A 120,557-nucleotide genomic window follows, 5' to 3' on the forward strand; every position below is an offset into this window, starting at 1 on the left:
TACCGGTTACTTTCGGCTTTCGGAGACTTTCGGTTAAACCTGTTGTCATACATGAAAAGACAACAACAACTCACTGGTTGTATCTTGCTTCGATATTTTCAATTTAACCGGTTAATTTCGTTCCATAAAAACGAAAGACGATCGCATTGATATATACTGGTATCTCAATAGAACAGTTCTTTAATCGGTAACCGCAAACGGAAACATTTGTTTTTCTAAATGCATTTTGTAATCTTTATATATTAAAACCAATGCATATTTGTATTTCAGCAAAAAACACACTTATTGCCGATAGTAAAAAAAAGCGCTACTGCCAAAATTAATTACAAATAGACCTCACACACAATTTGGTTTTGTCTAAAACCTGACAGTTAAAGAAAACCCTGTACATTACTGGATCACGTAGCGACATCTATACACGGATCAAGACACCCACTTAAGATAAATATTACTTAAAACGTGACGTCACACGGTAAGTAGGTGTAACACTATTCTCAAACACCAAGCAACTTATTTAAATTACGACCTCTTATGGATTAAATCGAGTATACACTCGTACTTGAGCCGCGGAAGATGGCGCCACTGAAAAGCGAGTTCACATTAACTGAGAAATATTTTTCGCAATTTTCTTGCTACATTTTAATTGAAGCGCTGGTGGCGAGCGATAAGAGCGTGCGACTTGCAATCCGGAGGTCGGGGGTTCAAACCTCGGTTCGTACCAATAAGTTTTTCGGAACTTAGGTACAAAATATTATTTGACATTTACCAGTCGCTTTTCGGTGAAGGAAAACATCGTGAGGAAACCGGAATAATCCCAATAAGGCCTGTTTACCCTCTGGGTTGGAAGGTTAGATAGCAATCGTTTTCGTAAAAACTAGTGCCTACGCCAATTCTTGGGATTCGTTTCCAAGCGGACCCCAGGCTCCCATGGGCCGTGGCAAAATGGCCGGACAGCGCGAGGAATTATATTATAAAACTCCGGTGAGACACAAAAAGATTTAAATCTCTCACTTTTCTTAGGTCATTACGGGCGATAATTGACTTATTTCAAGTGAGTGACCCGCTTTCTGCTATATTAAACTACACCCACTCCTTATACATACAATTAGAGCGGAGCCATAATCGATAAATAATATCTCTATACAATTTCTTTCACAACCGTGGCAAATAGCAATATCCGTAAAAATATTTACTTTCAAACGATAAGATTTGATTTGAACAACGCTTCTCAGTGCCATTCCGCCGCGGCAACCAATTTGCTAAAAAGCAAGCGTTCCACGCTACCGCCTATGTACATTGTACACTCACACAAGGTAGGCTTATAACTGCATATTGCTAGTAGTTACCACAGACTTTCTAACGTAGCCAATCCAATAGTGAGCCCTATGACAGTGCCAAATGGTTCATTGTTGGACGGGTAGTAACTACTAGCGTAGCATAGACAAATTATAGCAGATGTACACAGTCGAATATATCGTAAACTAAATGGCGCTGTAGGATGTACGTTTTGTGATAATAGCCTAGTTTTATAGAGAAAATAAACAATATATATCACGGCACCTATGAAATATTACGAAAATGCACTGTATATTTTTTTTACTGATATTAAATCAACAATACTATAGGTCTATAACGAAATCAATGTAGAGCTATTAGCTAAGTTGCTCATATGTTTATTTTAAGACTGTTTGTTTCTCAATAAAATAAAATAAAACCATAACTTATATGACGAAGTTGACCGTGAAGTTACATATTGTGTTTCTTACACTGTTTCGAATTAAAGAGCAGCTGAATTGATTGTATATAAAACTAGGCTAAGGATTATCATACAGCGCCATCTAGATTTGTCACCCCTCAAACTTTCAACTGCTACCTACTAAAGTTTACCTATACGCGTGACCTACCACGTGTGCAGTCAGACCAGGTAGTCGTCGAACTTCTTGAGCCTTCGCTACGAGTGCTTGGAGGGCCGGCGCTCCGCGGCGCCCGGCAGCGACTCCGGGCTGAAGCGCACGCGCGACCCCGAGCCCGCGGAGGCCGACACGTACGAGCTGTCCGTCTCGCTCGTCAGGCTGTCCGGCGGCGTCGGGTTCGTGGGCGTGCCCCCGCCGGAGCTGCCGCCCGAAGCGCTCGATTTCTTATTGTATTTCTTTAAACTGGAACGCAGTTTTGTTGGAGCGAGCTCTAAACCTAAATTAGCGGGGCGCTCGACCTCCTCCTGTCTGTAGAAGTCTCTAGGGAGAGAATAATCTGAGGATTTCCTCGGATATTCTGTTATAGGCGTCCGATATTCGCTCTTACTGTATTTCCCACTGTATTGTCTCGAAGGGGAGAATTCCTCCGCGTGTGAGTTTGTTGCTGAAGAATTAGACGGTGTTCTTCTGTGAGTTAAATACTGTGGTCTATAGTCCGGCGCGGGTTCTTTGTATTCGTAGCTTTCGTCGTACGGGAAATATGGATGTTTGACTACGTAATCGGCTGTCCTGTCGTAGCCGTAAGGTTCTCTATAGTAGAAGTCCCGTTCTTGTGTTGGTTGGAAATTTTCTCTATAGTTGTGATAGAGATCGGCGAGATGTTCGGAGGTGGCCGAGGAGGTTCTTCTAGGGGAGGGGGTGGGGGGCTGCGTGGAGGTGTAGGTGGTGCCGAGCCCGGATGTGCCGGAGAGGGGTTGCGCGGAGTGGGAGTAGGAGGAGTAGGAGGGGTGCGGGTTGTGGCTCGGGGAGTCTGTGAATCTGATTGGCTTCTGCTCTTCCGCTTGGAGACTGGTCATCTGAAAAAGCATTTTATTCATAAGTACTAAAGCAAATGCCCTTTTTTGTGAGGCACTAAGAATATCGAGAAACTATTGCCAGTTAGTAGAGAAAACGATATTTTTTAAAATCTTAAATGTATGGACGTGCAGCCCGAAACTCTCCCAACCATTGTTCTACGATTACGCAAGAATACGCGTCTAATATCGCAGACTCAATACTATAGAATTCGCATTATCGAGCAACTATGGTAAGTCACTGAAGAGCCAGAGCAGGGCACGCGGTTTAATGATAGATGTCATGGAACCATAAATGATGATACGTAAAATGTTGAAATCGATTATTATCGTTTGTATAAAACAAGGAGCCTACATAAAACGATCCTCTTATTCTCACGCGACGCAATGGTCGCAAATCGCAATACATCAATACAAAACGATATAACTAGGCAGGCACGTGGTACGTTTCATTACTTGAATGCTGATTTCGTTTCGTTAAGCGATCTCGTTTCGCTCTGTGGAAACCAGTTTTTTTTTTTTATTGTTTTTCAAAACAGTTTCATTTTGTTTCACGGAAACTCTAAACGGACCAGCTCTAAAAAAACTATGCCACCAAGGCTCTGAACCGGTTTATTTCGGTTTTCGTCCGAACTTTTATAAGAACGCGAACGTTTTAAGAACTTTATTGTAGCCTATAAAAACCGGTTTACTCGACGAGCGACGAAACGGCCAGCGCCTGTTGATGTGCCACGTTAACATAGACAACGTCATAAGAAGAAACCGGTTTTTATTGCTCTAAACCTGTTAATTTGACAAGAACTGTTCTCATAAAAACCAGTTTAAAAATAACGGGTTATCGAGCGTAACTGAAATTAAAAGGTTTTGCGCCAAGTCCATGATGATGAACAGTTTAGAAATATAACCGGTTTCCGAGCTTTGTATGCCACAGTCGCCTCACTATAGATAAGATACTACGACGAGGCAATAGCAAGCATGTCTGACCGGCGCGCCGGCGAGCGCGGCGAGCGGCGCGCGCAGGTGGCGCGCGGGCCCGTGGTAGGTGTTGTGCGCGAACCCGAAGTATGCCACAGCCGCCTCACTATAGATAAGATACTACGACGAGGCAATAGCAAGCATGTCTGACCGGCGCGCCGGCGAGCGCGGCGAGCGGCGCGCGCAGGTGGCGCGCGGGCCCGTGGTAGGTGTTGTGCGCGAACCCGAAGTATGCCACAGCCGCCTCACTATAGATAAGATACTACGACGAGGCAATAGCAAGCATGTCTGACCGGCGCGCCGGCGAGCGCGGCGAGCGGCGCGCGCAGGTGGCGCGCGGGCCCGTGGTAGGTGTTGTGCGCGAACCCGAAGTATGCCACAGCCGCCTCACTATAGATAAGATACTACGACGAGGCAATAGCAAGCATGTCTGACCGGCGCGCCGGCGAGCGCGGCGAGCGGCGCGCGCAGGTGGCGCGCGGGCCCGTGGTAGGTGTTGTGCGCGAACCCGAAGTATGCCACAGCCGCCTCACTATAGATAAGATACTACGACGAGGCAATAGCAAGCATGTCTGACCGGCGCGCCGGCGAGCGCGGCGAGCGGCGCGCGCAGGTGGCGCGCGGGCCCGTGGTAGGTGTTGTGCGCGAACCCGAAGTATGCCACAGCCGCCTCACTATAGATAAGATACTACGACGAGGCAATAGCAAGCATGTCTGACCGGCGCGCCGGCGAGCGCGGCGAGCGGCGCGCGCAGGTGGCGCGCGGGCCCGTGGTAGGTGTTGTGCGCGAACCCGAAGTATGCCACAGCCGCCTCACTATAGATAAGATACTACGACGAGGCAATAGCAAGCATGTCTGACCGGCGCGCCGGCGAGCGCGGCGAGCGGCGCGCGCAGGTGGCGCGCGGGCCCGTGGTAGGTGTTGTGCGCGAACCCGAAGTATGCCACAGCCGCCTCACTATAGATAAGATACTACGACGAGGCAATAGCAAGCATGTCTGACCGGCGCGCCGGCGAGCGCGGCGAGCGGCGCGCGCAGGTGGCGCGCGGGCCCGTGGTAGGTGTTGTGCGCGAACCCGAAGGACGCGCTCGGCGGCTCCGGCTCCACCTCCGCTCTGCAAAGTGGACATTACATTCCAAATATTACTTCATTGTAACTCGGTGCCTTGTATCGAGTAACGAAAGTAATTATATATAATTTTCTCAAAAATGGAAGGCGAACTCGACTTTGCCGGTTAAAAAATAGGTCGCGAAGTGCTTATGGTCAATCAAAAATTAAAAACTTGAAAACATTTCAAGACTGCAATGTTGCATACAAATTCCATTATTTGTCGAGTATGCCATAGATATAATATTCCTAAAGTTGGAGTCTAAGCCAGCGGTTACCTTAGCCTCAGACACACAGCGACATTTTCTATGGCTATGTCAATAGAGTCATATCGAATCGAAAAACTATCGAAATTTTTTAAAATTTTATTTTTACTTGAAAGGATTTGAACTATCTAAAATGAACAGTACCCCTAGTGTAAATATTTTCGACAGCGAAACGTGACGTACGCGTTTGCGTTAAGTGTCATTTTGTATGAGATTTTTGACTTTCCAAAACGTCCCGCTTGGCGCGCTGTTCAAAAACCCATACAAAATGAAACTTAACGCAAACGCGTACGTCACGTTTCGAAATCGAAATTATTTACACTAGGGGTACAGATAACCATTATAAAACAACTATATCTTCAGGTGATAAGCAAAACTTACTAATTATCACCACAAGTTCATAGCCATAATGAACCATATTTTTTAGTAATTAGTGACTTTTGCTTGTAACCTGACGACATATTCTTATCAACCAGTATGATTTTGCGAGTTCGATATTACAATAATCAACGGCGAAAATCCATGGTACACCGGCCAAAACCAACTAAAATATGTTTTTCGCAACTATTGGGTTATTTTATTTTATCACAAAGTATTCATTATCCATTAGTCGGTATACCGTTCCGCTGTCTACAGATTACCGATATATAATATAACATCGACAAGTCCACATCCCTAAAAACAAGTACACATTTATACGCACACATACAGAGCTTGCTCACCACCTAAATGGCTACGGCTACTTGATGGCAACCCTGGCTGTCAAAGAATCAGCAGCTGATTTTGCTAGGTCCCTTTTAATTATTCTATATTTAATTATATTTCATGTAATATTAAGCCATTTTGGTGTGAATTAAATAGTTTTAGTGTTAATTTTAATGTATACATAATAAGTGAAGTGCTTTAGTGACGTTTACAAGTGTCTTGTAATATCTTAAATTTGTAGCCGTTGTAGGTTATAAATTTAAATTTGTGTTCGTCTCGGTATATTTTCTATGTTTTTATCGCTATTTATTACCAATTTTGTTTGTATTACAGCGTAGTAAATCATTGTACAGAGTCAGAACACAGTGTAGGCATAGTGAAACGTCACTATTTCATGTAAGTACGCTCGTAATATCGCTTAGCTTGAGTAAGCAATTCCCTGGTTTGTTTTGGGTCTATCCTACTATAAAATACATTTATAATGCTAACTCGCAGAGCAGCTGCAGCGGTTCGCCAGCAGGAGGCTGACAAACTCCAAATTACCTTGCTGGAATTAAAAAAATCCAAGGAATTGTGTGCTCAATTGCTTAGTGAAAGAGAGGATAGTGAAAAGGAACTATTATTATCACTTAATAGTATAGAGAAGTTAAAGAAGGAACTATGTTCTTTAGAAAATGTTTACAATGATGTAAATTCAGAGCGGGCCCGGCTCCAGGAGACGGTTGACAAGTTTACTGAGTGTAGTGCAGCATATGAACAGGCCTTGACAGACATCAACTCATTAGAGAGAGCACTGCACGACGCCCACGAGCAAATCTACGAGCTACAGGAGGCCCAAAATATTGCTGCAGCGGCACACACTCAAAACTTATTCGAGGAACTGGTTCGGCCCGACTCACAGTTGGTTGCCGCTCCAATTGAAAACCCTGTTGTTAGTATAGATTTAATCAATGAATCCACCACACCAAGACTAGTAAATTGCAGCGGAAACAAACTCAAAAAATATATTAAATTAAATAGAATGATTAAAAAAAACCAGAGATTATCAAAAATGAATAAATTGTTTTTTAAGAAATTGAGATTTTGTAAAATTAATGTTAATTTAGTGGATAATTTAGACTTGTATTCTGTTCAATTAGAACATAGTAAACTACAGTATGAAACTGACACACAGATTTTAAAATCAAAAGTTCAGAGTTTGGAGGATTCTATACAATCCCTAGAAACAATAAATGAGAGTTCGAAAAAGGTGATTAATGAATATTCTTTAGCCATGGATGATTTAATATCCCAGATTAAGCACAATTCAGAGCGGTTTGAGTCGCTGACCAATGCCCAGTCATGTGCATGTAAGCAAGCGACTGGACATTTGTTGACCAGTGTACTCGATCCAAGCCTGTGTGACAGTTTACCACAACAGCAAATAAATGATAATAGCTCCTTCCACACTCCACAACAAAGCACACCTAAACCTAATATTATTATGTATTGTGATGAAATTGGGAGCAATATGAGCTCATTTTTAAACTATCACCTAAAGGGACTTAGTACAATCAGCAATTGTCTGCCTCACAGTAGCTTTGAAAATATCTTAAAACAAATTTTAAATGACAGTAATATTAATTCTAAGACAACACTGCTAATTCTTATGGGTAATAGGGGAAATGTGAACAAAAATAATTTACTTAAATACTTTGAACAGTTAAATTCACTTGCAGTGCATGAAATTATTATTTTCACATTCCCCTATTGTGAGCAAATGTCAGAGGCAGAAAATAACATTAGACATAAGTTGAATATATCTCTATATAATCTTTGTACATATAGTAGTAAGTTTATCATAATTGACACTAACAAATTTGTTAGTAAATACCATATGCCTATGGTGGTTTTGACTAAAGGTAAGTGTTACCTTTCAAATTATTACAAGAGACAAATAGCTTTATCGCTATCCTATTTACTTGACATTTCTGCCAAGAATTTGGCAGACAACTCTGCTCCTATTGAGCAGCCCAGTATGTGCTTGGAATTGGTTCCAGTCATAACCAATGATTTAAACTAGCTGTTAAGACAAAAGATTCTGTCTCTGGCAATTTAGTTTTAAATAAATATAATGAAAAATACTGTAAACATGGAAAGTATATCCACCTGATGCATCAAAACATTCAATGTATTAGAGGAAAAGATTTACAGATTGAACTTTTTATGAACGATTTTTATGTTGATATTTTATGTATTACTGAACATTGGTTAACAAATAATGAATTAATGCCTCAATTTAATAATCATCAGGTGGGAAGTTCGTTCACCAGAATTAGTTCCATACATGGTGGGTCGTTAATTATATTAAATAATCAGTTAAAATTTAAGGAACGTAAGGATATTGTATCCATGTCTGTTGAACGGACTATAGAACTAAGTGCAGTAGAATTGGAGCAATTTATTGTTGTCTGTGTGTATAGGCCGCCATTAAGTAATTTTGAAATATTTGAAAGTGTAATGGATTCTGTGCTACTTAAAATATCATCTTCTAGTAAGAAATTATTTATATGCGGCGACTTTAATGTAAATATTTTGGAAAATTCAACAATGTCTTGTAGATTGTTGAATCTATTCAAATCTGGTAATCTCAACCACATGTTTATGGAGCCTACTAGAGTGACTGCTACTAGTGCAACCTGTATAGATAATATTTTCACTGATATTGTTCCTATTACTAAAAAAGTTATCAGTAATTTAGAATCAGACCACTTAGGTCAATTAATGGTATTTGAGACATTAAGGAAAAATACTTTGAGAAAACAAATAACTTTTGTACCAGTAACCTCGGACCGCGTAGAAAGAATGAAGCAAAGTCTAGTTCAGGCGCTACCCTTTTTGTCTTCCGATATGGGTCCAAATAGTATGTATAATTCATTCTTTCACACTTTTATGGATCATTATAATGCGATATTTACTTCAAAATCGGTCGTAGTTAGTGGTGCATCAGTTTTTAGTGAGTGGGCTACTGCGGACTTACATCAACGAAGACGTGCACTGTATGCCTTGTATGAGGAACGGCGGTTTAACACGAGTGATGAATTTAAAGAACATGTCAAGCAATATTCGAAAAAGTTTAAAATAGATTGTCATATAGCTAAGCGAAATTATCTAAGTCAAAGAATAAAAAATAGTACCAACATTATTAAAGCAACCTGGAAAGTAATCAATGTGGAGACTGGTCGCTCGAAACACAGAGTGAATGATTTTAAACTAAATATTGATAACAAAATTATAGATTCCAATTTAGAAGTAGCTACAGAATTTGAAATTTTTTTCACTGACGTACCAGTTTTCACAACTAAGGATTTAAATTCATCACCCTCATCTGCTGTTACTCTATTAAAAGATAACGCTCCAGAGTGTTGTGGAGATTTTCATTTTGAACGTGTTTGTACCTCCGATGTAATAAAGGCGTTTAATTCGGTTAATGTCAAAAAAACGAATGACCTCTGGGGAGTCTCTGTCCATGCTGTCAAATCCTTAGTAGAAATTATAGCGCCTGACTTAGTAATTATATTTAACAACAGTGTTGATTGCGGCGAGTTTCCTGATTTAATGAAACATAGTAAAATAACTCCTTTATTTAAATCGGGTAGCAACTCTGACCCCACTAACTTTAGACCGATATCTGTGCTACCAACGTTCAGTAAGATTTTTGAAAAATTAATTCTTTCTCAATTAGTACGACATTTTAACGTCAATAATTTAATGCATAATAAGCAGTTTGGTTTTACACGGGGTCGCTCGACAACCGATGCTGGTGTTGAGCTAATTAAGCATATCTTCGATGCCTGGGAGGAGTCACGAGATGCTATAGGTATCTTCTGTGATTTGTCTAAGGCCTTCGACTGCGTTTGTCATGAAACATTAATCAGGAAACTACACTATTATGGAGTTAGAGGAGCGGCACTGGATTTACTTAAGTCCTACTTAAATGGTAGAATACAAAGGGTCGATGTGAATGGACAGCGATCACCGGGGTCATTGGTCTCTATGGGTGTACCACAGGGGTCAATATTGGGACCTTTCCTGTTCCTTATCTACATAAATGACTTGCCATTCCTTGTAAAGACCCACCATGATATAGTATTGTTTGCAGACGACACTTCACTTATTTTCAAAGTCAAACGACAGCAACAAGCTTACAATGATGTAAACGATGCTATTTCAAAAGTAGTAAATTGGTTCAATGTTAATAATTTATTGTTAAATGAGAATAAGACTAAATGTATTAAGTTTGTCACTAGTAATGTAAGGCATGTACAAACAAGTGTCATTGTGAAGGATGAGGAATTGGAATTAGTTGATAGTACAGTTTTTCTTGGTATAACTTTAGATTCTAAACTCCAGTGGGGTCCCCATATTGCTACTCTTTCGAATAGACTGAGTTCTGCAGCTTTTGCAGTAAGCAAAATCCGTCAGTTAACTGATGTCAAAACAGCTCGATTAGTATATTTTAGTTACTTCCATAGCATTATGTCATATGGTATTTTACTGTGGGGTGGTGCTTCAGAGATAAATACCATTTTTGTTCTGCAGAAGAGGGCTATTCGAGCAATATATAAAATGAACCATAGAGACTCACTGAGAGATAAATTTAAGGAAATTGACATCATGACAGTGCACTGTCAATACATTTATGAGAATATTCTGTATGTGCATAAAAATATTGCCGATTTTAAGAAAAATTGTGACATTCATAATATTAATACTAGAAATAAACATAAGCTCGCCGTGCCCTTCACTCGGCTCCATAAAATTAAAAAATCATTCATGGGTAATTGTGTGAGATTTTATAATAAACTTCCAAACCATATTACTGAGTTACCAATTAATAAATTTAAGAATCATGTAAAGCGTAAACTTATTTCTAAAGCTTATTATACCACACAAGACTACATGAATGATAAAACAACGTGGGATTAATTGTGATTCGAAATGATTAATTATTTATTATATTTGAATAATGATGATGAAATGGATATTCCAATGCATGTATTTCCTTTGTTGTTTTTATTATATTTGTTTGACATTTAGAATTTATTCTAGAAACAATCTAGACTAGTATTTTTTATACATTTTTTTTTTGTATGACTGTATTTTGTGAAAGTTTTAGTATTAAATTTGATCTATGAATTATATTCATTAGTATTATATATGGAATAATATTTACAACATCAATAAATTGCTCTGATAATTAGATTAAGATAATTATATGTAATACTGTCTTACTATTCATAAGTGCTTGTTGCTAGGCCTACATGAATAAAGTATATTTGAATTGAATTGAATTGGCTTGAGTATTAAATTTTGTACTGAGAACAAAAAACGAGGGGGCCTCGAGTTCCATACTTTATAAAAAGTTAAATGATCATAACAAATGGAGGAATGAGTCCATTAAACAGCCAAACCGATGATCAGTACTTATTATGTAAGTATACTATAATGTTGGTACCGCTACTATTCAGCTATCTCAAATAGGTTGGCGTATTTTCAACAGAAAAATACACTTTTATTATTTAATTAAAAAAATAAAATAAACAAATATTTTTTATTGTTTTTATTTTTTATTTTTCTTTGTGAAAAAATATACCTTTACATACGTCTGTATAACATGTTTCGTTAGGATTAAGTAGAAAATAAAGTATTTTTTTGTATACATACAGAGCGACATCGTCACTAAAGTGACCAAGCTCTTTAAATAAAGATTCAAGTTTTGAGGTCACACAAATTGGCTAAAATAAGTAAAATGACCATTATACCATCTCCTAAAACTCCTGGGTCGATAGGATCGAGGTTTGAACAAAAAAAATACTTGTTTACCTTTAGTTTACAAGAAAAACATAAATGAATAACAATCGTAAGTAGATTTTATAAAACAAAAACTTTGTAAATGTATGCAACGGTCCGAGCTAGGGAATGCAATAACAGGCCTAACTTCAGAACCGTATTGTATTTGCTAAGTTCAATTATCAAAATTTCATAAAAGCAATAAAATGAAGCAACAAGTGAAATGAATAAGTAAACTAGGTAACACATAATTAAATAGAGTAATATTAACAATCAAATTAGCGATTTTTCATAAGTAATTTTTCAATTTAACATTCAAATGTAACGTAGGATTCAATCAACAAAATATAAATTGGCCTTATAACTTACACAAAAGTTACAAAATACCTTACACAAAACTCACTAATTATTATCCTTCGTCGTGGTACTCGTGGTGTTTAGTTATTTTGTAAATACACAAAATTTGCGCTTCTGATACTTTTATCACCTTTTATTGACAAGAATATTTGTGAACAGTGGTGCCAGTATTGTACTGAAACTATTTTATTACGCAATATTATTCTTCAAATGAATGCAAGGGTTATAATCGGCACCCAGAAACTTAATAATATTGAAATAGTATCGACATTTTAAGTTATTGCCAAAATATCATTCATAGAAAAAAATACCGAAAATAACCGAATCCGGTTATTACAAAATTCCAATAACCGGTTATGTGATTAGGACAGAATAATCGGTTATAATTATAACCGAATATTTCGGTTTCGGTTATAACCGATTTGCATTCCCTAGTCCGAGCCCGACTCGCACTTTACCCAATTTTTATGATTTGAAAACCATCAAAATTTGTGTTCCTTGAAATGTATGGTCCCATAGCCTATTTTTAACGATACCTTACGTCAAAAGTTTAAAGATTTGTAAGTAGGTAAGTAAAGGTGATAGCATACCTGTGTGGTTGTAAGGTGGGATGTAGAGGACTGACGTTGCTGACTCGGACGTCGTACCCGGCCGCAACGCCACCCAAGAGGGCCGCCATGTTGTAGAGAACCAGCTCAATAATCGATGGCTTCTTGAACTTGTAACCTAATGCAGAGAATATGCTTAGTTTAATTTGACTTCTCACTCGAACATTTCTTCTAAGAAACTAAGCCTTCGTAAATATCGCAAAGTTCCTGCAGTTTGATCAACTGATCATCCACAGACAATCGTTAACTGTTAACATTCTTTTTTATTATTATTTCGTACTGCTATTCATGCTTGACACGTAGTTACTCTGTATATATGCACCTGTGTTTCTGTATTTAGCAGATTTTTCTTTTGGTTGACTGTACAAGATACGTGTTATTTCTAAAGTAACGTTTAATTTAGGCTCTGAAAAATTACTTTACATGTGTTTACATAATGGAATATTGTCGCGTCATTTAAAAGTATTATCTTCTTATATTCTAGGTATAATCCCGAAACTTGTGGTTGGAAATACAATATCATAATTACCTTCAGTACTATAAAGCGTGGGCATGGGTATCGTGTACCGCGACGACGTACTAAGCGGGTACTCGGGGCCCCAGTCCTCGGGGCTGAAGTCTGCGTAAGGAACAAAACAACCTATGTGAATGAAACATAGGCAGTTAGTTACGAGGTGCGGTGGTCGATTGTACCCGGCGAATAGATAAGGAAACGTGTGAAATTTTGCTGTTAGACAATTCGTTTCCAAAGTAATCTATTCGATAGGTTATTGTATTGCAAACTCCTCACGTCTCATGGTATTTTAATAATTATGAGAAAGTGTTATTTTTATGAGTTGCATATTGTTATTTGGTTATAGATAATATAAAAACAATTTCAATGAAATATGAGGAGTTTGCGAACTGTGAAATGAAATTATGATAGAATTTATTATAAATAACAAATCATGAAAAACAACTATTCTAAATCACAGCTATTTTAAATGATATAATTATTAAATAACACAAAAACAAGACATATTTAGGACCTACATGATTCCTAAAAATGTTTCTAGCAAAACAACATGCACTGAAATATTTGAAATAATAACTACACATGCTAAACAGTTCATTATAAAAATCAAAAGCAAAGTGTACAAATAAATCATACTTACATGTGCAAGACTTAAAACTAGCACTTTCGTTTAAAAAAAAAATACGTTGTCTCTGCCTTCCCGATATTAGAGCCGAAAGAAAAGCGGAAGCGGATTTAGATTCATTTTTTCACCCAGCACCAAGTGGTTTATTTTTTTAATCGTTTATTTATACGGCTCATTTTAAACTGTTAAGGGGTTTGTTAGTTCTAAAATATTAGTAAACCCATGTTAAAAAAATACACCAGAATCGATTTCATGGAAAAGGTTTATTTAATATATAAAAAGGATATAAAGGACCGGATCACCAGAGTTTCACATTGGCAGAGTTCTTTACTTCTGTTACGCTCTGCGGAGATTTTTAACATTCCTTTTACATCTGAGCCTCATTTTTTAATACTAGTCCACCACCACTGTAGAGATTACGCGCGTTACACGGTCGGTATCGTACAGATTGGTCTACGGATTGGAAGCCCATGCGAAAAATATACAAAAAATATTAATTTATAAACAAAAATTGACTTGGTCGTACCGAGGTGTGCCATATCTGTTTTTGTAAAGTCTGAGAAAAATATATTTCAGTTTTAAATAGAATATTTAAAATCGAAACACGTAAAGGAAATCATGATTTCATGGGAAGTCATAGAAAAATCATCGATGAAGATTTGATTTAGATATAGTTATTTATAATCTTTCATATCACATTGACTTCCAAAATACATAAGGAAATTAAAAATTAATTGTAAACATTTGAAAGCGTGCCAGATGTGGTGAAACCAAGCGATAACTATCAATAAGTAAGTACGACGTATACATATATAATTATATCACTTAAACCGTAGGATATAGCATACACTATGAACTGCTAAGCATGCATAGCACTTAACTTAAACGGCTGAAAGCAAACAAATGCTTACAATTTACAAAAACAAAAAATCAAGTCAAACGGATAGAACATATAAACAATACAAACTTCTAAAAATATCTCTACTTAACGCACGTAATGTGCCACACAAAATATAAAAAAACCAATGAAACATACAATTTTTACATTCAATTCCATAATTATGACTACTTGAACACTAATATCTTAATAATAGTGTCAAAAATGTCCGCTCCGGAAAAACGAACCTAATTTTGAAATACTTTCAAATATTAAAAAAAATATATATATAATATGAGTAAATTCCCTTCAACAACATTATTTCCGTCAGTCAGTGAAAAATAAAATATCTACAGATAAAATTATGGGTTTCTTTAAAAATAAAACAATACAATAAAATATATTCGTCACCGGAACGAACAAGTTTGGAATCTAACGAAATGTTCCCTCCTTATGTCACAATCATAAAACCATAGAGACATTGTTTTTTTTGTGACGCTGATCAAGCCTAAACATCCGTTTAGAATGTACCAAACCAATTTGATATCTGTGGTATATTAAATTATATTGTATAAAAGTCTTGAAATCATATTTAAAAAAAATGAGATTACATTTTTTTGACATATTTTACTAACTAAATTGTACTAACGTTCCACAGATTTATTTACCTATTAGATTTGATTGAACTACCTTAGTGTTGCGAGATCAAAACCATCGATCGCATATTACGAGAACGAAAGAGGAGTTATTGTAGTTTCGATATTCGAAAAAGGTTTGGTATATAACTATGGATTGGTTAGGCATTATAGTAAACACAAAACATACTTACAGGCATAGGGCAGGTTGTCGTGCGAGGCTCCTTTGCAGCGAGGAAACAAAGGCGTTCATTGTCATACCAACATACACATAACTGGATATCATAGACAAGTCACTATTGTAGATGGAACACACACAAATCCTAATCATAAGGTCAATGTAGGTATGATTTGTATATAGGGTTGCCACCGTATCGTACTATATTTTAGTAAATTGTACTATGTATTATACTAAAACAATATATGTAGTACGAAAAATACTATATTTCCATCATTAAAAAATGGGGTGTCACCGCTATCGCAACGTATGCGACTTGAATTTTTAAACGCCGCAATTCGTCTCAAATCGTTGTCCTATTTTTTTCCTAATTTTTCCAGTAAATACTTATATTTATTTCAATATTTTTACTAAAATACTATTTTTCTGTAGAAAAACGGTGGCCTACCCCATATGTAATTCTGTATATACAATTTCGTGCTGGGAAGACCGTCATAGAGCAAGACTCTCTCTCGTATTCTTCGTCGCTCAGACACGGTCAGAAAGGAAGAGCGTCACTCCTGCTCTACCAACCATATGTACACACAAGAGTTACAAGCGACGAAAGAGCTTGGTCTTCCTTATATACGGTCTTCTCCTTTGTGACCTAAATCAAAAAGAGAACTTGTGAGTAAATGAGTCTTCTCATATGAAACTAGCTGGATAGTTATCAATACTTGAAAGTGTTATAAGATTTTGACTTTTATGACTATAACATAAAACTGAAAATCCTATTACGTAAATTTGGTGAGCGTGGATAAAACTGGTTGCCCACATTAATGAGATGTCTATGGAATAACCTTGTTATGTCAAAACAATTCTCTACGGTCAATTAATTTGCTAGGTCCAAGATCGGTAAATCTTAGGGTAGTTTTGATGACGCCACGATATATATATATTTTTTATTATTTAAAGGTATTAAAATAGAAATATAAGTGTGTTTATAGTTATGAAATTTCAATATAGTTAGCGTCACCTAAATTAACCTAAAAAAAACTAATCTTGGAAACAATTGCAAAAGACCACAGGGTATTTTGCACAGCCAATTTTTTTTATTTTTTCTTCTTATTACGGCTGTTACACTGCGATCTTTCGCAATATTTAAATACAACTTGGCAAGAACCTAAACAATCCTCAAAAATATATTTAATTTAAAAGTCTTTTATCATAATCCTAACAAAAAATGATAACTATGAATTAAAAATAAATTAACTAACAATGAAATGAGATAAATGCATTCTTGTGATGTCCTCCAGAACTTTTGTACGTAAAATTGTTTGTATGTAAAATACGGGTAGGAGAAAATTTAACTTAGTTTTGGTACATCACAATGGATACGAAATTGCATTACGTGTTCGTACAGGTTGATACATGTATCAGTGCAATTGAGCATTTTAATTGTTATATAGGGTGGGGCATGTGACAGGAACAAAAAGTACGAGACTGTAAAATATCGTTTATAAATCATTAATTTTTTTTTTTGAATAAGTGACACGTATTTTTCGTGAAAGTATTCCATCATGGACTTCGTTTTCTAGGTTTTCAGGGGTGCGGATTTCTGAAATTCATCATTTCCTCTGTAGAATCCAACATGGCGGACATTTGCGAAAAAGACGTTATTGGTTATCATTTTCTAGGTTCACGGGGTACGGATTTCAATTCAAGTTCGCCGGGACCGCTAGTATACTTCCTATACTAAGTGTAGTACTAATAGTGCGTGTAGTGTCAGTACCTATTGCAATTTGTGTATTGTTAGGTTCTCATGATACATGTATCAACTGTTGTAAATAATCAAAAACAGGCACTGGTTTTACTTTTAAAACTAAGAAATAAGTCTTTTTTACACTTTTTTATACTTAACAATTAACTAAAATTACTTCAAATCCTTCGAATAGATCTAGCGAATTTATTTACACCTAATGTCGTATCGAATCGTTCGGGTCAATTATACTTTTTTTTTAGTAAAAAAAAGGTTATGACGGATTAAAATTCTCGTTTGGGATAGAGTTTCATTTTCAAGTGTTAACGTAGGAATGTGGTTATTAGTAGAAAATGATATGTCTAAAATATGGCAACATTTTGTACAATATCCCCGCGGATAGGAATTTATGATTGGCTTACAATTCAAAATTAATTTTGTGAAAAGGTGATCTAAGTATATCTGAAACAGTGCGTTGAAAAATTCTAGTCCGAAGATTCTAGATTTTAAATAAACCTTATCGGTTTTATCGATTTCGAGAAGTTTGAAGCTAAACCGGCTACAATTAAAGTCTCGTTTAAAAAAAAAGGAGTACTTTTTGAAAAATTCAGAGCTTCGCTGGCCGAAAACGGAACTCCATCCCAAACTACTCGTCCCGCAAAAGCTCAGTCGTCTCCGAGCTCAAAGCGCTCGAGAGCAAACCTCCGGCCAGACTGTGGGACCGGAACCCCTTGAAGAAGGTCCTCTTCACCTCCCCGTGGCTGCCCTTCCGCTTGCCCTGCGGCTTCTGGTCGAACACCGTATCGTAGTGATGCGGGAGGTCGGCCGTCGAGGTGAAGATGGGGCAGATGCCGAACTTGGTCCTGGGCTTGGTGTTCTCGTAGAGCAGGTCGTCGTGGCTGCCGGCGCGCTTGTTGAGATCGGCGGCAGGCTTGGGCGCGCGGACCTGGGACTTGGACTTGCGCGGGCGCTTGTCGGTACCTGGGGGCGGCGCGTGCGGCGGCAGGTCGGGCGCGGACGACGAGAAGCGGTGCGAGGGGCGGGGACGCGCCAGCGCGGGCAGCGGCAGGTGGCCGCGCGACTTCTGGTGCACCGACGACGGGCCCCACGTCTTGCCCTTCACGCCGTCCGCCGGCACTGCAACCAAGAACAGACCATTCGTTATACGTCACAACTAACAAACATGAATGCCGTCAACTACGACGTTCGCTCCGAAAGGTAATCCTTCTTTTTGAAAAGTCGTTTAGCTATTGAACCGTCGGCCCCGACGTGGAGCTTCGAGGACGTAGGTTTTTGACGTCGCAAGTTTTCCACCGACGAGTCGCATCAATGAAATATCTACACGTATTGTCGTAATTTGTCAATAGAGGCGAGCTCTATATGAAAACGAGAGAATGATGAAAGATTATGGGGCAACGTTCCATAAACCAACCTAATTTCACAGAAAGCTCAATAAAGCTTGTCTTTAATAAAAAAAAAACTAAATGAATAAGCCCATGTAATTCCTGAAATAAATATTATCATGCTTAATAAACTAACGTCAAAGCTTGTGTTTCATTTTGTTAATTTTTGACGATACCTGTCCTTTCGTAATATAAGTTTCTTAAGGATGTTCTTTGTACACTTTAAACAAAACCTGTAACATTAAACATGTATACACTCACGTGCGATAGCTCGCATGATGGCGGGTGATCCCGGCGGAGTATCCTTGGCGACGGCGACGAGCTGCTTGACGCTGGACTCGTCCTCCGAAGGCCGCACTGTGAGCGTGTGGCGGAAGTCCACGGGAGAGGAGATCGTATCTTTCTTGAGTAGTTTGATCTTGCTGAATTTGCCTAGAAAGGGAGAACAGACATGATTCGCAGTGAATTTTCAATTTTCTATAAATTAACCGAACTTACTGGTCTACAATCCGAACTACAATGATCTTCTTCTTCTTCTTCCTCGCGTTGTCCCGGCATTTTACCACGGCTCATGGGAGCCTGGGGTCCGCTTGACAACTAATCCCAATATTTGGCGTAGACACTAGTTTTTACGAAAGCGACTGCCATCTGACCTTCCAACCGAGAGGGGAAATTAGGCCTTGTTGGGATTAGTCCGGTTTCCTCACGATGTTTGCCTTCACCAGCGAGCGGTAAATATCAAATGATATTTCGTACATAAGTTCCGAAAAACTCATTGGTACGAGCCTGGGTTTGAGGTCGCCTCCGGATTGCAAGTCGCACGCTCTGACCGCCAGGCCACCAGCGCTTCTTCGAACTACAATGATCTATCGTTGTCAAATGAAGCTTGCTCATCTCCACTTGCTTCCTTTTCTGGTACGATACCTGAACACACTCTCTACAACCTCCACAATTCACATACCAAAGGAACACTCACCCTTTTTTTTATTATGTAGTTTTATTAACGTGAATCTATATACCATAAGTTTAATGAAGTTGGTCAGCTGAAGCTTTTTTACACCTGCCAACAATTTCTGTTATTATATGTACTAAAAACTGACTTACCCTTTCTCTTATTAGGCTGCGGCGGCTGCGTATGGGACATGTTGCTGGCAACTATAAGGATGTGCAGTTCTCTGGCCGCGAGATCAAACTCCCTCATCTCGAGTTCCCGCTCCTTCTGCGCGAGGTTCTGCTCGATCAGTCGCTGCTGGAGTTGCGCTCGGGAGAGCTCTTCTTCACGACATCGGAGTTCCTAGAAAGGAGGTGGTTTTAGAAAAAAGTCTATATTTGTATTAAAAAAACTTAGAATAATGAATTGATTCATGAAGAAAATGGATTGTTTAATGTTAATGATTTTTTTTTGTTGGGAAATAGTGTGGATGCTTTAATAATTATTTTGACTGCCTTTTTCAGAAGTTTACCAAGTTGAATGAATCCTCGTGTTTTAAAATTAACACATTAACGGGTTGAATGAAATTAATCTGATTTTTTTAAACTATGAAAATTTGGAGAGAGAGAAAAACAATTAATGTACCTAAATTGTAATACTATAAAACTTATGTTTTATTTTAAAAATGAGATTCTTATAATTAAATCCAACATGAAACATGAATGTGATGTCGATATTATGATGCGTTTAACAATAGAGGATTGGTAAAAAGAACAATAATGCAAACTGAGTCGTACGCTTGTGATGTAAACAACAGGCAAATACAGGAATAAAACATAAAAATAATATAGAAATGTGCTAAAATGAATCAGAACAAATACTACTAACCTCCTCTATAGTTTTGCATTCCTATTGCAAGCGTTACAAATGAAACAGAGCGTTAGGTTAGTACAAATCAATACACGTAGGGTTGAAATTCGCTTTGTGAAGCAAACGAGCATTTGCGATAAGTTAGTGAGATATAAAAATAATTTATCAAGAGTAAGCGTCATTAATAAATAGGCGTGTCAGTAAATAGCATTTTGAAGATATAAATTATGAAATCGAAAAATGTGTGAAATATGCATCAAGGCATGTTTTTAGGGTTAATACTAGACATGGGAAAAACATAAATCCCATTGAATACAAATATTTTGACGCCTTGAACATATCCTATTAACTAGTATAAAAATATCAAAAATCAGCAGTAGATTTTCACCATTCTGATTTATAAAGCCAACACTTAAAAAAAAAATTATAACACTGTTGACTCTGAGCTTACTGAACGGAGAATGGTCTGGTTGGTAGGCAAACGATATTGTTAATTACTTACTGGAATATTATATTAGTCACCATTCAGGGTACTGTGTTATATAATTTAGCTATTTTAACCAATATAAATATGATGTGCTGGTTATTTGTTAGTTACATTAAGACTGACTCATTTACTTTTATAAATGTCGGTGTAAAATATTTCATACTCGTATTCATAGTTAATCATGAAAGATTAACACTTTTTAGTATCGATTCACGTAGATACAACGAATTCTTATCAAATAATGTACTTAGACAAATCGCTAGAAACACAAGCATATCAGTTAATATAATTATTTTATCACGCAGTTGTATTTGCGGTCGAATTTATCGAGACGTGAATCCAAAATGCTCAAAAACCCCATAGAATTGTTACCTGCTTTTCTCTCCTCAGTTCTCCTCGAACCTCCAGACCGGATCCTGCACTATGTGAAACAACTCTTGGATGCTCTCGAGTTTATCAGAAATTACTCTTTACTTTCCCTTTCATTCTGAGCTTCAAATTCTCCTGACTCCGCATGTATGATGAAGAAATGATTTGAGAGTAAATAATCTCCAGCATAAATTGTTTACCTTCTCTTTTCTCCTCAGTTCCCACAGAACCTTCTCGATCTCCACTCGCTAGTCCTCCTGCATGAAGTGGAAGGACTCGTGGGGTGCTCGCGTGAACTCTGACTGTCTGGTGTATTCCAGTTGGATCAGAATCTAGGGGAAGAGCTGCCGCGAGCGCGGATAACTTACCTTCTCTTTTCTCCTCAGTTCCCGCAGAACCGCAGAATTTCGACTCGCCAGTCCTCTTGCTTGGTGTTGAACGACTCTCGAATGTTCTTAAGGTACTTAATAATTTCGCATTAATTTCCCTATTATCCCGAGTTCCAAAGCCTTAATTTCTCCTTGCTCGTCATTATAGCGAGAATCTACTATAAAAGTTGTTTACCTTCTCTTTCCTCCTTAGTTCCCGCAGAACCTCCTCGATCTCGACTCGCCAGTCCTCCTGCATGGTGTGGAAGGATTCGTGGGGTGCTCGCGTAAACTCTGACTGTCTGATGTGCTCTAGTTGGATCAGGATCTCTGGGAAGAGCGGCCGCGAGCGCGGACTTGAGTCCCAGCATGCTACGAACAAAAAAAAAGTTACTTTACGAAGTACAAATTGTCATTATAAAAGCACACTTAAAGTTACCGACTATATTGGACGGAGTAATTAACGACACACAACACAGCAGATAACTATGAATCTTCCCGTGCAAAACAAATGTACAGCTTGGTGCAACCGACTCTTAGATACAGTAAGGGTTCAAAAGTGGACAAGTTATAAATGAAATCATTCATAAATTGTCCATGCAAATTTGAACCTGATGGTACAAGTTAATGGTTTAGCTGTATGACAGAAAGTATCAAACTAGTGAGCAAAAATACAACTAAAACATTAAACTAGTTATTACAAAATGTTATTTATAATGTTGCAATAAAATTTACAAATTGTGTAACTAAGGACCGAACAGTGTAAACTTTACACGAGGATCCTTGAATATATACAGGATATCAACATAGGAAAAACAGTTGCATTTATCCCGCTCTTGCATCATATTTCCTCGAGGAGACCTTGACTCGCAGTATCAAGCCTTATCAATCTGTACGCCCGCCGCTACGACGACAACAATCGTAAAATCCGGTCTCACCCACTAAGCGCACTTTATATTGGTAATTTTGCTTCACTGACATTTTAACTTACCCTAGTAACTAGCTGAACGATTCTGAAGCAAAGCGTCTCCGTTTTAGCAAAAATACTTACGTGTGTCCGGTTGTTCTTACTTACAGGTTACATTTCTCAACTGATTCTAGTGAAATTTTGTGAGCAGCTTTGTTAATTAGGTATATTTTTCTGGATTTTTTATCAATATAGCGGAGCCGTGGGGATTCTCGAGCTCTACAGCTCACGGAGTCGGTAGTAAATATGAGATGGATTGCAAAACAGTATGCGACGCGCTTTGACCTCCCTTTGTGATTTGGGGTTTACGTCAACTTTGGGAAAATCCAAGTTGGTGATTGCGTTTGAACACAAATTCGTTTTACATGTGTTGATGTCACATGTCGACTGAGGTTGGAGGTCATTAATACATATGCAGTAAACATATCTCAATAATCTCAATATATAAGGAAAAATTCAAGAGAAAATAGCATATTGATACCTGTTAGCTAAACAATCTCTAAGACAATTCCTTGTATGATCATGTCTAGTCAAATTACTACCTGTAGACCTTATTTACGGCGCTTAAGTTATGACTGTATCAAATGTCAGGGCGACGGCTTACGGCTTGTTTTCTATGATGTGAACTACTCCCAAAGGAACATGTTGTATAGGGGCAGATCAGAGAGCAATCGAATATATCCAAATCTTACAAGAATCACCTAGTAAATTTTATGTCAGATAAAAGCTGACGCGTCACTGACGGGAGAAACTTTGCGATAGAGTTGTTGTCCGGATGACTACCGATCGGTGTACTTGGCATCTCCATCTCTATCTATATATTTGCACAGTTAATTTACCTTCCATCAACTTCCGCCACGGCTCGGAGCACGTGCTGGTGATGGGCAGCGTCAGCTGGTTGACGGCGACGCCGTACGCCACGGCCAGCGCGTCGATGCCCTTGTACGACGTCTCCCCTGTTAGCTCTCTCTCTCTTTCTCTCTAATTTACCTTGCATCAATTTCCGCCACGGCTCGGGGCACGTGCTGGGGATGGGCAGCGTCAGCTTGTTGACGGCGACGCTGTACACCACGGCCAGCGCGTCGATGCCCTTGTACGGCGTCTCCCTTGTTAGCTCTCTCTCTCTTTCTCTCTAATTTACCTTGCATCAACTTCCGCCACGGCTCGGGGCACGTGCTGGGGATGGGCAGCGTCAGCTTGTTGACGGCGACGCTGTACACCACGGCCAGCGCGTCAATACCCTTGTACGGCGTCTCCCCTGTTAGCTCTCTCTCTCTCTCTAATTTACCTTGCATCAACTTCCGCCACGGCTCGGGGCACGTGCTGGGGATGGGCAGCGTCAGTTTGTTGACGGCGACGCCGTACGCCACGGCCAGCGCGTCGATACCCTTGTACGGTGTCTCCCCTGTCAGCAGCTCCCAGAGCAACACGCCGTACGACCACACGTCGGACGCGTGGGAGAAGGTGGAGTTCTTTATCACCTGGAAATTTGAGATGAATTCGGTTTAACTCTTGTCTGTGTAATCTTTTAGATTTTTAGTTGGTGCCATTCACGATGACGCGCAGATTAGTCAAATCTAACCTTTAATTACATGAAATTACGAGTCAACGCGTCGTCGTGAATGACACGATCTATACAGCGCCTCCGAGGATATTTTTATGCCACAAACATATGAAAGGTTAATATTGTGTAGGAAAATTAAAACACGACCAAAGGGAGTGTTTTAAATTGACTCGAGTTGCGAATAACCTTTTCGCACGTGTAATGTATAACGTTTTACAGTACATAGGGGAGGGCCCTTTAAATTTTCGACATACGCACCGCACGTATAGTGCTAGTTACCGCGCCGCACTAGGGCGATAAATTAGCGCCATATATACTGTAAATTACTATAATGACGAGTAATGTAATTATACACATAAAATAAAAATATACTTAGTCTTATTTTACGTTCAAGTCATTTTGTCATATTATTAAAAGTTGTATACAACCCCTTTTGTTTCAAATGGTAACGCAATGGAAATAAAAACCTTAGGACACGTCCTCCTATTGCTCGTAATACTGGGTAGAAAGAAAATAAAAATGTTAAGATTGTAAAAAAAATTGTGAACAAGTTTAAATAAATAGTCTGATTGTACGAGTATATAACGTAATAAATGGGTTTTGCTTCCGATTAATGACGACATTCAGATAACGGGAATAGACGCGTCATATTCGTAACGAGAAAGCCATTGCAATATCAATGACTATGTGTAGACGTCTATTAATACATCTGTATCAAAATCAACTTTAATAATTCTAGAGCAGATGATATCATAAGTCATTCTGTGGATTTACATTTATGACTGATTAAGTAAATATTTCCTCATACATAATACTCTTATTTCCTTTTTAAAATTTGATAAGCTAATGAGAAATGTACCTCCCTATACCAGTGTTGGCCGAACGTTAATTAGAATTGACAATTAACCATTACAAGTTGAACCGTAAACTGTAACCGTCCGTTACGGTTTACGGTTCAATTTGTAATGGTTAAAGGTCAATTCTAATTAATGTTCGGCCAACACTGCTACCTACCTTTACATTTAGTAAAAATACTTTTCTCAAACTTGCAATGAAAGTTGACATGACTTCTTCAAATAAGTTCGGAAATAATACGTATCTGGTGAGATGAGTGAAGATGACATGTAAAGGAATTTCATACAGCCTTACAGACCTAGGCCTGTAAAGCAACCTTCTTTAACGTCAAATTGTGACACAACGTCGTGGAATTCAACCATCAAATATTAGTAGGTTCGTAATTTGTGTAAACCTACGAATAAAACAAATTGACTACAATGAAATAATTCATTGCCAGTTTGAGAAAAGCAGTAAAAGCGTTATACAAATCTCGGCGACCTATCCATCTATATCTAGTTGACCTGCAACCCTTCGTTTCCTGGCCTCTATAGTAATGTACAATTACAAATCGGAAAAAATATGAATATGTGATGACTGATGAGGCATATTGTTTAAATAAAAGCAGTAGTTTCAGTCGTTTGAACGCCCGACTGTATGAATCGTTATGATCATTACACCATTGCCCGGGGTTAAGGACATCCCTTTCTTATTTTTGCCAGAATTTATGTTGAATATGCTTAAGCAAGTAATTCGAGATTTACACGACATTGTGTGCGTACGCAATGCGCGAGGCGTCAGCGCCTCCCACTGGCTGAGGTGAATAATAATCCCATTTCCGATCAGATCGAAATCTGACAGGGCGGCCGTGAACGAAAACGGGTACTCAGTATAGTGAGTAACTTATATAATATAAACATAAACACATATTATATGCTTCATTGTACATAGGAAAAACACGAGAAACACAGTTACAGATAAAAATAAATATGAACAACGTTTATTGTTTGGGATCTCTTCCAATTAATCTTTGAGGAAATGGGTAGAAAAGAAGTAACGATCAATGACAAACAAAAACAAAATAAACAAATACTTACTCAATACAAAATAAATAGACACGAGTTCGAACTAGAAAACTAAAGGATATTAGAAGTATATACATCGCCTTGAGTGATTTTACAGGTGTAATGTAGGCAACTGACGTTTAAACGTGTCATAGTCGTAGTAAAAAAGTTTGACACAAATATTTACTTACACTTAATTATCACTAGACTTGTTAAAGATAATCCCGTACACAAACGTGCGTGATACTCATTAATTGGCGTTATTTATAACGCGCTACAAGCCCTACTTATAAATAATATACAACTACAAGTAACAATGTTGTTAGAACTGGGTACGGGATCCCAAAATAGCCTAAATGTGTTTTTCAAGAGATATAAATCTACGTTTCAAGTCCTTGATCCCTACACGTGGTTTGAGGCCAAAATACTAGTCCATTACAAAGTCTAATGACCACATTCTCACAGTTCAAGGTCGAGCCAAGTTTAGCAAAATTTTCTACGCGTTATCATGGAATACTACTGATAATGATTTCGCAATGTCCAGACCACGGTGTCTTATCTACGTATAGTCTTTTAGGAGAAAATTTGTTGAATATACTTTTGGTCCGAACTAATATCTTTTCTCACATTTATGAATTTTATGATATAACTGTACCTTTTTTAACGAAAAGTTTATGGGTAAACTCAATTTAAGGTTTATTAAATCACGTCAACGGTCGGAAGTACACTAAAAAAAAAATTATCTACCGAGCACACATTAAAGTGATTTTCATTAAGATTAACTGCTTTATACAATATTAACAAATGTTTAAAAAAGAGTAAAATACAAAACAGTAACAACTGTTTGAACATTTCTAAGCATTGAAATATGATAAAAATAAACGAACAGTCACTACATTTTAGCTACTCAAATAAGACTTTGCAAAAACTAGGTATAACAAGAAAATAAGTAAAAAAATATTTTAAGGGACAGGTTTACTAATAACTTTTTTTAGGTACAAAGAACCAAAAAAAAATCTATATTTTTGGCGAAATTGATATAAACTCATATACTTAACAATGTTTCGTTCTTTTGGCCTCAGAAATGCGTGGTTAAAATATTTCGAGTTCCTCGTTTTACACCGTGTATATGTGCACAAACGCAAGAGTTAGAAGCGACGAAAGAGCTTGTAGACGGTCTTACCTGATAGACGGTAATTACCTTTCTTCCTAGCGTTGTCCCGGTATATTGCCACGGCTTAAGGGAGCCTGGGGTCCGCTTTGACAACTAATCCCAAGATTTGGCGTAGGCACTAGTTTTTACGAAAGCGACTGCCATCTGACCTTCCAACCCAGAGGGTAAAACTAGGCCTTGTTGGGATTAGTCCGGTTTCCTCACGATGTTTTCCTTCACCGAAAAGCGACTGGTAAATATCAAATAACATTTCGTACATAAATTCCGAAAAACTCATTGGTACGAGCCGGGGTTTGAACCCGCGACCTCCGGATTGCAAGTCGCACGCTCTTACCGCTAGGCCACCAGCGCTTTTTACCATTAGCATTTTTTTAGACGGTAATTACCATTGACCTTAATCAGATCAGTTGGTTGCAAAAACTACGCTATGAAATGGTAAACAAGACATTAAGCAGGCAAATAATAAATGTCATCTAAATACGATTATTACATCATCCGACTTTATAAGAGGCATGGACATTGACCTTACGGATTTATTACCTAATCAATACGCATAGGGTCTTTCCGCGTAACTCGGACATGACAACGAAAAAATAAACTATTGAATTTAGAATGTGTCTGAATGTAGAATAAACAAATGAGGGTAGCAGAACAAATTTTATAACCTTGAGTCAATAATAAGTCAACGGTTGTCATAATTTCCGACATTGTAAGTGCTGCTTGCGGAATCAACTACGAACGTAAAATAAGTGATTATAAATATTACGACTTTAATTGATTTTTACGCAAAGAAGAGGTAAGTAACCTTTATTTATCTGTTGTCTATTAAATTATTCACGCGGTACTTTGATTACAATTATCATAAGTTGAAAGAAAATTATGTAAGAGGAGAATGAAAATTGCATGTCGTTGAGTAACGTGAGTAACGCAAAAAACAATATTTTTCATTTACTGTACTGAAGCTTTGGACAAATGAACTTATATTGAACTATGTGTATATGATTTGGCTTAGATGATGTCATTCTCGCGGTTTATTTCTCCGCAAAAGTGTTATTTTAAAGAAATACTTGACTTGAGATACTTGTAACGTGAGTCACAGTGAATCGCGTTATTGCTACTGTAAAGAGAGTAACTAAATATTTTAATGTATTTTGGAGCTACAATGCCTCTATCAGCGGCAGAAAGGGCAAAAAGAAGAAGACAGAAGCTGAAAGACGAAGGAAAGTATGAAGAGTATAAGAAAAAACATAGGCTTGCCGTCACTGGCATATCAAAGTGTCATATAATGTATTGGCAGTGTGGTAAGTTGGAAAAAGCACAAATATCGCAAGCATTCGACAAAGGTGTAAAAGAAAAAGCAGGTTATTAACCCCAAATTATACATTATACCGAAATGGAAAAACAAGATGACATAAACCCACTAGCTGAATAAAAAAATATAATTTATAGCCTTTATACAATTTATTTTATCTAATTCTAATAATAATAATAAGTAAAAAATATGCCATTTGTTTGCTAGAAATGATAAAAAAATATCAAAATATTCTAGGTAGTCGCAAGTAACGTGATTCACGAAATCGCTGTAACGTGAGTTCGTGAGGTTTTATAGTTTATTTTAATAAGTGTGTATCTTAGGTTTCATTTGGTTAACTATTAAAGAAGCTTGATTATTTATGTCATTGCGTTGTTATTTTGTTAAAACAAATTCATTCAATAATCAAAGGGAAATCAATAAACACAAAAGGCGAAAAACTCCGTGTCCATTTCTTGTAACGTGAGTCACAGAGTTATTTTCTACTTTTCTCCAATTTCCATAATTTGTTGGAGAAAAAGTACTTCGACAATTCATTCGCAGTAATGTACTCTGTGATATTATTATCAAGTTTTCGAGGTAGAAAGCTCTTGATCTCAAATATACGACAAGATTGTTAGGAATAGTGACTACAAAGTAACGTGAGTCACCGTGGATTTACCCATAGATTATAACTACACTACTAACTGCTTGTTTATACTTGTTATTATGACCTCAGTTTCAGAAAGGCTTAAGTTATAGGAATTTTCTATAGCGATAGGCCGTTTTGCTTGAGAAACCCGGTAAAGTAGGTAAGTATGAAACGTTATTGTGTTTACATCACGTTTGTCGATAATAATAGGTACGTCTCGTGTCGTGTTTAACTTTATATTAAAATCTTAAGCATGTATTTGTAGAAGCATTTTACTGATAGTGCAGTGGTTTGTATCTCGTGTTAGTGTATTGTTGGTGTAACAACAAGGTTAAATTAAATATGAATTTTACCTAATGATAGTATTTACCAGTGGCGGCGCGTCACAAACATTCGTAGGGAACCCGGAGCTAATTTTGCTTTCCTTTTCTCCATAAACCGATCGTGAAAGTACTCAACGGGCTGAAGTTTAGACAAGCCGGTGGGAATCGAGTTCTTTGAACGATCCGCCACTGGTATTTACATATTTACTTGTCGCTATACGGTTGTTTTGATGTGGTAAGCCACATATACTTTTTTATAAACGCAATGCACAAAAAAAGCGAATGTACCAGACAACGTTGACATACCAAGAAGTAAATAACATACCGAGGAATAATATAAAGTTCACTAGGATTATATAATATGTAGTTGCAATTGCTTTATCAATCAATATCATATACTGTTCAAATAGGTATGGGACTTCGACGAGGTATTGCAAATTATGCAATAAGTTATTGTTACAAATTATTTATGATAGTAAGTATAACAATCAACGTACTCTTTATTAAGCTAGGTAGGAATTGATTCACGATTATCAAATTGTACTAACACTTTCAGTCTCAGACTTTATCTCTGAATCAGAACAAAGCGAAGTATTCTCAAGGAATACAAGAACAAGACTCGTAAAATTTTACGACCTCGATCGAGACAGTAGCTAAGGAGATAATAAACTGATATAAGGATCATATAATTGTCTGTCAGGCAAGCTTAGGTATTTAGTGTTAAAGATTTTCTTGAAAACATCTACAAGATTACAATTACCTAGTTTGTGTCATGTGTTTAACAATTAGAAACTGAAGGGCTTAGTTAACAATTATAGCACGAGTCCCTATTTATCATTATCTTGCTGTTTAAATTTTTGTTATTGGATAAGTGTACATAAAGCGTAAGCATTATCAAGCCCGGAAGCCGAATATTAGTTATTTATCTAACAGACAGACTCGTAATACATCCGCTGGGATTCTCCCGTATTTAAACTAGATAGTTTCGGGATACTTTCGAACGATCTTTTTACAATGAGACTTTAGAAAATTAATAAACCTTACGCCTACGTGCTACGTGTTTTAAGTATACACCTTTTGCACCAACCCCAAGTCGCTTATTTTGAGGGTTTTATCTTCTAAGTTGGTACCTGACGGTTAGGACACACGAAGGCGGATCCGCGCGGCAGTGTACGTGCAAACGGGACATTGCTATATAATGTTGATAGCGCTGGCTCGCTCATACAGCGGATCCGCGTCCGTGTGTACGACGCCTGTTTAGACCATCTCGACACAAAATACAATAAGAGGGATAGATGCATACCTCCGGAGGCATCCAGGCGTAGGTCCCCGCGGCAGACATCCTGGTGGTCTTATACACCTCCCGTGCTAACCCGAAGTCAGTGATTTTGAGCGTCTTGTCTTCTAGGTTGTCGTCGGGAAGGATTGCTTCGCTCAGGAGAACTGAAAAAAAAAAAAAAATTTAGAAAATATTAAATACAGGATGTCGAGGTAGAAACTCAAACGTTTTAATAGTTTTTTACAAAGTAATAATCATAAAACTGAATGATCTCAATATGTATAGGTTAGGTGTTTTAAATCAATAATTGACAAGAATATATTACTAATATTTTTGTATCTTGATATATATTCACGACGTAGGCTTAGCTGTGGGCTGTCGATCGGCTAAATGTGACCTAAGCACGTAGGTTTTGGAGGTTATTATGTAGAATAAATTAATGCTTTTTGCTATGCAGTTTTGGCGATATGGCCACAACAAGTGCACATAGGCGGTGAAGAATAAATGTAAATAGACGCGGGCTTATAATTGCGGTTTATCGCATCGGCTTAGGAGAGTTGACAAAGTACACTGCGTGAAGCGTCGCATTGTATTGGAAGATAGTATTTAGTATATTATCACCAAAACGTTAAGAAAATTAGGCAATGGGATGCGAATAAGTCCCAATTTTTGGAGAGTGAGTCACGTAGATAAACCAACGAGCCTTTCCCCAGGGGTCTCTATTGTTTCCCATAAAGTTTTAAGTCATAATGTATTGTTTGTCCGCATTTTCGTTAGTCATAATTTGGTTTTTCTCAGAAACGCGTAATTTTTCAGGATTGCCATAAAACAAACCTAACCTAACCTAACCTATCTATAGGATAATCTAAGGAAATTCCTGAAAAGTTAACGGTTTCAGAGTTATGACTAATGATAATATGACTATCATTACATTATGACTTTCAATAATTATGTCAAACAAAGGGATCCCTTTCCCCAGATTTACAATACAATACAAATATTCTTTATTACTCAACAATATCAAAAGAAATATGACATATAAATTAAGCATTAAGATTAACCTGTAGACAATAGGCGGTCTTATCGGTAATGAGCGATCTCTTCTAAATAATCGTTCGGTAGTGGAGACAAGGCAACACAAACAAGTAGGTAGGTAGGTGTGAGTAGGTGATGCAGTAAGTGATAGAATTGGAAGATTGGAGAAAAAATAATAATACACATACATAAATAGCAAATAGTATATTACGATACATAAATATATATATATATATATAAACATCAACATATTTACCAACATAAACAGTGTTGGCCGAACGTTAATTAGAATTGACCATATCGAAAATTAACCATTACAAATAATACAAATTGAACCGTAAACCGTAACGGACGGTTACCGTTTATGGTTCAATTCGTAATGGTCAATTCTAATTAACGTTCGGCCAATACTGATACCTAAATTACACCAATGCGGCCAACATTAACATTTACCTATTGTAGCAGCGCTAGTGCCATCAGTGCCATCACCATCACTCTTGCCTTCACAAATTGAACTTGCGTTTCACCCATTTTTGAAGCACACTAGATGGGATGCGTAACACGTATAGTTAATGCAAAAGGAGTCGGTATGTTCCGGCTTTGAATGTACAAAAGTTGTTGGTTAATTGAAATTGCCTGTTCTTTTTGTCAGCATGTCAAATGCTCGTAAACGCTACGGATACTTTACGGCCATACATAAGTACTGTTTGTTTCATAAGTATGTTTACCATATAGGGTGCAGCACAACGGGAGGCGTATTTCCCACCGCGAGCGTGACCGGGGGAGCAAGCAACTTTACGATTGCAACACCACAGGCTCTTTGAAAATTGAGAGTCTACAATAAACATTATAAGATTTCAAGCTAAGACGAGCATTGTTACTTTTTATACAGTATGTATATAGAAATATGCATAGTATATAGGTACGTCCGCGAGCGTAAGCGAGGCGTGTTTCCCACAACGAGCGTGACCGGGGGGACAAGCAGCTTTACGATCGCAACACCGACGGCTCATTGAAAATTGAGAGCTTGCCTACAGTACACATTATACGAGTTCAAGATACCTAACATTAAATTTTAAGTTATTACCTACAATTGAAAACAGGATAATTATTTATTGCGAAATCCAAATAATACGACAAAGATGCAAGCACCACCATCACAAACGTCCTGAGATAAATGTGGTAGAACGTCCTGAGATAAATGTCGTACAGTTAGCATCAAATAGATAGTGGCGTCTAAAATAGCCTAATAAGTAAACTCGTATCGTAACACACCTTTGATATAAAGATGTGTTCAATAATAATGATAATATCACACAATATACATAAATATATGTACCGATAAATTAGGCCACTTTAGACGCACTATCTAATCTATCTATAAGGTGTTTACTGTACCTGTACATATCTTGAGCTTAGTACAGTTTAGAAGGAAATTAGGTATAACACTTAGTAATGACATCTGTAGTAATAATAGAGTAACATTAGTAATATGAATATTACACTGGTCGTTCTGTGTAAGATTGTTTCCAAATAATTAATATTTATTCATTGAAGCGCCTGAAGGCCAGCAGTAAAATTGTTCTAAGACGAATACATAATTAACCTATTTTCGTCAGGTGTATATTTAAAACTAGATACACCAGTATATTTATAGAATCGTAAGTGAGTGTCAAACGTAATAAATAATCATTTCAATTCAATTCATGTATTGCATAGGTAATCATGAACATAATTACACAAATATGTTACAGTTAAAGTTAGGTCAATTCATGACAGGGCACACAATATTTGTTTATATCTAAATTAATATCTAACACCTAAAAAAAGGGTAAGATAAAATGGATTTCAATTTCATCTACACTGTTAATTAACAATTCGTACACCTTATTGCAACAACATAAGGTTCACATACGGCCAGTTATTAAGATTTACTGTTAGTGTTTTAGTTGACGCGGTGCGCCTACGCATATTTTACTCTCTACACTCATCGTACTACGAACTGTGCTATAAATCAGTCTAGACGCTGTTTCAGTAATTCGAAGGGGGTTTTCCCGTGCGTTTCTGTTTAGGTTTAGTGATTAAGCTGATTAAGGAATTCAGTTTATTATTAAGATCACGAAAGTAATGATTAAAGGCCAGTAAAAGCGTTATTCACGGTCCTATAATTGTTATTTGCAATCCTAATTGCCACTACTGGTCCTTATACTTTGTGGGTGTCAACCCAGCTGCAAAAGTGCATACACACTTTATGAATGAATTCCATTTATTGAGTATTACCAAATACACAATTTCCCGCTATAAAAAAATTCGCGAGTCGCGAAAGAATACATCCTTTGAAATTTTGTTTTTGTATGCGTTCAAAACACAAAAGTTTTAAATATTATAATTATAATACCTTCTAGATCTCGCGACTACTTGCGTTGCTTATGGCTTACAAATCTTACAATCAGTAAAATTTAAGTGAGACGGGTGTTTAGTTCGTTGCCCAAATTTCCTGAAAGATGGCGCTGTCCTAGACGCAAACTAAGTAACACTAGTTTTTCATAAAACACATACAAGAAACTGTCACGTGTCACATACCGGAACAATTGATTGGTAACGTAGCAACCGAGCAAACATGTATTAACAAAATGGTCCTTCGAGCCGGATCTAAATTAGAGATAGGAATAAGATCGATTTAGACTTTGACATATTATGTTTTTGTATTTCAATAGTAAGTGATACTGCTTCGTAAATATGTATTCTGTTACATTAGCGTGCAATACCTGATTTACAAGAGTACACCTCGGAATAGCTAGGACATTTTTTATTCATCGACCAGCGACTACTTCGCTTGCTACGTTCTTATGGCTTACAGTGAAATTTCAGTGGGTCAGGCGATCTAAATTAGAGATTAGATCGATTTAGCGTTTAGTATATGTTTTTGTAATTTCAGTAGATAAACTGGTCTTTCGATGATACCTTGTAAAATCATAAGTAGTACGACAATGAGTTGATTAAGGTCAAAAGATCGTCTATAATGTAAGATCGTCTACAAGCTCTTTCGTCGCTTCTAACTCTTGTGTTTGTACATACTCCACTTACAGACGATCGGCAGAACAGGGGCGTAGCTCTTCCTTTCTGACTGTGTCTGGGCGAAGTACCTAAACAAATACGAGAGTTCTTCCACTCACTGGACGGTCTTTCTAACCAAAATTTGTAGATATATGCCGATCTTCCCCACATTGACCTTACATAATATTTGGGTTTTATGTAGCTAGTATGTACAAAATGACCTACGAGAATAAATAGAAATAGAAAACTTCGGGGCAGAGACTCCTCAAAATTTAACAAATACAGCCAGACCATGAGCCACAAGTCCGATTAAAAAAAACCTTACACTGCTTATTAAAACCGTTAAGATTTATATGACTTACATTGTTAAGATTTAAGAAAATCTAGATTACAAGCGCCATCTTGAAACCTACAAATTGCTCAATATTTAAAATTATTGTTATTTTTTATGTTGTCATGTATAAAACATAATAGGTAGGTTTAATTTGTAATGAAATACCGGCATCATAATCCCTAAGCCAATAATAACAATAAAGCAAGTGATTTCCGCATCTATCGAGGCAGTTGGCTTAAACTTTGCGAACCGTCTACCAGCTGGCATTAAGCCCGTAAACTACCATATTTATACAGTAAAATCGAGGATACAGTACATTGACTCCACGCCACGTATGTAAATTGTTCATTACACATAGTTTTCCTTCCCTTAAAAACACATGGAGTTGCAAAATAGACGCCAAAATAGATTCATATAGCGCTTGTGATAGTAAAGTCGAGAGACTTAAGTCCTGTGTACAATGATCAGGGCCCGTACATTTCATGCCGTTGACGTAAAAATGACGTAATTTCACACAGGCAGTTATTTTTTATAACACTACAAATTTTGATAACTAACATACAGACGCGTAAAAAAACTTGTTAAGTCAAATATACTATTAAAAATCAAGAATATGTATCATTTAATAAACTAATAATCTATTATTTTGTTGAGTGATAGTAAGATGAACGTTAGACGTTTCTGTACTGATTGTCAAGTATCTACATCAGTATTGTCAGTTGACTAAAGAGGTTGACAAATGATTAATTATTACGAAAACACTAATTAAAATCAACTCTATGTAGCGTGACGTCATCTTTCCGTCAACGGCATTAAATGTACGGGCCCTGATAATAATACAGTTAAAGTACTGTCGACAACGTTACTTGTGTCATTGTGGGTGGATGTTGTTCCGTTGATCCCCGAGTTTCCTTGTCGGCTCTTTCTAAATACGGCGCCATCGTGGAGAAACATTCAATTAAGGAAAAACAATGTGATTGGATTTCGATTTACGTTGGACCTTTGAACCTGATTGATGTATGGTTTTCCTTCTGTTAAGGTGAAGTAAGTTCATGTTGTTCTCTCACTCTCACAGAGCGTTGAGCGTAAGCGAGATGGAAGTGCGTGCCCGGGAGCGCGGATATCATGTTTTTTTTTGTGTTTTAAAAATAAAAAAGTAATCGCCGAGTTCTCTCAAACATAATGTTTTTAAGACTTATGTTCATGAATCATGATTTCTTTCTATAGAGCAAAAGTTAAAAACTCAGGATTCGAATCGCTTAAGTCCCTAGAGAAGGGCCTCATGATTGCTAATTAAATTTATGGCAGCTGTGTTGTTATCCAAAAAAAGGTAGGACTTTTTTTTAAACCGTTTTCTCCAGAGAAATTAAATGAAAATGTTCGTAAAGACGTAAACATATATGTTTCATTCATCGTTTCTGTGTGAATTTAACTTTTTTTACTTTTCAAACTCCCAACTATTTGCAACTTTCATTTTAAATGTCTGACTTTAGGCAACTTAGAATCACCATACACGGATGGTGTAAAATGTGTCGTTAGTCAGTTGTAAATAAAAATAAATCGTTTGCATATTTCATGCACATCAAGAACTCGAACATAATACAAAGATTTACAAATTGGGAAATTACAAAATCGTTTTTAAACAACTCAAAAAACATCAATAGGAAATATTAGCTAATAAAACCTTGAGGACAAAATCCCCATTGCCACATTATCGGTTAAACCGCATAAATTACGATTCTACGCACGTTTTTGCGCACAATACGCCATTATGCTCCTAGCCCAATATTTCGACCGGTAACGTGCGCGATCAAAGCGCCGCGCGTTTCAATTGGACGATAAGGCGTGTATGCACTAGATATCTTCAATATATGAATCAGTCACAATTTAAACCATCGAATGTTTAGAACTCTACTAAGAAAGATTTTAGAAATACAACTCCTTGAAGATTCGCTAGAGAAAGAGACGCTACTTTTTTGTCTCCTAACTTGGACAAGGCGAACGAAACCGTTGGAAGTATGCCAAATATATATTAATTACTAATTTACTAATTATAAAAAAAAAACAATAATTGTCTAAATGACAAATGAAAAAAGGAGAACAAATTAAGACAAGGTATTAACAATCAACAAAAGGATCACATAACTGTCAATAATTTCATACATAAATTACCTATATGAAAGATTTTAAACACATGCGGAACCATGTGACATTGACCAATAGTAAAAAAAATTTTTTATTGCATCGTCACTAGGGCATGCAAATCGGTTCTAAAACTTATAACCGTAACCGAAATAATCGGTTATAACACTTATAACCGATTATTTTGACAAAATTTCAAGACCGGTTATTGGAAAGTGAAATAACCGTACCCGAAACCGGTTATGAAGTTTGACCGTTAATATTCAATGTGTTCTGCATTTTATTTCGGGCCCGCGTCGATATAGTTACTACACTCTGTGTCGGTTCATTTGAAGCCAGCGCCCGAGATGTAGTTAACACGCAACGTCGCCGTGTGAATGGCTTATCCATATTTATCCACTTAATTAGAGCCTCGAGGTGAGACACTAAGGAGTGCGGCACATAAACTCCATTCATTCGCGTTGTCTTATTTGGTCAACGAAATGGGGTAAAAGCTAACTTTAAATTTTATAGAGTCGTTGAACCAACTGTTTCTAGTAAAGCACCGTAGACAATACGGGCGGCAGTCGATTGGCAACTATCAGTCTGAATTTTGTGTAAGCTAAAAGCCCTGTAAAGCAGACAACAGGGCGTTTATCACACTGCGAGTGCGCTGATTTAGCGATGCACCCGAATCATTATTACGATTGAACTTCCCTTTTTCTCTAGTTGTTCTCACTACTGCTGTGAGCCTAGGTCCGGTTTACAACTAACCCAAGAATTGGCGTAAGAACTGGTTTTTACGAAAACGACTGCCGCCATCTGGATTTCCAAGCCGGAGAAGAAACTAGGCCGCATTGGGATTAGTCCGGTTTTTCCACCATATTTTTGCTTTTCCGAAAAGCGACTGGTAAATATCAAATGATATATTGACGTACATCGGTTCGGAAAAACTCATTGGTACGAGCCGGGATTTCAATCCGCGACCCCTCAGGATTGATTGATTGAGCAAATTCTAAACTAAAAGAAGTCAATTCTAGTGGCAGGTCTGGTAGAACCTCACTTTGAAGAAATCTTTATTGAAAGTATAATAGACAATCTTTTGAACATAGGAAAGTGTGCATTCGAGTTTGTGTGCAAGATACCTCGTCGGGTCGATCAAAGTGCCTCCACAAAGGTCTTCGTTAAATAAGATAAGATCGCAACTATATACAGAGTGTAAACAAAAGACAATTGGCTCATTGCACAACTCGCATGCAGCTTGCTATACTTGGATAGTATGATGGAAGTTCGCGGTTTTCGTGGCAGCATGAACTTCAGCTTATGGGGTGTGAATAGTTTCTCAAAGAGTGGCCAGCGATTAAAAAAACAATTAGAGTCATAAGGGCAAGATGAACCATCGAAATAGTTATTTAAAACGCCGCCGTCGAGTAGATCAATGTGCATCCAAAATAAGGCCTCCGGTAAATGATAGGATCGCAACTATACCTGGCCACAATGACTGTGTAAATAAAAAACAATTAGCTCATTATTCAAGTCGCACGCAGCATGCTATACTCGGATCTTTTGATTGAAGTTCGCGGTTTGTGTGGCCGCGTGAACTTTACCTTATGGGGTGTGAATGGTTTTTCAAAATATGGCCAGTGATTGAAAACAGTAATTAAGGTTAATTCCGATACCCGCAAACAAAGTAGTTTTTTTTTTTGTGTCATGGCTTTCTTAACTTTTTTGACGCCTATATCCGCATCGTAGGTCCATCGCCGAAGAAGAATTAATCCGTCACAGACCACAGAGCAACATAGACCTACTTGCATATATATAAAGTTCAATTTCAGTTTTGACACGTCTGTGATGACGTCAGCGTGATTTTGTGTTTGGTTAAACAAATGAAATTCAAATGATTTTACTACAAAATGCGGTTCAAATTATACATAGAACAATTTTCTATGTTGGGGCTTACGAGGTTTACGATGGCTACCCTTAATAAAATTTTAAATAACTATTTTTTATGCATGTAGTTCATTGTGGATTCCCTTAATTGTACTTTCACGTTATATTTAGACACGTCACGATGAAGTGTTCGCGAATTAGATCGCATTACCATGTCACCGATTGCACCGCGTCAAGCCGACGTGCTGTCGCTTTGTGCGCGTCTTGACTGACAGATGAATCGATACGGCCTTGTTGCCGAGCCTCAAATGCAGATTTCACATTTTGATTAATCTCGGCTGTTTGAACGTGATTATCGTGTTTATTAACGCATTATAAAATATTTTTCATGCATCTAGCTCATTATGGTTTCCCTGAATTGTATGTTCACGTATATTTCGCCGCATTACCACAAAGTGCTCGCGAATTAGATCGCATTAGCATGTCAGCGAATTCAGCGCGTCAAGCAGACAGACGTCCTGCTGCTGTGTGCGCCGCGTGCGCGTCTTGACTGACAGATGAATCGATATGGATTTCAGAGCTTAAAATGACTCGGCAGCTCGGGACCTACTAAGGGGTCCCGCGAAGTTGGAAATTTGGACGTTTTAACCTGCATCTTTTTCATCCTTTCATTATTAATAGTCTTTGAGATAGAGCTAAAGAAATTCTTTAGGAGTTCTCAGAAAGCCGTCAAATTCTGAGACTCACCCTATACAGTATTTAGCTGTTACGTTGTTAAGCCTGGAATAAAAAAAGTAGTGCAGAATATAAAAATGCTACTTTAGGTGTGCAGAAATTGTCTATTTAGACACTTCGACATCTGTTCGAAACGAAGAAATTGCCTGGCCTGGCCTCGCCTCGTAATATTAGACCGAACTGGGTCAAACTCAAAAATAGTTCCTATTCTAGTATTTACAATAGCTAGAAGTAGGTATTTGCCACGAACAGTGAACACTATAAGTAAACAACTTATATAAATTTAAACATACAACATTTTAGTTTAAAATATATAATACAAATACTCTTTATTGCACATCTCAATAAAAGAAAATAATACAGATACTACAGCAAGCAGACAGATGTAACCAACTGGCAGTCTTATTGCTGAAAATCGATCTCTTCCAAGCAACCTTTAGGTAGCGGAAATGAATAATTTTATACATGGTAGCAGTATTTTGTTTCATGTATTCGTATCTCGAACAAAACAATGTAACAACAGTCGTGGAAAATGAAATTGCTGTTCTATCTAAGCATCTAAAAATTCGTATATCTCGAGTTCATTTCTCAATTGAAAATTCCTTTCGTTCCTGGATCGTCTGAAATATGACGACAGTCTGCGTATTTCTGTAGAACATGCTGTCCGTTTGAATATTTAAAGACGACTAGTCTAATGTCGGCGTATTTCTGATAATACTTGGGGCGGCGTGTTAAATTTTTTACACACTTTTATTTACTTCAAATCTTGTGACCTAAATTAAAATTACTTCCGTTCCGTAATTCCGATGATAATGTCGAAAGGTAACTAAAGAAACTCCTTGATAGAAAAACATAAACACATCGAGTTTAGGCTCATTATAAAGGTCTCGAAAAGTACTTGATATACATTCAAAGCAAATGAGAAGAAAAACAGCAATGAAAGTGTGTAATTTTTTTTAAGTAACTTATTTCTCGTCACGTCGACTGTTTCTAAATAGGAAATACTTTTACGGTGGTAATTAAACTCTGTGCGTTTCTCTATTTGTTGTTTGACAATAAAATGATCTTACGTTACTTTGCCTTAAAAAGGTGTCTGATAAAATATGTCCCTATAATTCTTGAATTTTGTGATGTGACTCAGAGTATTTACGCCTAGGGGGTCCTGATGACAAATGCAAGATTGTATCTCAAATAACTTAAAGTTAGCTATAATATACATATAGCTTGCTGAGTGTGGTCCGGAAAGGATATCGTGCATGCCAATTTTGTTTGATTTTTACCGACATCGCAGCGTGTAGTCAGTTTTTAATAATAAACATTACATAACTTAATACTTCGCGCCTCGTCCTCGAGATTAGTAACTGAAGATAATATATATATATATATATATATACATGTAGTTACGCCGATAGGTGTTGGGGTTGCATGTCCGTTGCAATCATGCAAAGAAAATTAATAAAAATCTATACAAATTACTGACCGTTTTTATAGTCCTCGAGTGTTATTTAGAGTGTTTCATTTAAACCTGCAATAAATACAGTAATTTCGAGCTTAAAATCGAGTGTGGAGCCCCTCGCTCACGCACGCAGTGATTAATCGTGTTAAATATCGAGTACGAGTGACAAAGCGGCCATTTGAGTGTCCTCTGTGTGGAACAAATTGCGTTTGGGGATTTGACAAACCACAGACACGCAGGTAGGCCAGGAGTGGCAGAGCTACAGGAGATAAACGATAGCGACTAATTTATGAAATTAGATGTTAAATACCTTGTGACATTAAGAAAAAAACTAAGTAAAAATTTTGTTATTTTTGAAAAGCTTTAAAAAAATAGTAAAACGTTAGGAAAAACATTGTTTATAATTTTAAAACTAATACGGGACTTAATCGCGTACACTTACGTTTATTATATGGCCTGACGTTTCGAACGTGACGTTACGTTCGTGGTCACAGGCAAACTTTAAAATTATGAATGAAAATCATGTTGGTTTAAATCAATATAACATTCAGTATAGTCTGGCAAACCAAATTTGTCGATGAATATCTAAGAACAAAAAAAACTATACTCATCGCTTACTTTTGGGACATTTTGGGTGTTGTACAGTCACGTCTGAAAATATCGGTACAAAAAATGTGCCAAAAATATGTATACTATACCTTAATATATGGGCAATAGTCGTGTGTACAATTTTTTTGGCACATTTTTTTGTACCGATATTTTCAGACGTGACTGTACTAGCGTAAGATAACAGAATTCTCTCCGTCTATGCCTAAAATGGGACAGTTCTTGGCTATTTTTTTCTTTTTTTATGATAGAGGAGGCAAACGAGCAGACGGATCACCTAATAGTAAGCGATTACCGCCGCCTATGGACACCTGCAACACCAGAGGGGTTGTTAGTGCGTTGCCGGCCTTTAAGATGGAAGTACGCTCTTTTCTTGAAGGTTTGAAGTACTGGGGTGCCCCTGCCCATAGATGAGAACAGTATTCTATGTGCGGGCGCACCTGCGCCTTACAAAGCTGTAGGCGGTGGGCCGGTGTGAAATACTGTTTTGTTTTGAGCACACCGAGCTTTTTGGAGCCTAATTTGGCCTTACTCTCTAAATGGCCGCGGAATTGGACTTCACTCGAGATGTCGACGCCAAGAATTCCGATACCGGCTGTGGCAGTCAAGGGAGTGCTCTCAAAACGAGGTGACACGACAAACTTTTTAGCGGTAAACGCGCAAACTTGTGTCTTCGTAGGGTTAAAAAGGACTAAGTTAAGTCGACCCCATTCAGAGACTTCTTTTAGGGAAGTCTCAATTTCAGACACAAGTTTGTTCCGGCTCTCGATGACGTTTTCCCGAGAGATATTGGAGCGGCCGGTGTAAGACGCATCACCTGTACTATCATCAGCATAACAAAGAATGCCGCTGATTTGCAGCATGTCATTGATATGCAGATGGAATAGCGCGGGTGATAGCACGCAGCCTGTTAAAAATGAATTATTTTAAAAATGTATCCTAGGTTGATCGAGTTGTCGTCATAAGTAAATTTCATCAAAATCGCTAAAGCCGTTTTTAAGGAATTACCAAAAAGTTATAAGAAATAATATGATAGATTATTTCCCCCTACTGTATATATGTCTTTATATGCCGACCAATTACACCGTGTCCAATAAGTTCGAATACAAACTTTTAGCACTTGCTGTATAGACATACGGATCGCTGGATATAAAATTCTTATTTTAATTTAAAAAGTATATTGACATAAACATAGTACTATAATTTCATGAGTCACGTATTTTTAGTTTGGCTTGAATACACGATGAAGTACGTTCGTGAAGAAATTATTAGAAAATTCCTTAAAGGCGACAGGCCATGTGCTATATTCAAGGCGTTACAACCGCATGGAATTAAACGGAATCTGGTTTATACTACTATAAAAAGGTATAAAGAGATCTCTTCTACAGAGGACAGGAAAAGATCCGGTCGGCCCCGCTCAGCTAGAACTGAAAAAGTGGTAAAGGCTATAAGAGAGCGAATTCGGCGGAAAAAACACCGATCTATTAGAAAATTAGCTGCTGATCTGAAAATTTCCAGGGGATCTGTACATAATATATTGAAAAAAGATCTTGGATGTCATGCTTATAAAAAACGAAAAGTACATGGCATTTCAGATGCAACCAAGAAAAAGAGAGTAGAAAGATGTAGCACCATACTTTCTTGGCACGCAGGTGACGAATTTGTTTTCTCAGACGAGAAACTCTTTGTGTTAGAGCAGCCTCATAACGCCCAGAACGACCGGTTGTGGGCAGCACGGATAGAAGACATTCCAGAGTATGAAAAGAATGTGCCTAGGTTCCAGAGCTCACCATCAGTGATGGTTTGGGGTGCTCTTTGTAAGAGGGGCAAACTGCCTCTAGTTTTTATTGATAAAGGCGTCAAAATCAATGCGGCATACTATAAATCGGAGGTTTTGGAGAAAAATGTTGCCCCAAATTTAAAAAATATGTTTGCAGACGATTATTATGTTTTCCAACAAGACGGAGCTCCGTCGCATACGGCAAACGCTGTTCAAGCTTGGTGCAAGGCTAATTTGACCGATTTTTTGCCGAAAACTGAATGGCCACCAAGTTCTCCAGATTTAAACGTACTAGATTATTTCGTATGGTCATACATGCTCTCGAAACTAAATAATTATAAAGTCGCAAACCTGAGCCATTTTAAAAAGGTTATCATGCAAATATGGGACGATATGCCGATGGATGCGGTGCGTGCCGCTTGTGACTCTTTTGAGAAACGTTTGAAACTTGTAAAAAAAGTTAAAGGTGGAGTTATTCCAAAACATTTGTTGTAAATATTGTATATAAATGTGGCTTTCATTTAATATAATTTTCATAACATAAACTACGCGTAAATTTATTTTATTAAGGATCATAACTGTATTCGAACTTATTGGACACGGTGTAGACTCTGACAGGTACTTTAGAACGCGAAGTGTGCACATGCACATGAAGCATAAACTCTGAAGGAAAGCCACGTTTGAAAAGGACTTTCAGGATGCCAGATAGTTTTGAAACGTTGTGTGATCCGTTACTATTGATGCCGACTGTACCTCCAAATTACTTAATTTCGTGATATCGTACCTTTGTACGATATCACAAAATTAAGTAATTCAGTAGTCAAGTAACAAATATATGAATATGAATTCGCACTTATCCCTTATCGATGTGCAAATCGGATTGGCAGGAATTTACCGGTTATTGTTGGATATTTTTTCTTTCACTTGTTCATGCCAGGGAAAAATGCAAGCAGCAAAACCGTCGTCCCATAGATGATATAAAAAAAAAACTAAGCAATAGCGGATAAACGCGTAAATAACGCCAGCTTCCAAACAAAAAGAGCCGTGTGAAATGGCGCCTTCGCGCGCTCGCATTCCTCCCAGGAGCCATCGATATAAATCAGCGAGTTCACCTCATCGTGTCCGGCAAACCAGATTCCTCCCATTCCGATAAGCAGGTTAACGCAGTTAATTAACTATGTGCACTATGTAACATGTCAGGATATTTAGCCCTTTATCAGGATTGCGGGGGGCTTTGACGAGTATCAGAGTTTAGTAACCTCAGCTAACCAAGAAGTCAGCTAAAAGATTGGAGTTGAGAAGAGGAAAGGGAAGGTAATACTGTAATTGTTGGTACAAGAAGTTGCGGTGAGTATGTGGCTAGTGGCTCACGAAAGGATTTAGAATTAGTACATTACGATAGAGGCCGGGAAACGAAGGGTTGCAGGCTAAGTAGGATATGGATACGCAGCCGGCAACCCCGTTTCTCGCCGAGATTTGTATAGTGCTTTTCTCAAACTTGCAATGAAATAATAATGAAAAAATTATTTTTAAAAACAAAAGAAAGTTGCTTTACTACAAGCCTAGGTATGAAATTCCTTTACATATCATCTTCACTCATCGCACCGGATACGTAGTATTTCCGGACCTAACTTGAAGTAAGTCATGTTAACATTTCATTGCAAGTTTGAGAAAAAGGTATTTTGGGTTAAATTACCGTCCAGGAAATGTCAGGATTTTTAGGGTGATATCCGAAATTTTGTCAAGATTTTCCATTTTTTTTTATATGTCAACTCTGGTTCAAGGCTGTTTACAGAGGTTAAGCATACTTGTAAATCCAACGTGCGAGTGAACGTTATGATGGAATTGCAGTGCGAGCAAGTTTTCCCTTTTCCGACTTTTTTTCGGAGCGTTGAAGCTGAACAAAAAGTATGTAATTCTGAGAGTGAATCATGATACGATACACTTTAAAAATGCAACCATCATAAACGTAGGTTCAACATAGTTTTATTTATAATATCGTTATTTATAACTTTGTCAACATGCTTTATATTAACTAATATTTCTATCCACTGATCGTAAAGTATCTGAATGAGATTAAAGTAAGTAATTTAAATAATGTTTAAAATATCCTGGTATATATTGTCAGAAAATCCTGAGTTGTCCAACTTTCATCAACATATTTGCAGCTATGGTGCAGTTGAAACTGGTGTAACGTATCGATCGGTCAACCACTTCATGCATTTTACATTTTAATAATAGGTTGCGGGTAAATGTCAGGGGAACTTTCTAAAAACAACATATCGATAGTTAGTCATGAAAACTACGACGAACAAGCAAATGGTATTGTATAAAAAACCATAGAACCCCCTTTCACTTTTTGATGAGAATGAGTGCCTTCCGTTGTTGTGTAGTCATTTATTCATGTCGCGTAGAACGAAACACGTACATTTAAAGATGCGCATATGTCAAGACGTGAAAAAGATCTTTATAGATAATATCTATAGATTCAAATATTAACGCACGTGATAGACTGGAATACATAAGTAAATGTCATTCCCAATACTTAATTTCCATCGGTGGATTTCATATCATTGGAATAAAGGCCGGAGCACCGGCTGCGTGTGCGTAGACTTGCACGTGCGCTAAAATATTTGTGCCGTCCATGCACACGTCACGCAAGCGGTGTGCCATCTCTCATAAGAACCTGTATATTACAACGCGCACGTGCATGTCTACCCACACGCACCCGGTGTGCCAGGCCTTAAGTGTTTACGAATGAACACATACATTGTTGACGATGGTACTTACCTAATAAATTAAATCTGTCCAGCCTTTAAAAGTGCGCGACGCTTGCTAAGAAACAGGTATGAATTTAGTCCAATTTAATCCACACAAATATTGTACAAACATAAAAAATGCACGGTGACGTCGGTGACCATGAAAGTGGACTTTATTAACTTGTCTATGCACTATCATCATAATTTAAAGTGAGGCTCTTATAGATGGAGTAGATGCCATTTTTCTACGAACACTGAAGACTTCAAACTGCAGGCGGCTGCTGGCGGTAGAGTGGCGTGAACTTGGCGCGATTGGAGCGGCGCGGCTGCGTTAATGCAAAGCTGCATGCAGTGTGAGTGTGACGGAGCCTTTAGGGCCTCCATACATGGCTGCTTAGAGCAGTCTGTGGCCACAGCTTCAAGCAGTAACAGCTTCGGTTTCGCCGCACTGTCGGCAGTAAGGCTCGCCATAGACGTCCGTTTTGAAGCTTGAAGTAGTTACGACAGCTACAAGCGATCCGTGTATAGCGGGCCTTAGTTGTTACCCTTACCCTTTACATAGACGAGCATAAAGCGACATTTTCGCCGACAATAAAGAGTAACCGACTTGCCATTTGGCTCTATAGCAAACATTTCGAGAACGATCACCGTAAAATAGAGGTTTACGAGACATCTGACATCATCCCGAAGTTCCATGATCGAATGGGTAGGTCGTGTGAGCAATTTGGCAAGAGTTTGGCTATCTAATGGTGATATGTACGGCTCGAACTAGTAAGCGGCCTGGAAAATGGTTCGTTAATACGACCCGAGAACTTTTATATGAGAATTGAATTTAGATATCGTGACAAACGTTCATTTCTAAAGTAGATTGTAGCTGTCTATACAGAGGTGATTTAAGGTAACTTCGAAAGCGGGGTTACTTTGAAAACGTTCCGTTCCGTACCAAAAGGGTACAAAAGGGTTGCGACTTTTTCCGTCCGTCCGTGTGTCACTTTACTCACATTGCCAAATATCCCGAATCCCAGGAACTACTTGAGCTATCGATTTGAAATTTCTAATAGTTATGAACAACGCTAACCCAGACACATTGGAAGTGTTGTTTCTTTTCGTTGAGCGTTTGTCGATGTACGATTGTCATCTGTCCCCAGGTGTCAAGAAGTGACGAAATAATTATGTCATTTTCTTATAAGCTCAACCAGCGGGATTCCACTTGAGACGGTCATTAGGCGTATACAATACAAGTAGTGACAACAAAGGATACCCGGCAAACTTTTGCGGCGTCGTGTCACATGTACAAAAAAAAATGTGTGAGAAAAGAGCGTACTCCCATCTTAAAGGCCGGCAACGCACTTACAACCCCTCTGGTGTTGCAGGTGTCCATGGGCGGCGGTGATCGCTTACCATCAGGTGATCCGCCTGCTCGTTTGCCTCCTCTACCATAAAAAAAAACAAAAATATAACTGTCCAAGTGTCCAGTCTTGATCCTTTTGTGTTATAATTTGACCACACGCTGGCTTTGATGAGCGGAGCTCGTAAAATAATTGTCAAACAATAGACCAACATTATGGTTCTCTATGTTCAGTTTCAATCCCGCCATGGTAAATGAAATGGGGTATACCTATGCTCGTTACATTTGAGACGGGATTCAATCCCAATCCAACTTTCCCCATTCATACCCTAGTAAAAGTTTTTAATTAAATTAGCGGATGCGACCTTCAACGGCCGCGGGGTATGGCGCATCTCAAATACGAATTCAATCGCTTTGGCGGCCGGAGTTAGAGGATTGGAGTCATTGATTACCTATCACTAGAAAAAGCATACGTGCGGGTCACTAGTATAATAAATACCGGCTTAGTGCAAGTCGGACCCGTCCACCCAGGGTACGGATACTTTTTATTATTTTTTTGTTATAGTGGCAAGAGAAATACATCATCTGTGAAAATTTCAACTGTCTAACTATCATGAGATACAGCCTGGTGATAGACGGACAGACAGACACAGACGGACAGCGCGATGTTAGCAATATATATTAATAAATTTCTGCAGATTTTTCGCGAACACGGCACATTTTAAGTTCCAATATTTACGTTAACTAAGCATTAGTAGAAGGCGTGTGTCCTTCTTTCTCTCCTTCAACCGATTTTCGTGCAATTTTGTGAGCCGGTTTAATCGTAACTTTTTTTTTACTCCGTTTTTGGAAAATTTTCTAAATGGCGGAGTCATACATCTATTATTTTATTCAGTTTTAATATATGCTCGCGAGGTCTACAGCTCACAGAGCCACTAGTAAAACAAGCGGTAGACTCCTACAAAACTCTGCTGGTAATGGCTATTTAAAAACATTCGCGCCGATGCCAACAAGCAGCCGGCAAATATTACATTGGGGGATCTAATTAGAGGTAATCTTCACGCAGAGTACCCGCGTTGAATAATTCACAAGCGCGGGAAGTAAAGCCAACAGGATATAGATCCGGTTCCTCCTGCGTGGACGTTAAAACGTCTAGCTAGAGAAGTGCCACAATAATTGATATTAACAGTTTTAACTTTTGAAAATCCAAAGCAGGCAGGCGAAACTGTTCCTTTCGGGCATTCTCGGCTCCGTTTGGTTAAGCATTGTTCCGAGAAATTATTAGGGTTGGCACAACTTGACGTCCCTTGCGTGTATGACCACAGATAAGATAATGACTTGAATTTTTACAACCCTAAATAGCCGAAAGGGATTTCGCAGTTATAATATTCAACTCTATTGACAGCTATTAAAGTTCAAAGGAGGATGGGCAGATTTTTATGGACACTGACCCTTGAACCAATAAGAATAAGCGACATACCATCGGAAAGGTTTTTTATGTAATTACTTTGATTTTTTTATATGGCAAGATTTGTCAAATCTCTGTTTAATTTTTTTTATAACAAAAAATAGGGAAACCTCACGTGTATTTATATACGTTTATTCATTCAATGTAATATCTTTTTAAAATGAGAACCGAACTTCGATTGTATTGGAGCGGTTTTTAGGGTTCCGTAGCCAAATGACAAAAAACGGAACCCTTATAGATTCGTCATGTCCGTCTGTCTGTCCGATTAGCGGCGGGTTCGTGCGACGCAAGTCTTAGATATGTCAATTAAAACACACTCTTTTGATTTGCGAGTTGTTTTAAAATTGATTAATCCCGTTTATTAAAAGATTTCCAATTATAAAGCTTGCTTTCTATAAGATGACGAAGCCTGCGTTGTGGATCTGTTGTTTATTTAATATAATATGCGTTACTTGTGAAATAAATCAATAACTGTAATAATTATACATTCGACGTGAATAGTTATTTACGATACAAGTGCGGAATGTAGGACATTCTAAACGAGTGGTGATAAATTAAAATACGACCGAGGGGAATGTTTTAAATCGACAAGTTGCGAATTACCTATTCGCACGTCTGGGTGCACACATCTTATTCAAAAATATTATGTCACATAACTCTTATGTCAGCGAATTAAGATATATGGGACATATTTTCGAGTAATTTATATGCAACCATATTTTTACACTTGACTATATGTAGTATATGTACAACGTTATACAGTACATATGGCCCTTAAAATTTTCGATTTAGGCACGGAAAGGGCTTATTGTATTAAAGTAGCCTTCTTGAGCTTGCCGTGGGATAGTCAAATTGTGTAAGAATGTCCCTATAAATTTAAAAATGTAGCACCATATGTACTGTAAAAATACGTTTACACTTTTGTACCTTACCCCTTTGTGATAAGACAAAAAATTAAAATATATCTATGATGTCGACTAAGTACATCGTGTGCGGTGGAATCAAACTAAATAATAAATCGCCTTCTTAAGAGCATATTCACATCACGTTAAACACGGCGTTTTTGCAACACTCTCAGTGAATACAGAGTTACTTATTATCCACCTCGCATACAGTATGAACGTCTGACATCTTTAAGAATTAAATACTTATGTACAAAAGCGTTTTAAAGAAAAGAGATGTCTAAAACTGACACGACAAACAAATTTAAATGCACGGACTGAAAATGACTAGTTCATTGTTTTATGTATTGTGTAATTTTATGAAGACGGAATATTCAAATTAACGTTTTTCTAGAAATGTTTACAAATATCATGCAAATAGGTAGGTAAGTGTCCTTCGTAGCGTGCATTGGCATGATTCTAGGAACTCCTCAAATGTTTATCTATAGTTTTTTGTTACCTAGTAGGTATGTTTACGTACGAAGTGTGTCGCCAGCACGTCGGGTGAAGTGCCGCGACGTTGCCGGACTTCGTCAGACATGTTACGCGACATAGCGCGCCTTACATATGATGTCGCCCGACATGTCGAGCGAAGCTTCACCCGACGTCGCCGGCGACACGTGACGTGGGAAAATTGTCCATAATCTATCCGTGGCTTAACTAAATTAATCTGTTTAGCCTGACTGTTAGATAATGCCTAAATACGAAAAAATCACAACAGATCACGTTGCGGATAGGGGAGATATAAGAACTCGACGTGTATTTTTCTACAGTGAACGAAACTAAGAAAAAATATCTACCACATGAGTAGATACTTTTTCTCTGTTTCGTTAAACATAAATCTTCACTTCGCACTTCAAAATAGCGAGTCTATTTTAAGAAATTTTAGAGTGCGTATAATAAATATATCATCACATTCATAACAAAAACTATTGTCAGAGTGATTGAGTGAAGCCATTACAAATCTTAAGTACTGTAACTAATTATTTATATTATTATTTTAGGTACATAAATATTTTTTTTTTTCTGGGCCATGATAGTCATGCTAACATATGATGTCAACTGCTTCATTGCCGCTTTGTTGTTTACCGTCGTAATTATTAGTTATCTCAGTAACTTAACTGTAGTTGGTAGCTGCGCGCAACTACGCTCCCTACAGGTGTCCACGGAAGACCAGCGTCAGCGTACTACTTCAGTAGGACCTGGCATTATGCTGAGTGTTCACCTTTTTCAGTATAATTATATACAGTGTACAAGTTAGTTATAAGTCATTTTTTCTCTTTCTTCCTCTATATGTATTGTATAACTGTGTACTTATACTGAAATAAATGATATTCTATTCTATTCTATTCTATTCTAAAAATAAACAAGATTTACTATATACAATACTATTTATCATAAAATTTGGTCGAGTGTAAAAAAAAAAATACACGTGAGGTGATGATAGCCAAATAGAGGTAGGGAGGATAGCCAAAGCCCTCATAAAAATCATCAAAGGGGAGGGTCAAAAAGTAGCCGAAATGCCTCGCGTGATTTGTGCACAAGCCCCTACTAACATTATAAATGCAAAAGTCTGTCTGATGTATCTTCATGGTTAAGCAGACCGGAATTAGATGAAATTTTGTATAGAGACAGTTTGAGTCCCGGCAAAGGATACAGGATAGTTTTTATCACGAAATTCATCCCTTCTGGGGATAAAAAAGGAGGAGTCGAATTTACTAAAGAAGAGTAATCATTGATATGTAAACTGTGGGTTTAAAGTTCAACATGACCCTAAGTACTAACCCTAAGTTACAAATATGCCTCCGTAGGATTTATCGGAACTGTTTATTTATGTTTTATCATCCAATTACTAGAAGACCTAGATCGCTAAGAACCACGTGGAGGACGCCTGACCTTTCATGAAAGTCAAGGTGTGAACTTTAGCCGATAAATGTGTTTGACGACGGGAATTTCAAAAGGTTTCAGTAATATAATGCCAATATCCTAACTAACCCTTCAGATGGTATAATTTTAAGTTTGTTGGAATGATTGCATTTTATCATTTAATGTACTAAAAAATATATGAATTTTTATATATCTGAAATAAATATTATTCATTCATTCATTCATTAGGCTGTGTTTTTATGTTCCAGATTCTAAAATCCCAGTTCTATTGTTCAAATTTTAGTACCTAATCATTCTGTTTTTTGACGCATCAGTCCAAAAGACACGGGCAGTCAATCATCCATTTTAGTAGGTATTTGATATAGAAAACCAAGGTTTATAAATATTCACAATTGTTGAGTGAATCCATCCAGCTAAATAATGAGATTCTGTTTATTTTTCCTAAAATGAAGTAAAAACCAAAGAGTGTAATTCAGCATAAATACCTTATATTATCTTAGATTTAATTTCCTTGGGTAAAATTTACGATGTTTCAGACACAACTGATATATTTTTATATTAACTGGTGTATTGTCACTCAAATAATACGCCAGATTAATATAGAAAGCAATATGAAACGTCACGCGTCCCTTACAGAAAGCCATAGCTATATATATCAAAGAATAAACAAGGGTGAGGGTGCATACCTTGGAATATTGTTATCATGTTAGCAGGCCCGGAACGGATATTTTATGCGGTGAAAGGGTAGATAATATGGTAAAGAAGGTGAAATTTTGTTTACAGATAGCCAAAAGGCGTTTAATGAAACGGTGTAAGTTATCGCGGCGGCTACACGCCTCCTGGCCGATTATGTGTGTTGGTTGCAAAAGTGTAGGCGAGTCGACTTCTTGGATGAACCAGTGTTGGAGCTGTAATTTAAGTTTTTACATCTGTTTGTATCTTTAGTAACCTCAACAGAGAATATTAATAAGATATTAAGTTTAGTTTATATCCAGAAAAAAATATGGCAGCGATGCTCAATTTACATTTGAATTATTGCGTATTGCCGTTTGTGGTAATTATTATACTGAAAATTGAATTAATAACGTTAAAATGCTTGAAGATTCAGCCTGTAGTTGTGCCTTTAGGATCTAAAAAAATTAAAAAATGCACTATGGCATTAGGCATTAATTTTGTTTTTTTTTTTCTACTGAGCAATAGAGCTTCATTCAATAAATCATTATAAGTCAGGACTTAGCTAATAGTACAAAACACGAGATCGGCAACGGTAATGCATAGAGTCAGACGAAGCCAAGTTGGCAGCGATTTTGATAGCCCAGACGGTGCAAGTGTTATTATTAAACGTCAAACTTCTATAAAATTATGACCTTAACACTTGTACCGTCTGGGCTCTAAATCGCTGCCAGCTTAGCTTGGTCTGACCCTAATAAGGCTACGGAAGATCGACTGCGTCTGTTGCGATTGGAACATGGCCTGCAAGTTTTTGGCTGGTTTAAATTGACTGAAACGATGCATTGTGCCATGCTATATACCCGTGGTAGTGGTAATATAAAAGCTTTTCTCTTTAGAGCTATATTTTCAGAATAATGAGGGATTTTCGCAGAGGTTTGGCAAGGTAGCGAGAGAATTAATTCAGAAAAGTTCGCGAAGACCATTACGGAGGCTGATTCTAGTGATTCTGTTTTATCAATAGGGTTGACAACTGTCAGATTTTTTTATAGAAGGCCCCAGAATAGGTTCCGCCTGTCTCTAGTTTTGTTCTATGAGATTTAGCTAAAAGGGCTATCCCAGGCCTTAAAAATCCAGAAACAAAATAAGGATTTGACACTACTCGTAGGATTGATAGGTAAACTAAAACCTAATATGCTTCTCACTGATGCGTCGCGCGCGGCAGGCCCAACAGCATTCTGAGCGTGTTTATGGAGCGCAAAAATGGCCCCATGCTCAATCGTTGGCAGAGACTGCATGTAGTCACTTTCAGTTTTAGTTATGTCTCTTTTTATGTTGTATACTAACACTAGTAATAAGATTTCATTCTAATGTTTACTAACCATGTATGGACCTTTAGTCTGAAATAAATGATTTTTTTTTTTTTATTTATGCTGGCGCCATCTGTGAAATTTTGCGTTTGCGTCAAGGTGGTATTAAATTATAATGAAAACCATATCAAATTGTTAAAACACAATCGGCCTCAAGTGGCCCCTGGGAGAGTTCTCCAAGTTTGTGTTTTGCCTATTCTAGACTGCTTATTGCAGAGAAGTTTTTATTGAGAGGGTATATTCCCTCTGTTTTGGCTAGGTAACAATTCTTCTTCATTTGCTATTCTAACGTTTTGCGATATGAATATAAAGTGTAATGTAAGAGGTAAGTTGCAAATGTAGATAAAAGGATTTTGATGGAGATATGAATTAAGAGTTATTGTTAGTAAACTATGTAGTAACATTGCAGTTTGTTTACTATTACAAAATATGATAATAAATGTCTTGCGCAGACAAATATACCTAAAGAACGGTGCATTAATTTTATACACACAGGAGTAGTAGTAGTAAAACTCTATTGTAACTGAAAACAAAACAGGAAATAAAACACTCATCATTAGTCCAAAGGCGAAATTATCGCTTTACGGGATCTCTTCCAGTTAACCTTTGAGCAATTGAGGGAGAATTGGAGACGGCAGGAGTATAGTTCGTGTCATCCACGATGACTCGCAGATCTGTCAAATCGAACCTTTAATAACATGACGTTACGAGTCAAGGCTCGCGTCGTCGTGAATGACACGATCTATAAGATATTAAATGATATTTTAAATATACCTACTAACATTACAAAAAAAAACAACGGATTGCTCTCCGGGAGTGCCAGCCGAAGTGAAAACTTGAATATACATATATAACGTTGTGCATTTTTGATATTTTGGAATGGTTAGGGAATAATTTTGCACGAATTGCTTTAATTGTGTAATTTATGTGATGAAATAAAATATTCATTTATTGCGCTATCGTACACAAACCTGACAATTTATATTACATTAAAAATGTAACACTTCAGAACTATTGCAATTATTTAACATTAAAAAGTTCATCTTTCAGAAAAATCAACTTCCATCCATAATTTCAACGACTCTTGAACTATCATCATTACTAGAACCATCATGAAGTTTTTCGATCAGGTCACGTGTCCGTCTTACGAATTTTCAATCTGACGAACCTGTCGGTCACGTGACCGATCGCGAGTTTAACATTTTTTTCCCATCACAAAAAGTGCACAGCACCGCTAAAGAAGTTTTCACTTCAAAAATGAAACAAGCCGTTGGTACACGTCGGTAAATAAAATAAAATAAGATGGCACGCAACAAAACCGATGTAACGTATATCATATAATTCCATGTACTTCAACCAGCGTGTGTATTGTATTGGAATTCATTGTAAGTGAGTATGAATTTTTGCAACTCGTAGTACATGTTACGCAGCCGGACCCTTTTTGCAAACGCATCTAGCACATATCGGGTTTTTAACTTCACTACAAAGAAGTTAATATACAAGTAAGATACATATTGAAAATTCAACATTCTCACTACCACCGCAGTGACACTTATGTGACTTATGTCCGCAGTCCCGATGTTCAATTTCATTTTTATTTTTTTACAGTTAGGGCCACGCAGAGGGACATTTACGATCACTTTTATGTGGACAATTTCACGTCGCTGCCGGCGGCGACGTCCGTCGTCGTTTGCCAATATGTCACTGGATAAACTTTACAAGTTATTTTATAGCGTAATGTGTACGTTCGGTAGCGGGATAAATTGATAGTAAAATATTTAATTTCTTTTACAGGTTTTAGCATTTATACTAACATAGCCGTAGGAATTAATTGAATATAATTCCTGTCAAGGAAATGTACAATTTTAATATGAAAAAAAACAGTACCATGCGGTTAGATGTTTTGAGTACTACTTAATTCATTATATGTACATGAATTATGTTATTTTTGTTTGGCGTATCGGGGGTACGAGTTAATGTGTGTTTTATTAGACGATCATATTGCGGGTCCTGATACTCCTGATTTTCAATTCACATGTTGTATAAGTGTCTTCTAAAAATGGTCCCTATTTTTGGTTCAGTCGGCATCAAAAGTAACGGATCAGACTACGTGTCAAAATGTATCATTCTCTCTCAAAAAGATATATCTCTCTATATTATACCGGGTGTGGCCTGTAACAGAAACAAAAAATTTAACTGTAGACTGTACTCCTCAAACTGACCAAAATTTGTTCAGCAACTTTTAAAAATAACTTCTATTTTGTCTTTTAGAATACTTTAAAGTTAAGTCTAAGTCGCAATGTATTGCGAATGTTGTTATGTTTAAAGCGTGACAATCAACGTCAATTACACTTATGACTGCGTACATAGAAGGTAATATTAAATTTGTATGTCGAACACGAAGGAAGAATTCATAATTTTCAAAAATCGCTGAACAAATGTTGGTAAGTTTTGGTTGACGAGTACAGCCTACAGTTAAAATTATTGCTCGTGTTACAGGCCACAACAATTAGTATGTAACATGTAACAGACATTTTAGAACGCGAACTGTAGAGATTCTCTATCTATTTGAAGAAGTATTCCAGGGTGGCAGATACTTTTGGCAAGCTGTTACATCCGCTCGCTATTATTGATGCTTACTGTACACATCTATATAACAGCCCTATCCATCAGACAGTTAAGCTATAGCCTAACCAACCAATTCATAAAACTTCACGGGCCTGATTTAGTTAAATTATGTTTTATCCCTTTTTTACAAATACATAAGTCAAAATTACAGATAAAGACAAACGATTCATAGCTCATTCGGCCAGTAACTAGAGTATGAATAACGCCATAAGCCTATAGAATACATCGTTTCTAATGCATTGAAAGCGCGCTTCATTTGTTTGGATTCCAAATATTGGAATGCATCAAATACTTCATATACATACATATTAATAAATGAAAGAGGCACATTCAATTCAAGTTGTATTTTGCACGAAGAATATGTTTTACATAAAAAATTATAACCTAAAATTACGGTTTATCTTATTACTACATATAACAGGAATGATTAGAACCTTACGTTTTTATTACATTATTTAATTTATAATATTAGGTAAAGTAATAAAGTTTTCATTTAACGCTCCAAGCAAAAGTTGCCTCATGTTGCTAAAAGTTCTTTTTTTTTAATGGCACTCAAATTTCCAAGGACTATAAGTTCGGGACTTTATAAAAATTAATGGTTTCACCGGGCTGAAGATTCTTCTGTATCAAGTTACCCAGGTAATGCCTTACCTGGCAGTTTATGGACTATTAAAAGCTAAACTTTAAAGTAAAGGTAAGAAACTAAGTCAATAGAAAAAAATAAGTCGTGGGTGGTGGTACTGAAGAGGTTATGTCGAGTTTAAACTTAAAATATTTATTTTATGCTCGCTTGCCGACGGCTCGCGATAAAAGGGAATCATCGACCGAAACAGATTTTTTTACCGAAACCGAACGGTTTGGCTCTAGTTTCAGCCGAAACTTGAATTTTATACCGAAACCGAAATTTCGGTCGGCTGCGGACATCAGGCACAAATGTAAAGTCCCAAAACAAGGCATTTCACGCGTGACAATAAAAGTCCGAAATTCGTTTCCACGTTAGTTATTCAGAAGTCGTTTGTCAACGTCGAGCTCCGCGAACCGAACGGTGATGGGGCCTTCCTGTTGTTTCGTCGTTTGAGAAAGTCCGCCCTAATAAACTAATAGGTGTTTGTTGCCTTATATATTAAACTGGCGATCAATCAAGGGTTACAAACCTTGACGTTTTACGATGTAATATTGCGTTTATTTACGTAATATTTCATTGTCGTAACATCTCAAAACTTGATTAAAAGTTTCATTTTGTATAACAGTAAGGGGGAGTCTAGTCTCTAAAGATTTTTTTTCGAAACAATTTAAGAAGCAATTTCCCTGGCTCTTAATGGACTTATTTATAGTCGTCTGTCAAAACTAACAAAGCGTTGATAATTGTTTGTCGCTATCCCTCAGTTCTTAACCTTCCTGTTTGTAAGAAAGGTATTATTTTGTTTCTTACGAGTCACAACCTTAACAAAGATTTGTAAGAAGGTACTAAGTTTTACGGATAACAGGGTAAATTCTTTAACAGGCCAATTTCAGTTTTAGTTATTAGTGTTATTATTGTTATTAGAGCTGTTTTGGTAGTAATAGAAGAAAAACTCTTTATTGTACAAAAATACATATTAAAAATAATACAATTAGTAAGAAGTACAAAGGCGAACTTATCCCTTTGAGGGATCTCTTCCAGTTAACCTTTGAATAGATGTTTTCAATATGATACTGATCTCTCAGTGTGAAGAAATGTCACTTTTGACACTGGCAGATCAGTATCATATTGGAAACAGATCTAATAACTAAAACTAGAATTGGCCTGTAAGTCCTAAAGCGTATAGGAAATAGGAAGTCGTCAATCATCACCCAAATTCTTGCTAGCTCTTGAAACACGTTTCCACCATTTCCGGCGCCGAGTGTACCTCGTACAGTCGAATTAGCGAGGAAATAAAGCCATTCCGGCTTTCGTCACACCACTTACGCGTGGCTAATGAGCTAGGTACAGGCTGTTTTTTGTTCGGTTCGGTAAACGGCATGACAAAATTCCTAGTCACTAGGTATAACTGGTATAAGGTGTGTTTTACTATATCTAGTATCGGTTTAAAAGGGTGTAGCGGGATAGGCTTTCAAAAATTTAGAAGAGCTAAATTAAATCCACAGACAACCCAGGACAGACTATTCTGGCGCTCGAGAACGAGGAGAGCCGACCCCTAATAATGGGATAAAGGCAAAGAGAAAAGAAAGAAAGCTTTGAGTTTAAAACTATTACCAGACGATGATGGCTCGTGAGGAGAAAATGCTTCATAGGAATGTTTAACCTTTTCCTGCCTCCTGGAACCTCGAGGCATCTATTTAACTCTAAAACTTTTGTTTTTTCAAAAAGTATCCGGATAAAGGACTTTAGACTATTTTACTCGCTTTTTGTCTATTTTAACTCAAAGAGGAGCATTGTTGTGAACGTACAAAAAGTCAAAATTATCACAACACCGTGTATAACACAACATCGCACTCCGAAGTACTTAGCCGCCCTTGTCAGCATTTGTATATGTTAAAAATGTACGTGGCGTACGGCGTACGCACCCAGACGCCAATTAATCTGAGTGGGGCGCGCCAGGTGGCAAGGAAACGTACCCATATTACGTGACCAGTTTGGGGGAGGGGGGGTTTGTTCTCGTCACATAGTCAATATACTCTAGGGCAATCTCGCGCTTTTCAAATATGGCACGCGGCGTTTGAGCGCTTTTGAAATGTACAGTAGGTACCTAGGTGGCTGTGGTGGCAACACTCACGCAATTTTTTTATCTTTCTGTTTGCAAGTATATATATTAAAAAAAAAAAATTAAAGCCATATGTTTTAATTACTACGAGAAAACTAGGGAAGGCGGTTTTTGGCACATACGAGTATCTACTACGTCCGGTCACCGAGCGGAAGGGGGTTAATAAAATTGTAAAAAAAGGGCCACGTAGTATGGGTATGTTCCCCAATGGCATGTGCTAGGCGGTCTTCACATTGGCGCTGCGTAGTGATGTAGCCTCGCTCTGCATTTTCTATCGCATGTATAACGAAGAGTGCTCCGAGGAATTGTTCGGATACCGCTTCTTTTCGCTGTCGCTCTACGCGACAAGTTTTAGACCACCATAGCTCCTCGACCGCTCCGATATATCTGATTGGCTACTCTACTGTACGTATGAAAACTAGCAACTTTAAATTTGACTTATCTGATATGAGAAATGTTTTTGGTGTGATTATATTTAATTACATTAAACTCGCTAATAATTACTTAGAATTACGTATGAAATTCCATAGCCATAATTGTTTAAGTTTTAAGTTATTATTAACTTAACACATTTTTTAAACAAAATCTGCGGTTAGCAAGGCGCCGGCGCCGACCACCCGCGCTTAATCATTACCTTTGATGGACATTTAGACTTAATGACACTTTAATACTAACGGAGATACGCCGTTTTAGAACTATAAACTGCCTGTCTTGTACAAGCTGGTTGGTTAGGATAATGTTAGTAGCCATTAATACAGTACAGGATCATAATAATTGATGATTAGTAAGTCGACATACATCGACATTTATAAAGTAATAAGGCCTTGTGGTTTTCAATGTGCTTCGTCTGTTAGTTGAAAAAATTGGCAGTTACATACTATTCATAAAATACTATTAATTAGCCGTCTTAATGTTAGGGCTGTATTCAATACGGCCATCAAAATACAAAGTTACAATATTCAAAAATCTCTGGTTAAGATTAAGAGTTGAAAGGAAACAATAGTCTAATTAGTATCCTTAAACGGTATCTTATGGCTATGGACGCTTACTCGTACGCTTACGTCGCCTTTTAAAGAAATCACCATAAAAACTATAGATAACACCGATTGCTTCCGGTCAATAAACAATATCGACATATTTATGAATCCATTACGCCACCGTAAATAAACACTCAGGTAAGGTAATAGATCATTATTCCATTCCCTTGAAGAACACGGGTGTTAAAAGGCTAAACTTGGCTACTGACACACATTCCATAGGGCTTTAATGACTGCTGGAAGCAGTCGTGAGCTGAACCACTGGTATGGGGCGCATGACGGATGGAGCTATCTCGTGCCAGCGTACAATTTTCTGATCACACGTCTTGAGAAAAGCACCAGTGTTGTCACGACCCGAAAGGATTGAAAAAGAATTTGCCACAATATAGAAGTCGTCTATCAGGACGACAGCGGTTCGCAGACTGGATGGCTAGGAAGACCTCGTGCTCCTGACACCCAGTCGCAGGGTCAATTTAATCTAAAAAAAACCCTGTTTGCATATAAATCCTACAATTAAGGACGCGATTAAAAGATCAGCTTCTGACATTGGCAGGGTTGTCAAAGCGATCTAACATACCTATGTTCGGTTAAAATGCATAGATCACTAGGTGCTATGCATCTTTAAGAAGAAGTCATGTTAGAGTGGCTGGCTCGATCGCTTTCGCTTGCGTAGCAGTGTGACTAGGCCAGTTTACATTCTGTCATCGTTAACTTTTAAAGCCCTAAACAGTGAAACGGTCACGAGTTTTCGTTTATCGGGCCACTAACGGATCGCTTTGGGTGTTTAATGTTTACGGCATAAACTCGTGTGGAACGATAACGAGTGATGTTCAGTTTCTATCCTACTAGACAAAAGCTTTGTACAAAGTTAATTCTAAGATAATAATTTCCTTTTTAGGACAAATACGAGCTTCTAATTAAATCCCTTGATAGACAGATGTTACAAGTTTCCCTTTACTCCAGTTGTGCCAATTAATAATGATGTTAAATACGACGTAACAAAAAAGTTCAATTTAAAGTCCCGTATTAATTTACATATTTATTTTGCTTAAAGTTAATTACTATTCGAGGTTTTAGTTTTTTCGTAGTAAAGATACACTTAAACAAAAATTATTTTGGTAGATTTTTTTTTTTATAGTATACCAACACTTTCTGGGATGCTATTTATACATTATTAAGCCCGTCACAGACGGAGCGATAATATAAATTAATATACCGTAAGATACCGACAGATATAGTATAGCGAAGCACTACACACGCCAACGATACCAAAATATATATCGCTGTGTCTAGTAACTCTACCTACATTATGAGAGAGACGAAATATACCAAAATATAACGTAATATACCGAGGTAGGTATCTTAAGATGCCTTGCTATAAGATATAAGTATGAGAGATAAGTAATATGTCAGGTTTTTTTGTAGATTATCCTAAAGCAAAAGTTGCCACTGTACAAACTGACAACATTCGTACGCGACAAAAGTGACGGGCAAATTATCTCGCTCGAGCAACTCTGATGCAAATATTATTCGATTCGCAATCAGGCGGAAATCCGCCCCTACTGCCGGGAGGCGCTAGTGTTTATCGGAAATTATAACTTGGTGTATAAATACAATATACAAAACAAACAGAACGGATTTTTTTTTGTAAATTTATAATGTTACGTAAAATAAATTAATAGTTTAAAAAACACTAGAAAAACACGCTTTAATAAATGCACGTAAAAAAACCTGATGGTGTTCAAAGTCAATTACGTGACCTTTCTCACAAGTGCAAACACGCCTATGATACGATATTCCATCATGGAATGCCAGTGCCTATCTTCCTGCTTCATCATCAGACCTTGAAACCTAATCGTGGTCAAAGTTCATTACAAGACTTTTCTAACAAATCCAAACACAGCTATGATACGATGTTCCATCATGAAGTTCCAGTTCATATTTTCCGGCTCATCATCAGATCAGTTCGACAGTACCATATTATTGTATTGTCATCAGAACTACATACAGCTGCCAATTTTCATGACGTTACGATCCTTGGAAGATGGTTAATAGTGTAGGAAATGAAGCAAGTTGTTGTATGGAGACCCATGCATTAATTTCTCAGTCGATGAAATTTTGCTTGGTTATTGTATAGTATGAGTCGTACCTAACATATAAATATCCAAAAAAAAAAACACTTCTAAGTTAGGTATTTATACGTAAAAATATAAATCTGTTTATATTTTTAACCGAGTAATTCCTCTGTACAAAATTATTTTACCAAATAAGTTATTTGTATCAGTATGTAATACTAGAAAAAAATCTAAAAATTTTGTCAAACATGTGATTTTTTTAAAATGATAATTCCTTTTTTTGACGCTCATTTTCATCGGAAAATTGCTCTGTCATTTTTTTCTTCTTATATGATCTTAGAATATAATTTGGCGTAGTGGGTAAGAATATCCAAAAAAAATACATACCCAAATGTATGTATTTTACAACTATTAAAAACTGAGAGTGGAAAATTTCTCAGCCTGTATTCTTTTTAAATATATACTAAGTAGTCACGTATACACTTAAGAGTCCTTATTCCTACAGACGAGCGTATTTTGTAAAATGCTTCCTTTTTCATTCAAGATTACGACGTAACTATTAGTATTTATTCAAAAACTGGTAACGTACTTAAATAATCGTTTCCTAAACTAGCGGCTCCAACAGTTCAAATTTTCATTTTCTCTTTTAAACCTCTTTTTTAATGAGTTTTTTTGGGAGTCTTTTCCAAATTTTGCAGTGAGATGTGGCGTTTCGGTTCTCAATTTTGCTGTAAACAAGAATCATTTGGTACATGAATGACTACAATTTGATTCAACATATCTCGTACGAGGGGCTGGAATGATGAACAATCGAAGATTCATTTGAAAAAACTGATAAATAACCTTCCGAGTTTTCTTCATTTTTTTGGCGAAAACAGGGTTTTATTATATATTTTTTCCGCAAATTGTACGCATATTTTGCTTTAAAAATAATATTATAGCAAACTGTAACTTTATGTTAACCTATAAAAAAAAAATCATAACTATGGGACCTACATTGCTGTAAATTTATATTTTTTTAAAACACGTATAAATCACGCAGCAGCGACGCCCCGCTCTCAGTCCGCGCGGAGCGCGCTTAGAGGACGGACCTGTGCTCGATTGTAAGGCATTCGTTACGTTCGTAATCAGCTACGGAGTTCCGAGAAGTGCTATATACTGCGATTAGAAAATCTTAATAATAGTTCATTTTTTACACTATGCTTAACAACAGACTCGCTTATCGATGGATTTTCAGTGGTCCTTTTTTATACTACGTCGGTGGCAAACAAGCTTACGGCCCGCCTGATGGTAAGCAGTATCCGTAGCCTATGTATGCCTGCAACTCCAGAGGAGTTACATGCGCGTTGCCGACCCTAACCCCCTCCCTCCCCTCGTTGAGCTCTGGCAACCTTACTCACCGGCAGGAACACAACACTATGAGTAGGGTTTAGTGTTATTTGGCGGCGATATTCTGAAAAACGCATTTTTACTTGAAATTACGTTAGGGTTTGCATTATTATTTTTGACCCGGATGAAGTCCAAGTTCTCATCATGGAGTCAGGAGTTGGTCACTAGAACTCCTAATCTACTCATTATAATGCCATCGTGTTTGGGCTCAAAAGATTTGCCCTGACGAACACCATCGATCTAGATGAGGTCCAGGGTCTCATGATGGAGTCATGAGTTGGTCACTAGAACTCCTAATCTACTCAGTATAATTCCATCGTGTTTGGGCTCAAAAGATTTGCCCTGACGAGCACCATAGATCTAGATGAGGTCCAGGGTCTCATGATGGAGTCAGGAGTTGGTCACCAGAACTCCTAAACTACTCATCATAACCTCATCGTGTTTGGGCTCAATAGATTTGCCCTGACGAGCACCATCAATCTAGATAAAGTCCAGGGTCTCATGATGGAGTCAGGAGTTGGTCACTAGAACTCCTAACCTACTCATTATAATTCCATCGTGTTTGGGCTCAAAAGATTTGCCCTGACGAACACCATAGATCTAGATGAGGTCCAGGGTCTCATGATGGAGTCAGGAGTTGGTCACCAGAACTCCTAAACTACTCATCATAATCTCATCGTGTTTGGGCTCAATAGATTTGCCCTGACGAGCACCATCAATCTAGATAAAGTCCAGGGTCTCATGATGGAGTCAGGAGTTGGTCACTAGAACTCCTAATCTACTCATTATAATTCCATCGTGTTTGGGCTCAAAAGATTTGCCCTGACGAACACCATCGATCTAGATGAGGTCCGGGGTCTCATGCTGGAGTCAGGAGTTGGTCACCAGAACTCCTAATCTACTCATCATAATTCCATCGTGTTTGGGCTCAAAAGATTTGCCCTGACGAGCACCATAGATCTAGATGAGGTCGAGGGTCTCATGATGGAGTCAGGAGTTGGTCATCAGAACTCCTAAACTACTCATCATAACCTCATCGTGTTTGGGCTCAATAGATTTGCCCTGACGAGCACCATCAATCTAGATAAAGTCCAGGGTCTCATGATGGAGTCAGGAGTTGGTCACTAGAACTCCTAATCTACTCATTATAATTCCATCGTGTTTGGGCTCAAAAGATTTGCCCTGACGAGCACCATCGATCTAGATGAGGTCCGGGGTCTCATGCTGGAGTCAGGAGTTGGTCACCAGAACTCCTAATCTACTCATCATAACTCCATCGTGTTTGTCCTGGACCTCATCTAGATTGATGGTGCTCGTCAGGGCAACTCTATTGAGCCCAAACACGATGGAGTTATGATGAGTAGATTAGGAATTATGGTGACCAACTCCTGACTCCATCATAAGACCCTGAACCTCATTTAGATCGATGGTACTCGTCAGGGCAAATCTATTGAGCCCAAACACGATGGAATTATAATGAGTACATTAGGAGTTCTGGTGACCAACTCCTGACTCCATCATGAGACCCTGGACTTCATTTAGATCGATGGTACTCGTCAGGGTAAATCTATTGATCCCAAACACGATGGAATTATAATTAGTAGATTAGGAGTTCTAGTGATCAACTCCTGACTCCATCATGAGACCCTGAACTTCATCTAGATTGATGGTGCTCATCAGGGCAAATCTATTGAGCCCAAACACGATGGAGTTATGATGAGTAGATTAGGAGTTCTGGGGAGTTCTGGTGACCAACTCCTGACTCCGTCATGAGACCCTGGACCTCATCTAGATCGATGGTGTTCGTCAGGGCAAATCTTTTGAGCCCAAACACGATGGAATTATAATGAATAGATTAGGAGTTCAGAGGGCCTACCGCGAACCACGTTCGACAAGTTACCTCCCTATCACACTTACGTACGGATTTACAAGTGCGACAGAGAGGCAACACGTCGAACGTGGTTCGCGGTAGGCCTCCTGGTGACCAACTCCTGACTCCATCATGAGAACCTGGATGGACTTCATTCGGGTCAAAAATAATAATACAAACCCTAACGTGATTTCAAATAAAACTGAAACTCTATAGCACTAATGTGCGCAAACGATTGGCATCTTGACTAGGCAGCATGGGTGCGTAGCCACCAGTGGCGGTGCGTCACAAATATTCGTAGGAAACCCGGAGCTAATTTTGCTTTCCTTTTCTCCATAAACCGATCGTGAAAGTACTTAACGGGCTGAAATTAGACAAGCCGGTGGGAATCGAGTTCTTTGAACGATCCGCCACTGGTAGCCACCATGCCAAACGTTTACGATACGACAAGGAAACACTATCTGTCTCTCTATCGCACTAATATGTGCAATCGATTGGCTTCTTGGCTAGGTATCATGGGTGCGTAGCCAACATGCCAATTGTTTATGATACGACAACGAAACACTACTGTCTCTCTATAGCACTAACATGCGCAAACGACGGTCATGTTGGCTAGGCGCCATGGTTGCATAGCCAACATGACAATCTTTTACGTCACGACAACGAAACACTATCTGTCTCTCTATCGCACTAATATACTTTATTTATACCTGTAGTCATTTACTAACTTTTTCAATTTCCATTGGTGTGAAAGAGACAGAATAAAGAGCAAGGGTTATAGTACACTCTGTAGTCTGTACACTTAGTAGTAGTGTACATAAAAAAAACTACTGTGCATATAAAATAAAATAAAGTGTGCCCATATGATATCATATAACACTAAAATTAATGTTGCTTGACATTATATTGAAAACTATCAAGATTATTCTAGTCTGCATTGAAACGCGCGTCGCGTTGCCGGCGCTCGCGTACCGAGCGCCAACGCCATCTATCGAGCGTTATTTCGTGAAATCGGAGAACGCTCCAAGGAATAAGGGCTCTTAAATTCAAAATATCCAAAAGAAATATCATCCAGAACACCGAAATTTTTGAAGCGAAGATAAATCCATCCCGCGGTTACGCAATAATGTACCGTCTTCCTTTAGCAGTTAAGTGCAGATTAGTGTCCTTGTGCTACTAGTACGACCCGACCGCGTGACCCGCAGTCCACACTTAAGAAGGGAGTTGTCGTTGCCACTGATGTGTGAGTCTTTACACTACATTTAGTGATTTTTGCGTTTTCTTTGTACCGAATAATATATACTTACGCAGTTCTAAAGGTCCCTTTTTTCAGTTTTTCTTAAATAACTCGTAAACGGTGGCCCATAGCATAAAATGTTCTTTAACGTAAATAATATATATAAAATTGCCTAATCGAAAGATTCAGTGAACTTTTTTGCTAGGATCAACATTTAAAAAATATTAAAGCGGGAAAGTTAATTAAAATCAATTTTATGGTCCATTTTACTATATTTTTGTGAATAACCCGTAAATAGCAAAAACCTTGTTAAACGTAAATAATTTACACATTTTTTTTACAAAAAACATATAGTAAACTTTTTGAGAGTATCAATATTTAAAAAGATATTAAAGGGGGAAAGTCAATTAAAATCAATTCTAAGGTTCCTTTTCTTTCGTTTTTCGTAAATAATTTGTAAAGTATGATCCATAGCAAAAAATCTCTCATACATAAATATTAACCATAATTTTTACTACAAGAAAGATATATGAAACTTTTCACTAGGATCATCATTTAAAAAGATACTAAAGCGGGAATATTAATACTAATCAATTTTAAAGTCACTTCTTAGTTTTTCGTAATTAACTCTTAAACGGCAGCTCATAACAAAACAGGTTCTTATACATAAATAATTAACATAATATTTCCTACAAAAAACATACAGAAAACTTTTCTCCAGGATCAATATTTAAAACAATATTAAAGGGGGAAAGTAAATCACAAACAATTTACAAGTCCCTAATTTTTTTGTTTTTCGTAAATAACTCGTAAGCAGTGGCCCAATGCAAAAAGTTCTTTATACATTAATAATAGAAATGTAATTTTGTACAACAAAATTTCCGTAATTTTTTTCGCTAGGATCAATATTTAATGAGATATTAAAATTCATTATAATCAGTTTCCAGGTCCTTTTTAGGGTTCCGTACCCAAAGGGTAAAACGGGACCCTATTAATAAGACTCCGCTGTCCATCCGTCCGTCTGTCACCAGGCTGTATCTCATGAACCGTGATATACAGTTGAAATTTTCACAGATGATGTATTTCTGTTGCCGCTATAACAACACATACTAAAAAGTACGGAACCCTCGGTGGGCGAGTCCGACTCGCACTTGTTTGGGTTTTTTTTAGTCAGAGGGGCAAAGTTACTTACAATGAATCCTCAGGTCTCTTTTTTAGTTTTTCGTAAATAATTTGTAAAGTATTATGACCTATAGCAAAATATACATAATTATATAAACAATTATAATAAAATTTTCTACAAAAGACATGCGGAACATTTTTCCCTAAGATCAATATTTATTAAGGTTTTAAAGCGAGAAACACAAATAATGTGCAGAATTGATTAAAATTAACTTTCGCGGTTTAATATCTCAATAATATTGATCCTAAAGAAAACGAATAGAAATCTTTTTTCTAGAAAAAATTATGTTAAGTATTTATGTTTGAACGTGTTTTGCTACGGGCTACCGTTTACGAGTTACTTACGAAAACTAAAAAGGGTTTTTAAAATTGATTATTATTAACATTCCCGCTTTAGTATCTTTTTAAATATTCATCCTAGCGAAAAGTGTGCTACATATTTCTTATAGAAAATTTTATGTTACTTATTTATGTATGAGACATTTTTTTGCTATGGGTCATACTTTAGAAATTATTTACGAAAACTAAAGAAAAGGAACCTTAGAATTGGTTTTATTAACTTTCCCTCTTTAATATATTTTTAAATATTGATCCTTTCACAAAGGGTACTGAATCTTTTTTGTAGAAAGTTTTGTGTAGATCATTTACATTTTACAGCGTTTTTTGCTAATTGCCACCGTTTACGAAAATATAGAAAAATGGACCATAAAATTGATTTTAATTATCTTTCCCGCTTTAATATATTTTTAAATATTGATCCTAGTGAAAAAGTGGACTGAATTTTTCTTGTACGAAATTTTATTTACATGATTTGCGTGAAAGAACATTTTTTGATATGGGCCACCGTTTACGAGTTATTTAAGATAAACTAAAAAAGGGCCATTTAAAGCTAGCAGCCGCGTCGATGCAATTGTCTCACGTGCGCTCCGAGCGATATCATTGTCGCTGGTTACGTTTAGAATTATAGTTTGGCATGCTATGACAGAAATATTTATATTAATATGTATTTCTGTTGCCGCTATAACAAGAAATACTAAAAAGTACGGAACCCTCGGTGTGCGAGTCCGACTCGCACTTGTCCGGTTTTTTAGTCAAAGAGGAGCAAAGTTACTTACAATGAATCCTCAGGTCTCTTTTTTTAGTTTTTCGTAAATAATTTGTAAAGTGTGACCTATAGCAAAAAATATATATGTGTATATAAACAATTATAATAAAATTTTCTACAAGACATGCGGAACACTTTTCCCTAAGATCAATATTTATTAAGCTTTTAAAGCGAGAAACACAAATAATGTGCAGAATTGATTAAAATTAACTTTCGCCGTTTAATATCTCAATAATATTGATCCTAAAGAAAAAGTGTAAGAAATCTTTTTTCCAGAAAATTTTATGTTAAGTATTTATGTTTAACATTCTTATTGCACTGGAGCACCGTTCAAGAGTTATTTACGAACAACTAAAAAAAGTACCTATGAATTGATTTACCCCCTATAAATATTGATCCTAGAGAAAAGTGATCGAATTATTTTTTGTAGGAAATATTATGTGCATTCTTTATGTATAAGAACGTGTTTTGCTACGGGCTACCGTTTACGAGTTACTTATGAAAACTAAAAAGGGTTTTTAAAATTGATTATTATTAACATTCCCGCTTTAGTATCTTTTTAAATATTCATCCTAGCGAAAAGTGTGCTAGATATTTCTTATAGAAAATTTTATGTTACTTATTTATGTATAAAACATTTTTTTTGCTATGGGTCATACTTTACAAATTATTTACGAAAACTAAAGAAAATGAACCTTAGAATTGGTTTTATTAACTTTCCCTTTTTAATATCTTTTTAAATATTGATCCTTTCACAAAGTGTACTGAATCTTTTTTGTAGAAGTTTTGTGTAGATTATTTACATTTTACAGCGTTTTTTGCTAATTGCCACCGTTTACGAAAATATAGAAAAATGGACCAGAAAATTGATTTTAATTAATTTTCCCGCTTTAATATCTTTTTAAATATTGATTCTAGTAAAAAGTGTACTGAATTTTTCTTGTAGGAAATGTTATATAGATGATTTGCGTGATAGATCATTTTTTGATATGGGCCACCGTTCACGAGTTATTTAAGATTAACTAAAAAAGGGACATTTAAACCCTCCCTCCCCCGTACACAATAGCGCCACCCCCATCTATCAGTACTTTCAGTATGTTATGTAAGGTACCTTTATCTACAACTACGCCAAAATTCGCTTATACACGAATTATTTCCCCGTTTTTTCCTTCGTTTGGTGGCCTAATACGTACGACTCGAATTGAATAAATTGAATTTAAGAATATAAATATTTAAATTAGACACATCGCATAACCTACCTACTTCATTTGTAGGTACGGTAGAGACTATACTTACGGTAGGTACTACACAGACAGGCAGGCATACGGCAGGTCAAAAAAGAAACGAGTCGAAATATTTTTTAAAACAGTAACCTATGCACCTAGGCGATACGCGAATGAATAGAGAAGTAGCAAGCTGCCACCGCCGGGCAGGCGCGGCGCGCGCGCTGGCGGCGGCCGGTACCGCTCCCGCACCCCGCTTGTACACCCCGCTCCCTACACACTGCTCCCGATATGTTAAGTTTTTAATACGCTCGTTATTTTTTTGGATGTTTTTATAGTTGGATGGAAATAAAACTGTGATCTTAATTCAATAAATAAAATGGATAGAGAAATTTTTCACAGCGAGTAAAAAGGCAATTTCTGAAAATAGTATTTTTTAGATTTTCATTTTGTAGCTATAAAATGGCAATAAAATGGCATTCCAGTGAAAAAATTAGACGGAGTAGTTTTCCGGTCCAAGACACGTCCAAAAATTATATTTTATTAATATTGGTATTTCTGCTGGGATATTTTTTTGGATATTTCATATATTGTTGTAATACGTTACATGAATATGTCTGGTGAAGAAAGTTTGAACGGAGCATTTTTCCGTAAAAAGATATTAACGATTTCATACTTTAGGTATTTACTTACATCCTATTATTATTATTCTTTGGAAATTAAGACAATACTTTTTATTTATTGATACTTTATCATACTGTAAAGTTTTTTCTGGCAGAGGAGTTACTGCGGGGTCCACTACCTTTATTTCCTACACTATAAATTAGTTACCTTAGATTCCATTTCAAGTTACGTACAAAGCGTATCAATGTTGTCCTGTTCGGTTCGTTGGTGGCGTTGGTGCAAGGGTTTTTAAATTAACCCGATAACACAAGTAGAGGGTATAGTTGTCGAAATATAATTTGCACCGATTGGTCATAAAACTTAATCTTTACGATTACAAAAGGACAAAGGAGGTGTGAATGTGAAGTGCTTTGCCGCACTTCCCATCCATTCTAGTGGGAATAACTAGTTATGATACAATGTGTTTCTGGGAAAATATCGACACGATTGAAACTTTTTTTCCACACAAATCGTATCTACTTTGAAATTAATGTAAGATTCGGCTCAAGTATCGGCAAGTAGCTATGAGGCTAAGCCCTGATCTCTAAAGAAGGTAAAAACAAAGCTATTTTTTATTTGCCGATCTGGTTCCTCTGTCTAAAACAGACTGGGAATTTCATAACGATCCCAGACCAGTTTTAGCTCTCGGAATGGCCGTAATCGGGTGAGCTTGAGAAACGCTCGCCGTAAATGATGAGGCAGCTAATTCAAGAATGCGGTTATAATAAATCATCTTAGAGCGTTTTCACATTGTCCAATCCGATATCGGAAGAAGAAATCCTAAAGAGAATTGAGTACACTGTTCATTTTACAGGTATTTGCTACAAACATTATGCTTACACATACGCCCACAAATGATCGGTCCTCCGGCAGCTAACGGGGGGCTCCGAAATGGCTGAAATTATCGGGCGCCATTCCGATATTGAATGCCTTTGAGAAAAACAGCTGCAGGAGAGTGCCATATAGCATCAAGTCCGCCTTTAGTGAGTAATCTATCGTGTTTTAGTAATAACGATTAATTATACGAATAAATAGATACAGAAAAACACTTGTCTTACATTTTACTTCCATCCGATTTCGGATCGGGCAATGTGAAAACACACTTAGTTGAGTAGCTGTAGCTGTAGAGCGGCAGACGTAGTGCAAAAAGATGTGTGTGATGTGTATATACGAGTATACCGTGTTTTATTTTATTTCCGCTAAATTTCTGAGCTTAAATTAAGTAATTTTCTCAAAGACACAGGTATTCTAATTAACTCCATTTCCGAGATAATCAATAATTTATTTTTATTTGATAAGGCCCCTACGAGCGTATACACCTTAGTACGTGTTTGGTATGTTTATACATTTGCTACTAAACTTACATTGATATATCACAGTTTTAAATGCCCGTATTACAACGCGATATGCAACATTTAATTAACGGAATTCAATAAAAACACTGTGTATAAATAGCTTCCGACTTCGTCTGCGTAGATTATATATATGTGTGTCATACTAAGACTGCTTAAATCGCAACCTTAAAAGAAAAAAAAAAGTTTTAAAATACCACTTCCAAACATCGAAATAAGAATTTCTTGCACAGTCTCACAGATCTCACGGAAGTTTTGTTATTAAAACAACTTGAAAGATATAAAATTCCTATTTATCGCAATATCGTTAAATCCACTAATCTAACGATCTTCCTCACTGCACAAACAATCTCCTTCGCAAATTGAACCCGGACCCAGTCGGACGGGAAGCGCGTCAACCGGACAGACTGGTCCTGACACGCGACCCTTATCCCGGCTAGCCTGGGCCCATGATAAATGCCTAGGCTATTTATGAAGTCTGCCCTCTGGATTTCTTTAAAAAAAAAATCTAACCTCAGTTCTGCTCAGTAGCATAATTGTGCTCGAAGTTTACAAAAAAGTACAAAAACAACACAGCAAAGTTGTTATTGCCATGTTTATTTAATATTTTAATGTAACTTTCAATAACTAGATTAATTTATTTTCAATTTATTTGCTTACTCGTACTTTATTATTAGGTATATTTACTATTAAAATTTTACTAATATTTATACGTCACTCCCTAAGGCCTTGGCAGAATAACAGCGTTGCAATGCAATTTGCCTCATTTGCGAAAAGCTACAATATGCTGAGATAGGGTGTTTTCCCTACTGCACACATTGCTAGACCCGTGTTTAATTTTTTGTTTTTAATGTGTACATAATTTTATCAGTTGTTTTTTTTTTTTTTGTTCTTATCATTTTATTTCATCTTCTTGTCCTGTGTATTCGTGTCTCTCAATATGTGTGTCTGTCGATGTCTTTTCTTAATAGTTTCTCTTTCAAAATATTTGACTACCTGTAGGGAGCCACCGCCGCCACTGCGGGCATCGAAATGCGAAAATTATCTATTTTTTATGGGCCTTCCGAACACTCGAATGATGCAATATAGAGATGGGCATAGACTTCCTTCGAATTCCACTTTTCGCGGTAGCCATCCTGTACGCCTGAAGAAGCAACGATGACTATCTATAGGAAAGATAGTCAGTGACTTTGTAAAGATAAGCTATTTTTGGTTGGACAAAGTTGTGAAGTGAAGTTCCTATCAAAGCGTAATTCCGGACACGGCTTTCTCATCCCAGAATTCCAAGACTTTTTGAGCAGGTTCTATGTTTTGAGGACAGCCATTTTGTATCACTATTGATTGCGAAATTTTCTGTCTATTTTATTAAATAAAATTTCTTAATATTGGTGAAACATTAAAACCTAAAACTGAATTCTAAATACATATTCTACTTATACCTTCTACTTATATATATTAAGTCGAAAACCAAAGATCAATAGTGTAAAGACAGTTTACACGTTTCGCCGTTACTCCCGCCAAGTAAAGCCATTCTGTCGTTCAAACTAGGAATCAAGCCGTTAACAATAAAACAAGCGCACCCAAATATAACTATTTTGAATTGTCTACACGTGTCCAGTCGCCCGTAACAAATAGTGTCGCGACGATACGTTGACTCCGTTTCCGAGAAACAGTAATGTAACGAGATTGCATGAGATGAGATCAACGCTCGCGATGTAAACGTCCTTGCCTTGTCTGTGCTCGTGTCAATGGGTATGCTGCGCTGCGCTTACGAGTTGTAAAGATTAGCGCTTTGGGTTCCTGAGCATTTGAACTGATTTGAAGGCCCCGTAGGTTCAGGTTCTTCTCTCACTCTCACTGAGCGTAAGCGAGATGGCTGTGCGTACCCGGGATCGCGAATGTCATGTGTTTAAATTGTATTTTTTGTAAGTTTAGTTTAAAAACAGATTGTATTTTTTTTTCTATCGAGCGTCGAATAATCAGCCCGCGTAGCCAACACGCCAATCGTTAACGGTCCGTCCCGTAGTGTAGTCATCTCTCTATATCACTCTTCCGTATTAGTGCGACAGTGACAGTTGCGTTTCGTTGGCTACGGATAGCTCGAAGGCCTCAAGATTGCTAATTAAATTTTTGCCAACCGTATTGTGAGCTAAAAAAGTGTTACGATAGTGCTACCAAAAAATACATATAATAGTACAAACATGTACGAACATGTACACAAAAGTTTACCGGGACGAGTGGCATATAAGAAATTTGATGAAATCTCAACAGCTGATAATAGAGATAATATGCTGTAGGTGATGGATCATAATGCCATGACAAGTAAACAAGCTAATTATATTTATTTTGTGATTCAGTGTGTAATGTTGTTTTTACAATATTTAATATCTTTCAGTAACAATCAGCTTGTAAGTAGACTAATGAAGATAAAGCGTTTGTTAGTTCATCCTCTAGTGAACCAATGATCACCAGGTCGTTATAGCTGTACAAGCTACATAGGTAATAATTTAGTACTTTATGGGTTGCCGTGTTATAGGGGCCCTTTATCTGTCCGAATATACGCATTCCCGAGGGACACGTATGCCAAGAGTTGAAGCTAATTTATATTACGGTGGATGTTTGCAAAAGGATCCATTTTACGGGTTGGGAAGACCAAGAAGAGTCTTCACACAATAGATTGGGCGTGGGCCACATACACACAAACTACTGTCTGAAAGAGTCTGACACAAGTTAGCTGTAATATTGGCTGAGATACTCACTAGTAGTATATTGAAGACATTTATATACATTTACCAACAACCTCGAATCGGCAGACAAGAATTATTCAATAGTTCATAAGTTTGGGAGCAGACTGACACATGTGTTGTTGAGTTCACGTAATATAGACTAGACACACACAGATACAAGTATCTGGACAACCCCCTGTAACCATTCGGGTAAAAAAAATTACAGCAGTAATAAAATATTACAATCTTTATATATATATATATATATATTTATATATATTATTTATTTGGGTTAGTGTATAATATAGTAGAATCGATGGTTTGATGATAGCAAAGAAACGTACTACAAGCAATAAAGGCTTGTATAAAAATGATTTATTAAAAGAAAATTTAGCAATTACGTTTGTAATAGTATAATAGAGGGCGGTGTTCAAATAAACGGCCGGCGGAAGAGATTAGCAAGCTTTGTGATTTTATTAATCGTCGTCGCGACCAACCGCGATTAAACCGATCGATTAATTTTACGTTGTTGGCTTTACGAGCTGAGGATTTGTTTTAGTGCGGCCAGCGGCCACTTTTATCAGCGTAAGTTACGGTTTCATGCTAGTGGGATTGTTTTGGGTGAGTTGACTTGTGAGAACTTGAGTAGGTGATTTTGAGTAGTGAGTTAATGAGTGATAACATACATTTTCAGTGCGATGTAACATCGTATTTACAACATATAATCATCTGATTCGACGTTACTAGGATACACAAAATATATACAAAGTTTGAAAACTTTATAATATTATGTCTTAATTGTCGAAGTATTAACTGATCAATTTAATGCTTCGATATTTTTAGTTAGATCAATTTAGTTCTGTCGGTAGTCGAAAGCTAACAGGGTTGTAACTTTCACCACTTATGAGCATTCAGCTACAGATAAACTCTCCGATCACGTGTAGTTGTTGATCTTGACGTATGGAAGACTCGCGCCCTCATGTTCAATAACAAATAAAGCCGACTACTGACGCACCTTCCGCAGAGTCGATATCGGCCGCGCTACGGTCGCAGCAATTTCGGGATATCTACACACATGCCTGCCGTCCTATGCGTCTAATTTTCCGCTGAACATCCGTTCTGAGTCTTGAGAATGGCATCAGTGTTGTCGCGACAACATAAGAATTGGTATAGAAGTTGCCCCAACACAGAAAACCGTGGTCTGTGCCCCACCATCTTACTCGTACACAATACACATGTAACAACACACAAACACATATATCACTGTGACAGAGGCTATCTGGGGAACTAGGAAAGTCTCACGCTCCTGCTGACACATTGCTACCGGCGCCGGTCAAACTTTAAACGTTGGCTCTGCTTGTATATCTTTATAGTTTTGACTCTCGACTTTCTTAGGGTAAATCTGTAAATGTAGTTAGCTAAGCATTCGTTTGCTGGCAAATATTATATACTTAAAGGTAAAGAGTAATAGGGCCGGATTAGTCAGGTCGACTCTAATTTCAATGTAAAAAAAACAAACAACATCATTACATCACAATTAGAGAGACGATTAAGGACAGAATTCCGATATCCCTGCAAGAGTGTTTGTAGCCGGCTTAAGAATCTACGGCCAGTGCGGGTGCGGTGTCGATTAAGCCTTATATAGTTCCTTATCTTAATTGTGCTCCCGAGCTATAAATCTCTGGTTTCATCTGGCTTTCTTCACAGCTTCATAGCGAGGAACTACAGTATACGTAACGTAAACAGTTTTTTACCTCTAATTGAGTTGCTGTATTCATTGTATCGTTTTCTTTATAGAGATGTGCAATAAAGAGTAATGTACAGTATTGTTTACGCATTAACAGTATCGTAAGTTGCGTTACCAAGTATTCATAAAGGTCTGTCAAATGTCGAAGATTTTAAAGAACTGACAAAGGACGCGAGTGTATATCTGCAAAACTGTAAATTTTAATTTGATGTAATCATTATTGTAAAAACCAGTGTGTAAACGCCATACGATAAAATAAAAAAAATGTGACACGCTGTTGATACTCTTTGACATTTGTGTTGTTAGAACGAAATAAAACAACAATGTTTTACTATGAATAAAGGTAATTTGACGGTTACATCCTGCAATCGCCCGAGGCCCGCTGTAGGTAACCTAATATCAAGAATTGGCGCCAGTACCTACAAGGAGTGTCAGTCAAAAGATTTAATTTGTGATCTATTTCGTACCTTGTGACAGTGACAATAGTATGAGGTCTCTAGCGACTTTCATGTTGTTTTTCACTGTGACAAGGTACGAAATAGGTCACAAATTAATTCTTTTGACTGTACAAGGGAACAAAACAAAAGTCAAGGCGCCTAGCCTATCAAAGATTGCGTATAATCGACATATTAGGACAAGTGTCGCAGTGACCGGGTGGCATAGAGAAAGCTTAAGACGCCGGTTTGAATCCAGTCTCGGGCACTGCTGGGCTTGGTGACTTTTTAATGAGTAAATAGGTATATTCCACCTATCACAGTTTATTAACGGGATTACTCCGATTTTCTCACGATATTTTCCTTCACCCGATTCACTATACTGGTGATATTTAAACTGCGTTGAAACTATCCAAGTGTCACTAGACACGTCGTTAAGGCGCGGTAGGGCAATAAATTCGTCTCCATTTGGCTGCGACCGAAACAGGCCGGTCTTTTAAGGCAAATTGACATTAACTCGACATCCGCTGACATAAACTTTAAACAAAGAGGTTCGTTTAAATTTAATTGAGCTTTAGAATGCAAATCGTTGCAATATAAAAACCTGATTTGAGAGAAATCAAGTCAAAATTTGGTCAAAATGTCAAGACAGCGATCGAGGACTTGCATGCAAGCATATTTCTTATTTTTTTTGTAGTAAAAATATAAATTTTAAATCGCTATTTTTACCAGATTTTTTGTCGTGGTCATTCCCTTTTGCCGCTCGAACTGTAACTTACCTGTAAATAAAAGAAAATACGTTAGGATATACTTAGTATACATATCTACAACACAAGCAATCAATACATAATAAAGACGCTTTATTTTAAACTGACATGTTTTAAGAATTTTCTTTTCAGGACGAAAAGGAAGTGAAAGCTTAATCTGAGATCTAACCATATAAAAAGGGTTATGACCTAATTCTTGGTTAGCAAATTTGATCCTTAATTTTACCTATTAAATCCCGCTAGACGTCAATAAAAACACCACCACACGCGAAAGCTTACACTACATCAAAAAATAACGGACATTCTTGACCGTTCCTAAATCAAAACCAAACATTTCCAATACACATATGGAGGCGCAGGAGCGTGCGGGAGCAACTCTCCAAAGTTGAATGGCTAATTGTCTGCATTCATCTCGAACTAACAGCAACACTTTTATTTGACCTTCGATAAACCTTATTCCTTTGCAATAAGGGTTACCAGTAGTAAGTGTTGCCGATGCTACAAGTGACCGGACAGTGCACACCTTATGGGGCACGTTTCGACAGCTCCTTCGACGTAAACAAGTGAACGCGCAAGTGAATGGCAACTTTAAATCTAAGTGGTTAAGGTTTGTTATGATTTTTCAAGTGATTCGAATCGGATGTAACCAACGCATTCCGATCGGTTTTTTACTACGACCTTATGTTCTTGGAGTACTGAGCAGCTTTAGCAAGGACTTATCTCGTATGAGGTTAGTTGAAATACGACTTTATCCAATCCGTGTAAAGTTCAATGTCGGAGAGACAAACATTTGCATACCTATCCCGATGCAGCGAAAGTATGTTTCGAGTACAGCGCCTCGCCTTTGACAAATTCATAATAATTAAGGTTTGACATTATTCCAGTTAAGCTGATGTTATTTTAAAGCTACCTAAATGCCCTGCAGTGGTATTATGGTCGTATTTTTATCAACTGTCATGTCATGCGTCACTTTCGCACTTACATACGTGTAAGAACGTGACAGGCATGGTGACAAATAATAAAGAACCGACCATCTTAGCCTCACTGGTCTAGTACTCGTTTTCTCATCGTAGTGTTCTAGCTGACTCTGAACTGAACCAGAGTGTTTTTAACTTTTTAATCTTTTTATCCCCTATTACCTAGGCATAGTTATTAAGGATCTTTTTGACCTTGTTGTTACTGAGTACTCATATTGGCATATAACTAAAAGTACTTGGTGGTGAAATAATGACAAGTTGTCATGGAAAGATGTCTTAATACTGTTTGATAGCTATTAACTTTGCTGTCAGATAAGTAGTATGTCTTATACCCGCTACCACCATGCCGGATTTCTTCTGAAGCGAACACTTGCTAAAGGTACAAGTTGGAACCCATGTCGCTGTGTTAATTTGGACCCCGACTGCAGAACGGTAGCGGTAGCGCCATATTCAGTTGGTTCCGACTGTTCCGAGTGACAGTACGAGAGGCAATACTGATCTGCGGTCGGGCGATACGTCTCTGAGCGACGCGTCGCTGGCTTCGAATGGTATTTCATGGATATACATAGAAACCAGTCCTGTCGCCGCGACGTGTCGTCTGCAGTCGCGACTCGCGACACGTCGCTGGGTAGCTTATGGCGCTCTTCCCTTTATCATGCGGATCCGTATCCGTGTGACCACCGCGTAACGAAGGTGACATCAGACGGTTAATTTTTTTACGTAAGTGAATGTTCATTTTTCTTTCATGTTCACACGTGTTAAAATATAGACGCTATGCACGAGAAATTTCGTAGATTGACCCTCCATTTTATACTGGTTTTTCCAGTGGCGAACGCTTTGGTGAGCGATGACAATATGATTCCAGAACAAGGTTTAGTTGGGCAACTGCGACCAATTGAGTTCGTCACACGTACTTAAAGTTTATAGTGCTAGTAATACAAAATACAAATAAGCGTGGAATTTGACCGCAATCGGGCTTAAAGTGCGCTGATAGCTTTATATGGTCGGTTTGTTTAATTAGTTTTAAATGCCAGACCAATAAATATTTAAATACACAAGTTCTTAACGTACTGACTCATAGCAAAAAGTTACCATACATGAAAATTGCGCAAATGTGTGGTTCTGGTTTATAGTTAAGTACTATATTTTAAACTGGCATGCAAAAAAGAAAGGCATACACGTGATTGAAGCAAATCAACAAGTTTCATTAGATCAATGTTAAGTTACCAGTGGCATAACATACGCGTCTTTCCTATGGAAATCATAATAATACATATTAATTTTCTTAATTTATCCTTATATACATGTTATTGTAAAACCTTGTACTTCCCAAAAGTTGAATGATAAAAGCCTCGCCTTTTATAATGGGCAGAGCAAAGACCCATTCAGGAGTGTTGACAAGAAATGTCAAAACTCAAAATGTACTCTACATAACGGACCATTGTCAACCCCAATACTCAAAATATAAAAAACCATAAAACGAACTTAAACAAAACATTTCTAAGAAAGAACCAACGCTAGAATAACCTGCTTTAAAATAAATAAATAAAAAACTTACATCAAAATCGGTTTACCCGTTTATAGTTTGTGTCACCCTCGATAACGCGCAGGTTTGTCAAATCTAACGTTTAATAACATGACGTTACGAGTGAATGACACAATCTACATACGGTGTCACATACAAACACACACACACAGCGGTCAAACTTATAAAACCCATCTTTTTGCGTCGGGGGTTAAATTAGACGGTACCTCCCTAATACTTAACGCACAACACAATATTGACATTAACATGTCCATGTCCTTCAAATGGGGTCAACGTAACGAATCATCAGCTGTTCCCTAATGATACAAAACTATCGAACCGTTCCATTCTATCGTTCTAAGGCAGATACAGCTTTTTACTTCAACAGGGACGAACCTCGCTCTTAAATCTAAAAGGTCGTAAGTCAGCATACAAGTTCTACGTAGATCTGACGTTTTAGAATATATCTGCGCTGACATTTCGCACGCGACGCGGGTGCCGGGCGGCGCATGGCACGGGAGGCCAAGGCTGTAGTACCGTTAGACGCGCGTGGACTTTTGGAATTGTCTCTTTTATTGAAATCTGTTGGAAGAAGACAGGGAGATCATTTCGATAATGTTTCAACCCCTCGTATGCTTAAGTAGACCCCTGACCCGGATACATGCGTAATAAATTAAGTCTATTGTTTTAGATATTATTTTTTGTTATATAAATTTGACTTAGATTACAGAACAAAGTTAAGATTTTAAGCCTTCTTGTAAATTGCAGACGCAGGCATACAGGTATATCTTTGAAAATAGTTTAAACTTTCGTCACTAAATCTGTCGACATTGCGCCAGCCTGAGGAAGGAAAACACTGATCAAATGCCAGGATTCAGAAAAATATTTATACGCGTGCTTATGTTACAAATCAGTGTCAGTATAATTATTGAATCACGTTTTTACAGCTATTTTGTCTAGCCTAGTGGGTAGTGAAGGGTCACTGTCACTAGTCACTACCCAAGTGACTGTTAGGTAGGAAGGGGCCTATGAAGCCGAGGGTCCCGGGTTCAAATCCTGATAAGGGCATTTATTCGTGTGATGGATGAGCATAAATATTTATACTGAGTCGTAGGTGTTTTGTATGTATTTAAATATTTATAAATATGTATATATTATATATATCGTTGTCTAAGTACCCACAACACAAGCCTTATTGAGCTTATTACTGTGGGACTTAGTCAATTTGTGTAATGTCCTATAATATTTTTATTTAAAGTGTAAAACATTAACCCTGAGCACACGAACTTTGAAAGAATCGAAGGAGTAAAATAACCATAATCGTAATTGTACAAACAAGTGTAAATACCAATGCTTAAAAAAATAAAAATTTAATTAAAGAAGCTGCAGTAATCGTCCTACTGTCAGGCACAGATCTATTCTCGAGAACGACAGGTATTGGGGCTTAATCTACTCTAGCCCAAAGCGAGATTCGGGACTTCACTTTGAAATCCCTTCGCAGCATGCAGTTTATCACCGAAAAGCTAGGTGAATATATAATGATATTCCGTACACACTTTCCGTTGTATGAAGGTTTACTTAGTATAAATAAATTACATAACTTAGTGGTGTACCGTTTTGCGCGTAGGCAAATTGGCAAGCGTCAAACACAATATTTGTGGACACCGTTCGGCCGTTGGCCACTAACGGTCCCAGAAACCGAGAGTCATGGTGACGGTCGCGTTTGTTGCGTAAATAATTGCAGACACAAAAACTGTGCAAACTTTTGCGGGACAATACAATTTTAATGGCAGCTCACGATAAGCCAAAAGGAACAATATGGATAGGATATGACAAGGGAAAAGGGTACAAAAACAAAGGCGAACCCTTTGTTTAGTGGTAGGGCTTTGCTGACTAGGTGAACGGGGGCAAAAATGATTATGATGAATTCCCGGTCGAACTTCCGAATGGCAAAGGCGTCTCGAGAATATTTTTTTAGATTCAAAGTGTAGTATTTAAAGCTATTGATGGAAGTGTGCAGCTAATGAAGAAGTATTGAAACGCGTTTAACCATTCTTTACTCAGCACCCGGCATACTATCATGGCTTTTTGTAAAGTCCAGCTATCGCTATACTAAAAGCATCTACTAACCGAACGACACCATGTTCTACGAACATAACATCACCATAAATTAGATGGAAGCCATTTTTTAAAAGAAGATTATGATAACCAATTAGTTAAAGATCCTGCTAGAGAGTTATAAAAGCTCTCATAAGGAATCGGAAATACGTACTGTCAATATTTTAAAACGATACATCATAATCTAAGACCTTCATTTGCCCATTCAAAATCATACTTAGAGCAATATGGATATAAGTAAATAGAAATAATAATATAAAGGAGAAGACAAGAATCATTTTTCGTTTTCTAATCTGTTCATGTTTACAAAAAGCCATCGCCATGCAACGTGGTAAAGCGGCTAGAGTGATGGACTAGGCTTAAGCTAATCTTATGTTAGAATTCTATTGCTATATTTAGTTATAAAATTTAATTTTATTGACATACCTAATTACAATAAATATTTTTAAATTATTTTTCTACTTAAAAAAGACCAGTTATAGAAGTCTGTTTAAAAGAAAAGGCAATTACCGGTATATCATCCAAAACTGGTTACGCTCAAGCGTTTGCCAATTTAAACTAAACCATTATGACTCATTGGACCAAACTACTAATAATAGGCATTAAGAAAGATTTAAATTAACCACAGACCATTAACGAAGTGCTAATATTTAGCATACAGACTTGCATCGTAGTCGAAAAAAGTAGTAAGTTTATACGGAAACTAAAAGAATATAGGATGTTATATGTAATGTAATATTTGTCAAATGGAAAGCAGCTTCCGTAGTGATTCATTCGCGATGAAGATGTAAAAGTGTGGATGTGATGTGAGTCATTCCGTGATAGTTTCGACGAAACAACTGGTGTTTCAACTGTATAGTGTAAAAGTTGTAAATAAACAGTTGACGTCACGATCAATATAACCGCTAGCTGGCGGCTGATCAAGACCGAAACTGATTTACAGTGAGATTATAGAAAATTTATGGGATCAGCACAAGAACCCTGAGTAAAAAGTAGAATTTTAGAACTATAAGTAGTCTTCTGATATGTGGTCGGAAAGTTTACAAAATTGCGAAATCTTCTCATATATTTGTATGGTGATCGAAAGTTCTATTTACAAAATGAAGTTTCCTTTATTTTCTGGGTGAATCAACTTTTTAATGTCACTCGTTGCCATGGTTACGATTAGTTGTCCAGGGGACATAAGACTCTTGAAATCCTGATTTTATTGTATTTAAATCAAACATGCATTTTTGTGATAGTTATAACCAATTTTCATAATGGGCCATCTACTAAAAGTATGTTCATAGAACGGCATACAATATCTCTGAACAAACCGTGTCAGTATTGTCCCTTGGACAACGGGACAGGATAACAACAATCCTGCGAAATTTTCTTGAAATTTCCGTGAACTTTTTCAGCTTAATACTGTATGTATGTCAGTTTGCACATAACCGATTTATACAGAAAGAGAAAACAAAGAAAATATATTGTAAAAAAAGTGAATTTATGCCTAAAAGGGATATCTCTCAGCTACAGTACTCTAAGATTAATTCGTTTAGTAGATCATAGAATTTAATACAAGGTTACAACATTACGAAGTTATGAAGCCATATTCTCATGGAACAATTTTTTTTTATACTACGTCGGTGACAAACAAGCATACGGCCCGCCTGATGGTAAGCAGTCTCCGTAACCTATGTACGCCTGCAACTCCAGAGGAGTTACATGCGCGTTGCCGACCCTAGCATCCCCCGCCTCGATGAGCTCTGGCAACTTTACTCACCGGCAGGAACACAACACTATGAGTAGGGTCTAGTGTTATTTGGCTGCGGTTTTCTGTAAGGTGCAGGTACTTCCCCAGTTGGGCTCGGCTCTAGATCTGGAATGACATCCGCTGCGCAATGCCCATACCTCTCATATTATGTAAACATTTCATTGATTTAATTTTCAATCTTGGAGGTATTGGTCACTTTTCTTTAGTACTTATGAACATGTATAAGATCTATTTTAGTTTATACTTAAATTCTTCTCCAATAATCTTCTTACAAATGAAGGTTTCTTGTTAATCAAACTCTGCACCTCAATATTGTGCTGTATACAGTTGTCCCTAGCCATTGGACAAAGCCGAAATGTACATATGCATTAGGGTATTTAGAACCAGTGTAAAAAGTATCATAACAACCGGTGTAGCGGTATCGAAGAAATTAACAAATTACCATTTTTTACTTTGGAGCAGCCTGTATGTGTTAATAGCTCCTAAGGTAAATATCCTTAAAGAATAGTATGGAACCTTCTTCGACCTTTTTGATTATCTTTTTTATTTATGACACTAATAAGCTTCTGACTTTTGAAAAATGTCATCATTATCAAATATTTCGAACAAATTGTCAAAAACCCTGCCAAAGATTAACACAGTGTGCTTCTTTTTGTTGTCGATTATTGCAAATAAGTATAGTTCGAAAAACTATATTTTTTTATTTTCTGTTTTAATCTTTTTTTTTATAAGGACATTATTACACAAATTGACTAAGTCCCACAGTAAGCTCAATAAGGCTTGTGTTGAGGGTACTTAGACAACTATATATATAAAATATAAATATTTATAAATACTTAAATACATAGAAAACACCCATGACTCAGGAACAAATATCCATGCTCATCACACAAATACATGCATTTACCAGGATTTGAACCCGGGACCATCAGCTTCGTAGGCAGGGTCACTACCCACTAGGCCAAACCGGTCGTCAAAAAATATTTACGTCAGAGTATTCCTGAGAAGTAACCCTATTTCAGGGTTTGTCCAATGGCTAAGGTCACCTGTATATTTTTTTATGTTTTACAGAAGATTTCACATTCCTCTGTTAATTGTGAATGTAGATACATCTGTCAATAATACGCATAGTGTTATTGGCATTTTGCGTGACTTCCTTTTATAGCAACTAGTATTGGGACATATATGGGATTAAAGCCATAATAGATAGCCACATAATGTTATTGCCTCCTAAGGCTCAAGGTCCTATCTATAGTACTTATTAAGTTCGATGAAATTTAAATCATGTTCCACTTGGAACAGAGTCGCAATTGTTTTGTTTCGTTCAATTTTAAGACAAAATAAAATCAACTCTAATTTCCACCTTATAGAAAATTTTGACTTTTTTCTTGTATGGCTAGGCCATAAGAGGATATTATGAAAATACTGATAAACGTCAAAAATAACGTATGCTTTTTTTGCACCTTATGCCATGGTCATTAAGGCGAAAATGTGTACACATTTGTCGTATGACCATATGGGTCTAAGAGACTATGACTTCTATTATTAGAACGGCACGAGTGATTGTAACATACATAACTTATGATAATGACAGCTACAAATGACATATGAAATGATGCAACAATAACAAATTTATATTCAACGTTGTGTTTATGTTTGACACCAATATGAGAAGCTTTTTGTTGACTTCCCGATTCTCAAATAGTCACATGAAATTGCGATCTAAAAACCGCTCCCATACAATCGTGGTTAAGCTGTCTTATTAAAACGACATACTTTAACCACATGACATGCACATTTACGTAACATATACTTCACCATGTTTTTTTTTTTAACTCCGTTAACTTGGGGGTATGGGGCTAAGTACATTTAAGGAAACTACATATATGGAATAGTGTTTTCTTTTTCTTAAAAAGTACTTTCTTTTTCTTAAAAGTGTAGCAACACGTGTATTACATTTAACTCAACCAAACAATTGAAAACTTTGACATATCTAGGTATATCGTTTCGAACGATGGTCGTCTGAGATGGTACTTCGTTTAGTAGCAAATTGGCATAAAGCAGTCACCGTAGTCTATAGACGCCTGCAACTTTGAAGGTGTTACATGTGCGTTGCCGACCCTTTAAAAATCTGTACATTCCTTTTTTTCTGTACACTCCATAATTGGTACAGAAGCAGGATAATTGGGTAGTCAAGCAATCATTTTAGTATCTGAGAAGTCAAAATTTGCTCAAAATGTAAATCGATCAAGGACAGAGATGCATATTTTTTTTGTAGTATAAATGTAAACTTTACAATACAACGTTCATTTTACCAGATTTTTTTCGTGTTCATTCGCTATTGCCGAGCAACTTACCTGCAAATAAAAGAAAATGCATTAGGATATAGGTAGTATTCGTCAAACACATATATCTACAACACAAACCGTCAATAACTAATAAAGAACCTATTGATAGGTTCCTATTGACGTACTAGCTATTGATAGGTTCCTACATACACAAAACAACTTAGAACGTATAGGAAAGTAATCTGAAACCTAATTAGAACGAATTGGGACTTTAGCTGTTACGTCCATTTTAACTTTAGTATTATCTTAAGCTTTAGTATTATCGTCTGATATATCAATACCACAAGTAGGTACAGTCAGTAATAATATCTTACACGGCAAAGTGCCAAAATGCATGTAGTTTATATCCTGGTTATGAGTGTGATATATGTAACCTCGTTGTGCATATCACTGATATGACTAATAAATTGATTACGTAATTGTTTAAATTTCGACAAGTTCTTTCCCAAATTATCGTGTTTGCATTAGAGGTAGATTTCCAAAACAACCAATTCTCCAAAGCTAGTAGCTCCAAGTGACCGTATTTTTATTATATCCCATATAGCCAATTTTTTTACGAATAATACAATACACTACAACAATATGCGACCCAGGTAAAATGCGACTAAAAATATTTAAGGCTAATTAAATAAGCTATTGATAATACATGCTACATCAATATTTGCTACTGTTGTAAAAATCTACTAAAAATATATGCGAGTAACAAAATATACCACCGATATTACACACTACAACAAAATACGCTATCACGGCGAAACGCGAATAGGTGAAAAGCTACAAAGATTTTTTGATTTCGACGTACACGACTAACAAACGGCAACAGGGGCCCATTTCTCGCACCATATTAGTCTAAAATGATTAGTGTAATGTCATGGAAACCCATACGATTTTACAGTCTGTGGACTAATATTAGTCTAGAAATCGGACCCAGTCTATCTAGTCTATCAATCTAACTGTTCGAGAAATCGGACCCAGGAAGCAAGATGGCTGGGTAAGTCTTGCAGTAGTGTAAGTTTTGCCAAAGTATTATTTATAATTAGTTCTTGTGGTTTATTACATATTAGTGATTTACCAAATGTCTCCCATTTGGAAGTTATATCAATGCACCTTAATTTAGGATGACTCATGCTAGAACGGTCCGGGACGAAGCTTCCGACAGTCCGACACTTCTTTTTCTATGACAGGTGCTCGGAGGTTCTATAGAAAACTGAAGTGTCGGATGCCCCGGCCCGGGCTCGAACCGTTGTAGCTGAGTCGTTCTTTAGTGTTCCGTAAATCCGTACAAAACTTTGTCCAGGGAACACTTCGGTTTTGGAAATCAGTTAAATGCGTTTTTAATATTCATGAAGCGTGTCTAATACGCTTCATTGTCCAAGATATTTTTGCAAGCGACTAAAACGTTTCACGGTAGACGGTAAAAACAACACTAATGGGCTTATAAGTGTCTTCACCCCAAAATCACGATAACCATAGAAGGCAAGGTTTAACTTCCAAGAACCGTTAGGTCCCTTTAATTAGAGACAAAGGCGGGTCAATCACACCAGGTGTGTGGGCGTAAAGGTGACCTGGACGAGCAAGGTGTACCTTACGATACACTAAAATTTATATGTACAAAAAGTTATACATATGACCAGGACAGCCAAAATGTGATGACCGATAGGGAGGGAGTTCTTACATCGATCGCTCCAAGCTTTGTATATTTATGTATATTTTATTTGTGAGACGATGATAAACGATTTTTTTAATATATGTATGTAAAAGCATCGATAATTGAGTTCATCGATATAGAAACTCCCTATCCGTTATTAAATTTGCTCCATAAACTCAAATGTCTGTATATGACCATACACGTCTTATAATGGCGTTATTCATAAACGTCTGTCAACTTTAACAAGCCGTTGACAATCGTTAGAAAGAGACAACATTTAACAAAACAAAGGATTGCTAAGTTATATGAATACGGGGGTAAGGCTACATTCTACGACTCTTCTCTCTCCGCACTGACTAACAGAATAACGCTTTGTCTGAATTTGAGCTTAATAGTAAGTACATTATGTGTAAGGGCGGTAAACAAGAATTTACGAACAAGCGAAGCGAAGCTGAAGGCCGCCATATTGCCATTTTTGACAGGTTAGGCATCGCAGGCACAGACATATCATATCCGGCATTCAGCCAAGATTGAAAATTGTGTAAAAATGTTTTAAACAGCTATGAAATTAATCAAACTAACAATTTATAAACATACTCAAAAAATATATAAACGTCAGTATTTTGAAAGTAAAACTCATTTATTTATACTTACTTGAAAAAAACATTATGCCCCCATGGGCGTAGTGAAAAAAAAAAAAAAACTATTACGCACTGGGGCATAATATAGCTCATTCCATCTCAGTATGCTTGCATACAATAACACCATTAACGAGCAAGTGTGATGAAATAGTTATTTACGACACAAGTGCAGAAAATAGGAAATTCGCAACGAGTGGTGATAAATTAAATCACGACCGAAGGGAGTGTTTTAAATCAACACGAGTTGCGAATTACCTATTCGCACGTGTATCGTACAACGTTTTACAATCCATATGGCTCTTCAATGTTTCGACATATGCACCGAAAGTGCTCATTCCCGCACACGTGGGGGGAAGTAGCACCATGTGTACTGTAAAATAATAAAAACGATCGAAAAGTGAGTGTGAACGGACAATGAAATCGTTGTTGTGCATGTTAATGCGCGGCTCGTTTGACGCCTGCTCGTGTTTGTTTTATCTGATCCTAATATTGCACAATTTCTTGACTTGTACGGTCTAAATATAGCGGACAATATATTAAGATGGAAGACTGGCTTTGCGATCCTAGTGAAATACCGGTACTTTTTCTATGAAATTCCATTTCGGGAGAAAACGTTTACCATTAACTAAATATTAACATATCACTTTGATTTTGATGTTGATAGCTTCAACATAATATATTCTAGGTTTATAGGTTTCACTTCAAAAAAAATGAAAAAAAATGAAAACCTAGTTTTTCATTGTGTCAATAACATACTAAAAATCATGGAGAATGGAAAATATTTAGAAGCGGAAAAAAGTTTTCGCTTTTTGTATGGACAATCACGTGGTATCTCTCTAAATCCTGCACTTGTATCAACGCAAGTTTCAGAAAACACTGCATTCATGTAAACGTTATATGGCAAAGCATATAGAATACCGAAACCGAACGACACTGTATCGATTCCGACAACATCAAAGGAGTGCGGTGAGAACCCTGTATAGAACTTAGCTGTGTACATTTTTTTCTGTTCTCCATGCAGAATGCGTTAACTCGTCCGACAATAACAGTCGTCTGAGACATTTCTTACTTTACTACCCCAGTATGTAATATACTATTGTAATTAAAAGACAAGTGAAAAAAATTGCGGAGCAAAACAAACTTGGGATCTCGGCCTTTCGGATCACCGGTCCGGTGCCTGTATGTACTACATTTTTTAATGCCAAACTTCTCTAAACGTCTAAAACATGTATTTCAAAAGGTATAAGGCGGAATGCTATTTTTAATGCACTAAAAATGTTCAGTTATACTGAAGTTCCTATTTGAACTTGGTGTCAAAATACTGTTTATATTTTATTTGTGTTGAAGGGTTGCACAACCGGTCTTGTTTACCGAAATACAACCATTGACAACCATTCTCGCTGATTGACGGATGTGGGGCATTCTGCGAAAAACCTCTCATTTACATACGGTTACGCTGGAATGGACTTTAATTAATTAATCCGATTAGGATTAGAGGAGCATGGGGCTTGTATTAACGAAATTAAAATTTCTGCACATATCATTTTAAGATAACCTTTGGAGTGGTAGGCCGTCTACTCCCGACCGATTACGTCATTTAAATTTCAAATTTGATTAATTGAAATAAAATCAAACTTCCAACAACCCAAAAACGACGTATGGCCACTTGAAGAGTTATGAACTTAATGTTTATATTTAAGCATCTACATGAAGGAATTTCATATTTAGATGTATAATTCCGATTGGATTAACCGGTTTAGAAGAACGACGCGCTTTTCTAAAAAAACAGCGGTTTATACTTACCCCGTGGTGGGGACAAATATTAACAATTAAGGGGTAAGCATTTAATATGCTGTTTAAAAAAATGATTAAAAAAAAATCATCAGACATTATTTAACATGATTACATGACAGAAAATCAAAAATGAGATCTCTTCACGTAGACGTAAATAGTCCACTAAATAAACATTAATACACAATCAGCAAATCGGTGTGCGGCGGCTTGTTTGCTAGCTTAGCCTGAAGTTATACCCATGAAATTGGTACTTTGTCGTGGATAGTTTAGTAGATAGAGGCTTGTTACTATCTACCCCCGTTAGAAAAGCCCCACACTCCCCTACCATTAGGAATTGGGTCGCTAATGATTTTCAATGAATATTCATGCATGTTAGGTTACATGTGTATAGCTACTTGATGACATATCAATGCGATGGGTCTATTGGGGCTGATTTGGGCCCGCTTGAGAATAGACAGTCATGTTAAATAAATAGTACTGTCATATACATGTGTTCGCTATAAGCCAAGAAAATAGAAGAAAATAAAAAATATTGCTGAAACGCATGTTTTTTTTGCCTTTTATTTCAATTACAGTGACAAAATGAATGAATGAATATTTTTATTACTTACATGTAACACATGGACACATATTTTTATTAGTAGAACTTACAAACTAAGGGGTTAATAGGTACAGCAAACACTAATTTAAAATAAAACAACACTGATGGGGGAATGCAATCCCTCACAGTGCGACAAGTAGGGACAGTCAACCCTATCCGCTATCATTCGTAGGATGCTGTTGGGACTGCCACGCACTCGGCGCACCAGGGATGCTGAGCGGATTTATTAAATAAAATACTTTTATTTAATAAAATTTAGGGCTTAAAATCTAGCTGTCTAAAAAGTTATAACCGTGGTTAAAATCGCGAAAGATCCAAAATCTAATTGAAACTGAGCGTTTGTTCCAATTTTAATTCCTTGGCAACTTTTGCTACAGTTTGTATTAAGAACAGGGAAGGTAGCAAAGGTTATGAACCTTTTAAGTTCAGTTCAAGGAATAGATAAACTGTTATTGTTAGTTCAACTGCGCTCGTGCACTGCACACTGCACGCTTGTCAGGGAAAACCCGGCTGATTAGGACAGGAGCGAGCGTCAATGGCGGACTAATTTGATAAATCATGTTTCAATTAGCATTTAATAAACGACTATAAAGTATGAATCTACTGCTCTTCTTTTGTACATACTCTCAGCTCCTCTTATGTAGAGGCCCCTGTTTATGCCCCCGAGTTGCTATTTTGGTTTTGGATTTTTTATATAAATGGCACTCAGAATCATGGATTGATCCTAATACGAGAATACAATATCATACATTTCTTGTTTCTCCGTTTTGTTACAGTCATAGAAAGTTGTACTGAAAATATACTAGTAAATAACCAAATGGAGCAAAAAATAGGACCATTGTTTCTCTAGGTGGAAAGAGCTTGTAATTCTGAGTAAAAAAAAACGCATTTAACCGATTTGCATGACCGAAGTGATCACAAGTGTTCCGTGAACAAAGTTTTGTACGGAACACTAAAAAATTAAAATTTTAATAAACGCTCAATTATCTTATACCTTTAAACGAGCAATTCTTGTATGTATATATATATAGTACCTGGGCGACCGAGCTTTTGCTCGGTTATAACTATTTATTGTAATATGGTGGTGTATAGGTGATAATCTTAACTACATTTTTTTTACTAAATTAAACTTGTCTAAAACAATAAAAATTAAAAAATTATATATAAACTTGAACATATATAAAAAAAAAAGTTAGTCACCGGGCGAGATTCGAACCCGTAACACTCGTTTAGCAGTCCGCGTCTTACCCCGCTGGACCAGACGGACAATGGCCGGCAACACGAAATTAGCGACCATATTCTGCGTCGAAAGAAAAACGCATGAAAACTCGAAAACGCGCGTTTTCCCAAACATAAGACTCATCTAGATCGATTGTATACCCCCAAAAACCCCCATATACCAAATTTCAGCGAAATCGTTAGAGCCGTTTCCGAAATCACAGAAATATATATATATATATATATATATATATATATATATACAAGAATTGCTCGTTTAAAGGTATAAGATATATTTCTGTGATCTCGGAATCGGCTCTAACGATTTCGCTGAAATTTGGTATATGGGGGTTTTTGGGGGTATAAAATCTATCTAGATTAGTCTTATGTTTTGGAAAACACGTGTTTTCGAGTTTTCATGCGTTTTTTTTTTTCGACGCAGAATATGGTCGCTAATTTCGTGTCGCCCGCCACTGTCCGTCTGGTCCAACGGGTTAAGACGCGGACTGCTAAACGAGTGTTACGGGTTTGAATCTCGCCCGGAGACTAACTTTTTTTTTTTTATATGTTCAAGTTTATTTATAATTTTTTAATTTTTATTGTTTTAGACAAGTTTAATTTAGTAAAAAAATGTAGTTAAGATTATCACCTATAGACCACCATATTACAATAAATAGTTATAACCGAGCAAAGCTCGGTCGCCCAGGTACTGTAATACTTATCCACATGAAGGTTCGGTTGGGCTATGGCTAAAAGGACTGATCCTGACGATCAACTATCACAACATTTGCCCTATGCTATTCCATTATTGACTCAAATTTTAACTCTGACACCTAACATATATTTTCGAACATTACAAACTGACGTGCGAACACGCGTATCTACAGTCAATGCTGCGAGCCGTGTTGTAGTTATACGCAGTTTTATTTATTCACCATAATATGTGTGCGTATACATTAAATAAATAAATATTATAGGACATTACTACACAAATTGACTAAGTCCTACAGTAAGCTCAATAAGGCTTGTGTTGTGCACAACACAACACATACATGTAACTTAAGTGCAACGTACTAAGGAAATAAAGATGCTATAATAATAAACAATAAAGTAATATGTGCATAATAATGTCGTTGCCGTAGATGGTGTGAATAAATAATCAAATTTCTGGCTCACAAGATGAATGTCCAGCCACTCCAGCCATAATATTGATGGCTCGAAACTTTCAGTTCGTGCCCGCGAATATTGATCGTTCATTATGGGTTGTCGATCTTATGGGCAATTTCTCATTACCTGAACTGTTTGTTTTAAGAAATGATCCTGTGATAAAACAACCTTATGTTCTTGGCAAGAAAACACAAATTGTATTGAACGTTTTTGTAAATTCTTTTCATATAAAATAATTTTAAGAATACACGCTAGTCGCTATATCAATTTTATCACAATATCGTCAATATATCAAGTTTCAGTGGCCACTGTAATCAAATAGAAAGTAATGATGAGATTTATATAGCAGTTGGTCTGACCGGCTTGAGGTAGTCAGTTCGATTCTTTTGGAAAGTAGTTTTGTGAAATATCTCACCTTTAAAAAAGTACAGGTCATGATGTTGAAATAAAAGGAATCGGGAAAAACCAGTGTACACATGATTTTCATGAGGTGAATAGGTAAAAAAAAAGCATTAAAATTCAGTTTACCGTGCACCTTATAATATAAGTTTGTACAGCTAGGTGGTGCTGTTAACCATGTATAACGATGCATTTTATTGACAAATCACTTCCGATATATGTTTTTTTTTTAATTGCACCCTTTTAAAGTTTAGGTTTCATGTCGAGGGGCAGAAGTGTTTAGTAGAATTCTTTAATTTATTCATTGAAACTTCGTGCTATTTCTCTTGTCTTCTTTTATATAAATGTGTGTCATAAAAATTGTGCCACAAACAAGACGAAATTAGTAACGTTTTTTTTTTAAGTCTGTCCGAGTTTTCCGAAACATGACACATCTCTCCCTGGACTTTTTAAATTGCTTAAAATGCTTCAGTCTTCAATTTGAACACCTACGCGATAGATGTTAAGAGAAGTACAAATGTTCCTAAATATCAAGTAACAAAAATATCGAATGGTTTTTCGTACATGAACTCCCTGACGTTTGTCCAAAAAGCTCAATATAGTTTCATTACTTATTAAGTCATCAATCCATCAATCGCTGACATTGAGCTACAGCAAGGTGTAGGTAATGAATGGCATTAAATAATAACTCTAATGACGTCACAGTTCCAAGAAAAAAACACGACATACTAAGAATGGCGTTATTTTTCCCACGGCCCTTATACTTGTATACTTGGAGTTATTGCTTGGTTGAGCCTGAAGACAACTGTTTGTAAGATTTGAATCTTCTAGCTTTGAGAATACAGTTGCTATTTGAATGGATTGTTTGGTTGTAAAGCGGCTAACATAAATAATTTCAAGTGGGCGTTGGAAGTGTTATGCCTAGTAAAGTTATCCATTATTTATTATGGTTTCCTGAATGTTAATGCCTTTAACCGATTGTGGCATTGATGAGAGTAATGGGTGTCTAATAATTCTATGCCCGCCGTTAATTCTATGGTCAAATCGCTGCTTGCCGCAATTGCGATTTCATTAAAAATACGTTTAAACTTTTTCACATAATATTTGAAATGCCTTATTATTGTGATTACAAATAGAGTAGGTACCATGATTTAATGAAAAAAAAACTTTAATAAAAAAGCATAGTTAAATTATACTTACTTACCTAAAATATTTAAATCTATCGGCGATAGAAAAAATAACCCACAATTTTCCGTCGTATAATTTAAGCAAATATTTTCTTCTACAAATGTCCACCCGCACTGTACCTATATTTAAACGATTTAAAGCGAAAACCTTGGCCTGTCGTCATGTCACCCGTGTAAAACCACTCATGGGCATTATCGCGGGATCTAACCAGCTGCCCTCTGGCCCATGAACATCCTATACTAATCGTAACACAAATATTATATTAATATTTATTTATTGAAAGGCTTGCATAACTTGCATTACATTATTTATAATGTTAAGGGACCCACTGATTACCAGTTCGACGGACGATATGGATCTGCCAGTTATTCGCAAAAGCTGACAAAAACTGGCAGGTCGATATCGTCCGGCGACTGGTTCAGTGGGCCCCTTTATGTTTAAGACACGTAACTGATTCGCCGTGTTCTCGGTTAATTTAAAAAATTAGTTCTTGTCACGTGGTTTTGGTTGTTTACATTACTTTATAGACCTAAAATATCAGTCTACAGTTGTATTTGTCTACTTAGTGTATTTAGTCTAGTCAGTAGTGACACAGGCAGGCCTAAGCAAGAGGTCCCGGGTACGATGGGTAGGGATAGGGTATCTGTACGAAAGTGTATCACAGATATTTGTTTCTGAATTATGGATGTGTTAGATCACACATGTATGTATCTATATCTATATATTATATTATATAAATTGTCAATATCCACTATACAATCTTGAACTTACTGTACTTGGAATTAGGTTGATTTGTGTAAGATTGTCCCATAACATTTATTTAAAGCCTGACCAGTAATAACGATCACGCGCCATATTGCGGAATTTCATTGCAACTAAATTTTTCATACCAAACTGAACTGTCGCCCTAGACAGGAGAATAACAGCGCCCTCTTGACAATGATCATATACTCTTATTTCTGGTTGGGCTTTATTTACGCGTATATAGCTTGCCATGTCACTCGTGCAAAATTACTCATGTGTATTAATTATCGCAAGATCTTTGAAAAAGGCACGCGTACCGGTCAGAGTACTCAGTGACCCGTATACACCCTACACAATCGAGGTAACACGATCACGGTAACACGTGTAGAAAAATTGCATAGCCTGTGAAAGCCTTAATTATAAATCTTCTCTTCTTTTCATCGTGTTACTCCCTGCTGGGGTGTAGGGCTCGAACCACTTCTACTGACTCCGGTCTTGGCCAGCTTGGGTAACCTCATCCCACCCCATCCCCAATACACCCAAATATAAAAATACGGTATTTCATAAAACCCATTTATAGACACGCAATAGCAATTTAAACGTAGTCGGCAACTCTATGCTTGCATTTTCAAAAGGTTAGGTAAAATATGTCCTGCAAGTAGGTACTGTAACGAGGGATACGGTCTATCGGTGTGGCGAATATAAACGCAGACGTAGATTTCTGATATTATATATTTTTTTTTCTTTTTGCAAGATTATAAAATCAACTACCCGTAATGACTGCCACCCCCCGAATACCCGTCTGCAGATCTTTATTAATTGAGCAGGGCGATAATTCTGAATTCAAATCTATAACTGAGGCCAGTTATCTATAAAAAGAACTGTGAAGGTTCCAAACCTACACAGTACCTATAGCGGGTATAAAAAACGGGGTTTTTAATCGGATTGGCTCTCCTTTCTAGAAAAAGTACGTGTTCCAATTTCAGAATTCCCACGTATACGATTCAAGCTACATTAACTCAAGCATATCTCGTGATAACATTAAACTTTCGATGCAGGATTCAACAGTTCTTCAAAACAACGGGAAACCCAGGTGCTCATCAAAACTACCACGAACTCCAACACACCTTCCACAGTATTTACTATTTATTTTACTCTCGGATTACCAGAAGAATGGACTGCGTATAAACAGGCTTTCAATAAAGCTAACGTTACAATAACACAACCGACACAAGTCATTTACATTTGAAACGTCACTTTCGTCAAGCACATGTTATATGTGTATGCAACGAGGGGGGTAAGTGAAACTTTGGATACGAGGGTGGTAATTCCCGACAGCCGCAGGCAAGTTTGCAATATTCTTATCCCCGGAGTTACACACAATGTTTTTCGTCGAACTGGCGAAGGAAAAAGTAAATTTTAAGCGAAATAATTCTCAAATACGCTGACATATCAAACATTCGTGCACCATTTTATTTTGTCATTTCTTGACAAGTTAGGCTGGTTAGGTATGGAAGGCACATACCTATTCGGCATTCAGCCACGATTGAAAATTATGTAATAATATTTTAAACATAAACAAATATTAAATTTTAAAAGTAATTTATGCTACTTGGTTTGTATGAATAAGTATCATAATAAAAAAAAACTATAACTCCCACGGGAACAAAATAGGCCTTTGTCCTTTAGTACACCTGCATGAAATAAGATCTTTTTCGAGCAAGTGTGATGAAATAGTTATTTGTTTTCCAAGGGGGCAAAGATGTAGCGAGTGGTTCGAGAAGTGGAATCTTGAGCGTTGCGAGGGTTTCAAGGCACGAGTGTTAAACAAACTTTGCCTCCGAGTGAAACACAAACTTTTTCACCACACCAACGCGAGGAAAATACTAACTTTGAAATACCAAAAAAATCCAATCAAATCAAATCCCAATGAACGTAATAAAAAAATTATCATCCAAAATCATAATTTAAAAGTAAATTCTACCAGCTAACATAAAGAAACAACTCAATATTTGCATCTGATTACTTTGCCCCACATGTGGATAAAATGCAACTTTCTCATTAGTTTTTGAACAATCAAGAGGCCTTTTACCAGTTGGTGTAGTGAAAAGGTATTTTATAGTCTCTATAGGAGAGCGTAGGTGTCCATTTTCAAGCACTAACGATTGCTGCGCCGCGCCGTGAGTGAAACCGTAAAATTAGCTTAATGTCACTTAAGTCTTTTTTTAAACGACGTTATAAGTGGCGCGTGCGCCGATTTGTCTCGCTCGTGTCATCGAAGAGGTTTACGTTTGTTCGATTTTTAAACACTTGAGATATCTTGCACGGGTTGCCGGTTGTGAAGTGTGACAATGACTTCTCGATTTACATTATAGTGTTCGACAAAGGAAATGTAGTCACTGGACTTTTATGCAGTTGTTTTTCTCATTTTTGTTATGCTTTGTACATTTTGATGGGACACCGAATGACGATGTTAACAAGGCTGTTTGATTGCTCTATTATAAAATTCAAATTATGTAATATGGTGTATAGGTAGGCATATACTTTAGATTTCAGAGCTAGTAAGGACACTAAATTCTTATCAACTAAACTTAATGTTAATAAAACCAAATTCAAACTACAATAAATAAAAACAATAAAAAACACCTCCCGAAAACTAACAAGTGTCATAAAAATCTTGAAAATATAAATCTAACCGCGCCGCATTGCAGAGCCCTTATTTATATTGCTCAACGAGCTCTCATCGTCGGCAAGCTTATGTAAACTTGCCCTTCAGATCCTTAACAACTAGAGATCACAATTTATACTGGTTTGTGTAAGGCGAGTGTGTGCTAAGCCGCTTTATTAATAGCCCCGGTTGCAGGTGCTTTATGTCTATGCAATGGGCCATTCGTTTCAATATCGAATTTGAAATAAGACTATAGGTTTGCATTCAGCGATTTTTCCGTATTGGAATTTGAAATATGGCATCATAGGTTAAATCATGCAGATTCGGTAATGTACCTATCGTAAAATTACAATTGCTTACAAATACTAAAGACTTACCTTAGTTACTAAACTGAAGAAAAAAAACTATAAGCATATTAGTTTCAATGAAGAACAAAACAGGAAGATGTAGCAACGCGCAGACATATTGCCTTGCCAGACGAGGTATCACATCACGGCGAGGTCGAACACAAGCATGTAAACAAATCTTGTTAACGCGATCGATTAAAAAGCTTTTTAAAAAGTTACGAAATAAAAACAACACACCTAAGCAACTTAAAATGAATCTTAAAGATACAAAAATAAAATAATATACCCTTTCCCAAATAGCAGCGGCTTAAGTGACAGACTCCATCCATTCATCTTCACTAGAGCGAAGGAAATTATTCGGAATAGATACTGAGTTCAGTAGGGCTAAGATGGTCGGCTCTTTATCATTTGTCATCATGCCTGTCACGTTCTAACAAGTATGTAAGCGCGAAAGTGACGGGCATAGTGACAAGTGATAAAAATGGAACCATGCTGCCACCGTAGGAGGTGGGAGTTCAAATTTTGTTTTTCAACGTTTCATTTAGGCGCATGGCACTCTGCATCCGATTCGCACGTCCGACGTGCGAGCGGGATGTCGCTATAATTTTTCTCGCTCAAACATCGAAGCGACCTGCGAATCGGATCCACTGTGCCATGCACCTTAATCCAACTGAAGAAGAAATGCGGGTAATGCTTGCGAGTGTATGTATGTATCTTTAGCAAGTCTTGACATACTTGAAATCATTTCAAAATAACTTAATTAAACAGCACGATTCAAATAAATAAATTTTAAAGAAGGTCGGTTTTTTATAATCTGTCATCATGCTTGTCACGTTCTAATTATTTAAGTAAGTGCGAAAGTGACGCATGATATGACAAGTGATAAAAAATGCGACCATGATACCCGAAGGTTATTTATAACTTGCTTAACTATATTATCGTTTTCTTGTTTTTCAAATAAACGTTTGTATTTACAATTTGTCACATCAGTCATTAGTCGCTATAATGCCTATAATTATTATACCGGCCGCCCACGTCCCTATGCAAACATTTTGGTCGCACAGTAAGCAAAGTAATTTCGACTAACATTCTATGTCATTTCAGTTCATTCTGACTTGCATTGAACCAGTATTATTATTCAGAATAACAATGGTAACTGTATTTTTTTAATAAGACATGTTATTTAAATTCAAAATTGCAAGCATATTTTGGAAGTCATCATTATTGCTGACATAATGACCCACTTTATGTAACTCGTTGTTTACGATTTGGTATGCAATTTATGTTCTCGAGACAATGCAAACCTGACTACCAGCACTGTATGTTGTTTAATATTGGCCTTTATTATGTATATGAATTATTTACATACGCCCGCTGATTTTCAATTCGTAAAATGTGAATTAAAAACTGAGCAACAAAGGGTCATTATACATTTAATGTCATACTTCTCTTACTTATTTGTTTATCACGCATACGTCTGCTTAAAAGAAGCTTACGTCTTCATAAAAAAAACTTACATCGACAACTATTGACATATATCTAAGGACGGGCCTTACGGGCAAAATGAAAGGTGCCAGTACAGCGGTGTCACGCACACGAATTCGAACCAATCGTGCAGTCTAACGCCACATCGCGATTGGTTGATGTGTTCGCGTCACGCGCGCGATTTATCGCAATTAGTTGCGTTAAACTGCACGATTGGCTCGAATTCGTGAGTGACACCACTGAACTAGCACCATTCTTAGTGCCTGTAAGGCCCGTCCTTAGATATTATGTCAATGTCGACAACTGTACTTTTTCTTAATTCTCTGTCAATTTCCAATAATTACTTTTGTTTTCCTGCACGGATAGCATATGGACGTGTTTTTATCGCCTGTGTTATCATGCGTCACTCTCGCAATTACCCACTTGTCAGAACGTGACAAATGATAAAGAGGCGAGCATCTTAGTTAAGCACTTCACAGACGGAGCGATAATATACCAAAAAATCTTATAGCAAGGCAGATGCCTTATACGATATACACGGTGGCCAAAAAATATGTGCATTCCCGTTGCCAGGGAGGTTTATATTATACTGAGCAACTTTTGATAAAGGCCAACCCTATTTCTGTGTGTCTTTTTCTGTGGGAGGGTAATTTTTTTTCTCGCGATTTCGGGGTTGGTCCCATAGTAAACGTTGCTCAGTATAATCCCAAAACCTCCCCGGCAACGGAAATGCACATATTTTTTGTCACCTTGTATTTTACATACTATTTGTTAGATTCCACACACGAAGCTATCTATATATATATATATACTACGCGAAGCCGATTTTTAGGGTTCCGTAGCCAAATGGCATAAAACGGAACCCTTATAGTTTCGCCATGTCCGTCTGTCTGTCTGTCTGTCTGTCTGTCTGTCTGTCCGAGGCTTTGCTCCGTGGTCGTTAGTGCTAGAAAGCTGAAATTTGGCATGGATATATAAATCAATAAAGCCGACAAAGTCGTAAAATAAAATCTAAAAAAATAATTTTTTTTAGGGTACCTCCCCTACACGTAAAGTGGGGGTGAAATTTTTTTTTCGCTTCAACCCTAGAGTGTGGGGTATCGTTGGAAAGGTCTTTCAAAACGAATAGGGGTTTTGAAGAAACATTTTTTGATAGAGTGAATATATTCGGAGATAATCGCTCCGAATGAAAAAAAAAATGTGTCCCCCCCCTCTAACTTTTGAACCATAGGTCCAAAAAAAATGAAAAAAATCGTGGAAGTAGAGCTTAAAAAAGACATTAAATGAAAACTATAGCGGACATGATCAGTTTAGCTGTTTTTGAGTTATCGCAAAAAGTTTTCCCTTCATAGTAAAAAGACTTATTTTAATTAGGTACTGATTATGCAAATTTGCCAATTTGTTTAACTCAGGTGAAAGGTACCGTTTCATCCCTTGGTTAACAATTTACTATACTTTAAGCTCCAGTTTAGCTTATTGTGACGGAAGAGTTACTACGGAACCCTACACTGAGCGTGGCCCGACATGCTCTTGGCCGGTTATTGTTATATATATATATTTTGGGGTCTTACGATATTATAGCTCGGTATATAACGATATATTTTGGTATCGTTGGCGTGTGTGGTGCTTAGCTATACTATAAGATATCTGTCGGTATCTGTCCTTATCTTACGGTATATTAATATATAGTACCTGGGCGACCGAGCTTTGCTCGGTTATAACCTTATAACTATTTATTGTAATATGGTTGTGTATAGGTGATAATCTTAACTAAATATTTTTGCTAATTTAAACATGTCTAAAACAATAAAAATTAAAAAATATATATAAACTTGAACATATAAAAAAAAACAAAAGTTAGTCACCGGGCGAGATTCGAACCCGTAACACTCGTTTCTAGCCGTCCGCGTCTTAACCCGCTGGACCAGACGGACAGTGGCTGGCAACACGAAATTAGCGACCATATTCTGTGTCGAAAGAAAAACGCATGAAAATTCGAAAACACGCGTTTTCCCAAACATAAGACTAATCTAGATCGATTGTATACCCCCAGAAACCCCCATATACCAAATTTCAGCGAAATCGTTAGAGCCGTTTCCGAGATCACAGAAATATATATAAATATATATATACAAGAATTGCTCGTTTAAAGGTATAAGATTATCGCTCCGTCTGTGATGCGCTTTAGCCCTACTAGTCAACATCAGCAGACCAGGTTAACAATAACATTTTATTGTCATCGAAGTTAGAAAGGAAGGCATGCCAAATTTTAATCAATCGGACACCATGTAAACCCACAGACCATGGCGTGCTAATAATTCAAGGGGTGTCACTAAATAGAGTGGCAATAAAACAGCCAACAAGAAAAAATCGAGACTCGCGTGAGTGATTGTCATTTCAAACAGCTGGGGCATATAATGGGGCGGCCTATGCAAAAGGGCGTTACTGATGTCGCATAAAGAGTGCAAGCGTGTATAACTTAGTCCAGTATCTGTTGAACCACATCAAATGAGTGGTTTGTATACCCTGCGTAACTTATACCACACCGGTTCAGTAATAGTTATATTCGCTCTTGCTTTACTAGTAAAGATAGCTACTATAATATATTACTAGCATAGATATGTTACAGTATAAAAAACGCTCTTTTAAGCTCAGACTTATTTTACGAGAATTACATACTAGGTTCTTAAAATCAATCGTACCGATTTTCATGCTTTTAACGCAATTTGCAGCGTTTTTGGGCGTACCGCTGTATAGCCCTTTTCCAGGCATGGTACCTACGATTTATCGACCACATACGCGCCATTAGAATTTCAACTTTAGAATTCCGATTTAAGGTTCAAATTAGATTACACTTTCAGGAAATGTTACTTGTCTTCAAATGAATCATCAAAGCTGGATTAATTGGAATATATTTGGATTTTTTGGGAAAACCTTGTAGATTGGTGCGGCCTGGAAAAGGGATAGCACTACAAGCCATATGTCGAATTTCCAATCATTCCACTACACGACGTTTCCACGCTGACATGACGTAAAGGAACGAATAAATCTGTGACTGTTTTTCAGTGTTAGGTTGTAAAATGATAGCGATTGCGTGTGGTATAGATCCAGAACGGTCCAGGTCCTTGATGTGAAACAGGATATTTAAAAAAAAAGCTTAGTTACGCTGGTTTGGTGTACCGTCCGGTACGCTACGCTTACACGCGACATAGCAGACGATAATTATGTCGATGTTGCGCGGCGATAAAGCCACGTGGACGATTAGATAAGGGTCTGTGGCTGCATAATATTGGCATTAGGAATGCGAATATTATTGTTATTTTGTGTTTATGTATTACTAAAGCCCACAAAGCCCTTATTATATCTTTGGTATTGGTTGGTATTGGTACTCGCGGGCTCGGTTTCCGCAACTCGACGTCGTAATTCGCGCCTATTTTGCGTGGTGGGTTGTCGGCACTACTCTTGCCAACCCAACTATACCAAGAAGCCTAGCAGACCCTTGGTGTTGCCGACGACTTCTGGGAGAGACCCCGGAGAACCGAGGTATTGTGCCCGGTACTCTGCCAACCCTGGGCATTCAAGAATGACGTGGGCGGCTGTCTCCTGTGCCTCCATGCACGCTCTGCAGAGGAGGCTATCTGTAAAACGTAGGGTTAGTAGGTGTTTGTTTAGTGGGGCGTGGCCGGTTATGGCCCCAGTCAAAAGCCGGAGCTGTAGCCTCTCCAGCTGTCTCAGCCTCCTCGACAAACCAGGGTCGATTGTCGGGAGGGCCTCCTTCGCCTGCCTGCACGTGCCTAGGTTAGACCAGTACTGTTGGTGTTTTACCTTAGTGTTGTGTCTCAGCATGTTCCGGAGCCAGGCATAAGGCAGAGGTATAATTGGCTCCGGTCCTGCCACCCTCAGTTCCGAGCCTCCTCTCGCCAATATGTCGGCTGCATCGTTCCCTCGCGAGTTGCTGTGTCCCTTGATCCACTGCACAGTTACGCTGGTGGTGTTGCTTACCTCTGACAGCTTATTATATCTAAATTAATAGAGAATAATTTTTGGACCCGAGTACGTCCTTAAACTACGTCCACAAGAGAGGTATGGGCATTGTGAATGTCATCTCGCTTTGTGTGGTAGGGCACAGTACAGCGGATGTCATTCCAGATCTAGAGCAGAGCCCAACCGGGGAAGTACCTCCACCTTACAGAAAATCGCAGCCAAATAACACTAGACCCTACTCATAGTGTTAGTTCCTGCCGGTGAGTAAGGTTCCCAGAGCTCAACGAGGGGCGGGAGGGGGTTAGGGTTGGCAACGCGCATGTAACTCCTCTAGAGTTGCAGGCGTACATAGGCTACGGATACTGCTTACCATCAGGCGGGCCGTATGCTTGTTTGCCACCGACATAGTATTAATATATAAAATTTATATTTAATGGTACATTGGAAATTGTGCTAAAAAGTTCCTCAGTCAGCGTAAGAGGACCACTAGCACAAATTGTAAACGAACCGCCTTGATGCATCAATGTCATATATTTATTCGTAACAAGTAATATGTGAAAACTTGTCAAAAAACTGTTTAAGGCACAGTATATATGTTACTGTTTGGTTTACGGTTTGTGCTAGTGCAGCCTATGGCGGCAAAACGTATCAGTATTACTACCTATTATATTTTTTAAAATACCTATTACAAGAGAAAATATTAAATTGTTAGATTTTGCTGTCTACATTCTGATGACGCAAAATCAACAATACATCTATGTTCAATCTTTTTGGTATACCATGTACATAATTATTTTAGCAAAAAAAGTCATATTTTCCAAAAAATCTCACACTACGAGTACAACACCTCATCAGTCCGCGGCGCTCTTGCAAGTTGAATCTCAGCGCCCTACAATAGGTGAGGTGGATTGTCTCACGTCGCCCCTCCTTACTGTTTACGGCGCACCAGGGCGCCGCGGCGCGCAGTTTGGGAACCCCTGATCTAATATAAGTCGCCGAAATTACTTTCGTCCTTTTTGGAGTAGTTCTCTCCTGCCTGAGGATCATGGCCATGTGCCATTGCTCTCCATGCAGCATTCTTTGATAACTTGTCTGCCTGGTAGATGTTACAATCAACAACCCTTTTCATTGTTACTCGTGTCAGACATTTTCTTTCGGATGCTATAACAATATACCGGGTAATTCATGAGACTTGAGTAGGACTAAGCCTACACAATTAGTAAATGTTAATGAATCGTTCACCATCATATTTAAGTAAAACAATCACGATTTTTATCTGTTATTTAACTTTTTGTTACGGACAAATTTGATTATCTACAATCATGGACACCCTACAACACTTAATTAACAAAGATAAAAGCTATTTAACCGTTATGACAGCACTTTGATTAAAAAGAAAATAAAATGACACACTTGAGTGAGATAGGATTTTATAAAAGTAACCACACTCCGATGACATTCAATTTGTCACTTGTTAAGGATAATACAAAGAGGGTGACCATTAATATCGTAAATAAAACTTTTTTTTTGAACAGTAAAAAATAAATTAACGTTAATCTCACAAATACTGGTACGAAACAGTTGCTGATTGATAACTTACTGAATATGCAGGCTTGATCCTGCTCACATCTCCTGAATCACCTGTACAGTGGATTTCATTTATCGATCTTGGTTGTAGCGAGTTAGCGACCATTCGGTTAAGGTCGTTAAATCCAAGTCCCATGAATTTAAAGCATACATTACGCCGCTATACTTACTCAAACTCGTATCTGATATATGTATGTAATATACAAGGTTGAGTAAGTATAGCGACGATTAGCAACTGCGGTGACCTTTTGTTTATGGGTAGATATGGGGTCATCCATTAATTACATCACACGTTTAGGGGGAGGGAGGGGGTCAAGAAAATGTGACATGTTGTGACAAGGGGGAGGGGGACTCACAAACTTTGTGACGTCACTTTAACTTCACCAGTATTTATAAAAAAAAAAATTTTTCGCTGTACAATTAAATAACGAGTTTTTAGAACGATAATCGTTTTATGCGATTAATTTTCTTTCCTAGTCGGTTGTGTTATAATTACTAATATTTCTTTTGTCCAAAATAGTTTGATCAAAAAATATTAATAGTAACAAATTCGATTCGCCGATTTTGGTGAAAAAAAAAATGCGAAAAATGTGACGTCACACCAGAGGGGTTTGCCAAATGTGACAAGGAGGAGGGGAGGGGTCAAAAAACCTAGAAATACGTTTGATTTAATTAATAGATGACCCCTATTAGGTAGGGATATAGCGTGAACACTAGTTTGAGAAGAACTACGTTTCGGAGTTAAATTTATACATGTCTTTATCTATTTAACTTTGCCTATAGCTTCCGGATATAACGCAGAAATTACAGTCGCTTCATCGTTGTTATATGCAAACCAAAATCCACTGTATTACTAAAGTCTACCACCGTAAATAATATATGCGAGACAGCTATAAAAACATTCCAGACCCAGACATAGAAACACTATTTTATTTCCATCGCACTCTCCCACGATCTCTCTTTCCGACATTTATAGCGAGCAGGTTTGATGGAAATCATGGGCATTCTCCAATGCCTTGTTATTTAGCCGTGCCTAGATTTCAGAACGGGTCTGTTTTCACTGGTCCGTGGGAACGTAATAATATTGTAAATAGGGTTTCAGTGTCGCAAAGTCGCCATCAGATATATCGGGGCGGCCAAGGTGCTCACAAATATCTGAACACGCCTCTACTGTCAAGGCGCTAGAGTGCGTGTTCAGATATTTTTGAGCACCACGGCCGCTCCGATGGTGACTGTAGTCGTCTTAACTGACAATTAGTAAACCTTATTGTAAAGGAATAAGGTTCATTAATGTGGAATTGTGGAGCTAAAGTATTGCTGTTACCATATATTTATGCATGCAGTAACTAGCGATCCGCCCAGCTTCGCACGGGTAGCAAAAGCGCGATTTTTCCGACATTAGCCTACATCGTCATATTTCGACCAATTTACACTAAAACCTTCCTCAAGAATCACTTAATTGATAGGTGAAAACCGCATTAAAATTCCTTCAGTAGTTTTTGAGTTTATTGCAAACATACAGACAGACAGACGCGGCGGGGGACTTTAGGTGTAGGGTGAGGGTGTAGGGGACATAAAACCTTTTATCAAGATATTAAGACTTTCCAGACGATTAAATTAAATACAACTGCATAATAGTAGTATTAGTACTTAACCTCAAATCAATGTTTTTGTTACTTAAGTTCTAATAAAAATGTGTAGGTAAGTTGTGTTCATTGCGTTGTTTCAATGGTTTTTGTTTCGATTAAGCTCCAAAAATCAGCATTAACCCTTTGAATGCCACGCCTATTATGGGTATACTACGCGTTACGAGTCTTGGCGGTCAAAGGGTTAACCTTGCGGTATCAGTGCATCTGAAAGTCAAAGCAATCTATCTTCAGTTTGTATGATACATGTACGTTCTAAGAACTAGCACGACATCATTAAATATTAATTAAGTTTGTGACATGCAGGAATCTTTATCTCTGCGACTGTAATCAGTTTTTCTTAGATAACTTTGTCATGATGCTGATGCCCCATTCTAAAAGTACAAGTTGGAGCCCCGCGAACTGTCGCGACTGCAGACGACACGCCGCGGCGATACGGCTGGTTTCTGTTTGTTTCTATGAAACACCATAAAGTCAGCGACACGAAATCAGCGACGCGTCGCCGAGCGGCAGACGACACGTGTAAATAATAGTATAAGTTTTCTTTTTTTTACAGAAATACAGCACTTTTTTATAAAGCACACGACTGGTTTTTATTTATTTCTAGGAAATACCATTCGAAGTCAGCGAAACGAAGTCAGCGACGCGTTGCCGAGCGGCAGACGACACATATAAGTAGTAGTATACTTTTCTTTTTTTTTACAGATATAAAGCACTTTTTATAAGACACTTAGCTTCGAACTTCGATGTTCATGGTAGCCCTCTCTACGTGCGGTAAGCAATAAATATACGGCCATCATATCAACTTTTATAAGTCATTACTGTCATTAGCGCCACAATTTTCTGCAACACACGAAAGTTTAACCATATAAAACGGTTGGCGAAAACCACTCCTCTTTTTGCGAGTGTAATGGACATTGTCGAAATAATAAAACACGGTGGAGCTTGAACTATTCATTTTTACGATAGTTTCATTAAAAGTTTCGTAATCGTAATTGGTATGAAATGTCGGGCCATTATGAAGGCCTGTCGAGAATTTTAACGATGAAGCTTCAGTGGAGAGTCGAGGAATTTTCTGCTTCACGCGTAGGGTTTGCGCGACGGACCTGAAATGTATGGGAAGATCCGTCCGTGGATTCGGATCCAGATCGGGATAATTTCATACATTTCGGATCCGGATTGCAAACCTTATTCAAGCGCGATTACAATTGTTGTGTTGTTAACAGTGTGGGCGATGGTTCCCAAAAAAAATTGACTTCCATTATCTCATAGACAAGAGAACATCACCAACCTAAAAGTGGAATTCAATAAAAAAGACAAATAATGTAAAAAAACAAAGACAGATTTTGACAGCATTTGACCTAAACCTAAAAGTTTTGCGATGGTCGTTTTCATTGAAACATTAATAATTAACATATATTATAAGTAATAATTTATATAAATAAAAGGTTAAAGTACATAAACTGTTGATATCGTGATCATTCTTAAGGAGGTAATTTCACAAAAGGTCCCTGTGGCCCGCAAGGGCCCCCAAAAGTATAAGGTAAGATAAGCTACCCAGTGTGACGTTTCTTATAACGCTTCATACACTACAACAGTTTGACTAAGCCTTTATTTAAGATTTTCTAGCCTCGTTAGTTCTCGATATGTAACCCAATTATTCTCAGCAGCCATAAAGCCCGGCACTCACTGACGTAATTGAATTCCCTTGTAATGAGGGCTCCGAGTTCGCCTTTGTGACTATTCATTAATCATTTAGCATAGTTTGGCTGGAACTAGATACGGACGCTGATCAACGTATGTAGAATCAAAGAGGAACCGTTTGGTTAATTAAAATGCCTACGAAGCTCATGGTCCTGGGTTCAGATCCCTGTACGGGAAATTGTTAGTGTGATGAGCACAGATATTTGTTCCTAGGTTATAGGTTTTCTATATATACGACGATATATACACAGTTCGACGAGGGTGCGGATATATATCGTTGTCTAAGTACCCACAACACCTCATTAGATTGGCAAGGCGCTTAGTTAATTTGTGCAATAATGGCCTATAACATTAATTTATTATTTAAAATAATATAAATTAACTGGATTCTTATAAACTTGTCGATTTAGAGACAATTGAGGATCTCATCTTAACAATATAAGAAAATATAAATTGGCTCCGGCTTACCGATGAATCTTTTCGATGCCACTCATTCGTAGAATACTTCTGATATAGGTACAGGTCAGCTATGTTTTCTCAAAAATCTGTAAAGCAAATTGTCATACACAAAAAATACGCTAGATCCATTTATATTTTTTAAAGAAGATTTTATCATGTAATCCCTACTGATAAACTCTTCTTTAAAAAAATATTTCATGATATAAATATGAACCAGCAATGATCAAACCTGAAGCATCTTCATTAATTGGAAATCTTAAACGTCAGCGCACTTTATGCATCGATGTGTTCATAGCATGTACGCGATAAGACACACATACAAATGTTTACCCAAGACAATCACCGCACATTTCTGGTGAAAAATTAGCTCTGTCAAGCGAAAAGGTCCCAAGACACTTTCATTTTACTTAGCCGACGTGGAAATTGACAAGTTGTTCCACTCGCCCACATTGTAGAGGCGAGTCCTGTTCATAGGTTTATACCCTGATGGTGGTAAATAAGCGCACATTCCGCCTAAGGCCACTTGAGACTTGAGTACCTACAATGGAAAAATTATTAGCCGAACGTTTAACACGTTGAACGCCATGGGGGGCACCGGCGACCTCACGAAGTCAACTGCAACACGCCATGGGGGGCACCGGTGACCTCGTGTTAAACCTGTTTTTAAGACGCTATCCTGCGCCACGTGTAGCAGTTATAAGCAATGCGTTGTATGCAAGGGACCGGCATGGCGCTCGTTAGTAAAACGGTGGCTTGGGACGTGGGTGCAGTTAGTGACATAGTAGATTTGTTGAAAAAATGAAAAAAACAAGGCATTTTTTTCAAATCACAGCTTTAATTCTATAATTTATATAATTAAGTATTTGCAATAATTATATAATTAATAGAAATTAATTTCAATTATCTGGAGATACACGACAATTATCAAAAAATAAGAAAAAATAAATTTCCCAATGCAGACACACACCTGATACATGCATTCCACAAAAAAAACATCATAAAAACCCAAAATTAACAAAAATAAACAAAAACAGCGTATCTTCTTGAACCAGTAGCAGGAATTGCCAAACCAAGCTATTGTCACACAATGCCAAAGCAGTTAAATTTTATATTATAAGCATATTTTAGCGGGTGCGAATGTGACAGTATAATGACCGGCACAGTGACCGGCGTGGCCGGCGGGGGGACCGGCGTGGCGTCATGGTAACGGTTTTTGAAATATGAACTTCACAGCGCCACGGGGGTCATCGGTGACCGCGAGTTTTTTTTTTTTAATAACTTTTTAACTAAACCTCCAATAACAAAATAAAATATATATCTATATACATATCAAAGTAATAATTGAATTTACATCAAGTTTTTTTTTAAGAAAAAATGAATATTTTGGTCTGGCGTTTAACGTGTTAAAAGAAATAATTTAAATTTTGCTCAATATCTTACAACCAATTTGTAACAGGTACAACTCATAGTTCGCAAGAATCTCAAGTCCTATTTTTGTGTAAGTCGGTAGTAACAAAACATTTTGTTACTATTATGCAAACATTTCTTTCAGTGTAAAACAAATCATCGTCAGTGAATAACTTAAAAAGTCAATTATTAGAACTGTGGATCCAAAGTAGCCAAACGAAGATCTGCAGGTAAAAGTGTATTCCAGGAAAACTTTAAAAGAGAAGTGCTTCCTTAGAAAAGTTTAGACACGTGTCTATGCATACGTATGCAATGTATGAATCTTTAAGAGACGTGACATCGCTCGCGTGGCGTTTACATTACATACCGTGCAGTGTGACGTCTCATGAAACATACCTATATTACAGCGCGCAAATGCACGTCAACGAAAACGCATTAATCGCATGACGTACGTAGATGCAGTTCTTACTTAAGGACAGTTCCATTAGCCTTTCCTATTCCTACAAAATTTACCTGGTACCAATCACAGCAGTATATAGGCGAGCGACAGCACTATAGCCCAATCCCTCTCCTGCATGAGTAGAGGCCAGAGAATTCACAAGTGCGACAGAGAGGCCGCACGTCGAACGTGGTTCGCGGTATGCCCTCTGGGGGCTTACCGCGTAAACCGAAATCCGCAAATTGCAGGGATCGATCTCTTTTACTCTCACTAAGGCCAAATTAGAGTAAAAGAGAAAACGCCCCGCAAATTGCGAATTCCGTTTTCGCGTTAGGCCCCCCTAAACCCAGCAGTGGAACGTCCAACTTTCATAGACAAAATTACTTTTTAAATATATCGTCAAATTGCGTCAAAATCGTGGTTTAAAACTCGGTTGCGCTAGAGCAGAAAATATCGTATCATTCATAGACAAGAGGTTAAGAGCAATAAACAAGACTCCAAAGATTCCTAACAAGTTAGGTTGACAGTTCCACTCACCTCGACTCGGGAAGCTTCTGGAATGAGATCCAATGTCGGAAGCTTTTACACGATTGGATCCCGAAAAGGGGTTTTCACCCCGTTTACGAGGGAGGAATAATGCGGTGCTTAAATATGTATCTTTGTTATGTAATGTTATTGTTATTGGTCTTGAGGTGTAATGAAACAGTAGAGATTAGGGATACGTACTTGCGTTATGGTGATTTGATTACCGGGAAAGAAAATATGACAGAACTTGATTACTGCCGATTTTTGACATAAGCAAGTCGCGGCGTTTATCACACGCTGTATAGATTATAGTACATGCAAAAAGGAAACTTAATGAAACAAAATTAAAGTTAACGAACAAAGAGTGTTTGTTGTTAGATTATTTACATACAGACATGCACAGTGCACACATGCGCGCACGCGTGTTTATAAAAATTACATGTGCGTAGCTGATAACTTGCTGCTAGCTAGCTGTACACGTACAGTCGATGTCAGAGATATGTGACGTTTTCAACTAAAAAGAAGCCACAATGTCGGTTGTCGATAAGGTTGATTTCAAATTGAAGCTATATGGAAATATCGCCTTATAGGTTATAGGCAACCGACAATAAGTAACTTTTTGGTTGATAATTGCACATATGTTTAAACTTTCGCACTTGAGAACCTTATAAAAAAAAATTCGGCGTCGACTGTACAATTTCCATATCAAATACTTAATTTTGACCTGAGATTTTTAACGCAATGTTTAACAGAGTAGAGAATATCTAAAAAAAAAGTAGGACTGCTTTCTTGTTTTACCAAGCTAAGCCTTAAGAAAACAGGTAACATTGAAATATATAATTATCTAAGGACGGGCGTTACGGGCACTAAGAATGGTGCTAGTTCAGTGGTGTCACTCACGAATTCGAGCCAATCGTAGTCTAGTAACGCAATTAGTTGCGATCAATCGCGCGCCTGACGCATCAACCAATCGCGTTGCGGCGTTAGACTGCACGATTGGCTCGAATTCGTGATGGTGACACCGCTGTACTGGCCTCTTTCTTATCCTTGGATAATATATGTCAATGGGTAAGTAACAATACACAATATACACATTTGCATGTTTTTGGCTCAATCAGCTGTATAATAACGCTGTTATGCATTATTATTAACTGCATTTATGCAGAAATAGGCGTTGCACAAGATGCAACCCATTTAGAAATCACAATAGGTAGCCTAGATAAACCACTAATTGACTAGAGCACTAACTTGTTCAACTAGTTATGGTGTTTAGGTCTTATTGTAACAGCTGAATAAGGCAACAGTTACAGTGGAATGATTAAACAAGGAAATGACAAAGTACGGTACAAATATGGAAGTCAATATTTACTTGATTGTTATTGTACTTTTACCTACTTTTTGTTTGACGTGTTGGGTTAGGCTTATTGTAATAATGATGTCAAGGATTTTATTGTGCATATGAATGTTTGCTTATTCGATGTGTTCATATTAAAAACAATTCCAATATTGTATTTTTTTATTGGCATCATTTATTTTTGCCTTATTATTATAACTTTTATGCAAAATCAAATGTCTCTATGGGATCAGATATAATAATTTGACAATTTATTTTTAACCGACTTCAAGATTTCAAAAGGAGGAGGTTTTCAATTAGGTGCATATGTTTTTTTTTAATGTTTGTTATTTCATAACTCCGTCATTTCTGAACCGATTATGAAAAATATTTTTGTGCTTGAATCTATATATATTGGTCCCATTTTTTACAAAACTCAGTTCTGATGATGGGATCGATGATGAATCGAGGGAACTCTTCAAATGTGAAGAGCATACATATAGTGTTTTTTGTGTTTTCATCAACCAATCAAGCACTTACATTTAAAAAGTGACATTTGATGAAGTGAAACTGCTAATGATGATCAGAAAGGAACTCTTCAACGCCGCATAGTTCACGTTTGGCAATTTGTTCTCTTCGCATGTTTGTGAAGCAGTTGGTTTTCAAGGCACATTTTTGTCAAGCTTGAGTTCTGATGATGGATTCCATGAGGAATTGGGGTACTTCTCAACTCTTTAAAGCAAACTTACAGCCATTTTTATAATTATTTCATGCATAGTGTGAAATAATTTATTATAAATACAGTCATATACCCTGTTGCGGGTATTTTACCAGTCAACCAGCAAATCTGACATGTGTCACGGTGGGTCAGTGATAAACCTCCTTTTCTACATAATTAGGTGTAGGACGCTGTCTTTTTAATTTCATTGTATGAAATCCAAAATCAACAATAATCTTTCTTTCACTGGTCTCCCTCATTGAAGTCGGTTTTTTTTTCTTAAAAATTATTTATTTAATGACACCTTATACTATACATAATTTGCTTTTGTGTATAGCCTGTATAGGTAACAAAAACAAAAAGATTTCCAGTTCCTAATCTTTTGTACTTTTTTCATTTTTTTTTTCTATACTATTTACGATGCTCATTTTCTAGTATTTTAAGTAGAAATTTTAAGCACTGCAGCAGTGCTATTTATGAGAACTTTCAATGTTTTGTGTGGAAAACGAATTTGTCTAAGAATATTTTAAGGACTTATTATAGGAAAAAAAAAATCCTAAATAACCAGTCGTTTGTAATATTTTATTGCCCTTAGAATTTTTCCCAATAAAAAACTTAATGAAGCTTGAAAAACACTTTATTGTTTCTGACTAGGCCATTTTTATCCTTGTGATCATCAAATTAACACTTTCAAAGTATAATTTGACAACAAGAATTAGGTTCAATGATGTGGGTGTTCACAAAAGACCAGTTAAAACTAAAGACTAGCATTCTTTATACAAGGTGCATATCTCATCACTGTTGTAGGTGCCACTATACACCGTGTTTCTTTTTATTTCCGTTACTTTCAAGGGTGCATTCATGAGCTTAAATTAAGTAACTTTCTCAAAGACACCGGTATTCTCATTAACTCCATTTCGGAGATAATTAATAATTTATTTTTATCTTATAAGGTCCTTACGAGCGTATACACTTGCCGTAGGGCCTGTTCACATATTGATTAGTGTTTAGTACGAGTGTGTACATTTGCTACTAAACGTAACTACAATGTTTGAAATGACATTGATATGTCACAGTTTTCAATTGTTTGGTTGAATTAAATGTAATATCCGAGTTACAACAACGCTATATGCAACATTTAATAAATTTTTATTAAAATAAAAAAATAAAAAATTATATATTTTTTTTTGGATTTTAACTATGCCATTTAGTTTCCTTAAACGTACTTACTCATACCCCGGAGTTAACGGAATTCAATAAAAACACGGTGTATAAGTGAGATATCAGTTCCATATACATGCTCTCTGATCTTCTTCTTTTTCTTTGCTCCATCCCACTTAAGGCATCATACATTATCACTGATAACTCAATAAATTAGCCTGACAGTGTTTAAATACTATATCATTTTAAAAAACACTTCCTGGCCAGTGGCCACTACCCGGACGGGCTCTTAAAGGGATAATCTGGAGATAAAATAGAGCTATTATCAGCTGAACTTTTTGGTTTGGACTGGTGTGGTGGAGTAAACAGCATTCCCCTGATGTTAGCTTAATTTTATCTAGATGGATAACAGCACAGCATCAACCAAAAATGGAACATGACTTTACGCTTAACAGTCTACATTTTGACCAGTCTCTGGTATCTACTAAAAAAAGCTGATGTGGGTTGAACAATATGCCACAGTATTGCATAAGGACCATAAAAATTCTGCCAATGGACAGATGTTTGACCCCAATTATAATTTAAGCTTTGATTAATTTCATGATTGAAGGTCAGCAAATTAATTTTAATGTTTACCAAATGGGGATATTATTGGTATTTCTCGATGTTAGTAATGGTCAAGGTAGTCTTTTCTTTACTGATTGATTAATGATTATATTTGCCTCACTTAGGAAACAGGAAAGGTAAGTTCATAATTATGAGCACATTCTCCAGCTTAACCCACTTTAGATAAGATTAATCTTAGTTGTAGGAGCAACATGGGCATGTAAAGTATTTAAGTGAGCAGTCAACACTTTTTTAAATAAAGTATCATTTTGCCCATATCGTACCTATAACTCTGTATCTTTAGGTATTTAAATAAAAGTAAACAAACAATTTGTACATTTTCAGGCAGTTACAAAATTTATAGGTTAACCAACCAAATACAAAACTGCCTGGAGCGGACACTGAACAACCTGACCTTAACCTACATTATTTGATCATGCAATGTTTTCATGTACCCACAACTAGATTTAGGAGCCATTTGAAGGTAGATTTTGTTTACTTTTATTTAAATACCTAAAGATACAGAGTATAATTTTGATGAGAAACTAAGTCTGAGTATATTTCAATTTAAGTTTCTAAAACAAACAAAAGAATTATTCAATGCCACACCACTCAAAAATACCACAAGTGAACTATAAGCTGGTAGACTGTCTCCATAAATACATTTACTTCACAATCTAGCCAGGCAATGCTACCAGCATCCTCACCTGGGATAGCAATATTTGGATTAAATTTAGTTTATTTATGCTTGGCTGGTTCCAATAACATTTTATTTACCACTTTCGCTGCAGCAATAGAATTACAATTTGCTTTATGCCAATTTGACTTGATGTCGCAGCAAACATGTTCATTCAAATACAATACCCAATACACCCAGGATTACCCAAATCTGTCCCAATTATATACAATGTCGGGTGGTTTGCATAGTGTTCCAATAAAACCAGATATTTCTTGTGTCATAGCTACAAGCAATCTGCAAAGCAGTTCCTGTCTCCCACTGTTATGATAACACAGCCCCCTTGGCAAGACCAGAGTAAGAAAATAATAAATAAAATAAAATGAAATAGCCTTTATTTACAGAACAAAGAACAGTAGCACACTATCTCTCTATTATCTCCCATCTTTTGTATTCTTTGTCTGCTTAATATTGGCTTAAAGCCCCTGGAGTCAAACAAACACAAAACACAATAAAAAAAAAAAAAGTCCTCAAGTAGGATAACAATAATATAATAAATTCACTTGTCACTTCACATTTAATTTGCCAATTGGCTTTGCAAGATAAGGTTAAATGTTTTGACATTTACATCATTGATAAGTTCCTTATCGGTGTTATCTGAGGAATGCGGGGGCTTCCTGAGCCTTGATAGATAATTATTTAACCTTCTAATCAGGGTTGTACTGTAATTAGGTGTCTTCTAAATGATAAATTGTAGCTAAAAATTAACTTTTATCTACAGACAAACATTGAAATGTTGTTTTCTTTTTCCAATAAGAATAGTATATGCACACAACATATTACAACCTCTGATTATTGGAATTAGTGACTTATATCAATGAGAAAAAAAGTTGTAAACAAAAATTGGGTCCTAAAAACATACATTTTAGTTTTCAATCATAATAATTATTTAGGGCTTTAGAGCCCCAGGGCCAACTAGACAGTTATTTGAACCAACTAAATACACATAAAATCCGTTTATTATGACTCTGCTTATACTGACCAACCATTACTATGAAGTAATTGCAGGGCAAAGTTTAGTTTTCATATAACACTCTTCGTAACAAAGTCGGATAAGATGACTTCGCTTATAATGACATTAAAAAAAATGGAGATGGGCTGGCGATGTCGCTAGATTACAGACGGAAGATGGACCTCTGAACCCTGGAAAGGGCCCATTGATAAGAGGACAGCCATTGGCACGCTGGTCAGATGACATAACGAAACTGGCAGGGGCCAGCTGGATGTGGGAGGCCCAAGACAGAAAGAAGTGAAGGGTTCTGGAAGAGGCCTTTACCTCCTAAGGGTTCTGGTGTGTTATCTCACAAAAATTTATATTAGGTTTAAGATCCTAGGTTAAGTATTTTGTAATATTTTCACCCAGAAATAAAAGGCTTTTTTATTATTATTTTTATTTATAATGACATATATCGCCTATTAATCCTATTTTCATGGAATTATAACCACTTATACTGAAATCTTCACTGGTTTTCAGGGCCGTCCCTCACGTTTTTCTTGCAATGAGTTAGGAGCTGTGTAGCACATGGGTAGTTTCAGTTTCTCAATGATAGTTGATATTAAAAATGAGGCTAATAAAACTCATTCCTTGCAAATGAATTTGGGATTAATTGGGAAAAAGTAACAAAAATAGGAAGCTTAATCAACTCTGCTTTGTATGGCATCTACTTAGTATGACATGTTTGTCACTACCCTTTGATGTTGTTATAAGCGGATTCTACTGTAGCTTCAAAACCTTAATAAATATTAGACCCACTTACCATTAGAGCTTTTGAGATCCCGATGAATAAGTGATATAGGTGCATCCACATGCAGATACGCCATCCCGCGGGCCACCTGAATGGCCCAGTCCACCAGGATGCCTGGCCGGATCTTCCTGCCGGACAACACTCGGTTCAACGAGCCCCCGCGCGCGTACTCCATCACTAAACACAAGTTGGGCTCCTCCAAGCACACACCCTTCAAAGACACTATATTCTCGTGCTGCAACATCCAGAACAGCTTCGCCTCCTGCAGCACACTCTCTTTAATAACCTCAATGTCTTCGTTCGCGTCCTGGCGCGCCGCTTTGACCGCCACCACTTCATCGTTCCAATAGCCTCGATACACCTTCCCGAAACCTCCCACCCCTATCACTTCTTCCAGTTTCAACTCCGAGAAGGACACTTGAGGCGGATCCACATCCCCTATAACCGATGACACCGCCAGGGGATCCTCCTCGGTCACATACTGAGCTGGGAAGATGCCTATTCGGTCTCCGATCTTTCCCGTCCACCACCCGTCGTCTCCCGAGATGTTGGGGTCTTTGGACAAGACCTCGACGATCTCGCCGCGGCGGAGGGTCAGCTCGTCCCCGCCCTGCGCCTGGTACTCGAAGACGGCGGTGAACAGAGACAGCGACGGGCGTGCTTCCTCGGCCGCCATAGCCGCGCGGCCCGCCGGCGGCATCAGCCCGGCGCGCCCATCGCCCGCGCCCGCGCTCACGCGCCCCGACACGGCTGCGGCCCGCGCCCTCCCCGGCACATAACGCACGACGCTACAAAACAACGACGCGTTTGGTTATGATCACGGTATTATTCCGCCATCTTTGTTTCCCACATTGATCATGGCGGTTTTAACGACGATGGTATTGAGGTTTACACTTGTTTTTAACACACGCGGCGATATATTCGGAATCACTGAACACTTCAACTTCGCTGCTACGGTGTTAATTATTTTCCATTCATCTATCACGTTATCAGATAGACGAAATGACAACCTTACTACAGCGAAGTCAGTGACAAACTGACGTTTTATCATCAGTGTTGCTATAACAAGATTTACTTTTCCCACTCAAGGTGAAAAAATGCACATTTATGTAATTGACAAGTCAATGTTTTTAAAATCAACATTTAATTATTTTGGAACGACCATAATAACATTTAGTATCTTAAATTGCAAGAGTAAATATACTAATTTTAAAAATGTATAGGAAATTAGGTTTTTTGACAAAGCAGTGTTGCTTGTTCAAGTTTACAAACACCTTAAAATCAAAGTAATTACAGTGTGGCAAACACAACTTGCCAGTCAGTAACAACCAAGAAAACTATACTCATACCTTTCTTTTGGGTGCTTGTCCTAGCATAAGACAAAGACAGTATGATTCTTTCTGTCTATCTTTGAAATGAGACAGTCTTGGGCCAAACTAGAGAAATAGGCCAGACACATGATATATTTACTTAAACCAAATCTGATT

At 37.3% G+C, this 120,557-nt stretch overlaps 1 protein-coding gene across 7 annotated transcripts; it reads right to left on the minus strand.

The window, feature by feature from the left end:
* Positions 1-1,694: 1,694 nt before the first annotated feature.
* Positions 1,695-120,128, minus strand: LOC133525528 (mitogen-activated protein kinase kinase kinase 11). 7 transcript variants are annotated; one of them, XM_061861802.1, is made up of 13 exons: positions 119,083-120,128; positions 30,786-30,925; positions 23,869-24,061; positions 21,810-21,985; positions 20,408-20,428; positions 19,693-19,882; positions 18,850-19,020; positions 18,167-18,322; positions 15,464-15,493; positions 13,148-13,237; positions 12,601-12,736; positions 4,746-4,857; positions 1,695-2,770 (listed from the first exon to the last, which is right to left on the minus strand). In XM_061861802.1, the coding sequence occupies exons 1-13, from the start codon at positions 119,768-119,770 to the stop codon at positions 1,952-1,954; spliced, it is 2,922 nt and encodes a 973-aa protein (XP_061717786.1). In that variant the 5' UTR covers positions 119,771-120,128; the 3' UTR covers positions 1,695-1,951. The 7 variants fall into 7 exon arrangements, with proteins under 7 accessions (XP_061717786.1, XP_061717783.1, XP_061717789.1 ...); XM_061861799.1 differs by having other exon boundaries at positions 13,148-13,258; XM_061861805.1 differs by lacking the exon at positions 15,464-15,493.
* Positions 120,129-120,557: the final 429 nt, after the last annotated feature.

This window comes from Cydia pomonella, chromosome 15 (assembly GCF_033807575.1).
Source record: "Cydia pomonella isolate Wapato2018A chromosome 15, ilCydPomo1, whole genome shotgun sequence".
Classification (NCBI taxonomy): Eukaryota; Metazoa; Arthropoda; class Insecta; order Lepidoptera; family Tortricidae; genus Cydia; species Cydia pomonella.

Coding starts and splice junctions, on each gene's coding strand:
- LOC133525528 (XM_061861799.1), bottom strand. CDS start 119,770: ATGCCGCCGGCGGGCCGCGCGGCTATGGCGGCCGAGGAAGCACGCCCG. Junction 20,429..21,809: donor AACTAAGGAGGAAAGAGAAG/GTAAACAACTTT, acceptor CGCTTGCAATAG/GAATGCAAAACTATAGAGGA. Junction 15,494..18,166: donor GCCGCACGCGCCGCCCCCAG/GTACCGACAAGC, acceptor CTCGCTGCAAAG/GAGCCTCGCACGACAACCTG.